We start from the raw sequence: 144,179 nt of genomic DNA on the forward strand, positions 1-144,179 counted from the left end.
ACTTAAGATGGCCCCAGTCAATTTCTATTTTATAAAGTGTCTAAATGCTGTAACAACCTAACAAAACTGACCTTGGTTTACAGACTAACTTTACTAGAATACATTAAGCTTGTGTATTACAGGGGTATTTATATTTAAAAAGTGAAATTGTGGCCGGAACTCCGCTTGAAGACCTGGTATCAGCCTATTGCAGTCCTTGTATAGTAGAGCTGGGGTGTGAGAGGAAGAAGAAGTACAAAGGGTGACAAAGTGATGAGCTCATCTCCATGCTGTTTTTCTTTCACTGTCCAGTAACTGGTCGGGGCAGGTCCAGAACAAACTGGGCTCAGAGGAGATAGGTTAAAAGATGCTGGCCAACAGGCTTGGGACATCTTTTGGCAAAAAAAGCACTGCAGGGAAAATCTCTCTGAATATTTATTCAGAAGATGTTTTTTTTTTTATCTTTTAATGGGCTATGTTTTAATCTTGTTAATTTTGGAGTTGAGCTTTAATGAATAAGTAATTGGAATCGGTTATGTTATTTTACAAATAGGCAATTAATAAGGAAATGTTTTTTTTGTTTTTTTTTAGGTGCCAGACAACAAAACAAGTTTATTTAAATTATTTAGGTTCTTTTACACCTGCCTGGTGTTCAGAGTTAAATAATAAAACTACACTTGGTGAGGAGTCAGTGTAGGCGATAGCATCCTTGGTGTGCCTGGAAAATGAGCCTAGCAACATACAGTATACATGGAAATTAGTTTCATGCAATATTTATTTCAGCATTGAAAGCTGAAATGCAGGTACACAATAAAACAAGCACTTCTAATTCTGATTTTGAAGTTATTATTTAAAAAAAATAAAAGTAAAATATCTTTTATTTTTTCGTTTTTATTTTGGCAATAATTTGCTCTCATCCACCCTCTAATGCGGATGCTGGTAAAGGGGATTCTTCTTCCGACCGATGCAAATGCTGGCAGGGGGGATTCTTCTTCACATTTATGCAGATTATGGGAGAGGGGATTCTTCCTCCCGCTGATGTGGACTCTGGGAGTGGGCATTATTACTCCCACTGATGCAGAAGCTGGACAGGGGGATTTTTTTTCTCCCACTGATGCAGATTCTGGGAAGGGGGATTTTTTTCTCCCACTGGGGGGGTTTATTTTTCCCACTGATGCAGAAGCTGGGAGAGGGGATTCTTCTTCCCACTGATGCAGAAGCTGGGAGAGGGGATTCTTCTTCCCACTGATGCAGAAGCTGGGAGAAGGGATTCTTCTTCCCACTGATGCAGAAGCTAGGAGAAGGGATTCTTCTTCCCACTGATGCAGAAGCTGGGAGAAGGGATTCTTCTTCCCACTGATGCAGAAGCTGGGAGAAGGGATTCTTCTTCCCACTGATGCAGAAGCTGGGAGAGGGGATTCTTCTTCCCACTGATGCAGAAGCTGGGAGAGGGGATTCTTCTTCCCACTGATGCAGAAGCTGGGAGAGGGGATTCTTCTTCCCACTGATGCAGAAGCTGGGAGAAGGGATTCTTCTTCCCACTGATGCAGAAGCTGGGAGAGGGGATTCTTCTTCCCACTGATGCAGAAGCTGGGAGAAGGGATTCTTCTCCCCACTGATGCAGAAGCTGGGAGAGGGGATTCTTCTTCCCACTGATGCAGAAGCTGGGAGAAGGGATTCTTCTTCCCACTGATGCAGAAGCTGGGAGAAGGGATTCTTCTTCCCACTGATGCAGAAGCTGGGAGAGGGGATTCTTCTTCCCACTGATGCAGAAGCTGGGAGAAGGGATTCTTCTTCCCACTGATGCAGAAGCTGGGAGAGGGGATTCTTTTTCCCACTGATGCAGAAGCTGGGAGAAGGGATTCTTCTTCCCACTGATGCAGAAGCTAGGAGAAGGGATTCTTCTTCCCACTGATGCAGAAGCTGGGAGAAGGGATTCTTCTTCCCACTGATGCAGAAGCTGGGAGAAGGGATTCTTCTTCCCACTGATGCAGAAGCTGGGAGAGGGGATACTTCTTCCCACTGATGCAGAAGCTGGGAGAGGGGATACTTCTTCCCACTGATGCAGAAGCTGGGAGAGGGGATTCTTCTTCCCACTGATGCAGAAGCTGGGAGAAGGGATTCTTCTTCCCACTGATGCAGAAGCTGGGAGAGGGGATTCTTCTTCCCACTGATGCAGAAGCTGGCAGAGGGGATACTTCTTCCCACTGATGCAGGAGCTGGGAGAAGGGATTCTTCTTCCCACTGATGCAGAAGCTGGGAGAGGGGATTATTCTTCCCACTGATGCAGAAGCTGGGAGAAGGGATTCTTCTTCCCACTGATGCAGAAGCTGGGAGAAGGGATTCTTCTTCCCACTGATACAGAAGCTGGGAGAGGGGATTCTCCTTCCCACTGATGCAGAAGCTGGGAGAGGGGATTCTTCTTCCCACTGATGCAGAAGCTGGGAGAAGGGATTCTTCTTCCCACTGATGCAGAAGCTGGGAGAAGGGATTCTTCTTCCCACTGATGCAGAAGCTGGGAGAAGGGATTCTTCTTTCCACTGATGCAGAAGCTATGAGAAGGGATTCTTCTTCCCACTGATGCAGAAGCTGGGAGAGGGGATTCTTCTTCCCACTGATGCAGAAGCTGGGAGAAGGGATTCTTCTTCCCACTGATGCAGAAGCTGGGAGAGGGGATTCTTCTTCCCACTGATGCAGAAGCTGGGAGAAGGGATTCTTCTTCCCACTGATGCAGAAGCTGGGAGAGGGGATTCTTTTTCCCACTGATGCAGAAGCTGGGAGAAGGGATTCTTCTTCCCACTGATGCAGAAGCTGGGAGAAGGGATTCTTCTTCCCACTGATGCAGAAGCTGGGAGAAGGGATTCTTCTTCCCACTGATGCAGAAGCTGGGAGAGGGGATACTTCTTCCCACTGATGCAGAAGCTGGGAGAGGGGATACTTCTTCCCACTGATGCAGAAGCTGGGAGAGGGGATTCTTCTTCCCACTGATGCAGAAGCTGGGAGAAGGGATTCTTCTTCCCACTGATGCAGAAGCTGGGAGAGGGGATTCTTCTTCCCACTGATGCATAAGCTGGGAGAGGGGATTCTTCTTCCCACTGATGCAGAAGCTGGGAGAAGGGATTCTTCTTCCCACTGATGCAGAAGCTGGGAGAGGGGATTCTTCTTCCCACTGATGCAGAAGCTGGGAGAAGGGATTCTTCTTCCCACTGATGCAGAAGCTGGGAGAAGGGATTCTTCTTCCCACTGATACAGAAGCTGGGAGAGGGGATTCTCCTTCCCACTGATGCAGAAGCTGGGAGAGGGGATTCTTCTTCCCACTGATACAGAAGCTGGGAGAGGGGATTCTTCTTCCCACTGATGCAGAAGCTGGGAGAGGGGATTCTCCTTCCCACTGATGCAGAAGCTGGGAGAGGGGATACTTCTTCCCACTGATGCAGAAGTTGTGAGAAGGGATTCTTCTTCCCACTGATGCAGAAGCTGGGAGAGGGGATACTTCTTCCCACTGATGCAGAAGTTGTGAGAAGGGATTCTTCTTCCCACTGATGCAGAAGCTGGGTGAGGGGATTCTTCTTCCCACTGATGCAGAAGCTGGGAGAGGGGATTCTTCTTCCCACTGATGCAGAAGCTGGGAGAAGGGATTCTTCTTCCCACTGATGCAGAAGCTGGGAGAGGGGATTCTTTTTCCCACTGATGCAGAAGCTGGGAGAAGGGATTCTTCTTCCCACTGATGCAGAAGCTAGGAGAAGGGATTCTTCTTCCCACTGATGCAGAAGCTGGGAGAAGGGATTCTTCTTCCCACTGATGCAGAAGCTGGGAGAGGGGATTCTTCTTCCCACTGATGCAGAAGCTGGGAGAAGGGATTCTTCTTCCCACTGATGCAGAAGCTAGGAGAAGGGATTCTTCTTCCCACTGATGCAGAAGCTGGGAGAGGGGATACTTCTTCCCACTGATGCAGAAGCTGGGAGAGGGGATTCTTCTTCCCACTGATGCAGAAGCTGGGAGAGGGGATTCTTCTTCCCACTGATGCAGAAGCTGGGAGAGGGGATTCTTCTTCCCACTGATGCAGAAGCTGGGAGAGGGGATTCTTCTTCCCACTGATGCAGAGGCTGGGAGAGGGGATACTTCTTCCCACTGATGCAGAAGCTGGGAGAGGGGATACTTCTTCCCACTGATGCAGAAGCTGGGAGAAGGGATTCTTCTTCCCACTGATGCAGAAGCTGGGAGAGGGGATACTTCTTCCCACTGATGCAGAAGCTGGGAGAAGGGATTCTTCTTCCCACTGATGCAGAAGCTGGGAGAGGGGATTCTTCTTCCCACTGATGCAGAAGCTGGGAGAGGGGATACTTCTTCCCACTGATGCAGAAGCTGGGAGAGGGGATTCTTCTTCCCACTGATGCAGAAGCTGGGAGAAGGGATTCTTCTTCCCACTGATGCAGAAGCTGGGAGAGGGGATACTTCTTCCCACTGATGCAGAAGCTGGGAGAAGGGATTCTTCTTCCCACTGATGCAGAAGCTGGGAGAGGGGATTCTTCTTCCCACTGATGCAGAAGCTGGGAGAGGGGATACTTCTTCCCACTGATGCAGAAGCTGGGAGAAGGGATACTTCTTCCCACTGATGCAAAAGCTGGGAGAGGGGATTCTTCTTCCCACTGATGCAGAGGCTGGGAGAGGGGATACTTCTTCCCACTGATGCAGAAGCTGGGAGAGGGGATTCTTCTTCCCACTGATGCAGAAGCTGGGAGAGGGGATTCTTCTTCCCACTGATGCAGAAGCTGGGAGAAGGGATTCTTCTTCCCACTGATACAGAAGCTGGGAGAGGGGATTCTTCTTCCCACTGATGCAGAAGCTGGGAGAGGGGATACTTCTTCCCACTGATGCAGAAGCTGGGAGAGGGGATTCTTCTTCCCACTGATGCAGAAGCTGGGAGAGGGGATTCTTCTTCCCACTGATGCAGAGGCTGGGAGAGGGGATACTTCTTCCCACTGATGCAGAAGCTGGGAGAGGGGATTCTTCTTCCCACTGATGCAGAAGCTGGGAGAGGGGATTCTTCTTCCCACTGATGCAGAAGCTGGGAGAAGGGATTCTTCTTCCCACTGATGCAGAAGCTGGGAGAGGGGATTCTTCTTCCCACTGATGCAGAAGCTGGGAGAGGGGATACTTCTTCCCACTGATGCAGAAGCTGGGAGAGGGGATTCTTCTTCCCACTGATGCAGAAGCTGGGAGAGGGGATTCTTCTTCCCACTGATGCAGAGGCTGGGAGAGGGGATTCTTCTTCCCACGGATTCAGAATCTGGGCAGGGGGATTTTTTTTCTCCCACTGATGCAGAAGCTGGGAGAGGGGATTCTTCTTCCCACTGATGCAGAAGCTGGGAGAGGGGATTCTTCTTCCCACTGATGCAGAGGCTGGGAGAGGGGATTCTTCTTCCCACGGATTCAGAATCTGGGCAGGGGGATTTTTTTTCTCCCACTGATGTCAATTCTGGGAAGGTTTTTTTTTTTCTCCCACTGATGCAGATGCTGGGATGGGAGATTCTTCCTCCCACTGATGAGGATGCTAGGAGAGGGGAGGATGCTGGGAGAGGGGATTCTTGCTCCCACAGATGCTGATGCTGGGGGTATGTTTCCTTCTATTAGTGTGGATTATTGGAGGGGGGATTCTTTCTCCCACTGATGTAGATTGTGGGAGGTGGATTATTTCTCCCACTGATGCGGATGTTGTTTTCAATGGCTAAAGTTCTGAATATTGTTATGCTTGCTTAAGTCCATCTGATCATCTCCCACAGCTACTACCCTTTGTTCCACTTGACCCTCCCTCTAGATTGTAAGCTCTGAGGCCCCGTACACACGACAGAGTTTCTCGGCAGAATTCAGCGAGAAACTCGGTCAGAGCCGGATTCTGCCGAGAAACTCTGTCGTGTGTACACTTTCGGCCCGATGGAGCTTCAGGGCTGAACTCGCCGAGGAACTCGATGTGTTTGGCACGTCGAGTTCCTCGGCCGTGTGTACGGGGCCTAACGAGCAGGGCCCTCTGATCCCTCCTGTATTGATTTGTATTGTGACTGTACTGTCTTCCCTGATGTAAAGCGCTGCGCAAACTGTTGGTGCTATATAAATCCTGTATAATAATAATAATAATAATAATAATCATGATGATAACTTGCCTATAATTTCATGTTACATTTCTGTTGGGCACATAAACCCCTGTTCACACCGGTGCGACTTCAACAGTTCCAATTCGCATGACAAGTCGCACCCCATTGCCGGCAGTAGAACTGTTCACAACGCCGCAACTCATGTTGCAGCAATTGTGAAAAAGGTTCATGCACTACTTTTTCCTGATTTCATTGTGACTTGCATAGACTTCTGTTAAATGAAGTTGCAAGCTGTGAAATCAGCTTTTTAATCGCTCTGAAGTAGCGCAATTTCAAAGCCCCACTGGTGTGAACAGGGGCCAATGGAGGCTAAAGGCTTGTGAAAACGTATTTTTATCTGATAAAATCACATTTAACCAGTCTATGAACAAGTAGTACCTAACTAATTTTTGGATATTCGATTGTATTCAATTAGGTATTTACGCCGATTCAGAAATGTACGTCCCGCCGGCGCTACGCTAGTTTTTTTTCGCCGTTTAGTTACCCATGCTATATGAGGCGTAGCTAATGTTAAGTATGGACGTCGTTCCCGCGCCGAGTTTTGAAAATTTTACATCGTTTGCGTAAGTCGTTTGCGAATAGGGCAGAACATCATTTACGTTCACGTCGAATCCAATACGTCCTTGCGGCGTACTTTGGAGCAATGCACACTGGGATATTTCACGGACGGCACATGCGCCGTTCAAAAAAAACGCGGGGTCATCTTAAATTTAACTTAATAAAACACGCCCACAACATACCCATTTGAATTCAGCGGGCTTACGCCGCCACACATACGTTACGCCGCCGTAACTAAGGGCGCAAGTTCTTTCTGCATACGGAACTTGCGCCCAAAGTTACAGCGGCGTAACGTATCTAAGATACATTACGCCCGCAGATAGAGCATTCTATCTGAATCCGGGCCACTGACTGTAACTAAAATAAATGAATGTAACAAATCCATCTGAAACTAAATGAAACAAATGTTGTTGTTCTGCATGTTCTGCACATGCTTAATAAATGCTTATGCTCTGTAAATGTACCACTTGAAACATTTTTCTATACCTTTTTTAAATATATACTGATCTGGGTTCATTCTTTTTACAAGTCATTTGTAGCCCTTGTTCACCCCAACTTTTGCCAGCCTCTGCTAGCAAGATCCACCCAAAAGTGGAAGCTCTTTGGGGGGGGGGGGGGAATAAGGGAGTGGCTACCTGTTTTTCGCACATGCGCAGTAGAGTTTCCCTTACTACGAATGGCAGCTGCAGCACCTGAGAGCCGATGGAAACATTGGCTGGGGTGGTGATATTGCTGGATTCCAGGACAGGTAAGTATCCTAATATTAAAAGTCAGCAGCTACAGTACGTGGGGGGGCTCCGCTTTAAATACCAGTAAATTATGAAGTCTGTGGGCAAGTGTTCATACATGTCTTGTCCCTCCCGCCAGCTTGTGCCTAGACAATGAAAGGAGGAGGAACATGCTACCGTGTTTCCCCGAAAATAAGACCTACCCCGATAATAAGACCTAGCAGGATTTTCAGAGAGGGTTGCAATATAAGCCCTACCCCGAAAATAAGACCTAGTTTGACGTGGTTGTCTCCTCCTCTTCTCCTGCTTGTCAGCGGGAGATCTCGACCCCCCCCTCTCCCTTTGCAATGCTCGACTTGCGGAAGATTGTACAGGCGGGCTATGGAAGCCCAGAACGGCACTCTCTCCTTCTCCTGCCTGTCAGTGGGGGATGTCCACCCCCCTCCCCCTGCAATGCTCGGCGGAGAGCTCAAACTGGCTATAGAAAACCCAGAGCGGCACTCAGATCTCCTTCTCCTGTCAGTGGGGGATGTTGGCCCCCCCCTCCCTCTGCAAAGTTTGGCTCGTGGAAGAGAGCTCAGGCAGGCTATGGAAGCCTGAAGCAGCGCTATAATAAAGGTACCTGACACAATACATTTTACTTTACTTCACACGGGATTCCTGTCAGGCAGAGAGGGAGAGGGGTAGAGAAGTCCACACAATAGTAAGCCCTACCCCGAAAATAAGCCCTACCATGTTTCTGGCTGCCAAAATTAATATAAGACCCGGGCTTATTTTCGGGGAAACACGGTAATGAGTTAATCGCTTCATCACCCTGCTCTCTCCCCTATCAGCATATCCCTTGTAGCATACCTCCCAACTTTTTAAGATGGGAATGAGGGACACCTATCAGCAAGAGTATGCAGGCATAGGACACACCCCTTGCCACGCCCCCTTAAAGGAGAATTGTACAAAAAAACAAGATTGGTTAAACCCACAAGTGCTTTTTTTTACCACTACTATTCCTTTATATTGGCTTTTAGAATTTACAAACGCAGCATCTTAGCAATCAGATGAAAGGTTTAGCACTGGAAAACACTTTTTGATGGATAAACAGTGCATTTTATATACAACTTTATAGATCAGACCAAAATGAGGGACAAATGAGGAGAATGCGGGACAGAGGGACATTGCTCCAAATCAGGGACAGTCCCTCGAAATCAGGGACAGTTGGGAGCTATGCTTGTAGGGATGGGCTGAACACCCTCTGGTTCGGTTCGCGCCAGAACAAGCAAACAGGCAAAACATTTGTGCGAACATGTGAACCCTATTAAAGTCTTTGGGACACGAAAATGAAAAAATCAAAAGTGCTAGTTTTAAAGGCTAATATGCAAGTTACTGCCATAAAAAGTTTGGGGACCCAGCTATTGCCCCAGGGTACATGTATAAATGCAAAAAAAAGTTTTTAAAACAACCGTTTTTTTAGGAGCAGTGATTTTAATAATGCTTAAAGTGAAACAATAAAAATGAAATATTTCTTTAACCACTTCAATACCGGGCATTTTCACCCCCTTCCTGCCCAGGCCAATTTTTAGCTTTCAGCACTGTTACACTTTGAATGATAATTGCGCGGTTGGGCCACGTGGCTCCCAAACAAAATTGACGTCCTTTTTTCCCCCGCAAATAGAGCTTTCTTTTGGTGGTATTTGATCATCTCTACGGTTTTAATTTTTAGCGCTATAAACAAAAAAAGACTGACAATTTTGAAAAAAAAATACGAAATTTTTACCTTTTGCTATAATAAATATCCCTTTTTTTTCTTTCTTAGTTTAGGCCGATATGTATTCTTCTACATATTTTTGGTTAAAAAAAAAAATCACAATAAGCGTATTTTGATTGGTTTGCGCAAAAAAGTTATAGCACCTACAAAATAGGGGATAGATTTATGACATTTTTTTTTAACTAGTAATGGCGGTTATCTGCAATTTTTGTCAGGACTGCGATATTGCAGCGGACAGTTCGGACACTTTTGACACTATTTTTGGACCATTCACATTTATACAGCGAAGAGTGCTATAAATGTGCACTGAATACTGTATAAGTGTGCCTGGCAGGCAAGGGGTTAACACTAGGGGGCGATCAAGGGGTTAAATGTGTTCCATAGGGAGTGATTCTAACTGGGGGGAGGGGACTGACTGGGAACTGAGGGACACACCATCGGTCCCCTCTCCCTGACAGGACATGGATCTCTGTGTTGACACACACAGAGATCCACGTCCCTGTCTCTGTAACTGCCGATCGCAGGCACTTTGCGGACATCCCGGCCGCCATGCACGCGCGCGCCCCCTAGCGGCCGGGAGGCCCGAGGAGGTCATATGATGTCCACCCAGGATGGCAGAGCCACCTTGTGGACTTCATATCACAATACGCGGGATGTGAAGTGATTAAATATTGTGTCTGGGGGGTCCCTTTAGTCTGTCTGTAAAGTGGCGCATCTGAGTGATGTGTATTACAGTGCCGCAGCAAAATGAAATTTCTAAAGGAAAAAAAAAGAATTTTAAATTGCTTGGCTCCCGGCAACATAGATGAAAAATTAAGGAAAAAATTGGCGTGGGTCCCCCCCCCCCAGTCCATACCAGGTCCTTCAAGTGGGGCATGGACTTAGCCCCCTGAGCCATGATTGGCTAAAGACACCCTGCCTTTGGCCAATCATGGTTCTCACAGCAGAGCGCGCTGTGATTGGCCAAAGCATGCAGGTCAGGTCCATGCTTTGGCCAATCAGCAGCCGTCAATGCACTGCGATCTTGCAGTGCATTATGGGGCTCTCCGCGGCACTCGAATTTGCCACAAACGCCCCATATGTTCTGTTTGTTTGTGAGCAAACGAACACCCGATGTTTGAGTCAAACTTACGTTCGACTCGAACATCGGGACAGTCCCTTGTCACTGCAGCAAAAATGATTAGCTCCTTGCACTGCTTCTGTATATTCCATTCTGAGATGTCATCTCAGTGTGGGGGCACATTTATGGTTTTAAATTGTCCCCCCCTCCCCAAATTGTCTTTTTGTATGAGATTTGTAATAAAAAACGTTTTATCTCTATATGTGAAGTAATATTCATTCTGGAGAAGGTGTGTTAATAACATTGATCTGCTGTGATTGGTCACAGGGATCACGTGGTACCGGCAATGGGCCGATACACTGATAAGTCATTGGCTGTCTCCACTGACAAATTGCATTGCAGTGTGTCCCCATGGCCACCAGGAGGTGCGTTCCGAGAGGACGTCATATGATGTCCACCTGGAGCAAAGAATATCCCACCCAGCTGTCATTTGACAATATGCTGGGTGGGAAGTGGTTAAATTCCACCAAAAGAAAGCTGTATTTGTAAGAAAATCTGATAAACATTTCATATGGGTATTGCATGACCGTGCAATTGTTATTCAAAGTGTGACAGCACTGAGGCCCCGTACACACGACAGAGTTTCTCGGCAGAATTCACCGAGAAACTCGGTCAAAACCCGGATTCTGCCGAGAAACTCTGTCGTCTGTACAGTTTTGGCCCGATGGAGCCGCCGAGGAGCTCGACGAGAAAATAGAGAACATGTTCTCTATTTTCTCGTTGTTCTATGGGAGAAGGCGGCCCGCCGAGCTCCTCGGCGGCTTCATCCCAAAACTCGACGAGGAACTCGACGTGCCAAGCACGTCGAGTTCCTCTGTCGTGTGTACGGGGCCTCAAAGCTGGAAATTGGCCTGAGCAGGAAGAGGGAAATGAAGTGGTTAACAAAATGTTTTGTTCTTAGCATGCAGAGATGTCAGCGCTAAGAATATTTGTGGGGGGGGGGGGGGGGATAATCCACTTTAATGCATTGCACATTAAAGAGGAGTTCCACCCAAAAATGGAACTTCCTCTTAACCCACTCCTCTCCCCCTTACATGCCACATTTGGCATGTCATTTTTTTGGGGGGGGGGAGTGGGGGCTTCAGGAGAAGGGGACTTCCTGTCCCACTTCCTCCTTCCGCCGAGGGGCTGCAAAGGCGATTAAGCTTAATCGCCTTTTGGCAGCCCCTCCCTGTAGGCGATCGCCTAGGACACGTCAGGTCCTAGGCGATCGCCTGTCCAATCAAACAGCGCAGCGCCGGGCCGCGTGTGCATGCGCAGTGCCGCTCGCACATGCGCAGTGGGTGCCCGGCCGTGAAGCCGAAAGCTGTCACGGCCGGGTGCCCACAGTGACAATGAAGACGCCGGCCGGGGAGGGGGGGGAGAGGAGCGGACGAGGCACGTCGCTGGAACGCTGGAGCAGGTAAGTGTCAGTTTATTAAAAGCCAGCAGCTACACTTTTTGTAGCTGCTGACTTTTAATAAACTTAAAAAATGGGTGGAAAACCCCTTTAAAGTGGTTGTAAAGGCTGAAGGTTTTTTTTTTACTTTCATGCATGTAAAAAACCTTCAGTGTGCAGCTCCCACCTAATACGTACCTAAGCCCAATCTCGATCCCGTGATGTACATTAGACCTGTTGCTCTCCCTCTCCTGATTGGCTGAGATACGGCAGCAGGAGCCAGGGCCGGGTCAAGGGGTGGGCAGGAGGGACGGCTGCCCCTGGCGCAATGGTTTATTGCAGGGATGCGGGGCACCCTGAGCCTAACCCTAAGGGAAAGGGGGGCGCAACCCAGTGGCCCAGATTCAGGTAGATCCGCGCAATATTTGCGTGGGCAAAGGGCAAAGATTTTGCTCTGCGCCCACGCAAATATTTGGATTTGCCCGCGATTCACGGAGCAGTAGCTCCGTAAATTGCGCGGGCGCTATGCTAATTTGCCCTGCGTAAGGGCGCCTAATGTAAATGATCCCGCCGGGGGCGGGAATCATTTAAATTAGGCGCGCTCCCGCGCCGAGCGAACAGCGCATGCTCCGTCGGGAAACTTTCCCGACGTGCATTGCGGCAAATGACGTCGCAAGGACGTCATTTGCTTCTAAGTGAACGTGAATGGCGTCCAGCGCCATTCACGAATCACTTACGTAAACGACGTGAAATTTAAATTTCACGAGCGGGAAGGGCGGCTATACTTTAGCATTGGCTGCCCCTACTATGAGAAGGAGCAGCCTTACGCTAAAGTCGCCGTACGGAAACTCCGTACCTTGCGTGCGCAGGGCCCGCGCAACTTTTATGAATCGGTGGTAGTATGCAATTTGCATACTATACGCCGATCACAATGGCCGCGCCCCCTAGCGGCCAACGCAAGAATGCAGCCTGAGATATGAAGGCATAAGGAGGCTTATGCCTGTCATATCCTAGGCTGCAGTCCGCGTAGCGATGTTCCTGAATCAGGGGCATTCGCTACGCGGGAGCAAAACAGCTATTGCGCCGCGCAACCTATGGTTGCGCGGGCGCAATAACTTCTTGAATCTGGGCCTGTGTCTTTGCCTTGGGTGCTGGATGACCTTATCCCAGCACACGCAGGAGCCATTTGATTCCGTTACTGTCACTCACAGCCAGTGTGGCGGGAGCTGGACTGCGCCACACTCTCTATGTCTTATGGATGCAGAGAGCTGGCTCGGGAGTGAGCACACATGAGTGCCCCCACAGCAAGCGGCCCCTGGTAATTTGCATTCTCAGCACAGCTGTGTTGGATAACTGGTATGCAAATATGCGACCGCTCGGCATCAAGTTCCACCCGCCGAAAAGCCGCACCTTTGCGTACTGCCGGCGATTAGGGGTTAATGTCTGTGCATTATTAACACATGATGGAACGGACAGGTGATACATAAAAGCTGGCATTGCAGATCCTTGGCATCCCTATGGGGTGGGGCCCCTGGCAGCCGGCCTGTCCTTTTTATAATGTGACTCTGTGTTTGGTGTTCCTGTTCCCTCTTCATATGACAGTTTACAGATAGCACACGCCCATACCTCCCAACATTTTGAGATGGCAACAAGGGACACCTAATAGCAAATGTATGTGGGCATAGGCCCCCTGTCACACCCCCCTTAAAGGAGAATCAACCCCCAAAAAAGGTTAATTAAGTCCACAAGGGCTTTACTTCTACCACTACCATTCCTTTATATTATCTTTTAAAATTTAGAAATGCAGCAATTTATAATTTGGATGAAAGGCTTACACTGGGAAACACCTTTTGAAAGATAAATAGTGCAATGTATGTACAGCTATATAGATCAGACCAAAATGAGGGACAAATGAGGAGGAAAGAGGGACATTGCTCGAAATCAGGGACAGTTGGGAGCTTTGCACGCCTCTGCTTGTTAATAATGTGAACTGGGCAGGATATGCCACGAAAAACGTGTCTTTTCCAAAGCCACTGCCAGCTTTCTCTGTTTATTCTACCGCCCCCTGTCGGATACAGAACACCCACCATAGGAAATCCTAGAAAAACAAGCAATACATTGCTAAAGCTATGCAGCAGTCAGCCAGAGTCACGTGAGGAGCCCAGTCACTGAGTCAGAGCTGAAGACACGGGGACTATATCGCGTTCCCTCCCTAGTGGGCGCATCACAGCGCGGACTTAGCCGGCAAATTAGGCCCGGCTGTAGGGAGCGCCTGTGCCTAGGTTGTCGCTTCGCCATTGGAGGGCTGGCCTGTCCATCAGAAGGGGCGGGGTGCGTGCTGCGCTTCCGGTTGCAAGGCAGAGTCGGTGCGGTTGCAAGAGGGAGGAGGAACAGCGCTTGTACGAGGAGAGGCGAGAGTGAGAGAGCCCCCTACAACCCGGACACACAGGCCGACCAGCTTCCCCCCTCATACACATACCCCAGTACCTGAGAAGCCTCGCAAGAGGAGACTACAGAGGAACCATTGAGCCAGGTGAGGGCACAGCTAGTCCCGGGAATGGTGCCTCATGTCATATTTTCCCAGTGAAGTCATGTGGAGGGAGCTGTGTGAGAATAGAGCGGAGGGGGACCATTGAGGGGTGACTGCAGGGAAAGAGCATAGTGCCCGGCGCTCCACATCACCAATAGGACTCCAGCCATTCCCATTCATGTGCCTCACATCTGTACGGTGAGATCATACCCTGCCATGGGCAGCACTGGGGAGACGGGCTGCATCCGGGGACAATGGCTTTTCCATTGGGACTGGACGCCAACAATCCCGGGCTACACTCATTGGGGGAATGTGGCTCCCTCCAATCACAGCGTGTGTGTGCAATGGCCATACATCCCTGTGCATGTACAGTAATGTCAATGGAGGGGGGTTCTGATCAAAAATATAAATCACATTTTTGCATGTATATCCTGACTATACACTGACATAAATGGAGGATATCTATATATATATATATATATATATATATATATATATATATATATATATATCTCTTGTACGTGTGTGTTCTGAATATACAGTGATGCATTTGTAATCTCTACACCCCCACTGCTATAAAAGGGGAGTAGTTCTTGTCTATGTGCTTGCTGCTGCTGTGTGTTCCTCCCGTCTGCCCCTTCTGTGTGTACGCCTTTTAGATGCAATGTCCTAATTTTCCTTCTTTCTGTTCCTCTGCTTGCCGCTTGTGTCCTACACGGATCCTTTTGAAGGAGGAGCCTTGGTATGTAACATGGTTGCGTGAATATTATTTTGGCATAAATTATTAATTTAATCCCTTCTGTTCTTGCCTTGTGTAAACTGCAAGGTGCCTGGGGTAGGGGGGGTACAGCCGGCATCATTAAAGAGCGTACAGATTGTGAGCATGGCTGTTAATGGTTTGGGTTCTGCCATGGTATATGCATCTTTCTTGGCTGTGGCTCTGATGATTCTTTCCATGCTGTCGCAATAGAATGATAAAGATAAAAACCAATTATGTGCACCCTTGATGGTTTTGTGGTGTGGAGGGCGTGCTCGATGGTGTTGCAAGGGCATGTTTAAGGGGGTCATTGATGGTGGGATGCATTTGAGGGTGTCATGTCGCAAAGGCGCGATTGAGGGTGTCGCAGAAGTGTATGAGCGCGTGAAGGTACATAGATGGGATGCAATTGAGTGTGTCAGAGGCGAGGGCACACTTGAGGGGGTCATTGATATAGGGATGCAATTGAGGGTGTCAGAGGTGAGGGCGCGATTGAGCGGTCATAGATGGGATGCAATTGAGGGTGTCCGAGGCAAGGACGCAATTGAGGGTGTCAGAGGCGAGGGCATGCTTGAGGGGGTCATTGATATAGGGATGCAATTGAGGGGACATAGATGGAGGGATGCAATTGAGGGTGTCGCAGAAGTGTGGGAGCGCGTGAGGGTACATACCGTAGATGGAGGGATGCAATTGAGGGGTCATAGATGGTGGGATGCAATTGAGGGTGTCAGAGGCGAGGGCGCGCTTGAGGGGGTCATTGATATAGGGATGCAATTGAGGGGTCATTGATATAGGGATGCAATTGAGGGGTCATTGATATAGGGATGCAATTGAGGGGTCATTGATATAGGGATGCAATTGAGGGGTCATTGATATAGGGATGCAATTGAGGGGTCATTGATATAGGGATGCAATTGAGGGGTCATTGATATAGGGATGCAATTGAGGGGTCATTGATATAGGGATGCAATTGAGGGGTCATTGATATAGGGATGCAATTGAGGGGTCATTGATATAGGGATGCAATTGAGGGGTTATTGATATAGGGATGCAATTGAGGGGTCATTGATATAGGGATGCAATTGAGGGGTCATTGATATAGGGATGCAATTGAGGGTGTCAGAGGCGAGGGCACGCTTGAGGGGGTCATTAATATAGGGATGCAATTGAGGGGTCATAGATGGAGGGATGCAATTGAGGGTGTCGCAGAGGCGAGGGCGCGCTTGAGGGGTCATAGATGGAGGGGCGCTATTGAGGGTGCCGCAGAGGCGAGGGTGTGCTTGAGAGGTCATAGATGGAGGGACGCAATTGAGGGTGTCGCAGAGGCGAGGGCGTGCTTGAGGGGTCATAGATGGAGGGATGCAATTGAGGGTGTCGCAGAGGCGAGGGCGCGCTTGAGGGGTCATAAATGGAGGGATGCAATTGAGGGTGTTGCAGAGGCGAGGGCGCGCTTGAGGGGTCATAAATGGAGGGATGCAATTGAGGGTGTCGCAGAGGCGAGGGCGCGCTTGAGGGGTCATAAATTGAGGGATGCAATTGAGGGTGTTGCAGAGGCGAGAGCGTGATTGAGGGTGGCAAGGAATGAGGGATGCGTTTGTGTTGCCCAGGTGAGGGCCCATTTGAGGGCGCACTTAAAGGTGTTGGGCGCACTTGTGAGTGCTGCAGAGAAGAGTTTTGGCTGCTGTGGATCATTTGAGTCAGATGTGTGGTTGGAATGCTGAGGAAGTGCATACCTGGAGGACTCTGTGTTGGCGTGTATGTTAACACTAACGTCACGTCAGGATGTAATGCATTACACGTTTTGCCAGGGACTGTTCAGTTCTTGTTCCTTACCTTCTGCAGGGAAGGGTGTGTTTTATGAATTCTCGGTATGTTGTTAACTCTGTGTGCTCTACTGATTGGCAGGGTGTGGGTGGGACTATTGATTACATTAACCCTGTACTGTTCTCCCTTGTTAACCTTCAGGTATGTGAGCCAAAAGTAATCAGATCTGCATTTGATAAGTAGTTAGAGGCAGATAAGCACGTTTACAAATTCCTCAGTTTTTTTTTTTTCTTCTTTTCTCTTTAAGAACCTTGCTAAAAAGGAAAATTTGACAATTACTACTAGTTAGAGGGCTATTAAATGTTTGGAGATTTAAGAAGCCATATTAAACCCAGCAAAAGCAGCAGTGTTGAGACAAATAATTTAAAGTGATTGTAAAGGCACAGTTTATTAAAAAAACAAAACAAAAAAACATCTTATATTTACCTGCTCTGCGTAAAGGTTTTGCACAGAGCAGCCCTGATCCTCTTCTTCTTGGGGCTTCCGCTTGAATTCAGCCAAGCTGTCTGAGTATTAACAAGGCTTTTTGGTGCCCCTCCACCTCTGGCCACATGCTGTATTGCATGCAATAGAAGTGAATGCGGAACAAATTATCTTCGTTTCCATTGACTTCTATGGGGAAATTCGCTTTGATATGTGAGTGCTTTGGATTACAAGCATTCTGGAACGGATTATGTTCGTAATCCAAGGTTCCACTGTGTGTGTGTGTGTGTGTGTGTGTGTGTGTGTGTATGTATGATATATTATAAAAAAAATCATGTAGCATGTCACTTTAAGCCTTGGCAAGTATTTCACCAAAACGTGATGCTATAAAGTCCTTTTTATTTTTTTATTTTTTGTTAAAGTTTACAAAAATTACATACTTTGCACAGAGCAGCCCAGATCTTCCTCTTCTCGAGTCCCTCTTCTGTGCTTCTGGCCCCTCCCTCTTGTTGAGTGCCCCCACAGCTAGAAGCTTGGTATGGGGGCACCTGTGCCGAGCCACAGGTTCCTTTGTCAATTCAGAGACGGCCCTGCTCCCTTTCTCTCCTCATTGGCTGGCTGGCTGGCTGGCTGGCTGACTGACTTATTTTGACAGCAGCAGGAGCAAATGATGCCGCACTGCTGTCTCAGCCAATGAGTAGGGGAGTCCCGGGCAGCCAAGACACAACTACACCTGGATTTAGATGAGGCTGAGAGGGGCTGCTGCACACAGAAGGCTTTTTATCTTAAAGCAGATTTTCAGTCCCCCAAAACTGGATATGGTGTCTACTAAAATCAAAACTTTTCTAGATTTCACAACATTATTTCAGCAAAGAGCTTTTATTTGATTACATTGCAATAAAAAACTGCCAAATCTATTTTTTTTTTCTGTAACATGCTGATGTATGTATTGCAGATTTTTTTTTTTTCTTGTGTAAATGTATTTTCTCATATTAAACAGCAGGTACCTTGCAAGCGGAAGACGAAAATGTAGTTCTCTGCATAGTGAAGCATGTATAGAGCATAGAACAGCAAGCAGAATAGAAGTGGCAGCCTGAAATGATGCTTATCTGAAGGGACTGCCTACATGCAGCTCGTCTTGGAAATCTTTGTTGGACAGTTCCTACCCGGAGTAAGACATCTGTTACTCTTGGTGAATCTGCCCATTTTTTGTGTTAGCCATTCATGCTTAATATACTAACCTCTCAAGTTTGAGTAAAGGGTATACATTCGGGTCTTTGCAGTGAATTACTGGCCACTCCTAATCGTCTTAAAGAAGACCTAAGGTCTAAAAATAAACAATACACAAACCGGTGGTCCCCCAAAACAGCCAGAATGGAGCAGATTGTGCAGAAGGGTGTATATTAAAGCAGAACTATAGGCAAAACCTTTTTCTCATTTTGAATAGAGTAAAGCCCTCGTACACATGATCCAATTGTTGGCCAACCGAGCGTCAGATTTTTGTCTTAAGGGCATGTGCCTTGATCTTGTCTTGCATACTAACGGTACCCAATTTTTGTGCTACAAACATTAACGTAGTGACGTACTACGAGGCATTTTAGCTCTTTGGCGCCAACCTTTGGGCCCCTTCTGCTAATTTCCTATTTTGGTGAGCCTTTATTCAGAGCATGTGGGTTTATACTTTCAATTTTTGTGTGCCGAACTTGTGAACTGACAATCAGAAAATCTGACAATCAACTAGTGACTAGATAGGTGGGTCCTCTGCTAAATGTAAATGAACTTCTACAGAGATTGTACAGTCAGCTAGTGTATGGCCAGCTTTATAGAAGTGCGCAGGAGGGAGTGGATGGAGACACTTGGCTCCACCATTCCCACTTTTTTTTTTTTTGCATAGGGCAGCCCATTCACTTTTTCATGCCCCATTCACACCTAGCATAGCTGAAGCGCACTTTTTTTGGCTCATTTGTCCTGTGACAATCATTTTAAGTGGGCTTCGCTACACATGGCAAAGTAGCTCATGGGACATTTTGGTGGGTTGCACATGTTTTGTTTTGTTTTTCTGTTTGTTTACATCAGGGCTCGACAAATCCCGGTCGCCATGGCGACTAAAAATAGTGTCCTGGCGACTTGGCTTGGAAGGTGGGCAATCTGGTGGCGCCATCTGGTGGTGAGCCGTTGGTATTACAAGTTATTACCACCAGATGTGAGCTGGCGCCATCTGGTGGTGGCCGTTGGTATTACAAGTTGAGCATTACAAGTTAAACAGCAATTTTAATGTCATTTTTCACTATTTTCACTACCATCTTCTTTCCTCTAATTAGAACCCCCAAACATTATATATATTTTTTATCCTAACACCCTAGAGAATAAAATGGCGATCGTTGCAATACTTTCTGTCACGCCGTATTTGCGCAGCGGTCTTACAAGCGCACTTTTTTTGGGAAAAAATTACACTTTTTAAATTAAAAAATAAGACAACAGTAAAGTTATCCCCATTTTTTTTTTTTAATATTATGAAAGATAATTTTACGCCGAGTAAATTCATACCCAATATGTCATGCTTCAAAATTGCGTCCGCTCGTGGTATGCCGACAAACTTTTACCCTTTAAAATCTTCATAGGCGACGTTTAAAAAAAAATCTACAGGTTGCATGTTTTGAGTTACAGAGGAGGTCTAGGGCTAGAATTATTGCTCTCGCTCTACCAATCGCGGCGATACCTCACATGTGTGGTTTGAACACCGTTTACGTATGCGGGTGCTGCTCACGTATGTGTTCGCTTCTGCGCGCAAGCTCGTCGGGACGCGGTGCATTTTCTGGCTCCTAACTTTTTTAGCTGGCTCCTAGATTCCAAGCAAATTTGTCAAATCCTGGTTTACATGGCAAAATGTCTTGTTTGGTGTGCTGTTAACAAATAATGGCACCAAAACAAAAACTAGGTAATTTTAGGTGTATATAGGTTGCCAGTTGTACGATTTCCTATTGGGTTTACCAAAACGATATGATATAGGTGGACACACTATAGTATCACTCTGTATTTAGTCAGGCAGGCCCTTGCACTACATAGTTGATGGTAGATCTAAAGGAGATTGTACAGTCATATTGTATAAGGCAGTGTTACCCACCTCCAGTCCTCAAAGCGCCCCAACAGGTCATGGTTTCCCTCAGATAAACAGCTGTGCTAATTGCTGAAACGGATCAACTCACCTGTGCAAAATAATGAAAAGCCTGAAACGTGACCTGTTGGGGCGCCTTGAGGACTGGAGTTGTGAAACACTGGTAATAGGGTATAGTGAGCTTTGCAGAACCCAGGACATACTTCTCCTGTTTTCAGCATTATAGCTCTATCCACATAGGCTGTTTGATCACTCAGCTCCTGCACACTCTGCCAAATGAACGATCTGTGGCAGAGTGTTGTATTTAGTGACAACGGTATTCACTAGAGCTGCATGATTGTTAAGAATCAAAATCGCATTTCTTTTACCTGCCCGATTTTAATACATTTCCTGATTTCTATCTAACAAGCGCAGTTTTATCACAACATCACAGATGACTATAAACCAAGTAACATTTCCTTCTTGGATCAAAGGGATGAACTTTTCGGTCTGTAGATGAGGGAAGTTTAACCACTTAGACTAAACCCTTTTTCTGACACTTGCTTCCAAGTTAAAATCAATATTTATTGCTAGAAAATTACCCAAACATTGCTAGAACCCCCAAACATTATATACCGTGTATTTTTAGCAGAGACCCTAGAGAATAAAATGGTGGTTAAAATATCTTTATGCAACACTTTTGTGCAGCGGTCTTTCAAATGTAATTTTATTGGAAAAAATACACTTTAATGAATTTAGAAAAACAAAATAGGTTAGCACAATTTCTTTGGATAATGTGATCTTTATTCTAAGCAAAAAAATAGCGATTCTCATTTTAGCCAGAATCGTGCAGCTCTAGTATTCAATGATTACATTGGGAAAACATTCCCCTGATGAAGGGTAATGGTGATCCGCTAGAAAGACAAATGCAGGGTGTGTGCTAATGAGGCCACAGCATGTCACGATTCTCTCTAACAAGTGCAGAATTCTCACAGCTGGAAAATCTAAATCCAGGCAGTCTGCCAAGTTTTATTACAACACAAATAAGTGGAAACAAAGTATCTTTTCGTTCTTTTATCAAAGGAAAGAACTCCAGCGTGTAGATGAGGGAAGTTTAACCATTTAAAGACCAAACCTTTTCTGACATTTGTTGCTTACAAGTAAAAATCATTATTTTCTGCTAGAAAATTACTTGGAACAACCAAACATGATTTTTTTTTTTTAGCAGAGACCCTAGAGAATAAAATGGTGGTTGTTGCAATATTTTATGTCGCACCATATTTGCGCACCGTTCTTTTTAAACCCAATTGTTTTAAAAAAAAAATACACTTTAATAAAAAAAAGGTAAAGTTAGCCCAATTATTATTTTTTGTATAATGTAAAAGATGTTACACCCCGAGAATCGTGATCTTTAGTCCAAGTGAAAAACTGATTACAATTGTAGTCAGAATTGTGCAGCTCTAGAATATTGGTAAAACAATTTTTTAAATATAAAAAAGGTTAACTTATCCTTTTTAATACAAACGTAAATGCTGGAAGTGGTATGTACAGGATGAAGGGCTGTATGTCGAATAGGGCTGCAACTAACGATTCTTTTCATAATCTATTAGTTGGCCGATTATTGTTTTGATCGGATAATAGCCTTATTTAAAAAATAAAATAAATTTGGCCCAATTTGTTGGGCAGATTACAAAACACAAATTGCCACAAAACACATTACATGTTTTTCTGCAGCTCCTCCATTGAAGTATATTGAACCAAAAAAAAAAAATGGCAACGTTTTGCGTTAAGTCCTTGCCCTTTCCAAATACACAGCAGCTGAAAAAAAAATCATGGATGTGAACGTGTCCCATAGGAAAACATGTAAATGAACTGTAGTGTGTTTCTGCAAAAAGCACCAAAATACAGGTGTGAACCCAGGCCTGAGATGTTTAGTAACATAATGGGGTTAAAAAAACATAAGTACAAAAAGAGCAAATAATCGCTACTGTAAGGGTTTAATTTTTTTAACTGTGGGACAGTGAAAGTAATATTTACAGTAGCGATTTGCTTTTTTGTACTATAAAGGGCTAATTTAGTGTTTAGAGTTTTTTTTTTTTTTTTTTAACCCCATTATGTTACTGGCCGATTAATCGATTATGAAAATTGTAATCTATTAGTTGTCGATTAATCGATTGGTTTCCTCCCTAATGCCGAATACATGTAAATGCACACAGTAATGCCCAATCAAACAACATAGTTATATTGGTTGATTCAGACTCCCAGGGCCACCCACTTCAGGGAGCCACAATGTAATTATATCTTCCTTTGCAGAAAGAGAACTACTGTGGGGAAAGTTACTAGACTGGTGGCTGGGGCAATAGAGGGTACCGGTTTTACAAAAATAGAAATTGCACTGAATGAAGCCTGTGATTTGAATAATGCACCTTAATTGTCTCTTACAATACCAGCTAAGGATAGAAATGGACAAAATATCTTCTCGAGGTAGGAAAGCAACAGGGGAAGAAGTTTATTCTGGAGTCTAGCTTTTAGAGCCCATTCACACCTAGGCATATATACGCCTGAAGCGCAACGCTCGTGCCGCTGGAGGGGCGAATTTACATTGATGTCTATGAGATGGTTCACATCTCACGCCTGCCGCCTGAAAACAAGTCCCGGACCCTTTTTTTCAGGCGGCTTTCGGCATAGACATCAATGTAAAATGTTTTGTGAAAAAAAAAAAAAAAAAAGTTTACAAATCACAGCAAAATACGCCGCGTTATAGTGTGAATGCAGCCTAAGTCTTTGAGCTCAGCCCCCATTCTTGTAAATGTTTTGTGGCGTAAAAAAAAAGCTTGCCAGATGCCCTCTTTGTGTTGGTTATTGGTGCGAAGGACGACACTGTGTGCTGTAATGCACAGTTTCGACAGGTTTTTATGGAGCTTCAGAAACAAATGCCTATTTTCGAAGTTAAAGTTAAAGGGACACTAAAGGCAAAATAGTTTTTGTTTAAAAATAACAAACATGTTCTCCTTACCTCCGCTGTGCAGTTAATTTTGCAGAGTGGCCCCGATCCGTGTCTTCTGGGGTCCCTCAGCGGCTGTCTCTGCTCCTCCTCGCAAAAGCTTTCCACGTTCATGCAAGCTCCCTCGCATGGTGGAAAGCTTTTGCGAGCACGCTCCCGTGATACAGCGGTGGCCATAGCGTCGTCCGCTGTGATTGACAGCAGCGCCAGCCAATGGCTGCGCTGCTATCAATCCGCCCAGCCTAGCCAATTGAACCACTCTGCCGACATATACCGAGCGCAGTACACTCGGGTATAGTGGGGCAGGCTCATAGGATGCATTAAGGTAAAAAAACTTTTACCTTTACAACCCCTTTAATATAAGATTTAAACCAGTGTTACTTTTGGCAGCACATTTCAACTTGGTTTTAGTCTTAGGACAGGGCTCGACAAATCCCGGGCGCCAGGTCGCCATGGCGACTAGAAATAGGGTCCTGGCGACTTGGCTTGGAAGGGGGGGCAAAAAAAAAAAAAAAAACTTTTTTTTTTTTTTTTTTTTTGTGAGCTGGTGCCATCTGGTGGTGAGCCGTTGGTATTACAAGTTATTACCACCAGATGTGTAAGCTGGCGCCATCTGGTGGTGGCCGTTGGTATTACAAGTTAAGCATTACAAGTTAAACAGCAATTCTAATGTAATTTTTCACTGCCATCTTCTTCCCTCTAATTAGAACCCCCAAACATTATATATATTTTTTATCCCAACACCCTAGAGAATAAAATGGCGATCGTTGCAATACTTTCTGTCACGCCGTATTTGCGCAGTGGTCTTACAAGCGCACTTTTTTTAATTAAAAAATAACACAACAGTAAAGTTATCCCCATTTTTTTTATATTGTGAAAGATAATGTTACGCCGAGTAAATTGATACCCAACATGTCACGCTTCAAAATTACGTCCGCTCGTGGAATGGCGTCAAACTTTTACCCTTTTAAATCTCCATAGGCGACGTTTAAAAAATTCTACAGGTTGCATGTTTTGAGTTACAGAGGAGGTCTAGGGCTAGAATTATTGCTCTCGCTCTACCAATCGCGGCAATACCTCACATGTGTGGTTTGAACACAGTTTACATATGCGGTCGCTGCTCACGTACGTGTTCGCTTCTGCGCGCAAGCTCGTCGGGGACGGGGCGCGTTTTCTGGCTCCTAACTTTTTTAGCTGGCTCCTAGATTCCAAGCAAATTTGTCAACCCCTGTCTTAGGACCAAAATGGCATTTTAGGTTTAGTCCCATTTTGGTCTTCTGCAATTGTTTTAGTTATATTTAGTCAACTAAATATCCAGTACATTTTAGTCAACTAAAATCAAATGGGTGTAATTAAATTGTAATGCATTAGTTAAAATTTCTCTACAATGTCCAAACTCATTTATATACTGCTGGAGTGAAAAATCTCATGTTATTATTTATGGTATGAACATGCACTACAGACCAGTGTTAATTTTGAAGTCAAATTTCAATTTAGTTTTAGTCTTGACTAAAATGGCTTTTTTTTATTTTTTTTATCTTAAATTTCTTTATTTTCTGATGATTGTCAAGACTAATATTATTACAAAGTAGAAAAAGGTATTCCACATACCGTATTTATCGTCATATAACGCGCCCCGGCGTATAGCACGCACCCCCAACCTAGAAGGAAAATTCCTGGAAAAATAAATAAATACTTAGTTTGGATGCCCCTCGTCGGTGTCTTGCCCGGCGTCCATCGGCGGCCTTGTCCGGTCCTGCGGCCATCGTGGTGTCCTCCCCGCTGTGTTTTTCATCCGATCCCCGCGCTGTGTTTGAACCACTCTGCCGACATATACCGAGCGCAGTATACTCGGGCAGGCTCAGCTCCTCTCGCGGAAAGGACGCACAGGACGTGACCACGAGCGGAGCCGAGCCTGCCCGAGTGTACTGCGCTCGGTATATGTCGGCGGAGTGGTTCAAACACAGCGCGGGTATCGGCGTATATCTCTCACCCACGATTTTGCCCTGATTTTAAGGGCAAAAAAGTGCGCGGTATACACCGATAAATACCGATATGGTTACATTCGGTGCATAGTGTAAATACAATACATTTTATTTGTCCTAACTAACCCACCCTTGTCCATCCCTGCCCTCCCCTCGTAAGTGTTATACCCTATGGTAGACCTATTATGTTAACCCAAATGGGAACAGCTATATCTATCTTATAAAAGTGCTAGTGCATTGTATGGAGAAAGAAAGTTGAGAGGAGAAGGTGGTGTGAGAAGCCAGCGGATCAAGAAAAAGCATAAGAGAAAAACCCTCGGAAGCAATCGGAGGAAAAAGTTAAGGGGAGGGCCCGAAATACCCTTATTATCAAGTTATACTGGCAATTTCAGTTCCTATAGGGGGGTCCAAACCAGGAGGGGAGTTAATCTCTTATAAAGGGTATCCCATTTCCCCCAGTCAGGGCCCCCATATTCTTTCAAACCTTTTATAATTACCCTGTCTGATAAAGCCACTCTCTCACTCCAAATCATTACATTAATAGTGTCCACCCAGTTTTTTTACACCTGCCATTTCTGTGCAATTAACTTCCGTGCTTGGAAAAGGGACCTCAGCACCCCTTCCAAGGCTCCTGGTGGGACTCTATGATCTTCCATGCTCCCTAGAAGGCAAGTTTTAGCAACTGGTTCTAATGAGGTCTTAACATTTTTATTGTCCCTATCTATTACCTCCACCCAGTATCTAAAGAGCTTAGGACACCTCCAGACCATATGGATAAGATCCCCTGTCGCCTTACTTCTACAAGTGTTTTGTGTGTGGCCCCTGTTGGTATTAGTCTACGACTATCGTTCACTGGGGTTTGGGTTCCACAACCCGCTAGGTGTTGTAGCTGAGATGCCAGGAAATATATTCTCGGGTGTGGAACCGACATACCCCCCCTCTTTTATTGGGAGTTGCATGGTCTGTAGGCTGATCCTGGCTTTTCCTCCTTTCCACATTAATTCCCTGAAGAGTGTTTCCGATCTCTTAAACCATATCTGGCATAACCAAATCGGGGAATTATAGAGTATGTATAATATCTGGGGCATCCATATCATTTTTATTAAATTACACCGTCCAGCTACAGACAGAGGGAGGCGATTCCAAATATCTTTTTTGTTTTAGTAGAAATGTTAAAATGGCATTTTAGTTATAGGGCCAATTCACACCAGACGCAGTTCCGTGTGCTTTTTTTTTTTTTTCCTGCACAAAATGCATGCACAGTGTTTTCCATGTATTCCAATGGCTCTAGTTGGCTTTAGTTCACACTATGCGGTCAGTTTCTGCACCGGAAACTGACTGCATGGTGTGAACTAGAGCCATTGGCATACATAGAAAACACTGCATGCATTTTTACTGCAGAAAAAATGCACACAAAACTGTACGGAACTGCGTCTGGTGTGAACTGGCCCTTAGTCCCATTTTAGACTTTTGACTAAAATGCTATTTAGTTTTAGTAGTTTTTTTTAGTCATCTCAATAGTTTTAGTTGACTAAAATAGTATTCACTTAGTCGACTAAATAAACACTGCTTTAAAGTTCACCCTAAAACAGTTTTCTTTATCTACCATCCCATCCAGCATACTAGCGTCAGCTACCAGGGCTGTGGAGTCGGAGTCGAGGAGTCGGGGGAAATTTTGGGTACCTGGAGTCGGCAAACAATGCACCGACTCCGACTCTTACTAAATTTAGATTGGAATTAAAAAAAAAAAAAAAGCAAGTTTAAATGTCCCAATTCACAAAAAGTTATAATTAATGACTTCTCTACTGTAAGAATAAAGACCAATGCATGCAGTGCCTCATGTAACCGCAAAACGAACACGTTAAGTGACCGTGAAGAAGCATGCTTTTCATGTGCTTCACTATATGGCACGCAACGCACAATTAGGAGCGGCAATACTTATACTTTCCATAGTGTTGTGTTCTGCTTTTACAGGGAACGCATTTTAGAGAACCAGTAAGTGTCCAAATAAAAAAATTCCAACAGGAGTTTTATAAAGCACTAAAAGAAGTTGAAAAGTATGATCGCTCATCAAAACTTACTGTTGAAGAAGCCATCCTTGTTTATCCAGAGATCGTTAGTGATGTGGCCAGAATAGTTACTGCAATGCCACCCACCCAAGTCAGTGTCGAAAGATTATTTTCAGCCCTAAAAATAATAAAGTCTGACTTAAGAGCCTCTATGAAAGAGGATCTGGCAGAGGCAATTCTCTTCCTTAGAACTCTACATTGAATTGATTTGCATTCGCTAAGCCTATAACTACATTTCAAGATTAATATAAACCATTTCTAGGTTTTACAGATTTTGTTTTTGGTTCATTATAGATAAGCTTTGTTTTTGTTCTAAAACAACCAAATAATGTGGTTTGTATTTTTGAACTGGTAAAGATCCTGTTCCTGATGTTTATGCCTGCTGCTACTATCCAGTCACTTGATTGTTTTCATTGTGTTTGTCTTTTGCTTAAACTGTGCAATACAGTAGACTGTTGGCTTCCCAGCCAGTAGTCCTGTGGTAGGTTGCGTTTCTTTCCCTCAAGGAATGTATAAAATACATTCGCATATTAATACAGAGGAGTCGGAGTCGGGGAGTCGGAAGTACATAAAACTGAGGAGTCGGAACATTTATCTACCGACTCCACAGCCCTGTCAGCTACAGTATGTTTTTTTTTTTTTTTTTTTTTTTGTGCTGTACTTACCGTTTAATCGTCCAGTTTTGTTTCAGACTCCAGCGGTGAAATATGCGTTCCTATGAAGAGGGGAACATGATTGACGTCCGGCTATGGCACGTCACGCATTCCGAAAATAGCCGAAATAGGACTCGGATATATACGGCGCCTGCGCAGTCAGCTCCTAGTCTGTGCGCAGGCGCCGTGAAGAGCCGAGTCCTACTCTGGCTATTTCCGGAACGCGTGGCGCGCCATAGCCGGACGTCAATCATGTTCCCCTCTTCATAGGAACGCCTACTCCCCGCGGGAGTCTGAAACGAAACTGAAGGATTAAACGGTAAGTACAGCGCAAAAAAAAAAAGGCATACTCTAGCTGACGCTAGTATGCTGGATGGGATGGTACATAGTTGTTTTTTTAGGGTGAACCTCCGCTTTAAAATAATGTAAGCCTAATCTCATATCTACCTTTTGAAAATTCTAATGAGGTTTCTTTCGATGCACCAGTTTATCTTTCATGATACATATTCATACACTGAGTTAATGCTCACAGATTTTATATATTCCTAGAGTATAATTTCCTGGTTGTTCCATGTCCAGGGTGCCACATACAGCCTGTCATACAAGTGAATGGCTGTATGTGGCCATACTTTTGTAAATGTTGATGTATCTTTGCATCAACATTTCCCTGCACATCCGCATTTCTCCAATGCCGTGGGCAGTTCACCTAAAACTGATCTTTTAGACCCCTTTAACATGGAGCGGAATCCGCCTGCATAGCGGATGACAGGTCTGCATCTGCTCTGCTATGTAGAGTGAACACGCACAACCCACTCTTCTATGGGGCGGTCAGATGAAAACTGAATGCATGTCTGATTCCATCCAATTGTCATCTGATCTGCTGGACAGATGGCGAACATATCACCATACATCTGTTTTTAGTGGACTTTATCGGATCTGCTGACATCCGCCGCCCCATAGAGAACAATGGGTGGTCTGGTTGGGTTTGCCTGAAAAACTGACAGGTGGACCTGATCGTCCCACTGATGTGAAAGGGGCCTTAAGCTGATGTTCCTAAGAGGCTTCTTCGGAAAGATGTGCTCAATTCCCCAAGCCTTTACACCTGGCAGAATAATCTGGCAGCCCCCACTCTTCTGTTTTCTCCACTTAAACAGAAATCCTGGGAACAGTCAGGAGGCGCATTTGGTAGTAGAATTGGGACTAGGCTTACCAGACTGCAATTTTTTTTTTCTACTTGCATCACAAAAAGCTACAAAGGCCACTAGACTTAACCTGTAACTGAAATATCCATTTATGTTGGACTGATTCTGTTAAGAATTTTAGTCCAAAATGCATTAAAATTTGATTTGTTTCCATGCCTGCTTTCCTGGGTTTTCTAAATACTGTGTATATGTAAAATTTTGAGGCTGACAACTTGCCTTTACTGAAAATATGCATAGATCACGTATTTCTAGGCCAAACCAGATGGATTGCCTTATATTTCACAATACACACATTCTCTCACTTTTATGTGCACAGACATTTTCTACTGCTCCTTCCTGCAGACAGATGCATTGGGTGTTAATCTGGACACATTGAGTCTGTTTTACAAAAAAAAAACGAATTGTGTAAAAGATTCACTTTAGCTATCCAATCATGTGAAAAGAAAATTCCTGTTTTCACCTTCACGATTGGATAATTGAAGTGAATCTCTTTATTTGTCTGAACATTTTCAGATTGGTAAATGATCCATATGGTGTCAGAGTTCATGCTGGTGCAAGCGCTTAATGGGGGCTCTTTGTGGACATTTCCGTGCCTACTGAGCACCTCCTAAACACTTGTTGGAAGACTGAACGGAGCCCAATGGTTCTTTCATATACCTGTGTTTTAGTAAGGTTTGCCTGAATGGTGCATAAAGCTTTGTCCGGCATTTTAGCAGTATATTCACAAAGAGCATTTAGTATGGGAGAAAATAGAGGGAACACAGGCACTTTTCTGTGAGAATGAAAATGGCAGCAGTGCTTTGTCATATGAATTCAAGGATATATAGGGTAAATATTTACTGCTGTATCAGTAAAGTCATAAGTACAAGTCACTGAGCAGTCCACTATACATTTCTAGGCATTGAACTTGCATGCAGACTTTGTTGCACCATTAAAGAAGTAGTATGGGTTTAAAAGTCTATATTCACCTCTATGCTTCAGTATTATGATGCTGCAACTGTCCCATGTAATCTTTAAGACCTGAATTTGCTGATTGCTCAGTTTTTGGTCTGCTTTGAGTGGAGATCAGTGACTGTTGGTCATCCCTCTCCGCTCCTCCAGCACTCACTGGAGCGCTGGGCTGGGGAGAGGATTGGCACAGCTGACTTTGGCTCTCAATCACACACTGAAAGGCAGAGCCAGCTGGGTGGGTCCAGACAATATTGTTGGGATCTTTCCAGAGCCTGGAGCAGTTCTACTTGGACAGCTCATCATAGTGGGCAATAATTCGTTATCATCTGACTGTCACAGGAGTGCAAAAGTAAGTGCACCCTGGTGACCTACAAGAGAAGTATGGCCAAAAAAAAGCTTTGGTAATTCCCTTTTTTTTTTTTTACTTTAATTCTATGTCAAAATTTTTGATCTGGTAAATACTTATCTACATTTGGTTGTTCAGTCTCTAACTTTTCCTTCCAATAGTATGATTGGAGAATTTGGACAGCTGGATCTAGATGACTGACTCAATCTGTAGTGTTTTACTGTGTTGCATACTGTGTAATGTTCCATACCTAAAACAGCGGAAGCATACGGTTACATACTTTCAGTATCTTGTTTATCCCATAGCTTTACAGCATCTTTAGTCACTTCCCTATCTATAGTTCATTTCCTCCACTGTTTCCAAGAGGAAGCTTATGAAGAGATTGGTATGACTTTCGTGCATTTTAACACTTTTTCTATTCCATTTCAGTTTCTAAATCATTTAACAGATCTGAAAAATGAGAACAGAGCAGTAGTTCTAGAGAAGACCCTCTAAAAGCAGGACACATTTACTGCTGCATTATAATGCTTGCCTTAGAGCAACCTTTCTCAACCTTTCTCAATACAGAGGAACCATTGAAATAACTTTCTGGTCTCGGGGAACCCCTGCTAAAAATTACCATATCTATAACTCGTGATACATTGCTGTGATGGTCAGTAGGAAGAATGCTCCTTATACATGTGGTCACTGGGAAGAATTATCTCTTGCAGACAGCTAAATGATCAATGGTGTCAGTGGGAACTTGTATGAGGGACAGAATTTGCTCATCGCTCAAGGAACCCCTAGCAACCCCTGGAGAAATTCTAGGCTTCCATGAAACCCTGCCTTAGAAATATAGTGTAATGGCTGTCAGCGTGAATGAACTTACCAATGTTTCAATAAATTAGCTGTTAAAAAAAATAAAAAATCATACTTGCCTAGATGGCTCAGCACTGATCCCAGCTGCAGATGTCCCCTGCCACCACCGAGAACTGAGCGATCAAAGACCACTGATTGCCCGACCCTTGGTTTTCAGCCTGCAGAGAGCCAGTGGTTGTTGAACACCAGCTCTCTGATCTGCCCCTCCAGCTCTCACTGGAGTGCTGTGGACTGGGCATGAGCAGTTGGTTTAGGCTCTTGGGTCTCAGGCTGAGCCAGCTGCTGTTCCAGGAATGTGGGTGGATCTTCACTATATGGTCGCAATCTTTTTAGAGCCTGGAGTGGGTCTGCGACGTCAACCCACAGCTAGCTGATACGAGTCACCGGAGTACAGAATGAACTGCAGTCTATCTTTAAAAGTATAGTCTAACTTTGGCTATACCTCTCCATTTTACAACTAGTACACACATACAAAACAATGGGTGGCTGTGGAGCAGGCAAACACCAACATCCCTTCAACCTCCATACTCTGGTGCCTTGACAATATCCCCTTTTTCATCAAGTCTCGCCCACCATTTGCTTCAACTGTGCTGTATGTTTCAATTCCTCTCACCAACCCCCTCTCTTCCCAGTATTGGAGAACCTGACCTTCCCTCCAGGTACTGATGACCCGCGCTTCCAGGACATGGTTGTGGTTGGCAACACTTTTTGACTAATGTTTGCCTGCAATCGGTTCATTTTACACTTGCTAGACTATGCAAGATGGGCATACGAGAGGATGCCGACTGCCCTGATGCTCTAGAGATCATGGAGATCTTATTCACTTACTATGGCTTTGCGCAAAACTGCATCTCTATTGGAAGGGAGTTGTTACGACCATTAATAAGGTATTTCAAGTCAACATTCCACTAGACCCCAAACAGTGTATTCTAGGCATACAAGATGACCTTCCAATTGAAGACAATCCTAAGCAGGCTATCATGAGGGCTCTTTTCCAAGTCCACAAACTAATACTCAGAGTCTGGAAGGTGACCAAGCCTACCACCCTGAAAGAGTGGGTAACCCAAATGGGTACTACTACATTGAGACTTGAAAAATACATTTTCCCGCACCATGGCCGCCCAAGAAAATTTGACTTGGTGTGGTCCCCTTGGCTGAATACGCCTGGCCCCAGTTGATCATATTCTGGACAGAATTCTCCTCTAACTACCACTGCAGAGAAATATGGGGGGTAGCAACGGAGTCAAGGAGAGGATTAATGAGATATATATTTTGGGATTGGAGTGATGGAGGACAGAAGAGATAAACTGATGCCATGTGAAGAGATGGCGATTCTGTACAATGTACATAAGATTTAGACTGTAACCTAAACTTTGTTTACTTCTATGTGTAGTTGTATCAATAAAAACCTTTCTGATTTTAAGTTGACCTGCAATAGAACGATTGACAGCAGATCCTTGCCTGGGAATTTGGAGAAACTGAAACTTATTTTTTTTTATGGTCCTTTCCCCTGCATACAGTTTTGTTAGGCCACTCAGTATTTTAAATTTAAAATTTCAATAATGGGAATCTTAAAGCAGAACTTTACCCATGATAAAAGATAATGTTCTTTAGCATGGAACATACATTCCACATGAGTAATTATTCTACTATTAGTGTGTGCTTTAAATTGCCTCCAGCAATGTTCTTGTTTGTGCTTGCCAGAAGCTGCCATTTTACTGAAGCCCAGAGCTCCTGAGCAACAGTAAAACACAAAGCTGAACTAAAACCATTGATTTAACTTTTTCAAAAAAGTGGTTTATGTTCCTGGAGTTCTGGGATTGCTAACTGTCACATTTGCTTGTGTACTCAACCAAACTGTCACACCTTCAAATGGCTGGTGTCATAACTGATCATGTGCAGCACCATGGCAGTTGCTGATCAAACAGAAGCAGCTTCCTTGGCTGTAAAGGATGAGGGTTGTTCAGGTTGTCAGCAGATCAGCCTCTACAAACTCAGCAGTGCAAAATGGAGAGCATCTGAGCATGTGCAGAGCAGGGTGAGACAGGGTGGTGCTGGATTTTAAACAGACAGTTTTTTTTTTTTTTTTGTACCTGCAAAAGGAGCTAGCAGGACTTAATTTTCTGACTAAAGTTGCACTTTAAACTGTCCACCTTCAACTTCCCTGTTTTTGTATCCTTGCTTTGCTATTTAATGTCTACCTATCTCCCTAATCCCTTCTTCCTCCCAAAAAATCCTAAAAACCTTTTGTATTGGAAAACGCAATCTTCCAGACATACTACATGAACAACCCTATAAATGGTGGCAAGAATGACTAAGGCGTTATCGGATTAATCAAGAGCACTTACATTTTCATGTAACCACATATCTGTTGCACTATATTCTTCTCCATTGTCTGGCACTCTGCACGATTCTTTCATCTGGACAATGTCATGTATCCAATGTTTTTTTTAGAAATTAAAAAATCATGATCCGGCAAACATGAAATGCAGGCATCTGAATGCCTGTATTGTCAAATTATGCCTCAAAACCCACGGCACACAATTATGCCAATACCTATTTTGTTAAAGTGGTTATATACCTGACATGAAATAGGAACAAAGCGTATCCCTCTATAGTGTGTACTGGTCTCAATTGGGAGCATTACATGCCATTTCTGTATGCTGCTTTATTCCTTTATCGGCATGAATCGCGTCTGACAAGTTTTCCTGACACCAAGAGAAAAATGGTGACTGGAGGGACCTCCAACTGATTGACAGCTTCATCTCTGTTCCTGTGAGCTTTGTGGAGGGGGTGTGTCCCTTCCCTCCAATCAGCTCTGAGCTCTTCTCACTGAGCTCTGCAGAGTGTAACTTCAGCAAAGGAGGTAGCAAACCAAAGCTCGACTGCTAAATTGATTTTGGGATTTGTGTAAGAGCCTCCTGGGGTTCAGCGACCCCAGAGCTTGCTAAAAGGTATGTTGCAGCACATGCAGCTATCTGAAGGTGCTTTTAGTAGTATAAGGCTCTTGTTTTCAACAACTAGTGGAAACGAGTTCCCACAGTGAAAACTCAGCAATGTACACTAACCTCTTCAACTATATAATCAGAGCCGTCCTTTGTCATATGTGGGATGTTTGGCACATAACCGAGCAGAAATCCACATGCATAAGGAACATTTTATGCCTTTCATTGACTTTAAGGGAATTGTTTGTAAATCAATCTAAAATTAACAGCCAATGGTTTTGTTCAGTTGTGTAGTACCGTGAATTGTTTCTCAAGGTATTGTTTCATTTCTTTTTCAGAAACTATGAGGCGTGTGGTGCGACAAAGCAAATTCCGGCATGTCTTCGGACAGGCGTTGAAGAATGACCAGTGCTATGATGACATCAGAGTCTCCCGTGTTACTTGGGATAGCTCTTTCTGTGCTGTAAATCCTAAATTTGTTGCCATAATAATTGAAGCCAGTGGTGGGGGAGCCTTCTTGGTATTACCATTACAGAAGGTAAGTTGACATAAGCTGGTTAAAGTAGACCTGTCAAAGGAAATGCATGCTTGCCATTTGAGAAACTTATTCAGAACAGACGAGCAAACAGGTTATGATGTAGAATAGTCAGAAATTCTTATCTGAATACTTGGGACAGAGGCTTGGAGTACTGCAAAAATCTACATTAAAAAAAAGTAGCATTTCAGAATAGTTTCCTTGTTTTTTTTCTTGACAGTTTTCTTCTTTTTTTTTTTTTGATCTTATTGCGCTAGACATAAAAACCTGCAATTACTCTTGCTGTGGAAATGTGTTTTATGAGCCCTTTATTCTGTTATCCACTGAAAGTAGTATAATTATGTGGTACTTTCATATTTTTTTTTCTTTTACTTGTAAGAATATTATGGTTCATTATCTCACCGCTCTAATGGATTACTCATGTAATAAATATCTAACCCTTTAAAGCACCATGCTTTTTAAGACCTATTTTGCTTCAACTATGCCCTGCCTATGCAGGGAAGTAGCCCAACAAGTATTTGACTCTAGTAGGAATTTCCTCTTTTGTTTTTTTTTGCTCCAGGGTAGAAGGCAACATCGCTGACATTACTTCACAATCCTATGTCTTTATGCTCACTATTGCATTGCACCATACTGGAAACCATTTAATTACTTTAGTATGAGTGTGAAGAATAACTAAAGCTCTAACATGGCGCAAAGATTATCTATATCACACTCCTAAGCTAAAAAATGCAAATTTATCTTTAGTTCATGGACGGACACAGCAGCAATCTTGACAAAGTGGGTATTGGCCTTCAACCAGGAGTGGACTAGGCAGAAAACTTGTTAGAAAGTGTCAATTGCATCAAACACTGTACCGTACCGCCCAGGGCGGTCCCTCCTAGGTACAACCCCTCTCCCTGCATCTCGCAGCCTAGTTTTTTTTTCTGCCTAGCATAGAAGGACATGGCTCCCTTCGGGTCCAGATCCTTGCAGTCTCCCCAGTTTCGGCTATCGAGCGTGTGCCGACCTTGGCTATGCACTGGGTCGTCCACGACATGCCCCGTCACTCCAGGGCTGGCCGGTGAGCTACACACTCCAGGGCAATGCATATGACCGGTCTCTATGTCCGAGTCACAGCGTGCCGGGCCGACAGTCACCTCCGTAACCGTGCGGAAGATGGCCTGTCTGGGATACTTCCAGCGTAATCCACGCAGGACGGGTAAGTAGCAGTCCCCTGCTCCGACAGGAGGACAAAGCTGGGCATTCCAGGGGAGGTCGAGTAGGGGTAGGTAGTAGGGTAAACCTATTGCACTAGCTACAATAATAATTTATTCTGGCCACTGGAATAAACGTGCATGCTAAAAATCCTTGTCCCCAGTTTTATCACTGTTGCGTTAATGAGCCACATGCAGGGTCCTTAATGCGTTTGAAACCCCCTTTATGCCTGCAGCATACCCAAAGTTTCACTTAGTGTATCAAAATTTGAAATCCTATTTTCCATTTTGTATTTCCGTAGTTTCTAGCCTGCTCCTATTAATCTGAATGATCTTGAAGTTTGGAAACCTAATTTGAGAAGATCCCCACACATTTACTATTTCACAATGACTTGTAGGTAGGCACTGCTGTCACGTAATTCAGAGCTTGCCTTCTGAACTGAAGCGGGACAGAGGTGTTTCAGAGGGTGAAGTCTGTACAGGAGTCTCAGCTTGTAGGCAGCAAGGTACCATGGGATATGTAGATCTTAAGCCCCATACACACTATCAGTTTTCCTGCAGGTTTTTCTCTTCAGGTTTACCAAAACCATGTAGTGCAAGGGCCTGCCTGATTGCATACGAATTGAAAGTCTTAAATGGGTTGTAAAGGAAAAATGTTTTTTCCCTTAATAGCTTCCTTTACCTTAGTGCAATCCTCCTTCACTTACCTCCTCTTTCAATTTTGCTTTTAAATGTCCTTATTTCTTCTGAGAAATCCTCACTTCCTGTTCTTTTGTCTGTAACTCCACACAGTAATTTTAGCAAGGCTTTCTCCCTGGTGTGGAGAAGCCTCTTGAGGGGGCGAGCAGGAGTGTCAGGACGCCCACTAACACACAGCTCCTTTCTCTATCTGCAAAGTAGAGAGTGTCCTGAGTTGCCTGCTCGCCCCCTCAAGAGGCTTTCTCCACACCAGGGAGAAAGCTTTGCATTACTGTGTGGAGTTACAGACAGAAGAACAGGAAGTGAGGATTTCTCAGAAGAAATAAGGACATTTTAAAAGCAAAATGGAAGGATGAGGTAAGTGAAGGAGGACTGCACTAGGGTAAAGGAAGCTATTTAGGGAAAAAAATGTTTTTCTTTACAACCCCTTTAAGGTTTGACCTCGTATTAGATGGTTTTGGTAAACCTGAAGAGAAAAACCTGCAGGAAAACTGATAGTGTGTATGGGGCTTAAGAGATTGAAAGTAAGCAGCAGAGGAGGAGCTGCTAAGCATTCAGGGAATCCCAGGAGGTTATGGAAAGAGATGGCCAGCAGACAGGCAGAACTCGCAACATGAAAAGATTTTTCAAGTAGGCTTATATTGGTTAATAACGCTTCCAGACCACCCACCGTGTATATACGTCACTACTTTGATTTTATATACTGTTATGACAGCAGGTAGCTGCTATAACCCCAGTATATTGTTACACGGTGAGCGATTCTGTTTCGCATAAGTGGTCCCAGGGACGAATTCGCCATGAGATTACTTTTATAGGAGGCAGGAGAGGTGCCCCCTCTCGCTGCTTACCAGCGAGATTAGCAGTGGGGGAAACAATCCCATCTGATGTACTGGTGGGCAGGAAGTCGAGTGAGGGCAGACTTCACTTCCGCCCTTCGGCCTTAAAGGGCCCTTTTATTTATACATTTAAAAAATAAATACTACTTTTTATTAATGCTCTTGTAAATGTGAGATCTGAGGTGTTTTTTGACCCCAGAGCTCACATTAAAAAGGCCCTATTTTGCTTCTTTCTATTACAAGGGCTGTTTACATTCCTTGTAATAGGGAAAGTTATCAAAAACATATATGAACAGTGTTCAAGCCACACGTAAGGTATTTGTAGAGAATGGAGAGATGATGGACAGCCGCACTCAAAAGAACTTCAAAAAAGTTGTCTTAAACAAAACACAGCCACAGAGGAGGACAGACGACATGTTTTGCACTGTATTAGTGCTTAGTCATGGCTGAGGTATTGCTGCGATCGTTGTGAGCGAGAGCAAGAACTCCTTTGTAACTCTAAACGGGTAACCTGTACAAAATATTAACCGTTGCCTATGGATATTTTTAAGTACAGTACTTTGTCGCCATTCCACGTGCGCAATTTTAAAACAGGACATGTTGGGTATAAAATTACCCGGTTTAACATCTTTTACATTATACATAAAAATTTGGTTAACTTTTTTTTTTTTTTTTTTTTTTGTACTTTTTTTTTTTTTTCATTAAGAAGGTGGTATATTTTTAAAACAAAATTGCATTGGTAAGACCGCTGCGCAAATACGCTATGTCAAAGTATTGCAACAATCTCCATTCTATTCTCCAAGGTCTCTGCTAAAAAACAAAATACTGATTTTATCTTGTAAACACCAGAAATAGGTTTGGTCCTTTAAAGTGGATGTAAACACGCTTAATGAAATTTGAGCTGGGCGCATATATCTACAGTATTTTGTTATCTCTCTTCAATGAGCCAAGTCCTTTGGCTGTCTCCTGAACTGTTCCTCTGTTATCGGCCTGATAACTCCTGACAAATTCTGACACTTTAGACAAAAGCGGCCTGAAATTTCCATTAGGGGAGGTTGCTATAAATTGGCAGGGAGCTGGCCCTATTACAAAACACCTCAGAGTCTGCCTATCATGAGAGGGGTTGTGTGCTTTCCCCCAATCAGCAATTTTAGCTGACTTTGCTGTATGCCCAGACCTCAAATGCTGTGTTAACCAGGAAGAGAAAATCTAACACAATCTCAACTTTCTGAACAGTACCTGTGAAGACAGCAGATATACATATAAAACCTATGTAGGGAGATTTGGTTAATTCCAGTGTATCTGAGACTGTCCATTTGAATGCAGGGTTTACATCCACTTTTTAAGTGGTTAAAAGGAAAAAAGCTAACTTTTTTTTTTTTAGTACACAGACTTGGACTAGCTAAGACCTAGCTGCATATTTCTATGCCTCTGGTAGATTTCTGCTGCATACTCCTTCTTGGAGGCCATTTGGCTGCAGGCATGTAGAGGCAAGGGTGTTCAGAGACAAAAAAAAAACACTGCGAGTGTGTTCAGGCACAGCAGCGTTTTGGCAGAAAAACTTCTGCGTCTAAACATGCTTAAAGCGGAACTTTACCCATAACTTAATAAATATTTTTTTTTTTATAGCAAGGATTGTACATTCTGCATTAATTATGCTACCAAAATGAGTGTGTGCTATAAGTTGCCTCCCAGCATTGCTCATTTTTCTTTTTGCTGGAGGCTGCAGTTATGCTGAAGTTTAGAGCCCCTGAACAGCAGTAAATCACAAACTGGAACTAAACCCAACAATTTTAATGGTTTCAAAAAAGTAAAATTTCCTGGAACATTTGCTTATGTCCTTAACCAAACAGTCAAACTATCAAATGGCAGTTGCAGATCAAACAGAAGCACCTTCCTTGGCAGTAAAGGATAGAAAGTTTAATTCAGCTTTAAGGCTGGAGTCAGGAGATTGGCCTCTACAAACTTGGCAGTGCTTAAAAATGGAGCACAGCTGAGCATGTGCAGAGCAGGGTGAAGGCAGTGTATTACTGGATTTTTCACAGTATAGGCACTTATTTGTAATGTTTTTCATAGCTACTCCTGCAAAAGGGGCCAGCCAGAAGTGATCTAGCAGAACTTATCTTTCTGACAAACTCCACTGTAAAGCGGAGGTCCGCTGATTGTTTTATTTTTTGTTAGCTACAAATACTGCAGCTGCTGACTTTTTAAAATAAGAACACTTACCATTCCAGGGAGCCCGCGATGTCGGCACCCAAAGCGGATCTATCACTCAGGTGTTGCCACAGCCATCTTCGGTAAGGGAATCGGGAAGTGAAGCCTTGTGGCTTCACTTCCTGGTTCCCTAGTGTGCAGCTTTGGGACCCCACTGGTCCCTGCTGTCTTCTGGGACCCATGTGTCTCCCAGAAGACATCAGGGGGTGGACAGAGTAGGTGGCGGAAGGGGTGTGATACCTGCGGGTGGCTCGGGTATCAATGCCCGGAAGTTTCGAGCAGATTACCTGTATTGGGTATCTGCTCACCCCTGAAAGGTGCCAAATGTGATTCCGGAGGGGGGGGAGGAACGGGGAAAAGCGGAAGTTCCATTTTTGTTTGCTTGGCGTGTCAAGCATTTGAGTGCTCATTCATTTCAGTGGGCAGAATAAATTTATATTCGGCCCAATAAAATGAATGAACACTCAAGCGGCTGACACGTGTAAATTGATCTAAATGCGTTTGCAAAAATGTGATACAATAGCCCAGTGTACATGGAGCCTAACTGTACAAGCACAATGACAGGAGCTAGTTTCCTTCTCCACGTTCCGATATTGTGGGGTGTGCAAGGCGGTGGATTACCTCGCGTTATGCTGAAAAGTACTGCGTGCGGTACGCCTCTGCAGTGCAGTAGTGTGTACCGGGTACATAGGAGACAAGGCATTTTGCTATGTCAGTGCTGTGGGACTGCACTGGAATAGCCACTCGATGCAGTCCCTGCCGCATGTGATATGAACATACCTTAAGGGTAGATTTACTAAAACTGGAGAGTGCAAAATATGATGCAGCTCTGCATGGTAGTTAATTGGCTTCTAACTTCAACTTGTTTTTTCAAAAAAACTGAAATCTGATTGGTTTCTTTGCAACCTCTGTGTTCAGCAACTCCTTCCACCCACTTCAAGGGCAAGAACTGCACTACCTACAGGTCATTCCCAGACTAGAGTATGCTTTTCACTCTACACCAGCCCCCAACCCCTTGCAGAAATATACAAATTGGAGTGCACAGCCCATTTTTGCTTTAGACCCAGATAGACTTTACATTGCTTGGACAAGGTGACTTTGATTTGAAGTTGATTATTGCAGTGGAAGTACAATTGTGTAATGTGTCTACTGCCGCTTTTTCTTGTTGACATGATGGGTGTGTTAACAAATGCCACATCCACATTTGTCATATACAGCATGATGGAATAGCAAAAACTTGCACCAGTTGGCACTCCTTTTTATTGATTTTATGATATGAAAGTCTTCTAATGATATCTGTGGATGTAAATCTAAATTTCAGTCTATTATATTGGCCCTTATTGTGAGAAACATGTACATTTGTATTCACTGTATTATGTAGAAAATTAGCATGTATAAGTAAACGATCATGCCTTTCTTGCCAATAAATATCTTTGTATTGTGAGAGTTGAAGGTTTTATGGTTTCTTTGGCTTCATGCTTCTGAAGACTTCACCTCCTTGTGTTGCTGAAATCTGTGTGTGAAAGAACTTTGAGGTCTTGTTAACCTTTTGTGTCCTCAGTCTATAGTATGGATTATAGATTTAATTTGTTCATCACCAATAGTAACACACGAGCAAACGTTGTTTTTTTTTTTTTTTTAATATCCCCTGTGGCCTATAAAATCGGGTTGGCGGAATTAAAAATTCAGCTTGCGTACTGATCCTTTAGGGGACTCTGACGAGCAAAAACTGTAGTCTAGCCCATGATAAGCCCTTCTAGCATGCCTCTTTTCAGGTCTGTAAGACCAATCTTTTATTAGCAATTTTTTCTTTAATTTCATTTTTCATACAGCCAAGACAGCTGATTGGAGGAAAGGCGCGCGCGCGCGCGCGCGCACACACACCCCCTCTCAATAGGTAGAGACTTTCAGAACTGTTCCTTGAATAGTTCAGCTTTCTGATAATATATTTATAGCAACCTCTTCAATACAAAACTCAGGCTGCTTTTATCACAATTGACAGAACTTGTCAGTTATCGGGCTGATAACAGAACGACGCAGAAGATGGCTACAGGACTCGGTGCTTTGAAGAGGGATAAAAAAAAACTACAGATATGTGGCCAGCTCAAATTTCATGAATCTGGTTTACATCCACTTTAAAGTAGACCTATAGGCAAAACTTTTTCCTTGTATAGAGTAAGGAGGGGTTATATCCCCTGTTGATTCATTTGTTGCAATCTGTACCCCATTGTGGGAGATTTACCTTCACTTCCCCATAGCCAAAACAGGAAGTGGGAGGAAATCCCTGCAAATTAAGGCAATCTCTTTTTGGACCGCCAGGTCACCAGAACTGGTGTCCCCATTGGAAGATTTCCTCTTACTATTCTGGTGACAACCCAAAATTTGTGATCCTTTACTTTTCAATAATGATGGTAATCAGGACAAATTGAGATTGTGAATCTCCCTAATGGGGACACAGACGGCAATAAAAACGGACGGGTGTTCTTATCCCTCTTCAATCGGTCCAAAACTAAAGAAAGGGTTTTGCCTTAAAGGAGTTAAGGAAACTTTTTTTTTTTGCTGAAATGACTGTTTACAGGGTATAGAGATATAATAGTTAACTGATTCCTTTTTAAAACTATTAAACATAGATAAAAATCAATCATATAATGTGCCTGCAGTTTCACTTTCGTTTTTAATCTAGTTTTATGTTTCTGTGAAGTAGACACACAGAACAAAAACAAACACAGGGCAGTGTTTGTTTTTAAAATGAATCTGACTGGTTCTGGGGGGTTTTAGACACAGTAATCACATCTCCTTGATCAGGGACCACAGAGAGAAGCTCCCATGAGTTTTTTCATAAGGAAACAGACAAGCAGGAAGTGTGGAGCTCAGAGAAGGATTACAGCAACTTCAAAGCAAAAATTAACAATGAGGACATGAAACCAGGATTGCAGTAAGGTAAAGGAAGCTATTTAGCTAAAAAAAAAGAAAAAAAAAATCCTTTAGTGACCCTTTAAGTTATACTTTAACCACTGTGAAAAAGGACCCAAACCCTGATCCCCCGGGGCGTTGGGCTCCAGACGGGGACTGAGGTACTGTGGTCCCGGGTGTTTGCTGATGTGTCTGTTTTTACTGCACAATCGGGGCCGCCATTTTGGCGGCGCCGGGCACCTTTATTGGAGATCGGTGGCCATTTTGGAAGGTGCTTTTGCCTTTAGTGGCTGTAAAATCGGTGCAAACTGCTTCAGCACACTCCTGAGGGACGGTACAGCACGGAGCAGCGCTCTGGGAGGCAGACAGCGGTACAGGCCTGGTCAGGTGGTGAGTCCTCTGGGGGGGGGGGTCCCCTGTTCTCTGCTGCGGCCGGGAGGGTGGCCTGTGGATCTGCCTTGCATTCCAAGGGTCGCAAAAGGGGGGTCAGCATGGCGTCTGAACTGGATGCTTCTCCCCCAGACATGCCAGAGTTAACCCTTAGTGCCCCTGTACCTGCGGCCTCTGTGGATGCAATGACGGCAGTCCTAGAGGTCCAGGATAGAAGCGGCGCGTGGCCAGAGGGGGTAAAAACGCCACCTCCCCCGCCTTCTTCTGGGGATGCCTCTGACACGGAATCGGGCCCAGCTATTGCTCCCGGCCCTGGTTCCGAGGATGCAGGCCTAGTCCACACGGACAGTGAGGGTGACTCTGCATCAGGGTCCATGGCATGATAGGGCGCTAGTGGGAGCTCTTTTCACTGTGGTGCGGTATACTCAGAAAATGGAGGATTCGACGGAGACATCAGATGTCTGTCCCTTTTGGGTCCTGCAAGCCGGCCTGCACTGCAAAAGTGTTTCCTTGTGTTCCTTATCTGGAAAAGTTTTTGTACAAGGAATGGGATCGGCCGCAAAAGTTTTTTTTCTGTTCCAAAATGCTTTGCGGTCCATTCTCCTCCTTTTGAGAAGGATTTCCTAAAAAATCCTGTCAGTGGACCCCCCCCATGTCCAGACTGAACAAAGCTACTACGTTACCTGTGGAGGGGGCTCCCGCTTTCAAGTACCCCGCAGATAGGAGAGCTGAGACTGTGGCTCGCTCCATGTTCACGGTGGTGGGGTTGGCGGTGAGACCAGTCTTGGCTGGGGCTTTAGTGTCAGACACTTACTGAACGGGTAAAGTTGTTGCTTCAGGAGTGGGAGGAGCCCCTCCGGACTGTGTGGCGCTGGCCGACCAGTTGGTGCAGGGCCAAAAATTTGTCTGCGAGTCAGTCCTGGATACGCTTCCCTTGCTCTCCAGGGCCTCGGCCTACGCGGTGGTGTTGCGCTGCCTTGTCTGGCTGAAGTGTTGGTCTGCGGACCAGTCTTCTAAGAAGGCCTTGTGGACTTGCCCTTTAATGGTGAAAGGCTTTTTGGGGCTTCTCTAGATGACACAAAAGATGCCACGGGAGGCAAGAGCACTCTGCTCCCACAATCTGGTAAAGGTAAGGAGCCTTGCCGTAGGCAGGGGCCCTCCTTTACCGCCCCCAATTGTTTTTTTTTCTTCCGCTCGGTGCTGCAGATAAACGTTCCCAAGGCGCCCGCTGAAGGGTAGAAATGCCCTTGGTTCCGCAAGCCCAACAAGCCTGTGGAAAAACCTGCTTCCGCATGAAGGTCTGCCCCCGCCCGTCTCTCATGTGGGGGGCCGGCTTAGCAAATTTAACGGCTCGGTGGATGTCTCTTCCTCGGGGTACAAGATGGAGTTTCTCTCTTGTCCACCAAACAGATTTTTTTCCTTCTAGCTTCCTCCGGGTCGTCGGGAGGCCCTGTTTGGGGCTGTTCAGGATCTGCTGGTCAGGGGGGTGATCGTGCCGGTTCCCTTACTGGAACTGATTCAGGGGTTTTACTCCTGGATCTCAAGGCCCTCAACTGTTTTTTGTCAAAGTGCAAAAGTTCAGGATGGAGTCGGTTCGCTCTGTAGTAGCGGCGCTCCATCTGGGGGATTTCCTGGCGTCCTTGGATATCAAGGACACGTACTTGCATATCCCCATATGCGCAAAGCACCAGAGATTTCTGCGCTTTGCGGTCGGGGAGGATCACTTTCAATTTGTGGCCCTCCCTTTTTTGGCCTGGCTTCGGCGCCAAGGGTTTTCACCAAAGTGCTCGCTCCGATTCTGGCCCTGCTGAGACAGCGCGGGATCGCTATTGTAGGATACCTGGACGACCTTCTCCTGGGAGCTTCTTCAAGCTCAGAGTTGGAGGAAGATGTGTCTATCATCGGCCGCCCCGATTTCTAAATATCGGCATCGGCCATAGAAAAACCCATATCGGTCGACCTCTAGAAAGCAGCCTTGCAGATGTTCAGTGTGCATGTATATTCCCCTGTTGTCACCTTCAGAAGCGTACCCTGAGCAATGATATGCAGCCACCACCAGACGTGGCTAAGGTTGGAGGAAATAAGTAGTACAAAGATGCAAAAAGTCAATCAGTACTTTTCAAAAGAAATTAAAATTTAGCCAAAAAAATCCATTTAGCGTTTACATCTACTTTAAAGTGGAGGTTCCCCTAAAAATAAAAACTTTTAACATTGCATTTATGAGAATAATGACAATTAGAATCGGCTGGTTATTTTAAAAAAATACGTCCGTACATACCGTTTCCTATATGTGTTCTCACCGCCGCTTCCGGGTATGATGGTCGGGGCTGGGCGTTCCTAATAGATTGACAGGCATCCGACCGACGCATACAGCGCGTCACGAGATGCCGAAAGAAGCCAAACGTCGGTGCGCAGGCGCCGTATAGAGCCGCACCGACGTTCGGCTTCTTTTGGCATCTCGTGACGCGCTGTATGCGTCGGTCGGATGCCTGTCAATCTATTAGGAACGCCCAGCCCCGACCATCATACCCGGAAGCGGCGGTGAGAACACATATAGGAAACGGTATGTACGGACGTATTTTTTTAAAATAACCAGCCGATTCTAATTGTCATTAATCTCATAAATGCAATGTTAAAAGTTTTTATTTTTAGGGGAACCTCCACTTTAACCTCTGATTTGCCTATGCAGGAACTTACTTTCTACCTGCCTCTACATTACATTGATTGGAGCTTAAGCAGGCAGCAACATTTTTATGGCAAACCTGAGCTGCATAGAGCAAAGGAAAGCTGCATAAATGTCACTGGAGTGGGCAGAGTCCATGTACACACCCAGCTGGGTTAATGCAAGTGTGTGTGTGCATGTACAAAGACACTACTGGTTATCATACAGGAACATGTCAGCAGTACTTTGAAATGTTTTTTTTTTTCTTTTTTTTAAAATGCTATTACCCTCCTGAGTTTTTTATTGCTCAGAGAAGGTTTTCTGGTATTTTTGGCTGCATTTTTTTTTTTTATGTGTTGAGAGGAGTTAATTTAGTAGGTGATGTATTGGGATGAAGTTGTTCTTGTGTTATTTTTATAGAGCAGGAAATTTGCTAACACAGGAAAAGTATATATGGATTTGCGTGCACAGCAAACTTTGTGGCGAACGTGGCTTGTTACAGCAGGAAAGCAGAATTGACTTTAGGGTCACTTCCTCATTCCTCTAATATATATGCTTTTACAATTTTTTGCACATTTGGCTTGTTTTTTTGTATAGGGATTTGTGCTTATATAGGCTTGTCAGGTTGGAGGGATTTGTGTGTGTGTGTGTGTGTGTGTGTGTGTGTGTGTGTGTGTGTGTGTTCATATGTGCTGAAAACCTTTAATTTTCATATTGTATCTGTTTATGGTAAGTTATGCATTGAACATGTCCCTGCTTTAATGCTGGCCTTCTGTAGGCGTCAGATTCTCCTAATATGCATTAGTGCTTATGGTGCACGTCCACAACCCATTCAGATTGTGTCTGCGGTATCTTATCAGTTAATTGCGAAAATATATATATTTCTTTGTGTGATGCATGGTTTTTATACCTCCCTGAAGTGCTTCATGATCTAAAAATGTGTAACCTGAATTCATTGAACTAGTAGAAAATGTCCCTGGTTTCTTGTATCTAGAGTAGGAGAGAAATGGTTAACTGAGCACGCTGCTGTGTCTCTGCCTACAAAGTACACACCCAGCTTTGTCATCACAGCACGGAGACCGTACAGCCAATGAGCATTGCAGTGCAGGGAACAGGGATTGTACGCCTGTCAGGGTTCAAATCATCCATGGCCTTATATGGTAAAATTTACTGTCTGGGCTCAGGGAGTGCTGATGTGTGGACCTGAGGGGAGGGAGGCAATAGGAATACTTAGACTGGATCCCTGAATGCTTGCTTGCACAGGGATATGATCACTTCTTCCTGTATTTCTCCTGGCTGTGTTAGGGTGTAGGAACATTAAACAGATTGTACATTATAGCTTTAGAAAGCTGCATTGCACAGGAGGAATGCTGGTGCTGATCGAGTCTTGCTAAACCTTTTAATATAGTGCTTATGTGTAATTCTAATTCCATGGGTGTTGACAGGTCTAAATAAAATTTCTTCATATATTTACAATTCCGATTGACTAGCACCTTGTTTTAAAGGAAATTTCATATTGCGTTTATACTATTTTTATTTAATTGTTTGTTTTAATGGGTATGGAATGGCAGCAAACAATACTAATAATCAGCTTTTCCTAAATTTCAATACATTCCCAGTTCCAAAAAAGTTTGGACGCTGTGTAATATCTACATAACCGTAAGCAATTCTCCATAATCATTTTTTTTAATTCACAATAGAAAATTAGAAACCTTTCAAATGTTTAAACTGAGAAAATGCACCATTTAAGAGAAACAAAATAAGATAGTTTTGAGATTGATGGCAGCTACATGTTGGTGTGTAGCAACTCTTTGAGGCTGCATTCACACCTCAGCATTTTGAACCGCAAGCAGATTTGATTTCAAAGCTCCCAGGTGTGAATGACAATTCGCAGAAGGCATATTTCAGATGTCATTCATTTGAATGGCACCCAAAATCCCAGTACAGTTCTGCAGCGCAATAAATTGCACTGCAATCGTGGCAAACCGCATCGCAGTAAGCTTATCGTAGTTCAGGAGCTACTTTTCAGTGACGCGGTTTGCCATGATTGTAGTGTGATTTATGCTGGCAGAACCACCCCACGACTTTAGGTGCCCTTCAAATGAATTGCTTCTCAAATGTGCCTTTAGTGATTTTCATCATTCGCACCTGGGCACTTTTGAAATCATGTACAGAATAGCATCAAATCTGCCCGCAATTTAAAACACTGGTGTGAATGCAGCCTGAACACCACTCTGTAAATGTCTGGAAACTGAGGAGACCAGATGCTGGAATGTTGTCCCATACTTGCCTGAGCATATGCTGCTCTAAAACCTGGATACATCTATCAGTATTCATTGTCTTTCCAGATGTGCAAGCTGCCCATTCTATTTGCACAAATGCACCCCCATACCATCAGAGATGCATGTTTCAAAACTGAGCGCTGGGTCCCCTCCTTTTTAAGTCCAGAGGACACATCACCCATGGTTGCCAAAAATGTAACATTTTGTTTTATCTGGCTATAGAACAGTTTTTCACTTCTTTACCTTGCATTTGTGGGTGGTATGGCAAACTGTGCAGATAAAGATTACAAAATGTGGGGTTGTATGTAAAAAAATAAATATTTTAAGTGTTGGCGGCAGCCTTGTGGATAATTCTCCTGACCCATTTAACTCTGAGAATTGCATGATTTTCCCCCAAATGTATGGAAATGTGCAAGGCTGAACCTGTCAGGAATTTTAGTCTTATAGAAGGGTAGGCAGCCTCTGCATTCCAGCTGTTGTGGTACCACAAGTCCCATAAGGCATTGCTACACTGACAGCAATAGGCACGACTCCCAGAAAGATCCTTGCACAAGGTTTCCAAGGACTGAGGTAGAAAAATATGTACATCATTGACTGTGTCAATGTGTGGGCATTCCTTAAGTCAGCTGTAAATCCCCTCCTTTTATCTTCTCTGATACCACTAATACCTTTTTTTAAATGGTAGCAAACCGCCAGAGAATAAGCCGACCCAAATATAAGCCTAGGCACCTAATTTGACCACAAACTGGGAAAACGTATCGACTCGAGTCAAAGCCTAGGGTGTCCATCTGCATGCCTCACTGTGTCCATGCATCTCTGTGCCCATGACTAGACTGACGTTTAACATGGGAGTCTATGGACGGGGTGCCCGGCTTTGAAAAATCGGTGCTCCGCAGCCGTAGGTCCCCCGGACAACAAACTTTGCACACTTGTAGAGGAAGAGTGGGGCTTCCAGAGGACCGGCCGGTACCAGGTCCCCAAAGTCCGGGACATCAGGCGCAAAAAGGTCACTCCTGTATAAGCTAAGGGGGGCATTTTCAGCACAAAATATACTAGAGTATATACAGTATCTCAAACTAAGGTCTCCAGCGGTGTGCTGTTGCCTCTGACAGGGCTCTCATCTTCACCCGGACTCCGGCTGTGAGTGACCGTACCTGCGCTGATGTCACTCCCGCGTCAGGACTCTGAAAGAATGGCCCGGCCCAACACAGGACTCTAAAGTAATGGCCCGGCTGCTCGTTCCTTCAGAACGCATGCGCCGTTGATGTCACTGGCTGCATGTAGAGTAAATATCTCCCAAACGGCGCACGGAATATACAGTACCTTATAGGTAAGCCTTATACACTGTACCAGTTTTATTATTTTTGAAATATTTGAGGGAAAAAAAAAATCTGCTTTATCCTGTGAGTATTTAAGGGAGGAAGAGCAAAAGGCCTGAATAGAGATTGATGTGTGTGGGGGGAAAGTGCACTGGAGGACAGGATGTGTGCAGTCACAAGACAATGGTTTTATGTATAGTAAATGCCATTCACATCCTGGCCTGCAAATCAGTCAGTCTTCTATGTTCTGCTCATCTTTATGCCGCCACATACTATTGCATCATAGTTCCCTTTTTACACATACTGGAAAGGTTTTGTTTTTACAGCAGCATAAGCAATGTGTGGTGATCTGAAATGATAGAACTTTTGATTTGTTAAGATATAAGAACAGCGGCTCATGAATGCTAAAAAGATGCAAGTGTCAGACGGGACTGCTAATATTGCGTGTTTTGAGCAGTCTGTACCGTGGCTTCTTAAAAGCATATCAATGTAAATCCATCTGTACTGTAAAGTGACCAGATGGTATTGCTGCCCTACTATATTACATGCGGTCTTCTCCCAAATCTGTTTGAGATGTCTTAGTCACCCAGGAACAATGCTACATATACGATGGCTGTCTTTTTGTCTCGCATCCTCCTGGTCAACAATTTTTTGATATTCATTTAGAGTTTGGTTTTAGATGAATTTGCTCTCCACGTTGTGCTTTTATCCATTCTAGGCTGTATGCATTTTGTTAAAGGTCTTTCCTGGTTTTTACTGATGGCTGGAAGGGTTGGTCATTCCCAGACGCTCAAAATGCCTCACTCCTCCCTCCCCTATATGCTGGGCATACACGTATAGATTTTCTGATGAGAATATTAGTAAGAATATTCGTATGAAACTTTTGTACATTTGAACGTCGTTTGAAAATTTTACTTGTTTTTAACGTTCAATTTAAAAATGTGTTCAAGAAAAGTTTACTTCGTAGTCTCCTGTCACTGTGGTTGAAAATTTAACATAGATTTGACCCCACTATTAGAAAATCGAACCAATGTTCTCAAATTGAAAATGTTATGAAAATCTATACATGTAGGCCACCATTTGTGAATGGGTTGATACAATGCAGTTCCTGAAGAGACTAGAAGAGCTGACCGCTACCCTTTTTTTAATGATACAATTTTTTTTTTTTAAATATGGAATCTGGATACATATTTGTATGACATTTAGATTTGGGGAACTAGTTACCATTGGCAATAATTGAACCGACATGCTTACCCAGGAATGATATACTGCAGTGAGGTCTGGATGGCCCCCACATTTTCTTCTTTCCTTCTATGCATTTTTTTTTTTTTTTTGTATTTTAAACTTCTTATTTTACCATCTGATTTTTACTCTCTGTACCTAGCAGACCTCAGACTCGCTAGATATACTGGACATGTCCACCTATTGCCTACATATTCTAAGTCTCTTAATCGAGTTACCTATTGACATCTGTTGGAGTATTGTCACTATGCGAACTTCCCCTCTGTCCGAGACAGAGGGGAAGTCTCGCGTTGTTGTGCTCCTTCTCCCCTTCCTGATACTCCCCCGTGTGACTGAACAAGACGTCACAAGGGGGAGTGAAATAGACAGCAGCCGCAGACAGTGTACACAAAGTAGCTGGCTCATCTGTTCGGCGCATGTGCGAGGTTTCGACCAGAGACGCAGTAAGGGAGGAAGTGACGACAGACGATGAATCCAGAAACAGGAGAAAGAATGGCGCCGTTGGTACCCGGAAGTAGAGGAAAGGAATTCTGTTTAAAAAAAAAAAGGTATTTGCGGGACTCGTTTTTGTAATAGATCGATGTAGTATGCATAGCGCTGCCAATGTGTAACCAAACAATCAAAAAGCAGAAAAAAAATCAGGGAGGGTTTACTATTTGCCGACCAGCCGCCGTCATTTTACGGCGGCAGGTCGGCTCCCCTGCGTGAGAGCACGTAGCTATAGGTCTGCTCTCACGCAGGCTGCTTGCCCGACTCCCGTGCCTGGCAGGCACGATCGCCGCTGGGCACACGCGATCGCTCATTACAGAGCAGGGACCGGGAGCACTGTGTGTACACACACAGCTCCAGGTCCTGCCAGGGAGAGAAATGCTGATCTTCTGTTCATACAATGTATGAACAGAAGATCGGTCACTTCCCCTAGTGAGGCCACCCCCTCTACAGTTAGAACACACCCAGGGAACATACTTAACCCCTTCCCCGCCCCTAGTGTTAACCCCTTCACTGTCAGTGGCATTTTTATAGTAATCCAATGCATTTTTATAGCACTGATCGCTATAAAAATGCCAATGGTCCCAAAAATGTGTCAAGTGTCCGAAGTGTCCGCCGTAATGTCGCAGTATCGAAAAAAATGCTGATCACCGCCATTACTAGTAAAAAAAAAAAAATATTAATAAAAATGCCATAAAAATACCCCCTGTTTTGTAAACGCTATAACTTTTGCGCAAACCAATCAAACGCTTATTGCGATTTTTTTTTTAATTTTTTTTTTTTTTTTTTGCCGAATCGCAAAAACTGTCTGGGTCCTTTACCTGCATTTTGGTCCGGGTCTTAAGTGGTTAAGATATTCTGGTAGAGCTCAGAATTCACTGTTTCATCCATTATGGTAAGTCGTCCAGGTCCTGAAGCTGCAAATCAGCCCAGACCATCATGCTACCGCCACCATGTCTGACTGTTGGTATGATGTTATGAAATGCTGTATTAGTTTTATAAACGGCGCTGTCCCCATACACACTTCTTCACCAATTACAGTCTATATGAAAAGTTCTCTTGTCCTAGGTGCTGCACCTCTCTCTCAAATCCACTGGGTGGCGGACATGAATACAAAACGAGAGCGTGCTCAAAGGCTACCTAGTGTAACACTGATTTTATTGTAAATTGGCAATTCAAAATATATTTTTTATATTTTAAAGTATTATATGATTATGCCCTTTATAACTTCTATATATAATTGTAATGTTTAGTGAGGTTAGGACGCTGTTGCTTTAAAAAAAAAAAGCTGTGCTCCTGGTCTATGGCAAATCCCATTGGCTGTTTAGGAGGAGGGGCTTGGAGTGTTAAGTATATAGGATTAGCACAAATGTAATAACGGGTTGGGGTTTTATGTGGGGGATTTTTTTGAAAAGCCCAGAGTTCTGCTTTAAGCATTTGTCGCAGGTCCAGTGCTGGTATTAACCCCTGCAGCACTGGAAGATCACAGCTGTGTGATTTTCACTACTACCAGCATAAACTCTCCACTGATACCCGCTGAGCAGGCGGTTAACCGATCCGTGTCTGCTCCGCTGATGCAAAGTGGACATGGACACATCCTGCTCTTATCTATGGGTAGTCTGCTATAAACGGATCGCTTGTTTCCATCCGACGGTCATCCGATCTGCTGGACAGATGGGGAACCGATTTTCCCCTTCTCTGTTTATAGCAGACCGGATCCGCTGACATCTGCCGTTCCATAGAAGGCAATGGATGGTTCGATCGGGTCTGCTTGAAAAACTGACAGGCGGATCCGATTAGTCTGTCATTCTGAAAGGGGCCTAATAGATGCTTCAGCTTAAAGGTCACTTCTCTGTGCTGACTTTGTTTAATGACTGAGTTTTTATTTGGACATCTACTTTTATTGAGTAAAGTATTGTGGTGCGTCCAGCTCCTTTGTGTTGGTTGTTTGCCCAGCTTATTGTCACCACTGGGAAAATAAGATTTGTCCCTTCAGGTGAGGAACCTGTTACGCTGCATAAGGGCACTTGCGTAATAATTAGGCTTTGATTTTGGGCAAATGTAAAATGTTGCATTGTTTTAAATCTTTCTGCCTTCATTGGCTTTTCTTTGGTTGGCCATCTGCTGAGTGCAGTTCTGTGGGTCTCATGCAAACCACAAGCCGTCCATATCCCTACCTGCAGTACATGAAGTTTTTCTGTGCTAAGCATGTGTGGGTGACGTTTGCATAATACAAGCTGCGCAACACATGTTACATGCCAAGCTACAATAACGGGCTCCAGAACAAGTGCTTAAAATGCAGGCACAGATTTTGGAATAAACCGCAATTTTGCCAGGAAAATCCTGTGCTCAGGGGGAACCTTTCAGTATTTCCTTCACTTTTTGAAGCACGGTTATTTGGCTGCTTTAGTAATCGCATAAAGAGTGCTTCAAGTGCTAGTTTACTTATTTATGCCGAATGAAAAACAAATACATTTGTTGCTATTTCCCCATATTTCTAGATTAATGCAAAGCTTTCTATTTTTCTATAGCGGTGGTTTCCGAACTTCAGCCCTTTGCTTGCCTTTATTCAGCCCTTGGAGCACCATTCCTCCCAATGACACCAACAATGAGGTACTATTTCTACCACTGGTACTAACAATGGGGCACCATTTTCCCAGTTTAAACCAGTGATGAGGTATTGCTTTCCATTGATGGCATGGTATCTTCTACTCCCACCAGCCACAGTTCAGTCCCTCCTAAAGCTTGAAAGCTATTAAATTGGCCATTTGTTTAGAAAGTTGAGACCCTGGTCTATAGTAACATTGACGTTTTTTTATTTTGGATTGTGGTGGATCTTGTTGGCACCTCTTGTAAGTTGGCCACTAGGGAATCTGGAGTTTCAGAGACTCACACACCACACAGTTCATTGCATATTTTATATAAAACCGGTGTTACTATAACCTACTCTGCATCAGCAGAATACACATAGATGCGTCTTTGTAAAAGTACCATAGTCATTTTTTTTTTTTAATTTCAAAACCTGTACTTTAACTGGAATGAATGTGTGTGTGTGTGTGTGTGTGTGTGTGTATATATATATATATATATATATATATATATATATATATATATATATATATATATATATATATATATTCTCTCAATGGGTAACCACCATGGGTTTAAGCAACATTTACGTCATAGTCCTCCCAGTGTAACATATGTTAAGGAGAGAAATTGGGCCACATAGTATAATTCCGTTTAAAAAGTGGTCATTTATTAAATAAAATATAAAATGGTCACTCACATCTCAGAAGACAAGTAAAAGCAAATGGTATCAAAATAACACAGTGGCATCAGCAGAGCCCTTCCCAACCCGTTTCTCCTAATAAGGCATCAGATGTGAGTGACCATTTTATATTTTATTTAATAAATGACCACTTTTTAAACGGAATTATACTATGTGGCCCAATTTTTCTCCTTAACATATGTTACACTGGGAGGATTTGTGTATGAAGTAGCGTTGCTTAAACCCATGGTGGTTACCCATTGATGTCAATATAGTGGAATATCGTCGCCTGGCCCCATTGGAAGCTGTGCTTGCTGTACCTCTCCCTGGGTGTGTTGCACCAACAAGTTCATTCAATCCTTCAGGCTTATGCCCTGCTGGGTCCATCTTGTCTGGTAAGCCTGTGCTCTTAATGGTGGTGGATTGCCTACAGACAACTATATACAGAGTCACTTATCACAGTGGATCAATTTTTGGACTTTATATTTCATTTGTTCACTAGCACTTTTTTGGTTTATTTCCATCTTTTGGCGCTTCACTTTGTATTTATTATATTTATATAATATTGGTTATTCCCTATGTTCATTTGGTGCATTTTCAACCTACACGTATTTTGGATCATGTCCAAATTTTGAATAACACAATTTTGTTCAGTCAATGATTGCATTATATTATCACTTTGATTAATCATTTGTATAGTTTTCATATGTGTGCAATTTAATTTATTAAGTATAACACGGGGGTTATATGTACACTTATATCTTTTGAGCATGCAGAGAGTAATATTTTGAGCGCCGTACTTTCTTTTCCACTTGCTTTATATACAGTATATCTGTTGTGCAGGCAGCTACTTGCATTCATTATTGACAGCGCGGTTTTCCTTTCACCTTTATATCCATTGCATATTGCCATGCATGCTGGAGTGAGCAATAATTCTAGCACCAGACCTCTGTAACACTAATCCCTCTCCCTCCAAAAAAAGCTTGTGAAGAAACTTTTATCATTCATGTTGATGCCTTTTGATCTTAAGAGTGGAATTGCCACTTGTTTTAAATGGGACAAGCCTTTGCAATAAGATGCACTAATTACATGACTTCACTTATCTATCCCTCAATTGCTGCATTTGACTAGACTTGTTCTCTCATGTACTGCTATGCATAAAATGTATGATTTGTCCCCTACTGCATGTACCAGCATGCTTCCAGAATCGTGATATAGATACACAGTATCTCACAAAAGTGAGTACACCCCTCACATTTTTGTAAGTATTTTATTATACCTTTTCATGTGACAAAACTGAAGAAATTACACTTTGCTACAATGTTAAGTAGTGAGTGTACAGCTGGTATAACAGTGTACATTTGCTGTCCCCTCAAAATAACTCCACACACGGCCATTAATGTCTAAACCGCTGGCAACAAAAGGGAGTACAGTACACCCCTAAATAAAAATGTCCAAATTGGGGCCAAAGTGTCAATATTTTGTGTGGCCACTGTTATTTGCCAGCACTGCCTTAACCCTCTTGGGCATGGAGTTCAGAGCTTCACAGGTTGCCACGGAAGTCCTCTTCCACTCCTTCATGGCGACATCACGGAGCTGGTGGATATTAGAGACCTTGCGCTCCTCCACCTTCGGTTTGAGGATGCCTCACGGATGCTCAATAGGGTTTAAGTCTGGAGACATGCTTGGCCAGTCTATCACCTTTTACCTTCATCTTCTTTAGCAAGGCAGTGGTCATCTTGGAGGTGTGTTTGGAGTCATTATGTTGGAATACTGCCCTGCGGCTCAGTCTCCGAAGGGAGGGGTGTCATCTGTGCCCGAGTGCCAGCAGCACTCATGCAACCCGAGACCATGACTCCCGCCACCATGCTTCACTGTAGGAAAAAACACACTTGTCTTTGTACTCCTCAACTGGTTGCCACCACACACGCTTGACACCACATGATATGATTCCAGTAATCCATGTCCTTTGTCTGCTTGTCTTCAGCAAACTGATTGCGGGCTTTATTTTGCATAATCTTTAGAAGAGGCTTCTTTCTGGGATGACAGTCATGCAGACCTTTTTTATGCAGTGTGCAGCGTATGGTCTAAGCACTGACAGGCTGATCCCCCCCCCCCTTTCAACATCTGCAGCAATGCTGGCAGCACTCATAAGTCTATTTCCCCTAGACAACCTCTGGATATGACGCTGAGCACGTGCACTCAACTTCTTTGACCATGGCAAGGCCTGTTCTGAGTGGAACCTGTCCTGTTAAACCGCTGTATAGTATTGGCCACCATGCTGCAGATTAGTTTCAGGGTCTTGTCAATCTCCTTATCACATTTAGAGCAACAATTCCTTTATTTTTTATTTATTTTTTCAGATCCTCAGTTTTGCCATGAGGTACCATGTGACCAGTATGAGAAAGAGAACGAGAACACCAAATTTAACTCACTTGCTCCCCATTCACACATGAGACCTTGTAACACCAACAAGCCACATGACACCGGGGAGGGAAAAAATGTCTAATTGGGCCTAATGGGACATTTTCACTTAGGGGTGTACTCACTTTTGCCAGCGGTTTAGACATTAATGGTTGTGTTATTTTGAGGGGACAGCAAATTTACACTGTTATACCAGCAGTACACTCACTACTTTACGTTGTAGCAAAGTGTAATTTCTTCAGTGTTGTCACATGAAAAGATATGATGAAATGGTTACAAAAATGTGAGGGGTGTTTTCACGTTTGTGAGATGCTGTATGTGTGGTTATAGATATTTGCAGTAAATATATTGCTGTCTAAGTATCTAGATAAACACTTATAGCTGGATTCAGGTAGAGCGGCACATCTTTGTGCCGGCGTAGCGCATCTCGTATGTGCTACGCCGATGTAAAATAGAGGCAAGTACAGTATTCACAAAGCACTTGCTTCCTAAGTTACGTCCGCGTAGCGTAAATAGGCTGGCGTAAGCCCGCCTAATTCAAATTATGAAGGTAGTGGGCGTGTTGTATTTAAATGAGCCGTGACCCCATGTAAATGAAGCGCCGAACGGCGCATGCTCAGAATCACGTCGAATTTACACCCTAAGATACGACGGCTCAATGCAATGACGTGAACGCAACCTACGCCCAGCCTCATTCACGTACGACTTGCGTAAACGACGTAAAATCCGACGGCTGTTCCGTCCATACCTTTGCATTGGCTGCGCCTCCTATTTGGTGGTTTATCTTTACGCCGGATGTGCGCCTTACGTAAACGGCGTATACTCATGCCGATTCACAAACGAAGTTGCGCATATCTAGCTCATTTACATATTCGATGCGTAAATCAATGGGAGTGCCCCTAGCGGACAGCGTAAATATGCACCCAAGATACGACGGCGTAGGAGACTTGCGTCGGTCGTAGGAAGACAAAATTCAGGCGTATCTTAGTACAAGAATAGGGCGCATAGATACGACGGCGCATTCATGGACTTGCGCGGCGTATCATTAGATATGCCAGCGTACGTCTTTCTGAATCCGGCTATTAGATCTTTGATATGCATTTAGGTAGCATAGTTTGTGGTGCGTTGCCTGTCACCCAACTATATTTTCAATCTTGAAGCGCTACAGGATTTTGAGATCATTCTCATCTATTTTCCTGCCAGTGTTATATCTATCTGTCTATCTATCCAAGTTTTTTTTTCTGAAAGCTTGAAAAAAAAAATAATCTTACCCACATTTATCACATAATACTGACTACACTAGTGGAAACTTTTAGGTTAAACTATGTCTAAATCCAAGAATAGATCTATATATCTAGACAGTGCAGCGCTCTTTGTAATACCAAACCGAAGATTTCCACTTCCCCAGCGTGAATCTTTACCAATTGCTCTAATATATAACAATTTTTAAATCTGAATCAAACTGAACAAAAAACCTTGTAAAGTTGGGTACACACTAAGAAAATCGTTTCACACCAAGTTGCAAGAGGAAGAAAATATAATTATGTACAAATATTTTCGTACGGCGGAGGCTTTTTTTTTTTTTTTTCAGAATTACAGGAGTAGAATTGGTTAACCTATATCACTATTGCTATGGTAGACTGCTATCTAGTGGTCATTTTAAAGAATTGCATTTAACATCCCCAATTTTATATTTGTCTTTCCGTAAATGAGGTTTTGTGTTTTCAGAACTACTGTTTGATAAATAATTAAGTGCTAATATAAGTGATTTGTTAAAGTGTAACGTGGCATTTTCATCCCTGAGTATCTGTAATTTTGATTGGGCATATTTCCTGATCACTTGGTTGCCTTTCTTTTATGTTATAAATGTTTTTCTTTTCTTTTTTTCAGACTGGAAGGATTGACAAGTCTTACCCAACTGTTTGTGGCCACACAGGACCAGTGCTGGACATTGACTGGTGTCCACATAATGACAACGTTATTGCTAGTGGCTCTGAAGACTGCAGCGTCATGGTAAAAACCTGATATACACTTCTTATATTTTAGTCATATTGTGGTATAATTTCTGGTTGTGGTACAGTGCCTTGCAAAAGTATTCACCCCCTTGGCTTTTTACCCATTTTGTTACATATTACAGCCTTTAGTTCAATGTTGTTTTTTTTTTATCTGAATTATATGTGATGGATCAGAACACAATAGTCTAAGTTGGTGAAGTAAAATTGGAAAAATACATACATAAAACTATTTTTCAGAAATAAAAAAATTGGCATGTGCGTATGTATTCACCCCCTTTGTTATGAAGCCCATAAAAAGCTCTGGTGCAACCAATTGCCTTCAGAAGTCACATAATTAGTAAAATGTCCACCTGTGTGCAATCTAAGTGTCACATGATCTGTCATTACATACACACCTTTTTGAAAGGCCCCAGAGGCTGCAATACCTAAGCAAGAGGCACCACTAACCAAACACTGCCTTGAAGACCAAGGGACAATGCTGTTGAGAAGTACAAGTCAGGGTTAGGTTATAAAACTTAAAAAAAATTTTGATGATCCCTAGGAGCACCATCAAATCTATCATAATCAAATGGAAAGACGGCCGCACACCAAAACTCACGGACCGGGCAAGGAGGGCTTTAATCTGAGAGGCAGCACAGAGACCCGAAGTTACCCTGGAGGAGCTGCAGAGTTCCACAGCAGAGACTGGAGTATCTACATAGGACGACAAGCTGTATGCTCCATAGAGTTGGGCTTTATGGCAGAGTGGCCAGAAGAAAGCATTTACTTTGAGCAAAAAACAAAATGGCACATTTTGTATTTGTGAAAAGGCACGTGGGAGATTCCCAAGATGTATGGAGGAAGGTGCTCTGATGAGACTAAAAATTTTTTTGCCATCAAGGAAAACGCTATGTCTGACCCAAACCCAACACATCACCCAAAGAACACCATTCCCACAGTAAAACGTGGCAGCATCATTCTGTGAGGATGTTTTTCAGCAGTCGGGACTGGGAAACTGGTCAGAGTATGCTTGAGCAAAACCTGTACCACTCTGTGTGTGATTTGAGGCTAAGACGGAGGTTTACCTTCCAGCAGGACAATGACCCCAAACACTAGAGTGGTTTAAGGAGAAACATGTAAATGTCAAAGCCCAGACCTGAATCCGATAGAAAAATCTGTGGTCAGACTTAAAGATTGCTGTTCACAAGCGCCAACTTGAAGGAGCTGGAGCAGTTTTGCAAGGAGGAATGGGCAAAAATCTCAGTGGTAGCAAGCTCATAGACTTATCCAAAGCGACTTGGAGCTGTGATAACCGCAAAAGGTGGCTCTACAAAGTATTGACTTCAGGGGGGTGAATAGTCATGCACATTGACCTTCTGTTTTGTCCCATTTGTTTGCTTCACAAAAAAAAATTCTTCAAAGTTGTGGGCATGTTCTGTAAATTAAATGATACAAATCCTCAAACAATCCATATTCCAGGTTGTGAGGCAACAAAACAGAAATGCCAAGGGGGTAAATACTTTTGCAAGGTACTGCACATTCCTATGTGGCCCATTTAGTCTTGTTATATTGGTTAAGTGCCATATTCTTTCTCACAAATAGTTTTTCTTTAATTGAAGGATTCACCTTTTAAAGCAACTGTTACTTTCTAAACAAAAGTTTACAAAAAAAACTATTGTTTGCTGTAATATACCCAAAAAAATCTTTAAAACTATTTTTTTTCCCATCAGTTTTAGCCAATATATTCTACACATTTTTGGTTAAAAAAATCGCAATAGGCATATGTGTGGGCAAAAAGTTATAGCGTCTACAAACTGATTTATGGCTTTTTTTTTTGTAATGGCGGTGATCGATTTTTAGCGATATTGCGGCAGACAGATCAGATACCTTTGGGACCACTGACATCTAGACAGCGATCTGTGCTATAAAAATGCACGGATTACTGTATAAATGTCACTGGCAGGGAAGGGGTTAACACCAAGTGACGATAAAGGGGTCAAATGTGTTCCCTCATTTGTGTTTCTGTGAGGGGATGTGACTGACTAGAGGAGACCTATCGCTGTTCCTAGCTAGTAGGGGCAGACTATATGTGTGTGTGTGTGTGTGTATATGTGTGTGTGTGTGTGTATATATGTGTGTGTGTGTGTGTATATATTACACACACATGTCCCGGCTCTTGTGCCTGGCCGGTGGTCATCGCTTGCTATAGGCATTTAAAGGGCAGACCTATAGCTATGGTGGTTTGCAGGATCATGCCAACCTGCCGCAGAATGACAGCGGCTGGTCAGCAAGTGGTTAAAGTGGCACTTCACTCAATCAACATTGTCTATTTTCAATCCTTATGCTGCTAGCATTCATAAATGGGAAACTTTTCATTTTTGTGTTTAATGTTTTATTTATTTTTTAAATTTCTGCATTTACTTTTGGCTTCTAGGCCTAGGCAAATTATGTCCTACATCCCAGGAGTCTTCGGGAGGGGTTTTCTCAGCTAAGCACACCCTCCTGCATGCCTGAGAAGGTCAGATGGATTCCAGTAAATTGTACATGAATCATCTGCCCATACGGAAGATGGCAAAGGCAAAAGGAGGTGGAGGGTAGCTGTAGACTGGGAAGTTTGGGGGCAAAGGAGCTGCTGAAAGGGCGATTCCTTCCCTTCCCATTCAGTGGGTGGCAGTGTTAAGGGTTACTAAATTGGTCACAGCTCAAAAATGCAGTAGAGATTACAAAGTGGTTTATCTATTTAAATCTTCCATGTAAGAAGAAATCCTTCCTCCATGTGTTGAGTGATTTCAAATACACATTCCTTAAAAGGAGGCATGAGGACAGACCTCCAGTGTTTTAGTATCAGAGTTGTGGTTGCCAACAGAGTAACAGTAGGTATGGAGTCTGGGAATAGGGAAAGAAGGGTGGTTTCAGGTGTGCTTGAAATGCTAAGGCTTTGCATGTCACCTGTTTATATATTAAATTGTAAAGATCAAAGGGCAAGACTGCAAGATGGCCATTGTTTTTTGTTTTTTTAGAAATCTAAAAGTTTACAACTAGCTTGTAGTAATTGAGAAAGCATTGCTTGTTAATTTCTTAAATGTTTTGTTTTTATTTTGCAGTTTATAGTGTGAATTTGTTTATCCAGACATAAAATATATACACTTTGTGTTTACCCAGGTTTGGCAGATCCCAGAAAATGGATTATCTGCACCACTTACAGAGCCTGCAGCTGTGTTGGAGGGGCATTCCAAGAGGGTTGGCATCGTAACATGGCACCCTACAGCCAGCAATGTGTTACTCAGTGCAGGTATCTTAATATGTACATGTATTTATGCAAATACTTTGGGTGATCTACATAAGAATAAGCCACGGGCACTCATTTTCAGATAACAATTTCCATTAAAATGTGTACTATACATCAGAATATATTTTATAAAGCTTTTTTCCAGTTGCCCAAGTAAGGGCTCATATTTTTAATAGGATTAAAAACCTATTTGTAATGTGTACAAATTAATGGACATTTCTAGTATTTTGATACATTGGGTTATATACTGTTGCTGTAACCCCTGGTGTCTAAATATGTGCCTGCTTTATGAGACTGGATCAACAGTCTTGATCATGCAAAAAGGGTCAGTGCAATGTGTCACTAAGGCCCCTTTCACACTGGGGCGTTATTCGAGCGAAGCCTCATCTGCAATCCCAATGTGCTGGTAAAGCACTCCTAAGACCCTAACGTTTTAGGGCGTTTTTGCAGTACCTCAGTGTGAAAGGGCAAGGCGTTTTTACAGCGCTTTCAATTCATTTCAATGGAGAGGGGCATTTTTGGAGCGTTTTTCAGCGCCCAAAAGCTGCTCCAAAGATGCTGCTTGCAGGACTCTGTGTGAAAGGGTCCATTGAGATGCATGGAGAGCATTTTTAATATCGCTATTTTTAACGCTAAAATGCTGTAAAAACGCTTCAGTGTAAAAGGGTCTAATAGTTTTTATTGCTTGTAAACTGAGTCGGTATTATGGAATTTGCACGGTCTGCTACACAAAGATAAAATGTGTTTAAAATGCAGAACTTTGCTAAAAAATAAAAATCAAGTCTGAAAATACCGTTGCTGCACTCACAATTCCCACCTAGGTGAGTATGGCAGAAGTGGGTGCAAGCAACTTCCAGAACAAGGTACCTGTTCTGGCCCCCCCCCCCCCCCCCCCCCCCCATTCCAAAAAAATGTTAGAGGAGGGGAAGGAGAGGCACATCGGTGTTGCTTTCACTTTTAAGTAAAGGTCTGCTTTAAAGGGGTTCTAAAGGTTTGTGTTTTTTTCACCTTTAATGCATAGAAGGTGAAAAAATACCTCGCTGTCATGCCGTCTTGCTTACCTGAGCCCGTTCACCTGCTGTGCGCATCCCGTGGGCGTCCTCTTCTCTGCGTTGACTGAATAGATTGATAGCAGCGCAGCCATGGGCTCCCGCTGCTGTAAATCAACTCCAATGACTCAGCCGCCAGGAGGTGGGACAGAGTCATACACTCTGTCTCTATGGACGCAGAGTGTATGACGGAGTGCGTCCGCAAGGTAACCCCCTCGGGAGAGAGTTTCCCAGAAGGGGGTTGGCTATTGCGTGGTGGAGCAGAGACAGCCGCCGAGGTACTCCAGAAGAGGACAATCTGGGCCACTCTGTGCAGAACGCACTGCACAATGGAGGTAAGTATGACATGTTTGTTATTTAAAAATAAAAAATAAACCTTTAAATCGCTTTTAGATCTCATATTGGCTCATAAAATGACCTCAAAAGCTTTATCAAGTGTGTAGAGTAAAAAAAGTTGCATCTAATATGGACCATGTCTGTACCCCTGGTTCCATGATCCATTGCGACATGTCTAAGGTTTTCTAGAAATGTTGCGTGCGCACACAAGCAGTGTAAGCTGCTGAAGGAGTCAAGCGAAGATTGCATGGGACTATAAAGAGAAGCACAGAGTTGGGTCATATTTACACTCTTGTACCATACCACTTTAAAATTTTACATTAAAATCGGGTATTTAGGTGTTTTCATAATTCTTCAATAAGTTTTCCAATTCCATATCAAAGAGCTTTTAACCAAGAACACATGATTCCAACAGCTTTAGTTATTTGGTGGCAATCAATCAGCATGATGAACAGAGGCAATTTAAGAGTGGTAGGTTCTGCTCTCCCTTGCACAGAAGGGAGGTAAAATAGTACTTTTGTAATTGCAGCAGCTTAAAAACGTTCTGCATTTTAATTGGATGGGATTTTTTATTTTATTTTGTAACTGTTCTCATGAGCAGGCAGCAATAACTTGATTTTTGTGTTTTATTAGGGTGTGATAACGTTGTCATTATCTGGAATGTGAGCACATCAGAGGCTGTAATAACGATCGATGAAATGCACAATGATGTGATCTTTAGTGCCTGCTGGAACCGAAATGGCAGCCTCATTTGTACTGCCTCCAAAGACAAGAAACTACGTGTAATTGACCCGCGCAAAATGGAGCTGGTAGCGGTGCGTAATCAATATGGCTTTCTTGCCTGAAGGTTTTGTACTTGGAATTATCTATTTTTTTTTTTTTTTATGTTTTTGTAATAAAAGCAGACTGTGTACAGTGTGTCAACATAGAATAAGGTTAACAGCAATGTAGCCTCTACTTTCAAAAAACAAAACAATGACGGCTCCTTTCAAAAGCAAAGTCCAACAAAAACTAATTTCAGAAATGAGAGGTCGTGAACAGAATTCTGTTGTGGTGTTACAGGACTTTAACATTGAGTGATCACCGTAAATCCAATGCAGCTCAGTTTTTTTTTTTTGTTTTTTTTCTCTTTCATGTCAGACTTGATGCTTGGCCTTGCTAATACACTCCATATGTGTTCCCAGCAGTAACTGAGAATGTATAAAAATAAATATTTTACCCAGATGGTTGCAGTGCAAGGTTTTGCCTTAATCTAGCCATGAAAGTGGTTGTAAAGGCTCAAGGTTTTTTACCTTCATGCCTTCTACGCATAAAGGTAGGTGCAGCAGGTCCAGTGATGTGCATGATGGCCTCAGCTCTCTGAGGGCTCTCCCTCTCTAAGGCCCCTTTCACACTGGGGCAGGAGGTGCGCTGACGGTATAGCGGCGCTATATAGTCGGAATTGCCACAAAATTCGGCCAATAGCGGTGCGGTTTTAACCCCCGCTAGCGGCCAAAAAAGGTTAATACCGCAGAGGCGCATTGCTGGCGCTATAGCCACGGCGTCCCTTTGTTTTTAATGGGAAGGAGCGGTGGAGAAGCGGCAAACACACTGCTCCTTCACCGCGCCAAAGATGCGGCTAGCAGGACTTTTGGAGTGGTCCTGCTAGCGCACCGTTATATATATATATGATCTGGCACTCTGAAGTCTCAAATTTACCTTTTTTTCTTTTCTTTTAGGAGAAGGATAAAGCTCACGAAGGAGCTCGTCCCATGAGAGCGATCTTTTTAGCTGATGGCAGCGTTTTTACGACCGGATTCAGTCGAATGAGTGAACGCCAGCTTGCACTGTGGAATCCAGTATGTTAGATTCTGTTTTTATGTTGCTCTGGGTGGGTTAAAATGAAAATATATTGCACAGGAGGTGACAGTCTCCCTTATTTATGCATTTTTGTTCATCTTTAAATAAGCCAACCTGCATTTCAGCATTTAAATTTTCTCTTTGTGACCACATTTAAGTTATGTTGCAACTGTTTTAATATGATTTAAAAAAAATGTTCGAATTTGAAAATGGTAAACTGTGTAGAGCTGGATAATATCTGTATTGAGATTGTACTGTTAATAAATGACCTTGTTTTACAGAAAAGTATGGATGAGCCTATTGCACTACATGAAATGGACACTAGCAATGGTGTCTTGCTACCTTTCTATGACCCTGATACAAATATCATTTACTTGTGTGGAAAGGTGAGTGTATTTTTTTTTTTTATAAATTTTGAAAGGAAATTAAATTTTATAATTTAGCATTGCCTTGGGGAAATTGATTTGAAACACATTTATCTACAAATATAAGTAAGGGCAGGCAGCGTTCCTGTCAATACAAACAACCTCCTACGCACAAGTGTGATCTGACCCAGGTTGTCCATCACTCATCAACTTTTTCAGTTGTAAAAAAAAAAGGCCACTACGCTTTGCTGCCCTCTTGGGACGCTCAGATCACATAACTGAAATGGCAAAAAACAGGGTGCTCCAATCTAGCGCATTAATTGTGTAGAATGTTTGATAAAAATGGATGTATACCCACAAACTACTATATATCACAAGCTCATCATATTCTTCCAAAGTCAATATTTGCCAATCTACGGATTCCAAGAAGAAGTCGCCTGGATCCAGATGGCCTTTCCTGAAAAAATAATATGCAGTAGATTGGGAAATATGACATGTATGCCTGACCATTATCTCCCTTTAGTACATGGCATCACTGACCTAGAACGAGTATGCAGATTACTTTTGGATTACTTAAAACTATTTTTCAATTTTCCTGTTCTGCATATTTGTTTTCCGGATCAGTAACTTAAATTATTGAAGCTAAAGGATCAGCATAGCAGGAAATTTTTTTTTTTTTTTTTTTTTTTTTTTCAGTATTTAACAGTTCCCATTCTCTGCCCTACCCAACTAGGTGTCTGTTACACATTTCTTCTCTTGTTAATTCTACTCTATGAAGGATCTGTGTGTATTGGAGGTTGGGGGGGGGGGGTGTCCTTTTGTGGCCTTGGGGCCAAGAGTTTCACCATTGGGGTAGATGAGGGATCTAAGAAGGCAGCATGTAATTCAAGAAGTTAAACTGTGTGGTTATTTTGTATAAGGGTGTTGTGTACGATCCACATTATTGGTGTATGAATTCTAAATGCTGTAAGATTTGTAGTTTACTTGGACATATCAGGAATGTAAGCATAGTAACTGGTGGTTGGCTAATGCAGTCAAGGTTGTTGGTGAAGGTCTTGCGCTTTCTTGGACAATGCCTGACCAATGTTTTAGTATTAGCTTGTCATGAATAAAGGAGCACCCTGCTTGTAAAATCTTTGGTCATAATTGTTCAGTTGACTCTGTTTACAGTTTATTCTGTATATTCTATATATACCTAGTGCAAACAGTTCGGACGGGAAGCACATTAACCTTTTCAATTTAGCGTTCGTTCGGCAGAAAAATCAATCAATTTTGTGGCCATTAACTGTCCGAAAAACAAACTAACTGGCCAAATGACCGAATTTCAGATTTTTCGTATAGTGTATGGCGAGCATTAAACAGAGCCAAATTGTCCAGAAAATTAAACTGCCGGTTTATTTTTGGATTGTTTGAGGGAACTGAAGCTTGTGGCACAATCCCATACAAGCACATGAGGGCATTGCACACTCCAATCAGAATTTCTACAGTAATTTCATTCATAACGTTGAATGTAAACCAAACAGTTTAACCCTCCAACTACTTTCTGGCATTCATTTTAGTTTTATTCAGTCACATGACATTATCCTGGTCCTCCATTCTTCAGAACTGCACTGTGGGAGGGTACTTCTGGTAGTGCCAATGTTGTATCCTGATGATGCGGACTCTGTCCATTTGCATGGAAAATGCTTACTCAAATACTCTGCACTGTTTGCAATACTGACTTGATGACCTTGATATGAGGAATGCCAACAAGACTGAATGAACTATTAAATGGACAGGAAAAGTGGACTTGGGCTTTAATGTACCCATGCCATACTAGCATATGGAACTAATACTGTAATTTCATTTTGTTACAGTACCCTCTACTTGGAGGCTGGTTGAGTTTTTTGTTTTATAGGATGTGATAATGTTGATGTCTCTCAACAGGGTGACAGCAGTATTCGATACTTTGAAATCACAGATGAGTCCCCATATGTTCACTACCTCAACACATTCATCAGTAAGGAACCACAGCGGGGGATGGGGTACATGCCAAAGAGGGGACTGGATGTCAACAAGTGCGAGATTGCCAGGTATTGATCTTTACATAGATATTTAATCATATATTCAGACCAAAGAGAACTAGTTAGTATAACTGTACTTGGGTATCGGAGAATCAAAAAATGCATGCAATCAGGGCTTTTTTTCAGGGGGAACTTGGGAACTCCCTTCCACCAGCTCTGGCTCAGACCCTTTGGTTTCTGCTCACTACAATCACTTGTAAACACAGAAGTCTGGTTTCTGTGTTTATAAGTGACAGCTCTGCACTCTGTGTGTAACCCCCTCTGAACTCTGTATGTAATGCAATCCTGGTATTTAATGCCCCTTTAAGACCCTCCTACTGTTTGAGAAACCTGAACAGGGTCGTGGTTGAGTTCCTGCACCCATTTTCTGAGAAAAAACGCTCTTCATGCAATACTTATGTAAATATAAGGGATTCATTTAACATTAAAAGCCTGTGCGCCAATTTCTTTGCCAAGGTTTTTTGTTATGGTAGTACCATAAATAGCATTGGCTAATCTCTTAACCCTGATCTGCGTATAGGTTCTCTTGATTTGTTTACTAGCAAATATCACACCCTGGAACAATGGATGTGTGACTTGTTGATGCCAGGAGAACCACACACCCTGCATAATTCGGCCTTCATTGAGACGAAGGCTTCATTTACACTGGCCGTTTTTGCAACCTTTCCTGAACGATTTAACTGGGCAGATAGTAACCCACATTTAAAGCGTCCGTTTTGCCGCGTTTACATGCTGCGTTCAGCCATGTTTAGCTGCATTTTGTATTTAGAAGCATTTAAAAATGTGTGTGTGTGTGTGTGTAATATATATATATATATATATATATATATATATATATATATATATTGAAAAAATTGTCCAACTGCCTCTGAACATCCGTTTAGCGGCAGCAGTGTACATGGGGCCTTAGGGTGTGCTCACACAATTACTTTTAACTGGTCCTGGGCATGGTTCACCCCCTTGTGACAGTTTGTGCAGTGTGAGTGCTCTGAACCGTGCCTGGGACCACTTGGAACATGTGGTCTTGGGCACAGTTCACGCGTGGTCCGGTAGTTTCTCTTTATGTAAGTGCAAACTGCCAAAGCACAGAACTCTCCATAGATAACGATGTACTGAAACAGGAATTGCTGGTCTGGTAAGCAAAGGAGTGTGCCTAAGATGTGCTTACATGAGTTTCCTCACACTCTGAAGAGAGACCTACTAGGAGAAATATTGGCTCCTGTCAAAATTGGTCCTAGTATGTGTGTGCACGTCAGATGAGGGACCTTGGATGTTTCTTGTGGCCAGGCACTGTTAATGTACAGTATGTGAAGTGCTGTGTAAATTGTTCTGCTTTATAAATACCTGTAATAAAAACATAAAATACATTTTCCTAGAATGTTGGTGCATGCAAAATTGAATAAAAAAATTGTGCTAATAAATTACACACTCTCGCTTCTATTTAAAAACCTTTTTAAAAGCAAATGATTCTTTAAGCCTGTTTTTTGCTTATCACAATCAGTGTTTAATCTCTCTTCCTACTCAGTATTTTGGGGCTTACCAACACCTACATAGGAACCTTTTGTCTTTAGAGATTAACACACACCTTTGCACAAGATGCATTGGTATTAGTTGGTTGTCAGGCTTACACAAGTGCTCCCTGACACAGCCATTTGTCTAATCTATAGTTGGTTTTAAGATCTCTGTATATTTGCATACTTTTTTATTTTATTTGCACTAACATCACGGACAGTACTCAATTTTCTGTCACAATTGCATCAATACGGCTACAATCACCTCAAGTATGTACATTTGCATTAAACACTCTGATGCCAGGAACCTGGCAGGGAAGTGGCTAACCTCTTGACCACCGCCCCATGTCCAAAAGACGTCCTGTTTTTAAAGATGGCAGCTGCTGCCAAAACCGAGGTATCCATCTTTTCAGTGGGCGGTGGTGTACACGATAACGGCGGTCTCCGCGGCGGATTTGCCGCGAGAACGCCGTTATCGGTGGCGGGAGAGGGGCGTCCCGCCGCTCTCCCGCGCCCTCCGCCGCTTACCGGAGCCGTCGGTAGCGGTGGAGGCGATCGGGACTGTTCGGCAGCTGACTGGGGTTGCGAATGAAGGAAAAATTTCCTTCACCCGTCCCCATAGCTCTGCTGGGCGGAAGTGACGTCAAAACGCCAGTCCCGCCCAGCGTCTTAAAGCAACATTTTTTTTTTTTTTTTTTTGTCATTTGAAAAAAATGACAGTTTCAAATTTTTTTTTTTTTTTTTGCATTTAAGTCTAAATATAAGATCTGAGGTCTTTTTGATCCCCAGATCTTATATTTAGGAGGACCTGTCATGCTTTTTTCTATTACAAGGGATGTTTACATTCCTTGTAATAGGAATAAAAGTGATGATTTTTTTTTTTTTTTTCAGTGTAAAATATTAACTAAATAAAAATAAGAAAACAAATTTTTTTTAAAGCGCCCCGTCGAGCTCGCGCACAGAAGCGAACACATACGCGAGTAGCGCCTGCATATGAAAACGATGGTCAAACCACACAAGTGAGGTATCGCCGCGATCGTTAGAATAGAATTTTTTTAAACGTCGCCTATCAAGATTTTTAAGGGTAAAAGTTTGATGTCATGCCACGAGCGGGTGCAATTTTTAAGCGTGACATGTTGGGTATCATTTTACTCGGCGTAACATTATCTTTCACAATATGTAAAAAAATTGGGCCAAATTTATTGTTTTATTTTTTAATTCAAAAAAGTGATTTTTTTTTCCAAAACAAATGCACTTGTAAGAACGCTGCGCAAATACGGTGTGACAAAAATTATTGCAATGACTGCCATTTTATTCTCTAGGGTGTTAGAAAAAAAATAATGTTTGGGGGGTTTTAAGTAATTTTCTAGCAAAAAAAACTGTTTTAGTCTCGTAAACACCGAATCTGAAAAACAAGCCCGGTGGTAAAGAGGTTAAAGGAGATTGGCCAAAATTCATTAACCTAAAGTTATGATTTTGTTTTACGGTCATTGTTGAAACTTTCTGTATTCTATTAAAGAAGCTATAACTGACTCTAGTAGTGAAAGAATAATACAGAATTATTTTTGGTTGGCATGTTTTTTTTTTTTTTTTTTGTACAAGTGCACAAATTTGTCATTACTTTTTTGAGTAACTTTCTTTTCTTTCAGGTTCTACAAACTGCATGAGAGGAAATGTGAGCCTATTATCATGACTGTGCCCAGGAAGGTCAGTACAAGTGATAACTTTTGGAAAATGTTCAATTTGAAAGAAGGGAGCATAAGTGTCCTTGGGTTTCAGTGATGGGCATCATTGCCTTAAAGCATACCTGTCCTGTTCCTTTGAAGTCATTTGCGGACACATCTAGTTTAAAGAAACAAATTGCCATTGAGGGGGCATGCTGTAGCTCCATTAATCAAAGCAATGTCGAAGGATAAAAGCTTTCAACTGCATCTTTGTTGTTGGACTGTGCTTTATTAACCACTTGCCGACCGCCCACCGTCGTTATACGTCCTCACTTTAGAGATGAATATCTCGGTAACGGTAGCAGCTGCTGCCACAATCGAGATATTCATCTCTTCTGTGGGCGGCCGTGTTAACGATAATGGCAGTCTCCGCGGCGAATTCGCCGCGAGATCGCCGTTATCGGTGGCGGGAGAGGGGCCCCCCGCCGCTGTTCCGCGCCCTCCGCCGCTTACCGTAGCCGTCGGTAGCGGCGGAGGAGATCGCGACCATCCGGCAGCTGAGCGGGGACGAGACTAAAGGAAAAATCTCCTTCGCCCGTCCCCATAGCTCCGCTGGGCGGAAGTGACGTCAAAACGTCAGTCCCGCCCAGCGTCTTAAAGAAACATTTTTTTTTTTTTGTCATTTGAAAAAATGACATTTCCAATTTTTTTTTTTTTTTTTTTTTTGCATTTAAGCCCAAATATGAGATCTGAGGTCTTTTTGACCCCAGATCTCATATTTAAGAGGACCTGTCATGCTTTTTTCTATTACAAGGGATGTTTACATTCCTTGTAATAGGAATAAAAATGATAATTTTTTTTTTTTTTTTTCAGTGTTAAAAATTCTAAAATAAATAAAAATAAATGCGAAAAGCAAAAAAAAATTTTTTTAAAGCGCCCCGTCGAGCTCGCGCGTAGAAGCGAACGTATACGCGAGTAGCGCCGACATATGAAAACGGTATTCAAACCACACAAGTGAGGTATCGCCGCGATCGTTAGAGCGAGAGCATTAATTTTAGCCCTAGGCCTACTCTGTAACTCAAAAAATGCAACCTGTAGAATTTTTTAAACGTCGCCTATCAAGATTTTTAAGGGTAAAAGTTTGACGCCATGCCACGAGCGGGCGCAATTTTTAAGCGTGACATGTTGGGTATCATTTTACTCGGCGTAACATTATCTTTCACAATATATAAAAAAATTGGGCCAAATTTATTGTCTTATTTTTTCATTTAAAAAAGTGAATTTTTTCCAAAAAAAAGTGCGCTTGTAAGACCGCTGCGCAAATACGGTTTGACAAAAAGTATTGCAATGACTTCCATTTTATTCTCTAGGGCGTTAGAAAAAAAATATATATAATGTTTTGGGGTTTTAAGTAATTTTCTAGCAAAAAAAAATGGTTTTGTCTCGTAAACACCGACTCTGAAAAACAGGCCCGGGGCTAAAGTGGTTAAATGGAGCAGGTTCTTTCAGGATTCTTAATGTACTGATATTTTTAGTGACTACTAGTGTTTTTAGCACTGGTGAAGTCAAGACAGGTGGGTAACAATTTGCAGGCTGCAGAGGAGAAAAGAGCCTCTGACAGTCCCAGGAAGTTCTCAGACCGCCAAAGGTGATTTGTTGAAATGGGAAAGAATTGGTTGCAACAACACAGAGCTTTAGTAAGCGAGTGTATTTTTAGTGTATCCTGTATGTTCAGTTGGCTATGTGCACTGTGGTAACTAAAACTGGGCTCTGGGCAGATTTAAAAATGCAATTTAATATCAATATGTAGCCATTTTAAAATGGGGGGACCTGAGGAAGAGGATTGGGGGTGCTCTGTGCAAAACCATTACACAGGGTAGGAGAGTATGTATTGTATATTAAAAAAAAAAAGTCACCGTAAAGAAAAAACGTGCATTTATTATTTTGTAGTTGCTTGGAAAGAATTGCAACCACGATCAGCAGATTGTGGGTGCTATGCAGGACTCCTACATTGTATAGGCAGGCAGTTTCACAAAGACAGGAAGAATCCATGAACTACCACCGCACTCAGCAGCACCCTGGTAGTTCAAAGAAAGTTGCTCCACCTATGACTTTTGGAAGCGGTGTCATGGCTGACTGCAAGCATTTCTGAATTTTCTTCTCTTTTGGCATACAATGAGAAACCGCTTTTAAATATTTAACCTGTTTTTAGGACAAACTGGTCAAATCTAGCTTACAACTGATATCTGCCAGCTCAGAGGAGGTTAATTTAAGCGCAAACATCTCCCCCAGACCCATCATAAACAGAGGTAGGATTTTTAGTGCTAGAATTTCCAAATAATGCCGACCATACACGGTTTGAATTTTGAAAGAATTTCGCTCCATTAGTGGGCTGCAGCAACAGCCGATTTTCGTGCGGCAATCAAATTTGAGGAATTGGACATGTTGGGATTTTTTTTTTTTTTTAAACTATTTTCTAATCAATGATGAGAGAATCGTGCGAGAAATGTAATAGAAAAAAATGCGCATGTGCAAGAAACGAAAATTTCCGGAGAGAAATGAAGATTCCCAGACACCAATTCTTTTCTGTAGCAACATGAAGGCTTGGTTGGCTGAATTTCGAAAATCAATGGTGGCATCGGAACACAAAAAAAAATTCTGATTTTGAAAAGAAAGTTTAGTTCGACATTCGACCCGCAAATTTTTTTCTTGGCACGTCAAACACTTGCCGATTCGCGTGGCACTTTGTGAATGGCCAGCTGTCTTCTGGGACCAGAAGACAGTGGGGTGGGATCATTTACCAGGAGCACAGGCGAGGGAAGGAGTGACCTAGGAGCTCTGCAGTGACTGAAGTGGCAGATTAGGACAAGTGCATGCCAACAGGGCGATTCAGATAAGTAAAAAAAAAAAAAAAATTCCGCCATCAATTAGACTGATGGAACATTTTTTTATTTTTTAGGGTGGAACTCCGCTTTAAAAAAATAATGCAATTTACCTGTTTACTAATAAATGGACAGGCAATGCATAATGCACTTTTACTGTACTTGACAACTTTTGAGTTTAAAACCTTGTCTTCTAGTCGGATCTGTTTCAAGATGATTTGTACCCCGATACTGCCGGACCAGAAGCTCCAATTGAAGCTGAAGATTGGCTTCTTGGCAAAAATGCAGACCCTATTTTGATATCTCTGAAGCATGGGTACATACCAACCAAGAACCGTGATCTCCATGTGGTGAAGAAAAATATTTTGGGAAGTAAGCCAGCTGCACAGAAGAAGGCTGAGCCAGCTAGTACTGCTAAAAATGCACCAGAAGCCTACAGCGCTGTAAGTATCACACGTTAATCATTGCGGTGTTGTGTGCTGAAGTCAGAGATCTGTATTGAATCGTTTTAGTCCAAATTCACTGTTCTGTGCATCTTGATGACACATAATAGATTTAAGTGTGAACCAGTTGGCCCTGGTTCACATTGATGCTACTTTGAAATCGCGCTACTTCACTTAAAGTGATTTCAAAGTAGCAAGGTCAGTGCGATTCCAGCTGCTACTTGATAGACATCTGTGTGGCTTCATGCAGAGATGTCTATTGAAGTCGCCCTTGAAATTGGCAAAAGTAGTGCAGGAACTATTTTTTCAAATCGGTACCGCACCGATTGGAAAAGTGCAATTGCCTCAAATAGGCTGCGACTTGTCATGTGATTTGGTCTCTCAAATTGCATTAGAAATCGCTCCAGTGTGAACCTAGGTTAAGACTTCTATTTATATCCTGCAGGTGTGATGCGCTTTCTGAAAGCTCACAACACCTGCAGGTAATAACAGATGTCTATGGCTCCATGCAGGTAACACACAGATGTTCTGTGCTGCACCTGTGGATTAGTCTGAAAGCAGCCCAGTAACCACTGCAGAAGAGATGCCCATATATACACACGATTTTAGTAATAAACTTACCTTTAATAATACTCTTCCATTCAGGTATTGACGGCTGTTGCTGTCACCAGGTAGAGAGCATTTGGTATCACTCCGCCTGTGACAGGAGGCGGTGCTATAAAGGAAGCATCGGCTTATGCGGCACTGTGCCCGCTTGCTTTCTCTACCGCCGGCTTCATTAACAACACTGATGCTCTGGGATGGTGGGTTGTTAACCCACCAGCCCATAGAAGGTTGCGGGCCACATCAGAGGGCTCCGCGGGCCACTGATTGGGCACCCCTGGTAGTTCATCTGCACGTGAGACCTCATAGAAAATGGTGGGACAATACCATGTGCATGAACACAACATAAATGCATTTTGAGTCCTTAACAGTAGTAAACCATATTAAAAAAAAAAAAAAAAAAAAATGCCCCCCGCAGAGTAATGTCATGATGTGCTAGTATGCGCCGCATACTGCCACATTATGACAGACTTGTCTAAATGGAATCCTCCAGTGGTGCGCTGTCACTGCTTGTTCATGTGGTCTTATTTCCGGGTTCACAGGCTGTGGCTGTTTGAATGGCCAAACCACAATGACATTTCCTGCATAGGAGCCATGACGCAGCTTTCTCAATAGACAGCATGTGCACTGGGGCCATTAACTGATCTAGCAGGACTTAATTTTCTGAATGAAGTTCCACTTTAAAGTCGGTAGTCTATTTTTCCACCTCACTACTGGAAGTTCGCCTCTGGCTAGTGACTCGGTGCTTAAACTCCGAACTACACATGCCCAGCAGCCAGGTATTTTTTTTTCTCACTTCCTGTTTTGGCTATAGGATCACAGGAAGTGAAGGGAAATCTCGATGGAACACAGGTGTTTTTTTTTTTTTTTTTAAACCATTATACCGTGAACATTCATATTCTAGGGTGCCTTAGAGACATCTAAAGTGCTTTTTGGCTTAACTCTTTGATTTACTTGTTAAAAAGCATATATTCCCATTCTGCCCTTCATGGTCTGTCCCATTTATATTGGTCTTCATTTTCCCTCCATGAAAATGTTTTCTTTGGAGGCAGCCCATGTGTTTTTTTTTTTTTTTGCACCTTATTGCCATAGCACATCTCTATGGCATACATCCCTCAGACTGAGCTCTGCTGTACCAGTCAACTTTCATTCACAGGCTTAATAATGAAAAAGGTCAACTTTTTTCCCCTGTGCCATAATCTACCCTGTTGAATTCTACACCATAGATTGGTTGGTAATGAGGGCGAGTAAACTTCATGGTATTGGATTGCTAAGGGAGATCAGAATGATTTACATTTTTGTTGCATTTTTTTTTTTTTATAATAAGTTGGTGGTAATGTTTTGTATGTGTAGAAGGGCTGTTTTTCATTGAATAATTTAATTTTATGTAATACATTTTTGTATCCTAAAATGTCTTGCTTTTTCAGCCAAATGATGGAAAGCTTGATGAGGTGATGAAGGAGCTGCGTTTAATGAGAGAGGACATGAGGTCCCAGGCGGAACGAATCTCCAAATTAGAGGATCTAGTGGCCAGTCTCACCAACAATGATGAATCTGAAGATTAAACAGAACACGATCTTAGCTGAGCTGGAGGTGCCCACTGCCAGATCACATTCTACCCAACACTTTCCTCCGGGCCTAGGCGATGATCAGCATTCCAGCACAGACTGTAACCACCATTCCCAGTTAACATTCCACCCGCCCATCCACCAGGTGCCTCCACTCAAAGACACTTGTGTAATTTCAGGAGTTGGGTTAGATGCCATTAACTTCTGAAGTGTCACAAATTCGCGATCCCAACCTTTCAGGCCGACCTCATTCAGAGGGGACAAGGAATAAAAAAAAAAAAAAAACTTTTCGTTGATTAAAAGCCAAGATTTTTACCCTCATTTTTCAAGTGTTACATGACCTTTTCCTGTTCATGAGATCAGTATATATCATTTTTTTTTGTTTTTTGTTTTTTTTAATAAATCCTGGTTCTGTTTCCTTTTTCTGAGTAAGGGAGGAATTCTGAAAATGTTGGACCTATGCCACATTTTTTTTCCGAATTTTTGCCAAAAGACCTTGTTAAATATATTGGGACCATGCATCGTATAGTATTTTTTATTTTTAATGTAAAGGAGGAAGCACTGTGTTACTTGTCTGGAATTGCAAGAAAATACCCATAAAAGCTTCATGAGTTTTATATAAATCCCTTTCTTTTTCTGTGTAGAGAAGTTTCTTTTCTCTTATTGACTGAATAAGGAGTGGAAGATACAAGTGGTTGATCACATTTGGGAAGTTACAAATGTATATTTCTGCATTTTTAGAATCTGAGTTTATTCTGGAGTGAGGGCTTGCTTGCCTGCTGAATAAGCTATTTATTTTAGGCTGGCTTCACACACTATTTTGAATGGCATTCCAAAACGCCTGCTTTGCATCACAACACGCTGTAATGCACTACTGTGCATTTTTGTGTACTATATCAGGGAAAAAAGGTCCAGTGCAAAAGTTTTAGGCAGGTGTTAAAAAAAAATAAACTAAATTAGGAATGCTTTCAGAAATATAAGTGTTAAATGCTATAAAAAACAACTTAACAATATGCAAAGTAAATGAAGAGAAATCCAAATCAATATTTGGTGTGACCACACATTGATTTCAAAACGGCTTCAATTCTAGGTACACCTGCACAGTTTTTGAAGGAATCCCACAGGTAAGTTGTGCCAAACATCTTAGAGAACTAAATGCAGATCTTCTGTGTATGTAGGCTGCCTTAAATCCTGTCACTTAATGTAATACCAGACAGATACTTATCTATCATGCCATACCATCAGAAGGGTGCAATTGGCCCAAAATGTATTTTGCTGCAGGACTACAACCCCATACATGCAGCCAATGTCATTAAACTGAACTATCTTCAGCATAAAGAACAAGGATTCCTGGAAGTGATGGTTTGGCCCCCACAGAGCACTAATCTCAACATTGCGTCTTTCTGGGTTTACATAAAGAGCCCAAAGGATTTGAGGCAGCCAACATCCACAGAAGATCTGTGGTTGGTTCTCCAAGAGGTTTGGAACAACCTACCTGCAGAGTTCCTCCAAAAACTGTACACCTAAAAAAAATTATGCGGGTTTGAAGGCAAAGGGTAGTAGCACCAAATATTAGTTTTTTCTTCTGTTGGCTCACGTATTTTGTAAATGGATAAAAAAATATATTTTTGAAAGCATTCAAGCATTTCTTCACACCTGCCAAAAACATTTGCACAGTAGTCTACATATGAGAATGGACTACTTTACATTAATGCCAACATAATGCGCGTTACTACATCAAACCAGAGCAGACTGCTATAAAAGGGGCCTGTAAGTAATTGCAGACAATCTTCAGTTTTTCAATTCAAATAACAGGCATGTGAACTCAATCATATGGCACAGTATTTTAGGGTGCTATCCCTAAACCACTGTTCTTTTAGCAGTATTGGCTCGCGCTGTTGGTTTAGTAACTATTGTTCTGTGTTTTATAAGAAAGTTCTTTATGTTTTTATTTAGCAAACTGAGTGGTAAGAATGATACCTGGACATGCTACTCTGATGGTGACTTGATCTGTTGGGCACTTAATTTTGGTGTGGATTCAAGCTTGTATAAGGGCGTTTAAAGGATAAGTTCCCCTTTGGGAGCATATTGCATGTTCCACCTATTTTGAGGGTGGAACGTGTAACATTTTCTCAATGCTGCAGCCTCTGCCTGAGTTCCCTGTATTGGCTGTCAGTTTTTTTTTTTTTTTTTTTTAATCTGTGTGGCTGTGTCGGTCTCCGCACACAGCTATGTCCTTCATTTACAAAGCTCTGTGTATGAATGATGTCAGCTTGTAGTTTTCAATGAATGTGCCGTGGTAGTTCATTTATTCATCCTGTCGGTGTATCTGCTTGCACGAGCAGGCACACAGATTTTCTGAGATTTGCAAATTCACTGTGCAATGCTTTACAGGCTGCAAAGAAATGCACATTTTTTTATTTTATTTTTACCTGCAAAGAAATGTGCATTTATTTTTTTAAGTGAACTTATCCTTTAAAACCTTCATATGAACCAAAGTCTGATTGATAAAGTAAAACTGAAGTCTCCCCTCCAGCGATGTGCCGTCATCTTCACCTGGTTGTCTTTTGAGGCTCAGGATTTTAAAATGTTTTGATTGGCCAGATTGGGATAACTTTTTCACCTCGGTATAAAGGCATGCCAAGACTGTACACTGAGCTGTGCATGCATATTCAGTGTACACTCAAAATAAGATTAAGAACATAGGTTTCTTCTGTGATTAAAAAGCTTACTGCTTACAATTTTTATTTTTTTCTTAATGGTAGTTATACTTTAATAAAGATCAAAGTGGTATTAAACACAAAAGCAAACATTGTATTATAGTGCAGCTTACCTGCAATGATGGCTGCTTTCTTTTTTTATTTTTCTTGCCTTTTTAACCTGGTGAGCTGGCCAGAAAGTCTGTTTTTCAAGTTGGAGATGAGACAAACCATTTATTACTAGCAGGGGTACTTGCAAGGATCAACTTTTATTTATTATGTAAAACCTTTATCCCAAATTTTTTCTTTTTCTGCAACGGCTTATAATGTGTTAGCTGGAGTTTGGCTCCCCTCAGATTGACTGTTGCTGTCCAAGGTGAACCCCCCCCCCCCCCGTTCATGTATCCAGAGTGGTGGCACTCTAAGGCTGCATTCACACCTGAGCGTTTTGTCGCCTGAAGCGCGACGCCCCAAAACGCTAGAGGGGGGAAAAATACATTATTCTCTATAGAGATGGTTCACATCTCCACTACAAAACACCGAACGCCTGAAGCCCAAACAAGTTCTGGACACTTTTTTGTCGCTCGAATTTGGGCGTTTTACATTGGTGACCCTAGACCTGTAAAAAATTGCGGTAAAAAACATCGCGTTTTGTCGCGGCAAATCCACCCCAAAACGCTACGCTCAGGTGTGAATGCAGCCTTATACAGGTGGTGTTACTGGCCAGATCACTGGGGGGAGCCTAAAAATATGTGGCAACCACATCTAATAATTGGTAAGCTGCAATTTCTTGTATTTTTGGTTTTGGGTTTATTACTACTTTATTAAACTTTTAATTAATTGGATGACATGGAAATTAGATTTCCAATTACACTGCCAAGAAGAAACTGCTGTCATTTTTATCACATAGCTAATGAGCACAGATGAAATCAAAAAGAAAACTCTGCTGCCTTTAATTTTTTTTTTTGTGGCTGGATTCTTTGTCTCAGGTTATTAAATATGGGGTATTTTTCTGTATTTGTTGGTTTATTTAATAAAATGGATCAGATTTGCAAAAAAATTGTGGAGACAGGATTTGTAGGACACGGTTTAACAAAACTCCCTGTCCTTAGAGGAAAGATATGCCAGCACTGCTCATAAATGGTCTTGGAAGAATTCTTACGTAGGGTTTTTTTTTTTTTTTTAAACTGGAGAGCAAAATTTGGTGCAGCTCTGCATAGAAACTAATTGGCTTCCAGGTTTAACAAGCTGAAGTTAGAAGCCAATTGGCTACCGTGCACAGCTGCACCAGATTTTTCACTCTGTTTTAGTAAATCAACCCTGGAAGTTAGAAAGTGACAGCATCTGTATTAAATGGTTTTCCCTGACTTAGGCTGGCCATACATTATACAAGTTTCTTGTTAAATTTCCTTTAGATTTAACTTCAACTATGTAGTACAAGGGCCTGCCTGATTGTGTACAAATTGAAAGTGTTTAGGTCTGACCTCCATATTATATGGGTTTTAGGTAATCTAAAAAAAAAAAGTGTGGCTCCAGTTGTTCATCTGGCATATTGGACCCAGTGCTTATGGGGGTGCATGTGACTGTCTCCATGAGACTGGTGCTCTGGTCAATCATGAGTTTTCTTCCTAGCCTGCCCAAGATGACAGAATGTCTGTCTTTTAATGTACGTCACTGTAGAGATAACTATGTTGGCAATCCAAAGTTTTTTTTTTATAGATTTTCTTATTGTACACATTATTCACATTTTAGCAGCACTACCAGTTTATGGCTGGATATATTTTTTTCTATAAAGTTCTAAAGGGATACCAAATAAAAGTGGGTTAAGGAGAAAAATTAAAGGGGTAACATTTGAAAACCGTACAATTGTAAAACTACCAGTTTAAAGCTCAATTCCAGGTATGGTCTTTGGTGCAAGCTGGGCCAAAGTAAGCATTCAATAATGTAAATATGTGCATATCATCAGGGCTGATCCTAGGGTCACAGGTGCCTGGGTGCAGAAATATTTCTTGTGCCCCCACATGGGTGTGGTCATTTTACTAACTCCTCCCCTTTACAAATGTAAATGGCAACAACTCAACCACAGAAATGCTCCCCCACAAAGTCTTCATTACCCCTGGATCATTGCATGATCTCTTGACAATAAACAAAATACAGGAATAGAAGCGGAGTGCTTTTTTTTTTTATTGGGACATGGAGGTGGGCCTCTCTGATGGACACAGAAGGCTTCTGTTAGAAAGATCCCCAGACATACTACAGACATGATACAGGAGACAGTCAGAGACTGCAGACAATGATACAGGAGATGGTCAGAGACTGCAGACAGTGATACAGGAGACGGTCCATTAGACCGCTTTCACACTGGAGGGTCTTTTCAGACGCTTTAGCGTTAAAAATGGCACCTGAAAAAGCCTCATATGCAGTCCCAGTGTGAGAGCCCGGGTGCTTTCACACTGGAGCGGTGTGCTTCCGGGACGTCCAAAAGATTCCTGCAAGTAGCTTCTTTGAGGCACTTTCATATGTGTGTGTGTGTGTGTGTGTGTGTGTGTGTACACACACACATGAGCGCCCCCCAACCTTTGCAGGCGCCTGGGTGCAAAGCACCCTGCCTAGGATCGGCCCTGCATATCATACATGAGGGGGGCCAATGGGGAAAGCTGAAAATGACTAGTAGTTGGCACTAATGGGCTAGCCAGGTCCTGTGCAAGTAGCTTATCATTTGCATGATAGAGGGTTGCTTGCCTGGCCCTGCTGCTGTTCATAGAACACCACCTAGTTTTTGAGTTAATTCAGGGCATTCTATGGAGGAGGCATTGATCAGGCCATGTCACCTCTCTGCCGCATTCAATGAGGTGCTGCCTTTTTTTTTTGTATGGCTGACCCACTATGGTCAGTGTGCAGAGGGGAAGCTGCTCACACAGAATCTGAGTGGGGCTCAGGAGATCGCGAGGTTATTGGTATAGTAGTGGACCAGTGTAAGTATGCAATAATCATCATATCTGGAGTTCGGCTTTTTGTTGGGTACTAATTGGGCTCGCCATCAATGATGGTAACTGTAGGAAACCATTTTGTGCAATGAAAACACTCGCCTTCAATTATAGAGATTTTGAGAAACTGTAACCTAGTCTATTTTTTTTTTTTTTTTTTTTTCTGTATTTTTATTAGGTGTAACAAATCAAGGCCCTGCAGAGGTTATTGACTCGGATCCACCTTTATAGGTATTACAGTAGCAGTTGAATACAATTCTACTCCAGATAATACTTAAACATTTACATAATAAAAAATTCAAACCAGTGTGGAATAGTGGAAAAATTACAAGCTGATGTATCGAATAATGAGATGGAACATTTTTTTATATATATTATAAACGGTTCTGTCCTCTTGCATCTCTGAATTTAGCATCCAGGTATCTAACTATTGTTCAGCATTTTGGACAGGGTTAAGTACCAGCTGATGGCTGCCATCCGCTTATGGTTTCACAGTGGAGGCAGGCCTAGGTGTGCACGGACCTCATATTAAACCACTTTAATACTGGGCATTTTCACCCCCTTCCTGCCAGGCCAATTTTTCAGCCCTATTGCACTTTGGAAATTGTATGGTCATCCAACACTGTACCCATATGAAAATTGTATCTCCCCCCCCCCACCACACACAGAGCTTTCTTTTGGTGGTATTTAATCGCTCCTGGGCTTTAATTTTTTGCTATATTAGATTATATTAAATATATTTTTTATATTGTATTAAACTGTGTTCTGTAGGGGTGCAACGGATCAGCACCTTCGGGTCGGGACACATGGCGATCCGCGGGCCCCCGGTCCATAGGAAAGGCTGCGGCTTCGGCCTAGCTCCCAAAGCGGCGGCCATCTTGGTCCACCCGGCGTGGTGGATTCAGGCTGCTCCACGGCAGTTTGCGGGAACTTGAGCTCATGGTGACTGACTCCTAACAGCCCAGCCATGTGCTCTATGCTGCACCTTAAGGGATCCACACTAGGAGCCGCCGCCGCACCGGACGTCCTTCTGCTGCCAGAGACGAGAGAGGAGACGATCTGTATGGACTGAGTACGTAGGGGGGGATTTTCACTAGACGCAACACTGCGCCAATCAATGACACTGCTAAGGGATCTGATGATTGGGACAGTTCAGGTCACAGGAGGGAACTGGTGACAACACTTTCCTACATGGGGCTGCGACTTTCACTTGGCTGCAAGTATAAGTATTGCGGGATGCAGTTATTTCAACACAAAACCTGAGCTTATATGCTTAAATACAGTATTTGTAAATCCGACAGACTGTTTAAATGTTAAATTAAAAGTGAACATATGAGGTGTTCTGTCACATTAGCAACCATGTAAGGTCAGCAGGTTTGCTGCGGCTTTTAACATTAAACAATCCGTCAGATTTCCAAACACTGTATTTAAGTACATAAGCTCAGTTTTGTGTTGAAAATAAATGTGAAATCTAAAACTCTGGTGGGTATAGCAAGATTTGTCTTTTTTTTTTTTTTGCTGATCCAAAAATTATCCGATCCGTGAGTTTTTTGATCTGTTGCACCCCTAGTGTTCTGTGTCTTTTCTTTTATGAAAATAACCCAAATCTGTATATATTTAGTCTGTAGGAAAGTTCAGAGTCCACTACCTATGGTGTGTTTCTTGAGGCCCAAAAATGCATAGACAGTATAAATATCCCCTAAATTACCACATTTTGGAAAGTAAGACAGTCCAGGGAATTTAGTAAGAGGCATTTCAATAATAATAAAAATATACATACTGTCACCAGTGCAGGACAGTATTATCCTATAACTGTTGTGGTGATCAGGGAAGCTGGTAACAGTATGTAACAATTTTTATTAATTTTTTAAAACACTGACCAAAGTAATAAAGGTATGGTAACAATGACCTACTCCAGGGAAATGATCAGGTGTTTTTTTTTTTTTTAATGCGGAAGTAAATTTCACTGTTATAAGTAGCCATTTTTACTGAATGAAATTGATTTGTTCAGTGTTTACTATTGTGGTTAGCTGTGATTGGTCACAGCTAATCACATGCTACGGATGCGCTGTGATTTGGCCTGTCTGTACCATGTGATCAATCAGAGCAGCACAATAATACACAAAGCCATTCATTGTGTACTATTGTGATTGGCTGGGATTGGTCACATGGTAGCAGCAGAGGCTGGTTCTGGTGGACACAGCAGTTGCCAGGTTGTGCCACAGTGTAACATCACCTAGAAATGGTTTCAATTGGTATTTTGGTTACGGTTTTGACAGTAAGTAAAATAACCACCTTCCGCCAACACTCTATAGCCAAATGACCGCTACAGCATGGGCCTTAATTGCCGGGAGGGCATCGGTGGACGCGCTCCAGTGCATGAGCTGCCTGTGCGCCCCCTGCGCTCTGATCACAGAATCAATAAAACCCAGCAGATCAAAGTAAGGGGCTAATCCTGGCCCCTTACCACGTGATCAGCTGTCAGCCAATGACTGCTGATCACGTGATGTAAAAGATTGGTAATCGGGGGAAGGGGGGAGCCGATCAGTGGCTCCTGACAGAGGGACATCGATCCCGAACAGGGAGAGGCACTGCAGTGCCACCTTATCAGCGCACATTAATGAAGAAGAAAAATTACCTGTTTTCACAATTGTATAACCACAAACTGACATTTTTCTCCAATTTTTTTTTACGCAAAAAAAAAAAAAAATAGCAGTAATTAAATACCACCAAGAGAAAGCTCTATTTCTGTGATTTTTTTTTTATAAATTTAATTTGAGTTTAGTGTTGCATGACTGTGCAATTGCCATTCAAATTGTGAGAGCTGAAAATTGGCCTGGGCAAGAAAAGGGTTTAAGTGCCCAGTAAGCAAGTGGTTAAATGAGTTCCGGAATAATACCCTCAGTTAAAGAGTTGACATGGGATGATGTCATATATGAGGCGAGGAGATCAGAGTATTAAAAACATATCTTGGAAGCCTGTCAAACCTGCCCTAACCCACCCCCTTCCTCTGGGGGGTGGTTCAGGTTTACGTGTGTTCAATACAACTTCCTGGGGTAGAGATTTCTACATTTTTACTGCGTTAACAGTAAAGAACCTTTCCATAATCTAAGGTTAAACTGCCATTCTAACAACAAATTTACCTTGGTTCTACTGATTGCCAACAATACCGACCTGATCACAGATGTGGAAATACAGGGCAATTTAGGAAACGTCGATCACAGTTCAATTAGCGTCAGTATAAATCACACAAATAGGAAACAAGGGAAATTCAAAGACACTGAATTTCAAAAGATCCAACTTCCCTAAACTACGAACCTTGCTAGAAGATATAAATTGGGATAAAATCTTAGGAACAAAGTACATGGAGGAGAGATGGTTTTGCTTTAAGAGCATATTAAATAAGGGCATTAGCCAGTGCATCCCATTGGGTAATACATTTAAAAGAGCGAATAAAGGTCCTGGATGGCTTAATGCCAATGTAAAAATGCATATAAAAGCAAAAGAGAAGGCCTTCAGAAAAAAAAAATAGAAGGTTGAGGAATTATCATCATCAGCATTCAAACTTATAAAGAATGCAACAAGAAATGTAAGGGTGCAATTAGGATGGCTAAAAATAGAACACGAAAGACACATAGCGAAGGAGAGCAAAAAAATTTGGCCCCATAAAGAATGAGGAAGGACATCTGGTTACAAAGGATGGTGAGATGGCGAAGGTATTGAATTCATTGTTCTCAGTCTTCACGAGGGAATTGGGGGGCTTCGTTAACCAAAACTGCAGTGTTTAACCTCGTGGCTAACAGAGGACAGAATTAGACTTGGGAAACTTAACATTAATAAATCACTGGGACCGGATGGCTTGCACCCGAGGGTACTTCGGGAACTCAGTCAAGTAATTGCCAGACCACTGTTCCTAATTATTCCTGACAGTCTACTGACTGGAATGGTACCTGTGGATTGGAGAAAAGCCAATGTAGTACCAATATTTAAAAAAGGCCCAAAATACATCCCTGGGAATTACAGACCAGTTAGCCTAACATCAATAGTATGCAAGCTCTTGGAGGGGATGATAAGGAACTATATACAAGATTTTAGTAATGAAAATGATATCATTAGCAGTAATGAGCATGGATTCTTGAAGAATTGTTTTTGCCAAACCAATCTATTAACCTTCTATGAGGAGGAGGTGAGTTGCCATCTAGAAAAAGGAAAGCCCATAGACATGGGGTCTGGATTTTGCAAAGGCAAAAACAATTTCCCATAAACGTTTACTGTACAAAATGAGGTCTGTTGGCATGGACCAAAGGGTGAGTACATGGATTGAAAACTGGTGACAAGGGCGAGTTCAGAGGGTGGTGATAAATTTGTTCATAAACGACCTGGAGAATGGGGTAAACAGTTCAATCTCTTTATTTGCGGACGATACTAAGCTAAGCAGGGCAATGACTTCTTTGCAGGATGTGGAAACCTTGCAAGAAGATCTAAACAAATTAATGGGTGTGGGCAACTACAGTCCCTGACAAAAGTCTTGTCGCTTGTGTACAAATTGACCTGAAGTGCCGCTAAAATATATTTCTAATCAAGATTTTGTTACAAGAAATGGGTCATCATTTTAATCCCAACAGTTTTCGTAATAATGTTTCAAGGCAAAACTAAACTGACAAAAAGTATTCTAATATTCACAGCTTGGTAAAGCCCATTGAGTAAATTTTTGCCAAGACATAAGTGTTGTCGCCTTGTTATATGAGCTTCACCTGTGACTAATAATGGATCAATTAGGTCTCAGGTGTGTATAAAAAGAACACCAGTACACTAGACCTTCTCAACTGCAACTAGACCTCTGCAAACATGCCTAAGATTCACCCGGAGACTAAAGTGTTGATTATCAAGAGGCTGAAGACCAGATCCCCTGCTGATGTGGCAGACACCTTTAATGTGTCTCAGCATCAAGTTCAGAGGATAAAAAAAAGATTTGAAGAGACTGGAGACGTTTTGGACAAGGCCAGGTCAGGCCGACCCCGCAAGACAACTGCTCGAGAGGACCGTTTGTTGGCTCGAAAATCCAAGACCAGCCCATTTTCCACTGCAGCAGAGCTCCACGAGACCTGGTCACCTGAAGTCCCTGTGTCAACCAGAACAGTTTGTCGGATTCTGTCTCGAAATGGTCTCCATGGTCGAATCAGTGCCCATAAGCCAGCACTAAACAAAAGACAATTGAAAAACCTTGTGGCATTTGCCAAAGGCCACAGCCTGCTAAAAGGATGGACTCTGGAAAAGTGGCAGAAGGTAGATTTTTCAGATGAATCTTCTGTTGAATTACACCACAGTCGCCGCAAATATTGCAGGAGACCTGGGAAGAAGGATGACCGCTCTGATAAACCAAAGAACTCTCTCACCAAATCCAAAACCCTGGGTGCCGGCAATGCAATGATATGCAAAAATTGATGAGGAAGACTAGGACAGCCGCACTCCAGAAAAACGTAGCTATGATTAAGCACTGTAGGACAGTGTGAAACGCGTCAGCTGTTTTTTTCTAATTTCTGCTGTGACATATCAGTGTTGTGACCAATTTTTATTAAAAAGGAACGTTTTTCTGGAGTGCGGCTGTCCTAGTCTTCCTCATCAATTATTGCAGGAGACCTACTGGAACCCACATGGAGCCGAGATTTACCCAGAAAACAGTGAAGTTTGGTGGAGGCAAAATCATGGTCTGGGGTTACATCCAGTATGGGGGTGTGCGAGGGATCTGCAGGGTGGAAGGCAACATCAATAGTCTAAAATACCAAGAAATCTTAGCTACCTCTTATATTCAGAACCATAAAAAAGGACACATTTTGCAGCAGGATGGTGCTCCATCGCATACTTCTATCTCTACATCAAAGTTCCTTAAGGCGAAGAAGATCAAGATGCTCTGACATATTTTTGGATTTTCAGTAAAGTTGTTCAATTTCTGTATTGCCAAAATTTGACCTTTCTGTCTTGATTAAATGATAAATTTATTTCAGTGCATTAAAAGGGTGTTCCACTCATTTTTAATGGTTATTAAAAATCAGTAGCTACAAAAAGTGTAGCTGCTGGCTTTTAATAAACAGACACTCACCTGCTCCACGTTCCAGCGACGCGCCGGCCGGGGGTCCACTCCTCTCCCACCCTCTCCGGCCGGGGTCTTCATTCTAAGTGTGGGCACCTGGCCGTGACAGCTTTCGGCACCATCTGATTGGACAGGCGATCGCCTGGGACCTGTCACGTGTCCCAGGCGATGGCCTACAGGGAGGGGCTGCCAAAAGGCGATTAGATTATTCGCCTTAGCAGCCCCTCAGCGGAAGGGGGAAGTGGGACAGAAAGTCCCACTCCCCCCCCCCCCCCAAAAAAAAATACATGCCAAATGTGGCATGTAAGGGGGCGAGGAGTGGATTAAGCAGGAGTTCCATTTTTGGGTGGAACTCCGCTTTAAACATCATTTGGGAGGGCTTTAGCTTTTCATGTGAGCTATTTCTAACACCAATTGATTAATTAAAAGTCAGGTTAATAGCAGGAGTTTCTACAAAATAGAGAAGCGACAAGACTTTTGTCAGGGACTGTACATGGCAAATGGGGTTTAATGTAGAACATTTTTAAATAATGTATTTGGATTTGGATGGCAAAAATATGAATGCAGTCTTTACACTAGGGGAGAACCTCTGGGGGAATCTAGGATGGAAAAGGTCCTGGGGCTCCTAGTAGATGATGGGCTCAGCAATGGCATGCGATGCCAAGCTGCTGCTAACAAAGCAAACAGAATATTGGCATGCATTAAAAAAAGGGATTAACTCCAGGGATGAAGTGACAATTCTCACACTTTACAAGACTCTGGTCTGGCCACACCTGGAATAATGCTGTCCAGTTCTGGGCACCAGTCGTCAGGAAGGATGTACTGGAAATGGAGCGAGTACAAAGAAGGGCAACAAAACTAATAAAGGGTTTGGAGGACATTAGTTATGAAGAAAGGTTGCAAGCACTGAACTTATTCTCTCTGGAGAGGAGACGCTTGAGAGGGGATATGATTTTAATTTACAAATACCATACTGGTGACCCCACAATAGGGAAATTAGGGAATTTAACCACTTAAGACCCGGACCATTATGCAGGTAAAGGACCTGGCTCCTTTTTGCGATTCAGCACTGCGTCGCTTTAACTGACAATTGCGCGGTCGTGCGACGTGGCTCCCAAACAAAATTTGCGTTCTTTTTTTCCCACAAATAGAGATTTCTTTTGGTGGTATTTGATCACCTCTGCGTTTTTTATTTATTGCGCTATAAACAAAAATAGAGTGACAATTTTGAAAAAAATTAAATATTTCTTACTTTTTGCTATAATAAATATCCCCAAAAAATATATAAAAAAAACATAATTTTTTCTCAGTTTAGGCCAGTGTTTCTCAATTCCAGTCCTCAGGCCCCCCCAACAGGTCAGGTTTTCAGGATTTCCATTATTTTGCACAGGTGATTTGATCAGTTTCACTGCCTTAGTAATCACCACAGCCTTTTCATCTGAGGGAAATCCTGAAAACCTGACCTGTTGGGGGGGCCTGAGGACTGGAATTGAGAAACACTGGTTTAGGCCGATACGCATTCTTCTACCGATTTTTGGTAAAAAAAATCTCAATAAGCGTTTATCGATTGGTTTGCTAAAAATGTATAGCGTTTACAAAATACACTGTGCCCATCAAATGCAGCCACTGTGCCATTACACACAGCCACTGTGCCCATGAAATGCAGCCACTGTGCCATTAAACGCAGCCACTGTACCCATAAATTGCCACCACTGTGCCCTTTAAACGCAGCCGCTGTGCCCATTAAACGCAGTCACTGTGCCCATTAAACGCAGCCACTGTGCCCATCAAACGCAGCCACTGAGCCATTACACACAGCCACTGTGCCCATCAAACGCAGACACTGTGCCCATCAAATGCAGCCACTGTGTCATTACACACAGCCACTGTGCCATTAAACTCAGACACTGTGCCCATCAAATGCAGCCACTGTGCCCATTAAACACAGACACTGTGCCCATCAAATGCAGCCACTGTGCCATTACACACAGACACTGTGCCATCAAACACAGCCACTGTGCCATTACACATAGCCACTGTGCCCATCAAACGCAGACACTGTGCCCATCAAATACAGCCACTGTGCCATTAAACGCAGACACTGTGCCCATCAAATGCAGCCACTGTGTCATTACACACAGCCACTGTGCCATTAAACTCAGACACTGTGCCCATCAAATGCAGCCACTGTGCCATTACACACAGTCACTGTGCCATCAAACCCAGACACTGTGCCCATTAAAAAATGCAGCCACTGTGCCCATCAAATGCAGACACTGTGCCCATCAAATGCAGCCACTGTGCCATTACACACAGACACTGTGCCATCAAATGCAGACACTGTGCCATTACACACAGCCACTGTGCTCATAAATTGCCGCCACTGTGCCCTTTAAACGCAGCCGCTGTGCCCATTAAACGCAGTCACTGTGCCCATTAAACGCAGCCACTGTGCCCATCAAACGCAGCCACTGAGCCATTACACACAGCCACAGTGCCCATCAAACGCAGACACTGTGCCCATCAAATGCAGCCACTGTGTCATTACACACAGCCACTGTGCCATTAAACTCAGACACTGTGCCCATCAAATGCAGCCACTGTGCCCATCAAACGCAGACACTGTGCCCATCAAACGCAGACACTGTGCCCATCAAATGCAGCCACTGTGCCATTACACACAGACACTGTGCCATCAAACACAGCCACTGTGCCATTACACATAGCCACTGTGCCCATCAAACGCAGACACTGTGCCCATCAAATACAGCCACTGTGCCATTAAACGCAGACACTGTGCCCATCGAATGCAGCCACTGTGCCATTACACACAGTCACTGTGCCATCAAACCCAGACACTGTGCCCATTAAAAAATGCAGCCACTGTGCCCATCAAATGCAGCCACTGTGCCATTACACACAGACACTGTGCCATCAAATGCAGACACTGTGCCATTACACACAGCCACTGTGCCATTAAACGCAGACACTGTGCCCATCAAATGCAGCAACTGTGCCATCAAACGCAGCTATTCACAAAAAAAAAAAAAAAAAAATTGTATTTGTTTTTTTACCAAAAAAACATTTATTAGAGTACATATTGGCCTAAATATATGAAATTCGTTTTTTTTTTTGGATGTTTTAAACCAGAAAAAAAAATGATGTTGTTTTTTTCAACATTTTTTGTTCATACTGCAAAAAAAAACAAAAAAAACGCAGAGGCGATCAAATACCACCAAAAGAAAGCTCTACTTGTGGGAAAAAGAGGGCGTCAACATCACACGCCCCCCGCGTAATTGTCATTTAAAGCGACACAGTACCGTATCGCAAAAAATGCTCTGGTCAGGAAGGGGGGTAAATCTTCTGAGGCTGAAGTGGTTAAACAGGGACCTGGACAATGCCATACACAGTGTGTGAAGGAGAGGGACTATGTACTGTGACATGCTGTGTATACAGTGGGTGAGGTGTATCAGTGTAGCACACACACAGACAGTAGAGATGTACAAACACACACTGACAGGTTAAGCCCTCTCCACCCTCCTCTCCCCTCTTAAAGCGGGAGTTCACCCGAAATTTTTTAACCTTAGATTGATGCTCATTTTGTCTAGGGGAATCGGCTATTTTTTTTTAAAAACGAAGCAGTACTTACCGTTTTAGAGAGCGATCTTCTCCGCCGCTTCCGGGTATGGTCTTTGGGACTGGGCGTTCCTATTTGATTCACAGTCTTCCGAAAGGCTTCCGACGGTCGCATCTATCGCGTCACGAGTAGCCGAACGTCGGTGCGGCTCTATACGGCGCCTACGCACCGACGTTCGGCTACTTTTGGAAAATCGTGACGCGATGGATGCGACCGTCGGAAGCCTGTCGGAAGACTGTCAATCAAATAGGAACGCCCAGTCCCGCAGCCCATACCCGGAAGCGGCGGAAAAGATCGCTCTCTAAAACGGTAAGTACAGCTTCGTTTTTAAAAAAACTAGTCGATTCCTCTAGACAAAATGAGCCTCAATCTAAGGTTAAAAATGTACATTTCCGGGTGAACCTCCACTTTAACCACTTGCTTACTGGGCACATAAACCCCCCTCCCGCCCAGGTGAAATTTCAGCTTTCGGCACTGCGTCGCTTTAACTAACAATTGCGCGGTCGTGCGACGTGGCTCCCAAACAAAATTTACGTCCTTTTTCCCCCACAAGTAGAGCTTTATTTTGGTGGTATTTGATCGCCTGTGCGGTTTTTATTTTTTGCGCTATAAACAAAAAAGTGCGACAATTTTGAAAAAAATACAATATTTTTTACTTCTTGCTATAATAAATATCACAATTTAAAAAAAAAAAAACACATTTTTTTTCTCAGTTTAGGCCGATACGTATTCTTCTACATATTTTTGGTAAAAAAAAAAAAAAAATCGCAATAAGCGACTGTTATAGCGCTTACAAAATAGGGGGAAGAATTATTATTTTTTATTATTTTTTTTTTTACTAGAAATGGCGGCGATCTGCGATTTTTATTGGGACTGCGACGTTATGGCGGACACATCCGACACATTTTTGGCGCCATTCACATTTATACTGCGATCAGTGCTATAAATATGCACTAATTACAGTATAAATGTGACTGGCATTGAAGGGGTTAACACTAGGGGGTGAGGAAGGGGTTAAATATGTTTCCTATGAAGTGTTCTAACTGTAGGTGGAGGGGGGGTGACCGATCTGTGTCTCTATGTACAAGAGACACAGATCGGTCTCCCCTCCAGAGACAGCACCGCTGTCTCTGTGTAAAACGGCAATGAAAGATGATCTCATATGTTTACATATGAGATCATCTCTCATTGGCCGCACAGATCGCAAACGGCCACTCTGATTGGCCGTTCGCGGCGATCTGTAATTGGCTGTGTCCAAGGGACACGGCCAACACAGATTTTCCCCGCTGCGCGCTCTGGAGCGCGGGCGGGGACCGCCCAAAGGGGCGGACGTCAATTGACGGCGTGTTGGCTTTTGGGATCCGCGCTGTAGCCGTCAATTGACGGCAGGCGGATCCCAAGTGGTTAAGGACTCCAAGCAGGCAGGTTAGGGAGAGGGGGAATTGGAGAAAGTAAGTGAGAGGAAGTAACAAGCTGCACACACACTGTTGGCTTTATTTCTCACCTCTCTATACAGTGCACGTGTCCCGATCCCTCAACTGACATTATCTTATCTGTAGCAGAGGTTGGCCATTCCCCCTTCCAGGCACTTACTGTGTGAACACTCACTGCTGCTGGCTGCTCCAGGGAAATTCAGTCCCATGATGTGAAGGGTCAGGCGCCCAGAGAAACGTCCCAGGGAGGTGGAAAATGTGTAGAAACTCCACCATGTTTCTACACAATGCCAAGTCCACAGCACAGTGAGCCGAAACCGGAAGTGACTCAGAAAAAGGTCCGCCCACCGTCCTCCGATCCCCGCCAATAAAAATAAAGAACGGGCGGCCAGAAACAAATCACTGAAGAGTGGGAGTGTTTGCGGGCGCAATGCTTGCGCCCTGCACACCCCCTGAACACGGGCAAATCAGCTTCCCAGCCTGCAATCAGCTGATTGCAGGCTGGGAAGCTTCCCATAGACCGCCGCATGTCCGGCGCCTGGTCACTCTTAAAGTGACATATTTTTTTTTACAGCTTGGGGGGGCGGCGCCTAAGCGCCCCCTATGGATGGGCCGCCACTGGTTTGCGTGCTTTTGCATTTCTTTGCAAGCAGAAAGAAAGCCGGAGCTAATCTAAATTGTGACTTCACATGCAAGTGGCTAGACCAGTCACCTAAATGGCTCTGGTATGGGAAGTAGTTGTTTCAGATGAAACTTGCCGTTTCTGCCATAGGATGTAAAATAGAAAATTTTAAGACATGGCTGGCCTTGACAGAGCACAAACTTAAAACCGGTAATTGGAAAGGGGGGGGGGGGTAATGCATACGCATAGGTGGGACTTTGAGTGAGGCACATGTCTGTGCTTCCATCCCTAGTACAAAAATAGAGCAAGGAGGTTGGGACTTTAAATGAAGTTCACGACAGGGTGGGAGTGCAAAAGGAGAACATGTTTATTAACATGCAAAACAAAGTGTGATATACTCACAGAGTCATAGGGGCTGAGCATGTAAACATAGCAGTAGAGGACAATAAAGATACATGGTAATGTCAACCAGGAACTTCATGACATATGGGTATACATATGAACCATGGACACAGGGACATACAATGCCATCAAAAATTAATACAATACAGTATGAAAAACAACAAACAGCTTCCCATGAGTGGGGGATAAGCACACCAGTTTCCTTGAGTGACACAATGCGATTAAAAGACTTGAGGTAGAGATTGTAGATAAAAATTGTAGATACAAGTGGCTATTGACTCAGATATGGAGTGGGGTGGCATCCTTGAATGGCCCGACGCGTTTCGTGCTGTAGTGCACTCATCAGGGGCTGATGCTTCCAAATCTGGAGGGTTGGATAATATTTTAGTCTACAGTGACTTAAGCATAAAATCAGGAGCATAATTGATGGTCCTAGATTTACATACCTAGACGATGGTGTGGATCGAGGGCGAGAGCCTGGTGCTAAGCCGTAGCCACGGAGGGGATGTCAGTCCCGGAAACTGGGGTGACTGCGCCAAAGAGCAGCCGGGATGCAGGGCTGGAGAATGTCAGGTGGACGGTAATTGTTTGTTTATTATTTTTATTATTATAATTTTTATGGTTTGTTATGCTTGTGTGCCATTCATCTGCTTTCCCATTCAAAAGCCATACCCATTTTTTCTGAAGCCTGTCTTAAAAGTGGTTGTAAATGCAGAAGGTTTTTTTAATCTTAAAGCAGAACTATAGGGAGAACTTTTTTTTTTTTCATTTTAGATGGAGCAAGGGAGGGTTATAACCCCAGTCAGAATTTCAGGTCCGATTTTAGCCTGGATTTTTGGCTGAATATGGACCTGAAACGGACCAAAAACGCACAGGGCTCCTGTGCAAATTGCACCGGAGCCGCTGTGGAGATATGTGAACTGGCTCCGTAGAGCAGTGGTCATCAACCCTGTCCTCAGGGCCCATTAACAGGCCAGGTTTTATTTATTTATTTATTTATTAAAATGCTTATTGGGAGCGCAGTCATTACCAGAAGGCCTCGATGCGCTCAATGGGGAGATGCAGACTAGAATACTGCAATCACTGAGCCCCCTTTCACACTGGGGCAGGAGCCGCGGTGGCGGTATAGTGCCGCTAAAAATAGCGGCGCTATACCGTCAGATTTGTCGCAGGATTCGGCCGCTAGCGGTGCGGTATTAACCCCCGCTTGCGGCCGATAAAGGGTTAATACCACCCGCAATGCGCCTCTGCAGAGGCGCATTGCGGGCGGTATTGCCGCGGTTTCCCATTGTTTTAAATGGGAAGGAGCGGTATACACGCCGCTCCTCTCACCGCTCCAAAGATGCTGCTGGCAGGAGATTTTTTTCTCTGCCACCAGCGCATTGCCTCAGGCCCCGTACACACGACCGGATCTATCCGCTGAAACTGGTCCGACGGACAATTGTCCGGCGGATCGGACAGTTTCCAGCGGATCAAAATTTCTTAGCATGCTAAGAAATCTATCCGCTGGAAACCTGTCCGTCGGACGTGTTCGGTCGTCTGTACAGACTCACCGGACACGTCCGACCGACCGCCATCCCTCGCATGCGTCGTACTAATTCGACGCATGCGTGGAAGCTTTGAACTTCCAGGGCCGCCCACGTCGCCGCGTCATCGGCGACGGCGCGGCCACGCCCCGCGTATTATTTACGCGCGGATTTCTGTCTGATGGTGTGTACAACCATCAGACAGAAATCTCCGGGCGGACATGTCCGCTGAAAACGGTCCGGCGGACCGTTTTCAGCGGATTGTCCGCCCGTGTGTACGAGGCCTAAGTGTCAAAGCCCTCGGGCTTTCACATTGAGTATGCAGTGCAGGAGTTTTTCAGGCGGTATAGCAGCGCTGTACCGCCTGAAAAACTCCTCAGTGTGAAAGTGGTCTGAGCAGCACATTATATCACCTGTGATGTATTTCAGTTATCTTGCAAACCTGGCCTGTTAGTGGGCCCTGAGAACAGGGTTGACCACTGCCGTAAAGAGTCAGTCACAATCTCCTGCTGTGCGAATTGGATGCAGAGAAAGCCAAATCCACTTTACACTAGTATGAACTCAGCCTTAACATTTCAGTTTTCTACAGTGTTCTATAATAATGCACTCAGAAAGCAAAACCTGCAAAATATGCTCTTGGCACACCCTATTCATCAAATTTCCCCCTACTCTTGAGTGAAATTGGACAAAATGTTACAACCTCAAAAGAGGCTACCAGGAGGCCAAGGACTGTTGTGTAGTATCTCCTTGTGGGTTGTCTCTGACGTCAGTTCTTGAGAGTGAGCTCTGAGAGAATTTTCATCTCTGGAAGAAAGACCTTTGCTTTGGATGTTTCCAGGACCAAGACCCAAGTATTCCACGTGAAGAGAAAGCTGAAAAGCAGATTTTAAAAAATTGATCACCAAGCTGAAAGCCTGGAGCATCTGAATTGCCCTGTCAATGTTTACAGACAGCTGGAAAATATACATTTTTCAGGAGAAGGTCATCTAGAAAACACATGCCCTGGGTTCTGAGAAGTGCAAGAAGAGGTGGTTTATAAGCAAAAGAATAAGAGATCTGTCACCTTTGGACACCAACAAAAAATGGGGACCTAACAGATTAGGATAGGGTTATAAGGGAGGCGCCCAAGGGGGCATGTCCTCAAAAGCTTTGCCAGTCTCCATTAACCCGAAAGTACGAGCCTATGACTGATGGTCTATGAATACTTTGCCTGTGTCCTGTACTGTACATTTAAGATATATTGGTTTTCCCTACATCTGTGCTACTACATGAAGAAGATTGTGTCTTGGAAAAATTAAGATAAAGCAAACATGTCTCAGATTCAAAGTCCTAAAACTGATATAAGCAAAAAGTTATATAAATGTGAGTACACATTCTTCTGTTTTTCCTGAAGAGTGCTCTGGTGGACCCAAACCTAATGTACCATCCATAGCCGCCGAATGTATGAATCGGCCCCGGCGCCTGCGTCATTGGATTTGATTAGCAGCGGAAACCAATGGCTGCGCCGCTATCAATCTATCCAATCAAGAGTCGGGACCCCGTGGAGAGGGGCAGAGCGCGTTACTGCCGACTGAATTTCATGGCTCAGGTAGGTAAAACGGGGTGCTGGTGACTGCCAGAATCAAAAGGCGCCTTTTCCAAACGAGACAGGCTTTTTTTTTTTTCAGAGAATAGGTGCAGGTACTTTCCATTCCGAGTAACCCATTTGTTCCACCCCATATCCACCTCCCAGTACAACCATTTTTAGAGTATACAGAACCAAGTATTTTGTGGTGCTAAGTAAGTTGTTAATGAAAACATGAAAAGCAGTAAAATAGATCCCCTACTGCCAGCAACAATAGGACCCCCAGCAAAAATAGATTCCCAACAGCAACAACAGATTCCCAGCAGCCAGCATCAGGAGACCCTTCCCTCAATAGTAGATTCCTACCAGGAACGACCCCCACCACCAACAATAGACCCCCTCCGAAACAATACATCCCCACTAGCAACAATAGATCCACAAGTAGCCATCACCAATAGACCCTCCAGCACACCCCCACCATGCCAGTAAATGCCCTGGTTAAGACTCAAACTGTAGGGTGAATATGAGTCTGGTCTGAATTTGGGCTCAGACTGAATTCAGCCTTGGCCAGGGCATATTTGAAATATGATGTTGTCATAATATGGCTTGTGGTGAGGATGTCCTGAGCATTCCTGCCCCTTTGTTACATGCAGCTGTAATAAACAGGAACAAATCTGGCACATACTTGTAATGCATACCCACCATTTGTTTGTTACAAGTGAGTCCTATCATTGATCATTTTCCTGCGCTCGAGGTGCATAATTCTGTCTGTGTTCTACATGTAAAAATACATAAAGACCTCATGAAAACCAATCAAAATTATTAAGTAAAAGCTGATAAAATGCATACCTTAAATATTAATACCTAACAATGCCTAAAGTGGTTGTAAAGGTTTTTTTTGTTACCTCAAAGTGATAATAAACCCAAAATGTTTTATATTGCAGCTTACCAAATATTAGATGTGGTGGCTTCATCAGTTTTCTTTTCTTAAGCCCCGTACACACGATCGGGATTCCCGGGCTAAAAAGTCCGCCAGGAATCCTGGGGGGAAAACCGAGAACCTGCTCGGTCACTTTCCCCGTGTACACACCAGAGGTTTCCCTGTCTGGAAAACTGCGGTGAGAGCTTTGGCCGGGAATCTAAGCCATGTCTATGCTCCACCGCAGTGTTTCCCATAGGGAAATTGCCAGGAAAAATACCGCTGGGAATCGCGGCAGAAAAAAAGACAACATGTTCTAATTTTTCCTGCCGTGATTCACACGGCCAGTTTTCCCAGCCAAAAGTTGTCATGGCAGTTTTCCCGACGGGAAAACTGGTCGCGTGTAAGAGGTATTTGACTTTTTTCGCCTCTGTTTTCTCCTGCGGATCTGGTCAGTAAAACACCTCCAGTATTAGTGAGACACCTCTGAGGAGGAATGAGAAAAGGAGGCACAGCATTCAGCAGCATTGTCAGTCTGGGGAGAGGGAGTGTTACATGCAGGGCCACTGATAGGGGGGGACCACCGGCCCTTCTGTAGGGGGCCCCGACACCCAGGGGGGCCCGGACAGCAGTAGGATCAGTGTAGCAGAGAAGAACTGATGACAGAACAATGCCCTCTGTGTCTCTTTGGGGTGAGGGAGACTTGTGCTAGGAGAGGGGATTCGGGTGGCCCCCGTCCAGTAGGCTGTGTGATTCCTAACAGCGGCCCTGGTTACATGTATTTGCAGCTTTAAATACACTAAACAAATTGAAGCCAAACTCCAGCTCACACTTTATAATCAGTTACATAAAAAAAAAAAAAAAAAAAAAAAATTTGGGGGTAAAGATTTTACATGAATAATCACCCCTGCCATTGGCTCCTGCTACTGTCAGTTAAAATTCTGTGAATAGAGTGAAGCCCTGTACACACGATCGGTTCATCTGATGGAAACTGACTGATGGACGGTTTTCATCGGACAAACCGATCGCGTGTGGGCCCCATCGGTTTTTTATCCATCAGTGAAAAAAAATAGAACCAGTTTTACATTTTTCTTATGGTTAAAAAAACGATCGTCTGTGGGGAAATCCATTGGTCAAAAATCCATGCATGCTCAGAATCAAGTCGACGCATGCTCGGAAGCATTGAACTTCATTTTTCTCAGCACGTCGTAGTGTTTTACGTCACCACGTTGGACACGATCGGATATTTAACTGATGGTGTGTAGACAAGAATGATGAAAGTCAGCTTCATTGGATATCCGATAAAAAAATCCATCGGATTAGATTCCATCAGATATCCGATCGTGTGTACAGGGCTTAAGGGACAGGGCCAAGCTGTGCTGTGTGTGCCAATAGATGCACACAGCCCGGCTCAGGATTGAGTCCACATGAATGCCCCTATAGTCAGTGGCTTGCTATGGGGGCACTCCGAGAAGAACAGGAGACAAGAGTGCCCATGGGGGACGCCAGAAGTGGAGGATTGGGGCTGCTCTGTGCAAAACCATTGCACAGAGGAGGTAAGTATAACATCTCAGTGATATACTGGTTAGCTGTAAGCAATATAAAACATGCTAACTTTACTGTTAATTAAAATGTTGTAAATATAGCACGTATAACACAATATGTTGTGTATTTTAAGAGTATTTTTCCTATATAGAGGCAAACAAAAAACATCTTGAACTGTCCCAAATTGCACAGATTGTGTATACATTCTGGTCCCCGGCTCCTTCTCAATTGTTTGCAGAAAAAAAAACGCAAGAAAAAGTTACTTAGGGTGACCACTGACCAGCATTTGAGTGTATGTGACAATCACTATGTAGTAAGCAGCTTGTGACTGGATTTCAGGAAATGTGAAATACAACGTTACCACTAGCTGCAAAATATAGAATAATGATATTGCCAACTAGTTTTTTTTCCCCATTTGGCATAATTGCATAATGGATACGTACTCGGGCCCCTCCTAAACAATTTGCTTGGTTTAAGTAGAAACATTTCATGCAAACTAATTCATGTGTACCCTGCCTAGATTCTGGGCAGTGTTTACATTGTATCGGGGGTTCAGTGTATTCTGATATGTTCATTGTGCCAGCCAGGCTTGACCCTAGAGGATATTACCTCAGAGCATGTGCCCAGAGCAGCTATTATGACAGAGAAGCCCAAGCATCTTCAGATGGTTCAGGCTAACTAGATAAGTATGAAAACCTTGCCTGATTTCTAAATGTTTGCCCTGTAAAAATCTAGTGCCAATACTGACAGAAGTACTGTATGTCAACTCATCATTTTTCTAACCTAGTGAAAGCCCATTTTAAAAAGGCTAAATACATTCCAGATGCAGTAAAACAAAGAGCTTTTTTTTTTTTTTTTAGTCACATTGTAAGTAGAAAAGCCTGTTCCCTGCCAGCATGTTGTAGAGAAGGACCTTTGCTCTAATTGTACGTAAAGTAAGTAAAGGTCTCTCTGCCGAGGTGTGACACATCCCCTGCTGAGTCAGAGCCAGTTCTCCATTATAAGCAAAGCTCAGTCCCCTGGTCATTGGAGACCTTGAACTCATATGCCGGCCACGTACACATGCTTGGAATTTCCGACAACAAATGTTCGATGTGAGCTTTTGTTCGGAAACTCCGACTGTGTCTAGGCCCCATCGGACATTTGTTGTGGGAATTTCCGACAACAAAAATTTGAGAGCTGGTTCTCAAATTTTCCGACAACAAAATCCATTCTCGTAAACAATTTTGATCGTGTGTGGACAATTCCGACGCACAAAATTCCATGCATGCTTTGAATCAATTTGTATTGCGGTGGGCCAGCAGCTGCAGGCTCAGTCAAGTATATACTGTATATGCGATTGTCTCTCTTCCGTGTTCAGAACTGCATGCGTCTCCTTCGGACATAGCAGATTACTGCTACCAGTAACCGGGTATCATTTGATTACTAGGATTGGTCATAGCGATCACATGATAACAATGTAAACAACCTGTCATTTAATGGCTTTCCATTCATGAACAGCTTACTGTTGTGATCTGCCTATAGCAATCACATGGTAGCTAGCTACCACCTGTAGAAAGTAGTCCAAGGTATTTAGCAAGAAGCATGGCTAGTTTTTTTAAGTTACATTTTTTTTGAAAATTAAGAAAATAAATAAAATTTGTTTTCTCCCCAACAATTTTTTATTTAACCACTTCCATACCAGGCACATACGCACCTTCCCGCCCAAGCCAATTTTCAGCTTTCAGCACTGTCGCACTTTGAATGGCAATTGCGCGGTCGTGCGACGTGGCTCCCAAACAAAATTGGCGTCCTTTTTCCCCCACAAATAGAGCTTTCTTTTGGTGGTATTTGATCACCTCTGCGATTTATTTTTTTTGCGCAACAACTAAAAAAAGACTGAAAATTTTGAAAAAAAATTAAGTTTTTATTTTTTTCTGTAAATTTTTTTGTAAATTCGTTTTCTCTTTCAATTACGGGCACTGATATGGCGGCACTGATGGGCACCGATGAGATGGCACTGATGGACATCGATGAGGTAGTACTGACGGGCACAGATGAGGTGGCACTGATTGGCGGCGCTGGTATGCGGCACTGATGGGCACACATAGGCGGCACTGCTGGGCACACATAGGTGGCACTGCTGGGCACACATAGGCGGCACTGATGGGCACACATAGGCGGCACTGATGGGCACACATAGGCGGCACTGATGGGCACTCATGGGCGGCACTGGGCACTCATGGGCGGCACAGATGGGCACTCATGGGCGGCACTTATGGGTGTCTCTGATGGATACTTATGGGTGGCACAGATGGGCACTGATAGGTGGGCACTGGGCATGGATGGGCACTGTGGGGTGGCACTGATGGACACTGGGGTGGCACTGATGGACACTTGGGGTGGCACTGATGGACATTGTGGGGCAGCACTGATCTACACATTGTTGCCAGTCAGTGCCCATTTGTGGGCACTGATTGGCATCTTTTTTTTTTAAAAAAGCTTTTTTTTTTTTTTTTTAAGACTTTTTTTTTTTCACATTTTTTTTTTTTGGCCCACCCTGGTGGTCCAGGGTGAGCTTCCCTGGTGGTCCATGTGGCGATCCGAGGGGGGGCTGCGCTGATAAACAATCAGCGCGAACCCCCCCTGTCAGGAGAGCCGCCGATCGGCTCTCCTCTACTCGCGTCTGTCAGACGCGAGTAAGGAAGAGCCATCAACGGCTCTTCCTGTTTACATCGTGATCAGCCGTGATTCGACACGGCTGATCACGTGGTAAAGAGTCTCCGCCGGAGGCTCTTTACCGAGATCGGTGATGCAGGGTGTCAGACTGACACCCCGCATCACAGATCGCCGCGCTGCGCGCCCCCACGGGCGCGCGCGGCATGAAATCCTGCAGGACGTCCATGGACGTCCTGTCAGGATTTCACAACCACTTCCCGGACGTAAATCGGCCATAGGCCGGGCGGGAAGTGGTTAATTAATAATTTTATTTGTACTGTCCTGGAATTTTAGCCACTTGTCGACAGGCCCACTTCTGACACTTCTCTCATATATGTAAAAAATCTTGTACTCTAATCCTACTGCTAGAGTCCGGGTCAACGGCCACCTGTCGGGCGCCTTCAATCTGCGCAAAGGAACCAGGCAGGGATGCCCTCTATCCCCCCTATTATTTGTTTTAACACTTGAACCCCTGTTAAATAAAATCAGATGAAATGACGATATTAAAGGAATTAAGATCCAGAACAATACCTACAAATTAGCAGCTTTCGCTGATGACCTGCTCCTCTTCCTTTCAGAACCTCACATAACCCTACCTAACCTTCTTAAAGACCTGGAACGTTTTCAATTACTATCTAATTTAAAAATAAATCACTCCAAATCCAATGCCCTCAACATATCGATGCCTCCCAGCGTAATAGAATTATGTAAAAAAAACGTTCTATTTAATTGGGCAAACCCTAGCATCAAGTATTTGGGAATAGAAATCTCTTCGGATCTGAAGGACCTCTTTCATCTTAATTTCACTCCAGTAATGAAAGAAACACAGGAGGATCTGAAGAGATGGAATGCACTAAATATATCTTGGTTCGGACGTGCTTCGTTAATCAAAATGACTATTTTACTGCGGTTCCTCTACATCAGGGATATGCAATTAGCGGACCTCCAGCTGTTGCAAAACTACAAGTCCTATCATGCCTCTGCCTCTTGGTGTCATGCTTGTGGCTGTCTTGCTATGCCTCATGGGACTTGTAGTTCTGCAACAGCTGGAGGTCCGCTAATTGCATATTCCTGCTCTACACCATGCAAACAATTCCTATCAAAATTCCCTTGTCATTTTTTACTACCTTTCGCAGAGCATGTTCCTCCTTTATCTGGAGAGGTAAATCTCCTAGAATTACATTTTCTAGATTAAATCTGCCCAAGAACGGCAATGGAGTCTTCCCAACGCGTTTTGTGTCATAACACGTCATCTGGGGTCGGGAAGACTCCATTGCTGCCTCATCTATATTTATTATATGCGCTGTAACTTCCATTTACATGTAAGTGTAATTGCTTATTAAATCTCAGCATTTTTTACGGTATCACGCCATGCCTCCTCTCTTCTTCTCCATATCCTCTTACTGTTGAAAATATACCTGAGGGCAAGCTGTAAACCATTTGAACTAGTTCTTACTCATCACCTGGGTGGCATCTCTGTAGAAGAGTCATTGGTCGATTCCTTGCCTCCTTAAAGAGATTCCTTTGGAGTTTGTATCGGTCCCTAAGCCTGTTTGACTTATGAAATATACATTTCTTTGAGTCCATGATTTCTGGTAAGCCTTCATCTTTATCCGTGGAGGGTCATTTTACTGTACTTGAGAAGTCACTTTTAGTAGATTTACGTCTTATCACTTCAACGTTTGAGTTATAATCACACCTGTGACACGTGGTGGATGCAATCACATACAGTTATATATGGACATTTAACCGTTTGGTTCATTATTTGTATATTAGCTGCATTTTGTGTGCGACTTCACTGGAACATTTTTATGTTTTGTTTGTCATGTTTTCTGTTTTATTATTTATGCCATTTTGAATATAAGTACTTCACCATACTTTATATTTAACCAAGCGCTACACATATATCTACACATAACCCCGGTATTCCACTGCCAGCCAAGGATGTCATTTGTCTGTGACCGCTCTGCAAATGGTTAACCCCCCTCAGCGGTATTCCCGAGTCTGGCTCGGGGTGGAGTTTCAGAACCAAAAGCGGTAACCCCGAGCCTGACTCGGGATCGCCTCACAGTGTTCACAGGCAGAGTTTAGTTAAAGTGGAAGTAAACCCTCCTATTGTTTTCAGCCAAGGAAGCTGCCATCTTGGCCTCTGTTTAATCTGCAACTGCCACGATGCTGCACATGTGATCAGTTATGAAACCAGCCATTGGATGGTTTGACAGTTTGGTTGAGAGCACAAGCAAATGTGACAGCTAGCATTTCCGGCATGCCGGGAATGTTAACTGTTTTTTTAAACTATCAAATAGATGGGTTTACTACCGCTTTAACTTGTCCCTGGATTCTGCGATGCACCCCCGATGTGTCTCCTCGCTCGATTCACAGTGCCCGTGTGCCGCCGAGCTCCGTTCCCTGCGACGTTACGACGAACAGGGGCTGAGATCGGCACCAAATTCAAAAAAGTAAATACACACAATACATACAGTATACGGTAATCTTATAGATTACAGTACTGTATGTAACAAATACACACCCCCTTTGTCCCTAGTGGTCTGCCCAGTGTCCTACATGCACTTTTATAGAATAAAAACTGTTCTTTCTGCCTGGAAACTGGAGATTGTCCATAGCAACCAAAAACTGTCCCTTTACCTCAAAAGTGGTTTTAGACCAGCTAGAAAACGATAATAAATAGTAATTAAATAAATAATAAATTAGAATCACTTGAGCGATAGCGATTTGTGGGGAAATTCGTCATAAAAAAATAAGTAATGACAGCCACAATTCTGCAACTGAGCAAATTTCTGTGTTTTTGATTTGATTACATTATTGAATAATTGTTATTATAATTACATTATTATTTGTTATAATTATTTATAGTTATTTATTATATTATAATTTATGATTTTGTTTTTCAAACTTTATCATACCCAGGATGTCTATTAGACTCTTGTTTTGACAGATTTAAGTGAGTTATTCCTAAGAATTACAGGCCTACAATGTAAAACGCCAAATTTCCTTGCAAAATAATTGTACCGCTTTCAGCACCTAAAATCTGAAATAATCATACCGCCAGGGAGGTTAAGGGCCTCAAAAATTGAGATTGGCTGTCATTACATCAGGATTGATTAATTTTCAAATATATACCACAGTTTGTAGACTCTATAACTTTTACACACACACAACTTAATACACGTATTGGGATTTTTTTTTTATACCAAAGACATGTAGCAGAATTCATTTTGGTCTAAATTTATAAAGAAATTTGATTTTATTGTATATATTTTGTAACAGAAAATATATTTTTTTTCTCTCTCCCTCCCTCCCTCCCTCCTTCCCCCCCTCTCTCCCTCTCTCTCCCTCTCTCTCCAAAAAATGCCTTGGTCATGAAGGGGTAAAACTTTTTGGAGCTCAAGTGGTTAAACTGTTCTGTTCTGCTAGGCTTTACACATGACTTCTATTTATGTCCAACTTTGAGTCAAAAGTCATTGTGAGTATGTAGAATTGTGCCACCCTAATGCCTCATTTACACCGAAGGCAGGTTTAAAATTGTGCGAGTTCAGCTGAAAACCCACATTTCAGTGCGAGTTTGTGGGCGATTTGAAAGATGTCTGCGCAGGTTCATGCAAAGATGTCTATTGAAATTGCCCCCCAAAGTCACCAAAAGTAGTGCAGGAACTACTTTTGGAAATCGGTGCGGCGCCGCAAAGATTGGGACAGTGCCCTTGACGGCAATATGCTGCGATATGGCATGCGATTTGACATGTCAAATCACTCCGATGTGAACGGGGTGCACCAAAAATCTTTTTTTGTAGCTGTCTGGGTTAGGCCTCAGTCACATAGGCGCTTACACCTGTAATCCATGAGTGGGCTGTGTCTTTGAGCGTCTGGAGCCACCAGGTGCTGCATGCAGGCAGACTATTCATTTCTATGGGAATGCAGCGGCTGCACGGACACAGCTGATCTCCCCAATTTGAAAACTGTGTTTGGGGCCTTCACTGACACAGTGTTTGGTCTGGTTTGTGTTTACATTTTTGCCTGAATGTTACCTTTATAATGTGTTAAAAATTTCTTTAAAATAAAAAAAAAAAGAGAGATAGCCATCTTGAATAAACAGTTCTGTTTAAGCAGAAACTTTTTTGTGGCAGGACTTAGATGCTGTGGTTATTCTTGATAACTATTACTGTAAGAAAACATACATTTGCTTTGTGTGAACTAATGTTACTACTTAAAATGAAGCTAAAGTCTTAAAAAAAAAAAAAAAACACTGAATAGATTGCAGCGGCACCAGTCCTTAGATAAGGTGCCTTTTTTTGTTTTGAAGGGTTTTTTTTCTTTCTTTCTTTTCTTTTCTTCGGAACTATAGTCAAGTTACTTGTCTCTATTTGTTCTTTGTTTCTTTTTTAATACTATAGAGCTGGGTATTTGTATGGTACAATACCAGCTTAGATTTTATAGTTTTCAGTAAAAAAATGGATTTGAGGAACGTCCCTTTTTCACCACTAGAGGTCGTCTTTGAGACGATTCTAGGTGGCGACCCCTATGAAGCACTTTTTTGCTATTTCCTGTGGGGAGAATCCCCCGTGATGGATATTTTTAAAGGACATTTTGTGTATAAATTAGTTTTTAAACAATTTGCTTATGAACTTGTATTTATTTTTACAATTCAGTATTGTTATTATGGTAACCTGGATCTGATGCCGCGTACACACGATCATTTTTCGGGCTGTAAAAAACTAAGTTTTTCAGGCTCTAGAAAAAACAACGTTTTATTTCAACTTGATCATTAAAACGGCCTTGCCCACACACGATCGTGAAAAAAAAAATGCTCTAGCAAAGCGACGTACCACACGTATAACGGCACTATAAAGGGGAAGTTCCATTCGGATGACGCCACCCTTTGGGCTGCTTTAGCTGATTTCATGTTAGTAAAAGACGATTCGCGCTTTTCTGTCTGTTACAGCGTGATGAATGTGCTTACTCCATTACGAACGGTAGTTTTACCAGAACGAGCGCTTCCGTCTCATAACTTGCTTCTGAGCATGCGCGGATTTTTCACGTCGTTAAAGCCCACACACGACCATTTTTTACAACCCAAAAAATGCCAACGTTTAAAACCTTGTGAAAAAATAGAGCATGTTCGGAAAAAATGTTGCCCGTTTTTCAGAACCCGAAAAATGCTCTGAAGTCCACACACGATCGTTTTTAATGAAAACTTTGTTTTTTACAACCCGAAAAATTATCGTGTGTATGCGGCATGAGCCTCTGGCCGCCCTGTCTCGCAAATAGGGTTTTGTGTATGCATTTACAATACTCTTGTAGTCATGCTATCCTAGACAACACAAATCCATCTTTTACTGCTGGTCTTGGATGGTTAATATGTGGCATCTGAGTGAATACTTATGCTGTTTAAAGATTGCACTGTTTCGGCACTTGAATGCATGTCAACCTTCGGGGGGGGGGGCCGAAGTTCGGATCGAGGCTTGGTTGTTCTTGTATATAAGGTGGTGACATAGTATGCCGCCCGTGCCCCAGGACGATGTCATTTGTGACAAAAGGCATAGGGTGGAGCAATGTGCTGACGTCACACCTCTTTTCGTGTCTCCAAATGGACTGATTGTTTGGTGTGTACCGGCCGACACACTGAACTTCAGGTTTCTACTGCTGTAAATAAGAGTTTTTACCTGATAAACCCAAGGATTTGTATACTACTTTGAGCCTTTTGGTTTATTTCCGGTGCCCTGTTCTTTCCGAATCCCTCTATCATCATTGGGAGAAATCGAGTGACGTGGAGAAAGGCCCCGGGTGCGTTGCAAGCCACAGGTGTCTATCGACCCCCTGTAATAAGGGGTCAATTGGAGCTGGTAAGCAGTTTCTTAAGCTGGTGGTGGATCCACATTCTTTTCACTCGGATATCATTGGTGAAGGAGGATAGATACTGACATTGATTGTTCACTTTATTACACAAGTGTGGACTTGACTATATTTGAATAATTTATTTGGTTATATTTGGACTTCACATTATTAGCGAGATTCATTATTTTCTGATATAGATGTGGCTGGCCTATTACCGCATCTGAGTGCTTGCAGTTTCACAATACCCTTATGTGTAAGTTACTGTGATGCTTTACTTGGTGTCCCTCCTGGCTTGACATTGACCCCAGCAGAGCTATAATTTTCAGTATATGTGCTGCCAGTGTTGGAATCACATTTCCAGTCCAATTTCGCCACCCATAACCCCAAAACTGTAATTTAAGGGTGCCAGCTCTCTTGCCTTCTACTAGTTGTCAGCGTGAGGCCCGGTACACACGAGCAAACATGTACGGTGAAACCGGTCCGTCGGACCGTTTTCACCGTACATGCCTGCCAGAGGGCTTCTGTACAATGGTTGTACTAACCATCGTACAGAAGTCCGCGCGTAAACAATACGCGGGGCGTGTCCGCGTCGTCGCCGCGACGATGACGCGGCGATGACGCGGAGACGTGGGCGGGCCTGCCATTTAAAGGCTTCCACGCATGCGTCAAAGTCATTCGACGCATGCGAGGGACGGCGGGCGCTCGGACATGTACGGTAGGTCTGTACTGAGGACCGTACATGTCCGAGCGGGCAGGATTCCAGCGGACGGTTTTAAAACACGTCCAGGAATATTTGCCCGCTGGGAAAAGGCCCGGCGGGCAAATGTTTGCTGGAATTCGGCCCGCTCGCGCCCACACACGACCGAACATGTATGCTGAAACTGGCCCGCGGACCAGTTTCAGCATACATGTTTGGTCATGTGTACGGGGCCTTAGAGTCAACAAATTTGATCTGGGCAGATCTGTAAACTGTTGGGAACTTCACTTCAAAAAAGCTTTGCTTTAGAACCTGAGATGACCTGGCCTAAATTTCTGCAGGGATAGATTCATGGATTCAGGACTACCCTATAATGTCTTAGGAAAGCATTTTGGGAAGACCATGATGCCGCTCTGCAAATGGTCTCCATCAATACCCACAAGGCTGCTACCGCCCTGGTAGAGTATGCAGTCAGTCACCTTTGAGGAAAGCTCACACCCTCTTGCTTTGTACGCTCTGCGAATAAGCTTGACGATCCAGCTCTAACAAGATCCTTGAGGTAGCCTCCTTTCCTTTAGTGTTTCACTGTTGGAATTATAAAATTCTTATCTAAGCATCTGAAGGGAGCTGTGGCCGACAGGTATTGCCTTAATGTTCTGGAAACATCCAGCTCATGTAGCCTGCCCGAGTCCTCTTCTGGGAAGTTAGGTAAAGCCCCAGATACCCATCTGGTGAAATAAAGTGGCTACTTTTGGAAAGAAATGGCCTACTGGTTGTAGTTCCACTTGATATGGAAGGAGGTAATGTGTCTCTCTGAGGCCCCCTGACTCTGAAGTTCAGAAACTAAGGTTATCACTGTTAAAAATACAGCTTTATGAGTAATGTCCCCCAGCAAACACTATTCAGTTGGAGCAAAAGGGTGAACAGATAAGAAGTCCAAGACTACAGACAGATCCCATTGGGGAAAGACTCTTCTTAGGTGGTCAGATTTTAACGACCGCCCTTAGAAACCGTACTACCAACAGATCTTCCACCCCTTTGATTTTTGTTACTGCTGAGATGGCAGAAACTTGTACTTTCAGGAAACTCAGGTTAAGGCTCATGCCCATACTGCTTGCAGAAAATCAAGGACAACTGAAAGTGGAGGCAACTCCTTACCATCCAGGAAATTGGAAAACTTGTCCCAAACTTTTGTGTAAGCATGGTTTGTAGAAGGTTTTCTGAATCTTAAAAGAGTAGAGATTACTCTAAAAGAGTACCTAGGAGTGCGCATGTGCGGGACCTCCGGGAAGGACGCGTGCTAGCTGAGCTCCCGGCACCCCGACTCCCTACAGCGATAATCAGCGCAGGCAACGGGGTCTGGACACCGGCACTGAAGCCCTGAACGGCGATGAACCGGCGAGCACGGGGCCAGCCGCGAAAAGGACAGCACAAGCAGCCCGGAATCAAGGGGGGAGCGGAATCCTCCCCTACGCACAGGCCGCGATCTAACATGGCGCCCGGCCGCCCAGATACACGTGGCAGCACAGCGGTGAAATCCGACGGAGCTGCAAGGAGTGAAGGCGAGCAGGATCGGCGTGAGCCACCCAGAGACCCGTTCTCCTCTCAGTCCTCGGGAGATGTGGACTCGATCCATGGGGGTGAGTTACATCTGCAGCCCTCATCCCCAATATTGTATGCAGAGGGACACGGAATGGCCCACTCACCAGCTTCCTCGATGGATAGGAACATGGCTGATTTGACTGAGGCCCTGTTCAGCCAGTCTAGTCAGAGGTCTCCCCCCCCTCCTCAGCTTGCCCACTACTCCCCTGATGCCATATTATTAGCCCGTTTTTCCACCATGCTACAGCAGGAGCTCTCCAAGGCTTGCACTATGATTACCACTGATCTGAAAAAAGATATACATGGCTTGGGCGAGCGATTTGATCTGATTGAAACCAAGGTGGACAATACAATCAAACGGGTCAATCAGAACACTGCTATGCTCACGGACCTGCAGGATCGGCTGGAGGAGGCATATATTAAAATTGAGGACCTTGAGAATCGATCGCGAAGGTACAATGTGCGCATCCGTGGCCTCCCGGAGACTCATACTGATCTTGAGGGGGCTATTGAGGGGAGTTAATGAAAGAACTTATCCCTGATATTTCTGTTCATCATATGGAAATCGATCGAATCCACCGCGCATTGACAGCCCCGAGGACGGACGGATTGCCCCGGGACATTATTGCTAAACCACATTTTTACCGTATCAAGGAGAGGATGATGTTCGTGGCCCGGAACAAACCAGATTTGTCACTTTTCGGCGCTCCTATACAGCTTTTTACAGATCTGGCGCCGTCCACGGTACAGAAACGTAGGACCCTTCGACCACTACTTCAGCAACTTCAGAACAAGCAGATCAAATATAGATGGTCGTTCCCGTTTAAATTGTCATTCACGTATAAAGGACGATCCCACTCCTTTTCCACGTTTCAAACGGGTGAAGACCTGCTGTTTGAACTTGGCATCATCACACAAGACCCCCAGGCATCTTCTTCGTCACGCCCAGATGATCGCCCTCTTTCGCCACTGTGGAAGGATCGCAGGCGCACGCAGACCAAGAGTGCTCAACGAGACACCTGAGTACTTTCACTGTCCTTTGCCCTCCTTTGGGCCTCCCTACGATAGGGTCCTATGGACCTGACCCAACATCGGGTCGCGATTCTGGCCTTGCAAGGTCGCTTTCTTGGTTGCGGCCTAACCAAGTCATCGTTTTTTTTTTTCCTCTCCCCCCTTTTTAATTTTTGATTTTGCTGTTGATTTTTGTTTTTATGTTTATGGAAGGAGTTGCCCTACCATCACTTTGTTGTCCCTCCGGACTCCAATATAGTTACCAGAGCAATATTTACTAAATTAGAGATTGGGGTTCGGGTGGGTTGATTGGTTGTTCCCCTATGGGGGGGGGGTTGCAGGGGTGGGAACTACCGATGGGGACTCTTCCTACCTCTGTGTCCCCTCCCTCGGGGATAAGTGTCGCAGTGGGCGGCTCGCGGTGTTATATTGGGAAGATGTGTTCTTGTTTCCCCCGATTGTCCTGTCTCAATACTTTCATTTTTGTTTGAGTTGGGGTGGTCTTTCAGGCCACTCGATTGTGAGACTACTTATTCTCGGACGAGAATGGTACCCTTGCACTTAAAGTACCGGATGTTGTCTCCGGTGGGGGCTATCCCCCAGGTCCTATTGCACAAAAAACGTATATTCAGATGGTTTCAGTTAGGTTGTTTAGGCCTACGGCCTACTAAAGTTGGTCTGTTTTCTTTCTGTCCTTTTCTAATTTCCTCTTGTCCTCCCCCTCTTCTATGTGAACCCCGGATCGGCAAGCTCTTCTCACGCATTCTGGCTTCGGAAACCTTGGTGATCGACCGTCTCTATCCCAGCGGTCCAGCTCTGCTTTCATCTACAAGAGGTAAGAGTGCTCTGCCCTGCCACGATGGCCACTGCCTTGACTACTGATTACTCTGTCATCAGCCACAACGTACATGGATTCAATTCCCCAGTTAAGAGGACAAAGGCCTTTCAGTATTACCATAGGCGAAACGCTGAAGTCCTCTTGCTGCAGGAAACCCATTTCTCTAGAACTTCGGCACCCCGTTATTTACACGCAAAATACCCACAATTTTATTTAGCAGGGGGCCCAGAAAAGAAGGGGGGTGTAGCCATTTGCTTTTCGAAGCGGACTCCTTTTACTCCCATCTCTATAACCAAGGACAAGGGTGGTAGGTACATTATGGCGGTGGGACGGCTTCATGATCAGGAGGTCTCCTTTGTTTCGTATTACGCTCCTAATACGGGACAGCTTGAGTTTTTTAGCAAAATGTTCCGAATATTGCTGCCCAAGGTTCGAGGCCAGGTTATTTTGGGAGGGGATAGTAACATTCCCTTAGATAGGATTATGGACAAATCCGATTCTCTTAAGCCCATTTTGAAACGTCCACCGCTAGCGAGTGGCAAGGTGGCACGTTTATTTAATTTACATGGCCTGATCGACGCTTGGCGAGAATTCAATCCCACAGCCAGGGACTTCACACACTTTTCTCAGGCCCATCGCACGTATTCCAGGATTGATCATCTCCTGAAACGTACCCCCTTGCTCCCCTACATTACTTCAGTTAAGATTTTGTCCACCCCCTGGTCGGATCATTCCCCGCTTCAGATCTCCACCACTGGGTTGTGGGCTAGATCTAAGCCCTCCCCATGGCGACTTAATGTAAGCCTATTGAATGATCCTATAACCTATGCAGAAATCAGGAAAGAAATAGAGGAGTATTTTAAAATTAATAAGACACCAGACACATCCCCTGCGATTACCTGGGTTGCCCATAAGGCTACAATACGGGGGAAACTTATTCAAGTAGCGGCCAGGGCTAAGCGGGACAGGGAACGAACAATTGAGCAGCTAGAAATACAATTAGAAGGACTACTAGAAGAACAACGTAGGAACCCCCGGATGGATATTAGACATAAAATAGACAAAGCTAGATTGGAACTCAACCTCGGTTTGACTACGCAGGCTGAAAAGCATATAAGTTGGTCGAAACATAGGTTCTATACTATGGGGGATAAGCCGACCACTATGTTAGCCAGAAAACTGGTTCCCCGACCATTTTCACCGACATTGCCGAAGTTGAGATTATCTACAGGTCTTTCGACCCAAAATCCGGGAAAAATAATTAATGAATTTTATGACTTTTATACTAGGCTGTACGACTCACCAAAAGCTCCAGACCGTTCTAGAGAAGGGACATTCTTTAACGACTTGCAGCTGCCAAAATTGACACCAACCCATGCGGACCTGATGGATGGGGCCTTTACGGAACCTGAAATCAGAGCTGCAATCAAATCTACACATCCTACTAAAGCACCGGGGCCGGACGGCTTCCCGGGTCACTACTATAGGAAATATTTAGATGTCTTAGCACCCCACCTTTGCTCTTATTTTAACGCCTTGAGAAATGGTAATAAGCTCCCCTGCCATGAGAACGCTGCATATATACATATGATTCCAAAACCTGGGAAGGACCATGGAGACTGTGCCAATTACCGCCCGATTTCCCTGATCAATACGGACTTAAAGATCCTCACCAAAATTTTGGCCCAGAGACTGAATACGATGATTCAGGACTACATTCACCCCGACCAGGCAGGTTTCATCCCTAATAGGCAGGCTTCTGACCAAACCCGACGGTTGATTAATCTTATTTCAGCGCTTCAATCTGATTGGGATAATGGGGGTATTAGGAGAGGGATGTTGCTTTCATTAGATATCCGCAAAGCATTCGATTCCATCTCCTGGGACTATTTGTTTAATGTCTTAGAACGTTTTGGTTTTGGACGGCGCTTTTTAGATCTTCTTCGTACATTATATGATTCCCCGAGTGCTTCACTCATGCTTAAGGGATATTCTTCCCAACCTCTGACGATCAGGCGAGGAACGAGACAGGGGTGTCCGCTATCGCCGCTGTTATTCGCGTTAGCGATCGAGCCGTTAGCGATTAAAATACGTGCGAGTGACGACATTCGGGGCATCAACTGTTGCGATTATGAACATAAGTGTTTGCTTTTCGCGGACGATCTACTGCTGACCTTGTCCTCACCGATTACCTCCCTCCCCAATTTATTAGCTATTCTAAAACCATTTTCTGAAATATCAGGACTAGAAATCAACCACAGTAAATCTAGGGCTCTAAATTTATCATTACCTAGTAATATCCAGGGGACACTTGAACAATGCTTTCAATTTAAATGGGAACCGCACGCTCTCTCCTATTTAGGCATACATTTGACTTCCTCCATTAGCCAGCTATATAAAAGCAACTACCCAGGCCTCTTTAAACGATTGACAGACGATTTGGCAAGGTGGCAGTTGCATCCCCCATCGTGGTTTGGCAGATTACACTCTACAAAGATGAACATTCTACCTCGATTATTATACTTTTACCGCACTTTACCTATATCATTGCCCCGTAACGACCTTAAGCAGTTCCAACGTAGAATCTCACAGTTTATTTGGGGGGACAAAAGACCTAGGGTGAACAAGGGCACTCTATATACGCCTAGGCGGAAAGGTGGTCTTGGACTACCGGATTTGCTTAAATATTTTTACGCCGCACAGGTGGCACAATTATCGAGATTCCATTCCCAGAGGCAACAGGCTATCTGGATGATCATGGAATCTCACTCATGTCGCCCCAGTCCAATTTCTCACCTTATGTGGCTCCCAACTAAGGAGAGGCCGGCCATCCTGTGCCCTACTTTGTCATTGTCTTTAGACATCTGGGATAGACTTTCCAGAACTTACAAATTTAGGTCACCCCATACCCCGTTGGCGCCCTTTTTGCAGAACACAACTTTCACCCCGGGTCTCACCCCCCAAGCATTTAATTGGTGGACTAATAAAGGTCTTATGCGGATAGCAGATCTGTGCGATCATAAGGGTATGTTGTCCGAGAGGGTCATGATTGACAAATACCATATGCCTCCAACAGAGGGTTATAGGTTCACTCAGCTTACCCACTACATACGGACTTTGGCCCGTAAGGGCGACTTATCTACCTCTACACCCATGGAACAATTATGTAGACAGTACGACAAGATTAAAGGCCACATATCTGTGGTATATTCTATATTGTCGTGTGTAGCGGCTAAGTTGAGCTATATGGTCCAGTGGGAAACCGATTTGCAGGAAACCATTGAACTAAAAGACTGGTGTGAAATGGCAGAGATGGCTTCCCGATCCCTCATCAATACCTCTATAATAGAAGCCAATTATAAGGTTTTGCTCCGTTGGTACATGGTGCCAGCTAGACTGGCAACTTTTGTGCCAGGAGCTACTCCGTATTGCTTTAGGGGATGTGGTCAACTTGGTACTATTTATCACATCTGGTGGACATGCCCCAAGGTGAGGAGGTTCTGGATCAGGGTGTATAACTTTATTTACTCCCTCACCCGGATAAACCTGCCCAAGTCGGCGAAGCAGGCGCTGTTGGGAAGTGGGGGGGTTGAGGCCCCTAAGTCTGGCAGGCGACTACTGACATTTATATTTATTTCGGCCAGGATCACCATTGCCAGAAATTGGAGGTCAGCTGCTCTCCCATTTGAACAGCTTAAGGGCAAATTATCCTGGCTGATGTTAAATGAGAGGTTGTCGGCCCTAACACAAGATAAAATGAATTTTTTTCATCAGGTGTGGGATCCTTGGATTGGTTACCTCACCAATGATACCAGTGTGCGTGGGACTTAGTTAGTTATAATTTTTAGTTCTATAGCTTGGAGATGCCGATCCGTGGTTCCCCCCTCCCCCTTCACTTCTTACTTTTCTCTTCTTTTTCTCTTTCCTCTCTAATTCTTTCCTTTATATCTTACTTTTTTTTCTTGGACTTCTCTGTCCTTATTGCTTTTGTATGTTGTTATTAACATGACAGGATTCAGCCCATGCAGGGTTTGCTGGGCGTTGACGTCCTCTTTCCTGCCTCATACGCATTGTGTGATCATTGTCGGTCAACGATCGACCCGTAGTTGAGGGAAAGAATTGTTTGCTGTTAGTCTATGTGATCTCTATTAGATTATGTATTCTATTTTTGTTTTTCTTTTTACCAATGTTTTCATGATATTCCAACTAGAAGTTTTAGACGTCAGGGCCCTTGATATTGAAATTTCATTTGCTATTATGATTGTACAATGACTAGATACGCTTCTTGTCTGTTAATATCATCTCATCTTTTCTAATAAAAACATTGGAACATAAAAGAGTACCTAGGCTCTCCAGCTTCCCCCTCATAGCTCCTGTTTGTGTATGCTTGCATGTAGTAAGTCTTCCTGAACTAGAAGGCGTAAAAATACTGGGAAGGGAACTGGTTGCTGTATGCTGAGGTGGATTACCAGCGGAAACCAGGGCCTCCATGGCCAGAATGGAAGATCCGGCATGACCCTCATGTTCTCTTTCATCAGCCTCTAAAAGAACCTCATTATTAGAGGCGCTGGGGGAAGGCGTATGCTAGAACATAGATCAGCAAGGTGTAACAAGAGCATCCGTCCCCTCTGCCTGAGGAGGCAGAAATCTCAACAGGAATCTTGAGAGTTTGCAATTGTTGGGAGAAGCAAAGAGATTCATTTGGGGTGCACCTCACATGTGAGCCAATTGGAAAAGACTCAGGGGTGTAGAGAAGAGGTCCCTCTAAAGGGGTGGGACTTTACAGGCAACTATTGAAAATATTAGATAGAAAAATATTTATTTAAGATAATATAAAAATCAATCATGTGTGTACATATGATTGACTAGCAAATAAAACCACAATTAAAGTAACACATCACATTTTACAAAGCGTAGTATGATATGATTGCTGTCTCCAAAATCAAGGTGAGGTCCAACGCGTTTTGGGATTCCTCTGGGGCATTTCTAATGGGAGAGCACAAAATATCTATAACAGAAACACAACAAAAAGGAATAGGTAACAAGCATACAGGACCATATGAGCATCGTTGATAATATGAAGACGAAAACAACAGCGAACCGCAAAAACACACCATCCAAAATCAGTATTGACATTAAGGAGAGAAAAAAAAAAACAACATACCATATCATTGACACAGTAATTGCTGACATGTCCAACTTAAATATGAAAATGTGGATCTGTGTTAGGTGGAAACACTCATGTGTAGGTTGTAGCACACAAACCTAATTGCTGACACAGCCGCCAAGTACTGCACTCAAAGAACCAGCTATCCAATATGCAACGGACTCACAGTTGATCAAAATAGGTCAAAATAGAAAGCTGAAATGCCAATTCTGAGAAAAAGAAAAGACATAGTCCAAATATAATGAAAATATATATAAATATAATAACAAAAGCAATAAGACATAGACATATTTATTTGTATAAAAGGGCAAATGTCACAGAAATTGAGGGCCTTTCTATATATAAAAGAGGGACTTTTTGGTAGTGATTGGTTCAAGGCCTTATCCATACTTAATATGTGCCAATGTTGCTTGAAAATATTTTCAACATCTTTATATTGTTCATGGAATTTGGAGATGAAGCCCCATTCGTGTGTGGAGTTCTTTTCAAATACTTTATTTTCCAAGCAAGCCTTTCGCGGTATTTGGCCAACTTCCGTTATTATTTTAGTCAAAACTGACTCATTATAGCCTTTTTGTATAAACCGTGTTTTGATAACCTCGGATTGAGATTAAAAATCTGCATCTGATGTACAGTTTCTCCTAATTCTCATCACTTGGCCTGTCACGATCGCTATCGTGCCAAACAGACAGCGAGGCGTGGTCACGCCCCAAGTGGCTCTGGGTGGGATTGAACCCAGGACTTCTTCTTCACTGCTCCAGATCTTTGCCACTGAGCCACTTCTCAAGTTCATATTCTGCTTGCTGTCCATCAAAGCCTGGTTCTGAACTATGTGCTGATTGCCTGTCTTTGAATCTCCCTGCAATCTGCACCTGTTTATCCTGGTCCAGCTGAGGCAGGTTTCCTAATCAACCAGGGTATAAAGCCCTGCCTCACTATGAGGCAGGTGTCAGTTCATTGTACTCTGCTTGTCCTGTCTGTGCCAACGGTTCCTGTGTTTGACTTCATCTACAAGACTGACCCCGGCTTCTGACCCTTTGGCTTACGTACCCTGGATTTGCTGTACTCCTGCCATCACCTGGAATTGCTGACAGGACGTCTGGACCTCCACTACCTGGACCCTGGAGACCCCTCTCTACACTAACAGCTCCTTTCAGCCCCAACCATCAGCATACCAGGAACTGCTCTAAAGGCTCAGGCTATCTCCTAATTCAGCCATCTCCAGCTACAGGCATCTCCATCTGGAGCCATCTCTACCTACAGGCCGGACTTCATTCCACAGCCAGTCACAACCTGGGAACTCAACCCAGCCTGGAATGGTCTTCAGAACCGCAAGTATCTTACACATAATACCATATACAGTCATACTGTGATCCGCCTGTTTTGCTTACCTATAGGACTTGGCTTGCTGAACATTACATTGCTTGTCAGAACTTTCCTGGTTACTTATCTGAGTACTGCAAGTTATTGCTATCGGTTTTTCATTACTTATATCATTGCCATAGACTCATGCATTAATCCGGCCTGCTTACAAGTCACAGCCTAGCTAATTACCTAAACAGCCATTTAAGAACTTTATTCCTAAGTATTTATATCTGCTTATACATAGCTTATGAATTAATAAGCATTCATGATTAAGTTGATTCTCTAAAAAGAGGTTGTGATGAACTAAACCCTAAACTCTTTGACCATACAAGAGAGTGAAGTAGTGGTTTAACCCTGAGAAACCTCTGCAGCTGAGATCCAATTAAATCATAACTAAACTCATACGCAGGAGCGTTACATATGAGCATACAAACCTGCAAAATGGACTCCACTCAAGGTAAGCCTTTACATGGCCCTTTGGGAAGTTTTTGAGCCAATGTGGATGGTGGCCGCTCGTGATTGGGAGGTAGCTGTTCCTGTCTGTTGATTTAAAATAGACAGTGGTAATACACTACCTCCTTGTCTTATGATGTTCACATCTAAAAAATAAATTTGGTCTTTACTATACTCGTAATCCAACATGATATTATTGTTATTAGTGTTTAATTCGGTCATAAAATTCTGTAATGAACTTTCGTTACCTTCCCAAAAAAACACAAGGTCATCAATGTACCTTCTATAAAAGAGTAATTGATCTCTGTGAGAAGACAACTTTGTCTTCCCACTCCCCCATGAACAAATTTGCCAAACTCAGAGCAAATTTGGCCCCCATAGCAACTCCTTTACGTTGCAAGTAAAAATGTTGATCATACCAGAAATAGTTATGAGACAGGCAGAAATCAAGAGCTTGTCTCAGAAATACCTTTTGCTCAAATGGGATGTCATCCCTTTGACATAAAGCCCAGTTTAGTGCCAATAAGGCATTGTCGTGTTGGATAATAGTATATAAAGAGGAGACATCTGCTGTCACCAAGAAAACTTCATGTTTATTTGATAGATCCATTTCACTGATGGCTTGTAGAAGTTTTTTTGTGTCTTTTTGATAAGCTTTAGTCTTTAAGACACTGGCCTGCAAAAAAGTATCAAGTCCCAATCTAGCTGTTACTTATCCGATACTATTTACGATAGGACGTCCTGGTGGTACTGAGGCGTTTTTGTGGACCTTCGGCAAAGTGTAGATGGTAGGGACTCTTTTTTATTCAAAACGTTATTCTCTGACCCTAGATCTATGAGTTTCTGCAGATCTTTCTGGTAGGCTAGAGTAGGGTCGGATTTTATTTTGACGTATGTATTCTCATCAGCCAACATACTAGTCAGTTGTTTGTCATAAAAACTTTTTTCTAAAATAACGACCCCTCCCCCCTTATCTGCTGGTCTAATAACTATTTTTTCCTTTCTTCCAATGATTTGATCCCGTCATACACATGACGGTGATTTACACAATTGTTTGAAACAACATGTTCTAGATCCCTCAACACAAGGTTTTTAAAGACTTCTATATGGTGATTTGCAGGGTTAAACAGTGATCGATTTTTCAGACCACTATCAAAACCTACTATAGCTGTATTGGTTCTATTAATTACAGTTGGTCCACTGTTTAGAAAGTACTTTTTTATATTATTCTTACGGATATATTTCTGAATATCCATGTAAACATCACATTTATTTAATGCCTTTTTCGGAGCACATTTAAGGCCAGACTGTAAAATATTTACTTCCTTATGTGTTAAGTAAAATTGAGTTAAGTTATAGATTCCTATTGGTCCAGGTCCCTCCTTCTTTTTTTGGATTCTCCTGCCTGCCCTACATCCTCTCCTTCCCTTATTGGGGGATCTGGTGGATATTGATATTCCCTCTCTTGCTGAGGGGGTTTCCACCATCCCTGCTGAGGGGGCAGGTATTGTTGAGCTCTGGGGGACGATGCCCATATGGTCTGTTCATTTCATGTCCTCGATTTCCTCTCCTCCCCCTCCCTAAAAAAGGACGTGGGGAGTTGGGGTTTAGCCATTCACCTTGTCTGGTCAGAGGATCGAACCTATTCGGAACCTCAGCATAATAATCATTCTGCGTCTCTGGACGTTGGTATTGAGTATATTGACCACCTCCTCTATTTTTACCCCTTGGCTCTCTCCCTCTACCGCGTTTGAATTTGGGTGGTATAGAACTCCAATTCTGTGTTGGTTGGTAGGGAGTATATTGTTCAATAGGAATCAGATTTCTATCTCCCGGTCTTAGAGGTGTAGAGGGGGGTCAATAATATTAGTAACTCCAGGGGGAGGAGTGTTTTTATTCTGCCACGTGTAAATACATTCATTCTTAAAATCGTTCATATCCCCATGGAATTTTTTAACTTTTTTCCTTTGTGTATCCTTATCATTTTTTTTTTTTTTTTTTTTTTATTTCTTATTGATCACATTATTAAAATCTGCCCATTGTTGGGTGTCCTTAATGGCATCTAATTTCTCATAAAGTTCTTCAATGACTTTTTCTAATTTCAGCATTTTCCTTTGTTTCCTTTTTAAAACTATTTGTTGAAGTTTAAAACCCACACCATTAAAAAAATCAAGCCACTCAGTCATCGAGTCCTGGTCATCCAAGCCATCCTGGGGGGTAACCTCCCATCTTAAACTCCTTACTATGATATTTTCCTTTAAATATTGTTCCATTGTGCACACAGTGAGATCCGTTGGATATATCTGATGAATACTTTGACACCTGCCGGCTTAAATGCTGAATTAGATGTCAATTGTTTCATCAGCGACTTTAAAAAATACTTTTTTCTAAGATAACCTTTTTTCTAATTAATGTTTTTCTAATATAATTTTTTGTAATAGAATTTTTGTAATAGAATCTGGTTTAACACATTTCCTTATTATTTTTAACAATTTAACTTTTTTCCAGTATTTTTAAATATTTTTCCAGGAGTTTTAACATATAATTTCACAATATATCTGTTTACTTATACTTGTTTGATTTGAGGATCTCGGCATTAGATTACCCATGCGATTAACATAGAAAAAGTGTTTGGCCCCGATTGAATGACCGCGGGGTTAAGCCTTCAACCATAGCCCATTGATGGAATTTATAGGGTTAAATTGATTAGGAATGCTAACATGGGTCTAAAGATGACGTTAGATAGAGCTAATCTCTTTCCCCAATACAGAAAATATTAATGATTAATTAATGTCCAATATATTTCATTCTAATATGAAGGGATACATATAGATTCAGTAGAGGATTAGCGTTTGTTATATAGAGACATGTAATTTAAATGATAACTTTTCACATTTATATCTGTATCTATGCATATGTACATGGAGACTGTCTTTATGAGGGGATTTTTGTTCCATTATATACATAGGATTTAAATGTTTATATATTTTTTGTTCTATATCTCCTCCCTCTGTCTTTTCCTTAATGAATTAATATTATGCCGTATGTCGGTATCAATGGTTACACTGCTAGATATGAATACTTTGTTTCTATTTTAATGTTTCTGTTTTAATGTATAGCCATGATATGATTCAAATATTTATTGTCGAGAGTGTGTAATTAACTTGCGCATTCACGACTGAAGTAACTAGCTTGTGTAAATACCGGCTGGTTTCTTTGTTTGTAAGCAGCTAGATCGTCTCTAGTCGGTAATAGAAATACCGACTGGGAAAGGGCTGCAGTTTTTAAGCTGGCAGGCATAGTCTCACGGAGGATTATTGCATTATAATTTAGGTGCACTCCCTAGAGACCGTAGCGATTCCAAGTGGGGAATGGTTTGTTACCCTGTCACCATGGAAACAGCCGGCTCGGAACACACAGCCTATTGGTTTTGACAACGGGCGTCTGCTCGGGGCATAAAAGAATTGTATGTGTCACTTGTCTCCACCCTCAGATGATGTCTATACGACAAAACTAGTCAGGGTGGAGCCAAGTAACGCAAGTGGTGACGTCAGACGCTGTCAGGAGCAGGGACACCCTTCCTCGCAACCTTCGGTAACAGGAGAAGCAGTGTGCGGTAGGAGAGTCTATGTTTCACTGACACTGGGCTGATGTCGATGATTGTGATCAAAGCTGATTGATTTACATTTACATGTGAGTGTACATCTTGATGAATTTTAGTGTTATGTGAATAAAAGTTTTAAAAACGGAGTCACGCTATGTCCGCTCCCTCTCTCTATATGAGTGGTTCTCAACCTGGGGGTCGAATGATGATTTGCCAGGGGTCACCGAATCCTTGGCTGTTTCTGAAGCCTAGGCTGCTGTTCCAGCCTTTTGTCGGCTGTTCCTGGAGCCTGTGGTCATCAGCCTCTTCGCAGCCACCCATTCAGTTCATGGAATGGCTGGAGAGCAGAGACTAGAGGTCAGCTGACTGGTGAGGAATGTGAAGAGGGAGGGGCTGGAGGAGACCCTTTCTCCTGATTTCGGCATAGGTGTCACTGCTACAAGACACCACAAGTCGGAAGACACAGTGAAGCCGGAGACACAGTGAGTAACACTACCTGCGATTATAGTTGCCATTAAAAGTCCCCACTACAGTTCTCAGATCAGCAGATGACCTTGATCAAGTTGACTGATCAGAACTCCAACACTGCCACTAACCCCCCCCCCCCCCCGCCAAGAAATTAGCATAGAGAGAAACAAAAGGGAAAGAAAGAAGAACATAGAGAGTGGTACATCCTAAAATAATAAGGGGTTTTAATACTGTAAGAGTGGAAGGGACTCGGGGAGTGCTAAATGTCTGTGGGTTAGGGGCGCAAATGACTTGTCTTGCCTTGGGTGCTGACAACCCACGCTGCAAAAATAATTTTACTGTTAGGGGTCCCCACAACTTGTGAAATGTTATTAAGGGGTCACGGCACTAGAAAGGTTGAGAACCACTGCTCTATTTGGTAATCACTGAGTAACCAGATCTTGCTGATTAGGAGACAACTACAGAGATTGCTTTTCTACTGATTACTATATGCTGTGATTCAACTACTTTGGGGTAAGAGTTTACACAGGAAGGGGGTGTCTATCTACACAAACCCCCTCGTTTTTCTCTGTGAGCAAATGTGTGGAGGTGATTTCTTCTGTCTGCAACAGGACTCATTTTACCTTCCGGGATTAAGCGGACTCTCATACCCTATACTTTCATCATTTGTTTGTTTGTACAACTGTGATTCACAACATGAACATTTATTAATCAGAGTGATAGCACATGTGTATTTATATATATGCATAAGCGCTGCCTGGGTTATATATTTATATGTATGTTTATTTATTTTTATTTTTTTCTCTTTTCTTCTTTTCCAAAAGAGAAAAAAGAGAAAAAAAAAAGGAAAAGAGAAAAAAAAAATGTATGTTTATTTAATTTAATCTATTTACCCCTTTTCTTCGATGCTCATATGGTCCTGTATGCTTGTTACTTATTCCTTTTTGTTGTGTTTCTGTTATAGATATTTTGTGCTCTCCCATAAGGAACGCCCCCGAGGAAGGGATCAATCCCGAAATGCGTCGGGCCTCACCTTGATTTTGGAGACAGCAATCACATCATACTACGCTTTGTAACTGTGATTTGTTACTTTAATTGTGGTTTTATTTGCTAGTCAATCATATGTACACACATGATTTATTTTTATATTATCTTAAATAAATATTTTCTATCTAATCTTTTGTATATTTTCAATAGTTGCCTGTAAAGTCCCACCCCTTTAGGGGGTCTCCTTCTCTCCATTTATTCATAGATGGGATGTCGCCAACAGTTTAATCATTATTCGGTATAACAATCTTTGTTGAATTGGACTCGGGGTGTAGAGCCCACCCGTTGTGGTCTGGAAATGTTCAAGAGAGAGAGACAGTCCACCTGCATGTTCAACCTCTCTGGGAGATAGACTGCCCTTAGGGCCTGAACATGATTTTCTGGCTAGGACATCATTGGCTCCACTTCCTTCAGTAGGATGCTGCTGTGTGTTCCTCCCTGGCGTAGTTTATAAGCGACTGCTGGCTTTTTGTCCTTGTGCATAGTGACTGGCTTTCCCTGGGTCTAATGCTGCAAAGCCTTGCAAGACAGAAGTGCTGCTCGAACATTTAGCACATTTGACAATATGCCTTTGTTGGGAATCTCCCTCTGCCCTGGACTGACTGTCCTTCGCAGGGTGCCCCCCAGCCTGTCTCGCTGGCATCTGTTGTAACAATGGTTCAGTCTAATGACCCTAAGGGGCGAGAGTTCTTCAAGGTGTCCATCAGCCACCACTGCAGGCTCCTCCTCATACTAAGAGACTCTGCTATTAGTCGTGCTAGGTACTGCTTTCTCCACCATGCGAAAAACCAAGCTGGAACTGCTGCATGTGCCAATGTTCCCAAGGGAGCATTGGAATGCAAGAAGACATGGCGCCAACAGGCTGAGACACTGGGCTACTGACAGATGAGTGGAATTTGCTGCCATCAAGACTCTTTCCCTGACTATCAATGCCTTTGCTGGCGGAATTGAGACCGAAGTGTCGGCCGTTTTGAAGCATGCCACCAGGTATATCAACTGCTGGGTTCAGCAAGTTGGCTCTTCTTGAAGTTGATGATCCAACTGAATTTCTGAACGATATGGGTAAGAATCTCCCATGTGTGTCAAGGACTCCCTTGACCAACAGGAGGACATCATCTAGGTAATGATAGACCCGGAGAACCTGTGTCCTGAACGGAGCTAATACTGCAAAGAGGAATGTTTGTGAAGGTTCTCTGGGATGTGCATGGGGCAAAAGGAAGGCTGCTAAACTGCAGATGCGTGCGGCCAACCGCAAACCTCATATACCTCTGAAAAGAGGGCAAGATTGGGGCATCCAGTCTTAGATGACTGGGTGGATATACTCTATTTTGAACCTTTCCAGAAGGATGAAACAGTTTAGCCTTTTAGATCTAAGACTGGACACCAGCCTCCAGCCTTTCTAACATGAACAGGGTGGAGTCAAACCCTGGTATATCTTTCTGAAGATGGAATCTGTATCACGGCCTGCTGGGTTTGAAGTGGGTGTATATATTGTAGCAGAACAGCCACCTCCCTCAGACCCTCAGAAATCTTGGTGGAGGAGAAATAATCCTGAAGAGGGGTGCTGCGTTACTGGCAAAAATGGCCTTGGGTGACTGTTGCCTTCACCCAATGGTCTGTACAATTTTCTGCTCAGGCATCCGCAAAATGTGCCGACCTGGACCCTACTACAAATACAAGGGTCGCGCACCGTCAAAAGGGCTTGCTAGGCTCATTCATCGTCTTTTGCTTGTGCGCCCTGAGTATGGTTGCCTGGGTATGCTTCCATTCGCCACCTGATGCTCTGGCATGTCTGCTGGATTACGGCTCCCTGGACCTGGAGAAATTAGATCTACTGGGGAAATACATTGCTTGCTTCTGTTCTGCAGAAGCAGGCCTGACCCCCCCCCCCCTCCCCCCAACACTCTCGAGATGGCTCCATCTTTCTACCAATTAGGGACTATACATCAAAAGGGATCTTGTACCTGTTCTGTTTTGATGATGCATTGGGGGCCCAAGGATTTAACCATAGAGTCTTTTTTGACGTTACTGAGTGCAACATTGCCCTGGCTGAACACTTAATCGTGTCTATGGCCGCAATGAAATCTGAAGACACCTTGAGTTCTTCTAGAGTCTGAACAATATCTGCTCTTGGTACCCCTTCCTTTATCGCTGACTCAATTTTCAGAGTCCAGACCTTCAAGGCGCTGGCCACTGAGGTGAGGGTTACGGCTGGGCGACAGGCTGCTCCAGCCACTTGATACACTCTCTTCAGGTCCGGATTCATCCTTCTGTCCATTGTGTACCTGAAGGAGGCTGAATCCTCCATTGGGAGTGTACCCTTATTGGCTAGCCAGACCACCGTGGTGCCCACAGCTGGAGGTTAGACACATGAGGCTATGTCTGCCCCCTGTAGGGGATATAACTTGTGCAGCCTATTAAATGAGAATCTATCTTTGGTGATCTTCTTGGTGATTATTAGGGCACTGGCATTGCTCAGTAGAAGAGTGGGCATGCTGCCTCTTGTTTTACTTCCTTTTGGAATGAGAGCGGTGCCTGTGCTCTCCTGAGGAGTCTCTTTCTTCCCTGGCTCTAGATCTTCGAGTGCGTGAGCTTGCTGGGCTAAAACAAATCAAAGCAATCCGCAATAAAAAATCAATAAATTTGCGACAACCTGCTAATATGGTGGACCCTACCTTGAAGGTTAAGGGTCTTATGTAAACAGTGACTGACTTATGGCTGGAGGACAAGTGGGACAGCCAGATGAAAAAAAGAAGGTTAGGAAGAAAAGGACAGCATTTAGAAAAGTATTTGGGATAAAAGAGAACAAAAATATGTTTTGTTTTGTTTTTGTATGCTGTCATGTGGGCATCAGAGAATTCTATTTGGGTTTTACATGCATTTGAAATGTAATCAATGTATTTATCTTATTTGCTACCTTTTTTCTTTTTTATGTATCAATGAAAGTAGTTTATCTATTCATTGATTTAAAGTGCATAAAAATACCAGTCCTGCTAAAATTCTAATGAGCTTCGAATTTTCTGTGCTCTGGGTGAAGGGAAAAAAGCCAGCATCTAGAGCGGGGAAGCAGGGACACTTCTCAGTTGGGGTACACTAGAAGACATAGTGTCATGCCTTTGGCCTACAAGGAAATACAGTAATATCTTCTGGACTTGTAATTCAAATAATGTCCATTAGATGCCATTCTTAACAAAGGACTGTTGATGGGCAATGTTCTATGGTAATGTACATTTCCTGTCGTCTTATTGAAAACTGTCTTCACTTCCTATCACAACTCTTTTATCTTTTCCACTGGACAGTCCACATGGAGTCAGCTAAGCCAGCACCACATGTTTTCTATGTCCCGATCCCCTAAGGCCCCTTTCACATTGAGGAGTTTTTCAGGCGGTACAGCGCTAAAAATAGCGCTGCTATCCCGCCTGAAAAACTCCTTCACTGCAGACTTAATGTGAAAGCCCGAGGGCTTTCACACTGAGGCGATGCGCTGGCGGGAGACAAAAAAATCTCCTGTCAGCAGCATCTTTGGAGCGGTGAGAGGAGCGGCATGTATACCGCTCCTTCACCGCTCCTTCCAATTGAAAACAATGGGAAACCACGGCAATACCGCCCGCAATGCGCCACTATAGAAGCGCATTGCGGGCGGTATTAACCCTTTATCGGCCGCTAGCGGGGGTTAATACCGCACCGCTAGCGGCTGATCCCGCGGCAATCCCGGTGGCATAGCGCCGCTATTTTTAGCGGCGATATACCACAACCGCGGCTACAGGTCCAATGTGAAAGGGGCCTTAGGCAGCATCGCTGGTATGATTAAGACTGTCTATCCGTGTGCCTAGTATATATTTGTTTGTGTTCATATAATTCTTATATGTTCATTATTGTTTCACCATTATTCATACTCATCTTATATGGTCACCATCTGTTCATCGTAATAAAGATCCAAAGTTACAGACAGTCTGGTTATTTAGGATGCAAGGTTTAAGCTGTAGGTTGAGCTACATACACGCCAGGGGCAAACTTGTAGCGAGAAGAGAACTCACAGCCCCTGTATAACACTGTATTGTAACAAAAATATGCACATGGACTGATTTTACAGAAATTTTTATTATCATCCATTTCTATAATTTTATAGAAATAAAAGGATTTCTCTAGGAACTTCCAGTTTTTGGCAGCCCTGAAGCCGTGATTCCAGATTTTACCTGCAGAGCTTAATGATCAGCGCTGTATTTTATGTAGACATTGAATGACACTACCATGCTTATTTATTAAGAACTCTCCTCCATAATGTACTCAAGTAAAACTGCAGACATTACTGATTTTCATTCTGTGATTACACTGTTTGAAATATCTTCCATTTTATAATAACTGGGCTACGTTCTCTATGCTGTTTACCTCCCAGAAGCAGTCTTTTTTTCTTACTAAAGATATAAATCTCAACTGTTTGTAGGAAATGTGCTCTGATAGAAAATTGAAGATAAAGGATGTTATGTATGGTAAAATTATGATTGTGGTCCACTGCTTCCTGCTGATAAAGCTAAAATTGGGGTTCTTAAACGTTTTAATTCGAGGACCCAAATGAAAAAATATTACATTTTAAAATAATAATAAAAGTATTCAAAAATTATTACTGTGCAGAGACCCGAAAACAGAATAATTACAAAAAGCTCAGCAAAGCCAGACAAAGACAAGTAACAATAACCAAATAATAAAAAAGCAAATAGTAAATGTATGCTTTTCCATTCAAGTACAGTTCTAATTGTTTTCTCTTTTGTAAAGCAGCAACGTTAAAAGTTAGCTGATTTAAGAATTTATTAATCAAAACAGATAAGATTCCTGAGCGTCTTTCTAATAGGAATGTGAACAACCTGGGTGGGGTAGCTGTGGGTGATGCAAGGAGAACATTGCTGCAGTGCAGCAAATGCAGCAAGTGAGTGTGGCCACCCTGTACTCACAATAGTTTTAAAGGGGCATATTTACCTAGAACCTGAGCCTATGTGCTATATAGACACCACATATACAGGGATGGACTGGCCATTGGGACTACAGGGAGTTTCCCGGTGGGCCGATGGCTCAGTGGGCCGGCTTCAGTGACAGCCGACCGCCGCCCCCCTCCGCTCCTCTGTCTCTCCCTTCCTGCAGCGCTCACCTCCTCTCCCTGCCCACAGCGCTCACCTGGGGGGAACAAAGAAGCAGGGGGAGGAACAGAGGGCAGGGGGGGACAACAGAGGAGCATGGGGGGAGGGGACAGACAGCTGACTCAACAGTTATGGCCTGGGAGTTTCTAATTTCTGCCTAATCTTGTCCCATAAGGGGGGGGGGCACCAAACTGATTCTTTGCCCCAGGTGAAATAATGTCTAGCTTCCCCACTGGTACTGCCTATAAGAGTACCAGTACCAGCCGTTCTACTCTAATAAAGTAGAACGGTTAGTGGCTAATGAAAGGGGAGAGGGGGCTTGGGTGGCCGGGGGGGTGCGGGAGTTGTCCGGCCACCATGGGAGAGACCTGTCAAAGTGGGCCAGTCTGGATGAAGTCCAGGGCCAAATTTTTGTCCCAGTCCAGCCCTGCACATATATACCAGTTTTTGTACCAACAAAGTATGGCACAAACAAAAGTCATACAGACTTATTGAGATCTTACACAAGACTACCAAAAACCGTAAACTAGCACCATGTTTAGAAAAAGTAAGTACAAAAGATCTGGAACAATCTAGAAGAATTTACTGCGTATTTACTGTTGCCCACTCATTTACTACCACTGCACTGCTCCTGACCTTTGCACTCCTTTTACACCACTGCACATCTATTTTACTACTGCTAACCTCTGCCACCACTAAAGCCTAGTATACACGGGCTAAATGTCAGGCAACATCGACTGGTTCAATAAAAAAAACGTCCGACATTTGGTCCTTGTGTATGGCAGCTGGTCCGAATAGCCGGCCTCTGTCGGACAAGCATGCTGAGAGCACTGGCTGAGAGCTGAGAGCACTGACCATAGTGTTCTTGCACTGGGGCACCCCCTGACAGAATACAATAGAACAGCAGGGGAGATTGCGGTACTAATATTGTATTGTTAGTACAGCGGCACCAACTGGAGCTCAGTTTTTTTATCAAAACTAGTGGTGTGTACTAGGCCTTATTTCATCTCATCTAATTTCTGAATCCCCTTTACACCACTGCACCCCTATTCCAACAGACCACTGCTAAATTCTACACCCACACTTATCAGATCTGTACCCCCCTTTACCACTTACACTGCTTACCTCTACATCCCCCTCCACTCCTTACTTCACTCTTCACCTGTTTGCTTTATGCAGACAGCTCTACTTGATGTGCGTGTCTGTACACCGTTACTCTGCCCATTGCTCCGACATGTATTGCGTTTGGTAACTCATTTTAGAAAATGCTAAGCTACCCAAATTTTTCTCTAGTTTGTTCAGTTTTGAGATGGCTTTTGTCACCTACCTCCCATATTCAACTTTTTACTAATGTTGCAGTTTTAGTAATTACCTGAACAGCATTTTACAGAGAACACACAATTATAAAAGTAGTAAACATAGTAAAATGTTTTAAACAACGGTGAAAAATTAACATTACATAGTAAATATTTAACCCTCCTGCTACCTGTGCCACCAAGTACTGATCAAATGGAGCCACTGCTGAAAATTTCTTCTGAAACTGACATTTCTGGCAGTGCCTATCTCCTCTCTCCCTAACCCTTGGCGCAGGGCTGTCTTAATAAGAGGGCACACCTGGGGACTGCCCAGGGGCCCTAGTTGCATGGGGGGCCCCTGCACTTTCCCCAAAGCAGCTGATCCTTGAGCCCATGCTGCCCCAAAATTGGGGGCCCCATGATGGCGCTGAGAATGATGGATACACAGGGGAGGCAGGCTGGCAGCGGTTCACCATGCAGAACAATACCTATTATTTCACAGCCGCCAGGGAAGGGCAGGGCCGGAGCGTCAATGATGGGGGGATATCTGGGGTGTAGAGGGGTCAGAGTGCTGGGGTGATATCTGGGATGTAGAGGGGTCAGAGTGCTAGAGGGATATATGGGATGTAGAGGGGTCAGAGTGCTAGGTGGATATCTGGGATCTAGAGGGGTCAGAGTGCTAGGGGGATATATGGGATGTAGAGGGGTCAGAGTGCTGGGGGATATCTGGGATGTAGAGGGGTCAGAGTGCTGGGGGGATATCTGGGATGTAGAGGGGTCAGAGTGCTAGGGGGATATCTGGGGTGTAGAGGGGTCAGAGTGCTAGGGGGATATCTGGGGTGTAGAGGGGTCAGAGTGCTAGGGGGATATCTGGGGTGTAGAGGGGTCAGAGTGCTGGGGAGAGAGATATGTGGAGTGTAGAGGGGTCAGAGTGCTAGGAGGATATCTGGGGTGTAGAGGGGTCAGAGTGCTGGGGAGATATGTGGGGTGTAGAGGGGTCAGAGTTCTGGGGGGATATCTGGGATGTAGAGGGGTCAGAGTGCTAGGGGGATATCTGGGGTGTAGAGGGGTCAGAGTGCTAGGGGGATATCTGGGGTGTAGAGGGGTCAGAGTGCTGGGGGATATCTGGGATGTAGAGGGGTCAGAGTGCTAGGGCGATATCTGGGATGTAGAGGGGTCAGAGTGCTAGGGGGATATCTGGGATGTAGAGGGGTCAGAGTGCTGGGGGATATCTGGGGTGTAGAGGGGTCAGAGTGCTGGGGGGATATCTGGGGTGTAGTGGGGTCAGAGTGCTGGGGAATATCTGGGGTGTAGTGGGGTCAGAGTGCTGGGGGGATATCTGGGGTGTAGAGGGGTCAGAGTGCTAGGGGGATATCTGGGGTGTAGAGGGGTCAGAGTGCTAGGGGGATATCTGGGGTGTAGAGGGGTCAGAGTGCTGGGGGATATCTGGGATGTAGAGGGGTCAGAGTGCTAGGGCGATATCTGGGATGTAGAGGGGTCAGAGTGCTAGGGGGATATCTGGGATGTAGAGGGGTCAGAGTGCTGGGGGATATCTGGGGTGTAGAGGGGTCAGAGTGCTAGGGGGATATCTGGGATGTAGAGGGGTCAGAGTGCTAGGGGGATATCTGGGGTGTAGAGGGGTCAGAGTGCTAGGGGGATATCTGGGGTGTAGAGGGGTCAGAGTGCTAGGGGGATATCTGGGGTGTAGAGGGGTAAGCCTCTTACCTAACTTGATGTCTGTTTACCTGCACTGTCTGCATTGTAGGGGCCCCAGAGCATTACTTTACCCAGGGGCCCATGATGCTATTAAGACGGTGGTTCCTCAGGGCTGTTGGGGACAGAGGAGATCGACATTCCTGGAAGTGTCAGTTTCAAAAGAAAGGTAGTCATTCCTTTTTACTAAAGTAATGTTCAGAAGCATGGACAGCAGTAGAAGTACGTTTTTACTCTTTTCTTTACAGGTACATATACTGTTTAACATGTATTTTTTGTGACAAGGTCACTTTAATGCCTCCACAACAGATGTTGCCTTCTTTGTACTATTTTGTGGCCAAAAGTTCACTCTGAAACCCCCGGACTGGCTTCCAGAATATATAAAAAAATATATGGCACATCATGGATAAAAACATCACAGTAAATATTTCAGCAGCAGTTATTATTTTATTATGTTTATTACAAAGTGATTTAGCGCTTTTTGAAGTTTGGACACGTGTATTATTGGAGTTTGACACACCTGCACTAGAGTCATTACAATCAAAGCTGAAGAAGCATTAGTGCCCAGCCATCCCTTAAAATACTAAGGCTTTAAATGAGTAATGAAGTAAGCATAAGTACTATACTTCAGTGGGAAGTGTTACTGTCTGGATCCACAGGATAATTTGTAAAGGAAATGCAGGTGTGTCAAACTCCAAAGAGTTGAGAGGGGGTATGATTTAAATTTTCAAATACCATACTGGTGACACCACAATAGGAACAAAACTTGTTTGCAGAAGGGAGTTTAACAAGACACGTGCCCACTCATTAAAATTAGAGGAAAAGAGGTTTACCCTTAAACTACGTAGAGGGTTCTTTACTGTAAGAGCGGCAAGGATGTGGAATTCCCTTCCACAGGCGGTGGTTTCAGAGGGGAACATCGATAGATTCAAAAAACTATTAAATAAGCACCTGAACGACCGCAACATAAAAGGTATATACAAGGTAATACTGACTTACAGCACCTGAACGACCGCAACATAAAAGGTATATACAAGGTAATACTGACATACAATCACACACATAGGTTTGACTTGATGGACTTGTGTCTTTTTTCAACCTCACCTACTACTGTATGTAACTATGTAGTCTAGCACTGGAAGTTCATTAAAATAATTTCTTTAAGAACTTAGAAAAGGTCCTAAAGTGTCAGCAGATCTTATGCCTCGTACACACGACTGAGTTTTCCAGCGAGGTGAGCTTTTGGCTGGGAATCCCGGCCGTGTGTATGCTCCCTCGCAGTTTTTCCAACTGGAAAACTGCCAAAATCCGTTGGCAAAAAAAAAAAGAAACCAGCTTTCTTTTTTCCCATCGGGATTCCCAACTGACTTTTCCCGCCGGAAATCCCGAGTGTGTGTACGAGGCATTAGTGTAGTTACCTTCTCGTGTATGCAGTAAGATCCTACTCTAGCCTGAGGTCAATAGGGGAGATTTACTAAAGCTGGATCACCCAGAATCTGGTGCAGATGTGCATGGTAGCCAATCAGCTTCTAACTTCAGCTTGTTCAATTAAGCATTGACAATGAATCCTGGAAGCTGATTGGTTTCTATGTAGGGTTGCACAAGATTTTGCACCCTCCACTTTAGTAAATAACCCCCAGTGCCACAGGCTTACTTTAATCTGATCTCAATGTTGTGGTGTGCTACCTTGTGTTCTACATTTGGCCAATATATAGTGCATTGGGGCACCGTTCACAATGAATGGCACTGCAGTTTGGACACACGGACTGACACTCGTTTAACACCCATTACCTCAGCGCATGTCTCTTGGTGATTTGTGCTTTGAGTTCTCAGGCCTACAATGGCCATAACAAAGGGAATAACACTCTTCCTGATGAATTATTTATTTTGATAGGAGTAATAGGAATATCCCAAGCCAGTTGGGAACAGAACCAGGGAAGTCTTGGTGATGTAGCCTCCAGGAGACATACAAAACATTGGAATGACAGGCTCAGACTCTACCTATAACTGAATGGCATTTTTATTTTGGTGAAGTGACGGTGTTAGTATAAAATGTAGTCGTCTGTTCATGTCAGTAAAGATTCATAATTTTTGTATGCTTGTAGAAATGTTGAGTGTGTCAGATAACTCCCTGACACATTAATAGTGTTCAGATGCGTCACTTTGTTGCCAGGGAGATAGGCATAAATATTTGAGATGTGTGGTTACAAGCAGTGATGAATGGCATTGAAAAATGCAGATACCCTGACTATAGAAACGAACACTGGCTTGAGCAGGAAGCACATAAAAACAGAAAAATGATTTAAGTCTATTATATAGGACACCCCCTTATAAGTAAGGATAAGTAATGAAAAGAACAATTCCTGTCCCCTAAGACTTCTCTTTGGCTCCTACACTCCACAGAATCATATAACTGGGATAAATTATATAGAAAAACTTTATAGCGCAAACCTTTGCACTGAGCTTCTATGTGCAGGTTGTAACACCTTGTATTCATTTGTCTCATTTTATGGGGCTAATTGGAGGAGAAATGGTAAAGCACAAGCTTCTACTGGGACTAACTGTTATGTACAATGACCCCCCCCCCCCCTCATGACAGACTGCCCCTCCCCCCATAACACACTGGTCCCCCCATCACAGACTGGTCCCCCCCATCACAGACCCCCCCTAGATAGCAGACTCCTGTCCTCATAACAGCACAGCACTCCCCCCCTCCCCACAGAGCCCTACCTTAGGCCCCTTTCACATTGGACCTGTAGCCGCGGTGGCGGTATATCGCCGCTAAAAATAGCGGCGTTATACCGCCGGGATTGCCGCGGGAATCGGCCGATAGCGGTGCGGTATTAACCCCCACTAGCGGCCGATAAAGGGTTAATACAGCCCGCAATGCGCCTCTATAGAGGCGCATTGCGGGCGGTATTGCCGCGGTTTCCCATTGTTTTTAATGGGAAGGAGTGGTATACACGCCTCTCCTCTCACCGCTCCAAAGATGCTGCTGACAGGAGATTTTTTTGTCTCCCGCCAGCGCATCGCCTCAGTGTGAAAGCCCTCCGGCTTTCACATTGAGGTAGCTGGGCAGGAGTTTTTCAGGTAGTATAGCAGCGCTATTTTTAGCACTGTACTGCCTGAAAAACTCCTCAATGTGAAAGGGGCCTTATTCACACAAGAAGGGCAGCGCGGCTGCTGTGGACAATGGGCGGGACTTTAAGTTAAAGGTGAGTGATTGATTGCTGGGACCGCCATGCTGCGTAGCAACCAATCACCCTCTTCTTAACTGAAAAAGTCCCGTCCTTTGTCCAGAGCAGCCGCTTCTCATCTTGTGTAACACAGGCAAAGGCAGGGGACACTGCAGCAATCCGAAACCGAAAGAAGTCAAGGGCAGACCAACCCGGGTGTGGCGCACCTGCCATGCCGTGAACATAGCAGCAGGCAGGCGGGCGAGCCAGCAGCAGGGAGAGGAGTGGGACACACAGGCAACTACTTGGCGAGGCTTTTGGTCCAGGTAGTATGGCTACTGGGGCTGGAACCGGACCGCGGTCCGCCATTAAGTGATGCCTGCTCTAAACTATGCTTTGGGCCCAAAGTGTGCCAAGAAAATATCCCCCACACCATTACACCACCACCACCAGCCTGAACTGTTGATACAAGGCAGGATGGATCCATGCTCTCATGTTGTTTACACCAAATTCTGACCCTACCATCTGAATGTTGCAGCTGAAATCAAGACTCATCAGACCAGGCAACGTTTTTCCAATTTTCTATTGTCTAATTTTGGTGAGCCTGTGCGAATTGTAGCCTCAGTTTCCTGTTCTTAACTGACAGGAGTGGCATGCCGTGTGGTCTTCTGCTGCTGTAGCCCATCTGCTTCAAGGTTCAATGTCTTGTGAGTTCAGAGATGTTATTCTGCATACCTTGGTTGTAGTGAGTAATTATTTGAGTTACTGTTGCCTTTCTATCATCTCTGACATCAGCAGCACATTTTCATCCACACAACTGCCACTCACTGGATATTTTCTCTTTTTCAGACCATTCTCTGTAAACCCTAGAGATGGTTGTGTGTAAAAATCTCAGTAGATCAGCAATTTTTGAAATATTCAGACCAGCCCATCTGGCACCAACATCCGTGGCACAATCAAAGTCACTGGGCTTCAGAGACATAATCACCATTCACACCTGTGCAATGGGGGAATGTGCATGAGATTGCGCATTGTGTCTTGTATTGCAGATGTGCTGATTCATATCTAATGGCACCCAAACATGCTTGGCAACACATGTGCTCTAAACTACACCAGAAAGGGGCGTGGCCTGCATGCATCGTGATGGATGCCTGAGCTAACAGCTCTGACTGGCATCTGGGGATTTCTCGGCCAATCCATCAAAATATCGCTCTGTGAATCGCCTGAGACTGATATTCTGTGAGGGGAGACCACACTCGATGCAGTCACGCAAGCGGATTAAATAAACTCGCTTTAGAAAGCTGACTGACATGTCTGATATGTCAGCTGCAGCAGAGGATCAGCTTCAAAATGGCCCCCACAGATCTGAGGTAATGCCATCCTCCTATTATACTGATCTCCCTGATGAGATACAGGACAACTGGGATCCAGACTCTCATGTATTTAACCCGGAGGTGTCTCCCCCTCATAGTCCATCCTCTAAAAGCCCGGCTAAAACGCGGATGAAATATGACCATTCAGAGCAATCCCCTGTAATTCCTGCGACATCATCAAGCCAGGACCAGGTAGGCCTTAAAGTGGCATCATCAATAGCCTGTTATCCTACCTCAGGCCAACCGGTCCTTGATACTACCATGAAGGATATGCTTTTATCCCTTCAATCGTCACTTATGGTGAATATATCTGCTATGCTCAATAACTTTTCTATTGAAATGAAAGGTTTGGGAGAGAGGGTCCTCCATGTAGAAAATAAGATTGAGAAACAATCAAAAACTGTGAACAATTTGGTTAACGCATATAGAGATCAAATGGATGATGCAGATTGGATGCGTGCTAAAATCGCGGATTTGGAAGATCGCTCTAGGAGGGAAAACATTAAACTGAGGGGAGTTCCTGAATCTATTGCTCAGGCAGATCTACAAAAGTATGCGTGAGACATGATAATGGCCTTGTTACCGGACATATCCCCAATAGAAAGAATGATTGACCGTATACACCGCATTCCTAAACCGAAACACCTGGACGCATCCGTCCCACGCGATGTTCTCATGAAAATACATTTTTTCCCTACTAAAGAGAAATTGCTGACCAGAGCTCGATCCCAACCTGAACTCCCTGCTCCTTATAAGGAGGTTCATATGTACGCTGATTTGTCAAAATATACTCTCAATATGAGAAGGCAGCTGAAAACTGTCACAAAAGCTTTAAACAACCATAAGATCCCATATAAGTGGAGACATCCTGCTACATTGCTGATAACATCTAACGGGAAAACCATCATCATATCCAAGCCTCTGGATGGACTTCGCTTGCTGCACTCGTGGGGCATTCTCCCTAAACTATCTGATGAGGAAAGACGGGCTATGGACGGTATACATCTTGGTAAAGGAAGCAACACAGCTCATCACATCCCTGCTGCAAAGTAATACATTGAAGAAGTATTTGTTGATATTTTTCACTGCAACAATGTTCCCTGGATGCCAGTCTTTACATCCTTTGCTGTTTGAACATTACCCTGTTATAGTGTCGGGTTACTAATATCACCCGACATTACTTGCATTTGACACTTTTGTTCTGGTATTGCTCTATCCAAGTTTGTAGGATATATTTCTGTTTAAGCATATCTTGCCTTGAATATCCTACTTCCTTGGTCCTGTTCTGATTGAGCAACTCACTGATACCTATTTTTTATTATATTTGTGTGCCTTTTTTTTTGTTTGTTTGTTTTGTTTTGCCCTGTGTTTTTGTGTTTTTCTTTTTCTTTTCCCCTTATCATTCTAGTATATAGTGTACTAGGTAGTTATTTTCTGCACACTACTCCCAAAATTTGAACTTCATCGGCACATTCCAGCAGCTTCTACACGCTATTCACAATGTCTATCAATTTTCTTTCACTTAATGTGAAGGGACTGAACGACCCAGCAAAACGTTCTTCGCTTTGGAGAACTGCTATCTCCCACAAATGCGATGTACTTTGCGTGCAGGAAACGCACTTTGCTCAAGGGGCGACCCCCCAATGTAACAATAGATCCTTTCCCTATGTTTTTAAGGCTGACTTTTCTAGAAAACAAAGGGGTGTCTTGATTGCCATCCGTGACACTATTTCTTTTCAGTTAATATCCTGCACTACTGATCCGAATGGAAGGTTTGTTATATTAGTTTGTAAATTAGACAATGTTTTGTATACTATTGCAAACTTGTATGCCCCGAACCACGGTCAATTGAAGTTTCATAGATCCGTGCTTGAGAAGGTTCGAAAAGTACAGGAAGGTCATCTGCTGTTATGTGGGGATTTTAATATTGTTCCAGATGTCACTATGGATGTTTCTTCCGGTCCCAAGAGGATTTCTTCCCCTCTATCCACCTTTTTTAGAGAGAATGATCTTTTTGACATATGGAGGTGTTGTCATGCGGAGGAGAGGGACTATACATTTCTCTCCTCGCGTCACAACACTTATTCCAGGATTGACATGTTCATTTCTGACAAATGGCTACTACAGAATGTTATTGACTCTCGCATCCACTCTATCACCTGGTCGGACCACGCACCAATCAGTATTAAAATAGCTAATAAGAATTCTAAACAGCACTCGTACCTGTGGCGTGTTAATAATTATCTACTCCAAAACCCTACTCACGAGGAATTTCTTAAACAAAAATTGACGGAATTTTTCTCCAACAACGTAGGTTCAGTGTCCGACCCGGCGGTACTGTGGAATGCCCACAAATCTTATATGCGAGGTTTCTTCATTCAACTCGGATCGCGAGTTAAGAAATTAAGAACTAAGAAACTCGATGAATTATCCAAAAAGATAGAGGAGGTTGATTTCAGAAATAAATCGACTCCGTCGCCTCACCTTCGGTCCCAACTATTTGAGCTGAGACACGAATTACGGTCCTTACTACTTGAATCCTATGAACTTAATTTGAGGAAACTTAAAGCAACCTCCTACACTGCTAATAATAAGTCAGGGAAGCTAATGGCTAGTCGCATCAGAGGTCTTAGACTTAAAACTAAAATCCCCTACCTTTATCACCCGACTTCTGGTGAAAAGCTCATCAATCCACAATCCATTGCCGATGTCTTTGGCATTTATTATGATAATTTGTATAACCTCAAATTGGATGCTAGCACCCATCAACCAACTAGTGAGGAGATTGGGTCTTTCCTCGATCAAATCACTTTACCTAAATTATCTGCTAAACATCTTGAGCAATTGAATGCCCCTATCACTATAAATGAAATCAGTAAAACCATTGATGGTCTGCCTTCCTCTAAGTCTCCGGGCCCTGATGGGTATACTGGGGAATATTTCAAGTTATTTAAGGATTTAGTTTCCCCTCACTTAACAACACTGTACAACCACTCGATTTCTACCTCCGCTTTTCCAAGAGAAATGTTGTCGGCCATTATAGTTACTCTACCCAAACCTGGTAAAGAACCCAACTCTCCTTCTAATTTTAGGCCAATCTCCTTACTTAACGTTGATTTGAAAATATATGCCAAGTTGATAGCCAGCAGATTGAATCAAATTCTCCCAGACCTAATCCACACTGACCAAGCGGGTTTTATGAGAGGCCGCCAGGCTTCAGATGCTACTAGGAGAATGGTGAATGTGATTCACAATGTGGGACTGATGGGAACGCCTTCTCTGCTTCTTTCTCTGGATGCAGAGAAGGCGTTCGACAGGGTTAATTGGGACTACTTGAACTTGACTCTTCGGAAATTTGGATTTGCTGGGCCTATCCTTGAAGCAATACTGGCTCTGTATACTACTCCTACAGCCAGAGTCTTTACCTCAGGTCTTTTATCTAAACCTTTTGATATTTCCAATGGAACTCGACAGGGGTGTCCACTTTCTCCCCTAATTTTCAACATGCTGATTGAACCCCTGGCAGAACATGTTAGAACTAATTCTAAAATTTCAGGAATTAATATTGGCAATCAAGTACATAAAATAAGCTTGTTTGCGGATGATGTCATCTTAATGATAACTAATCCATTCTCCTCCTTACCCGAAATCCAAAAGCTTCTATCCTGGTTTGGCGAGGTTTCATTTTACAAGGCTAATGCCTTGAAGTCACTCATCTTAGACATTGGAGTTGATGCTGTTAATAAAAATTTGTTGCAACATCAATTCCCCTATGTTTGGGCGGATTCCACCATCCCATATTTGGGTGTTCATCTCACAAAGACCACCGAAAAATTATATGAACACAACTACCTTGCCCTTAGAAGTAAACTACAAACTGACCTTCAGATTTTGAGCAAATTCGAATTTTCTTGGTGGGGTAGATTATCAGCCTTCAAAATGGTACATCTTCCACAAGTTTTATATTTTTTCAGGACTTTGCCCATTCCTGTTCCTGTTATGTTTTTTAAGTCCATGCAATCTCTCTTGTCTAAATTTGTCTGGAATGGGAAGAAATCCAGGTGTACTCATGATAGGTTAATTAAACATAGAATGAGCGGTGGAACTGGATATATTGATTTCCAGGACTATTATCATTCCTCCATCTTGTCCCAACTGAAGGAGTGGTTCTATCATACTCCTACTACTCAATGGGGGCTGATAGAGGCTGGTTACTGTACGTATGGTTCTACCAACCTCTGGTTGTTTGGTTCTCTATTGGGTGTTAAGACCCCAATACACTTACCTCCTACGATGCTTGCATCCATACGAACTTGGCAAAAATTTATAAGCTCCACTGGTCTAGCAGGGCCCGGAGTCGAAGTTAGAATTCCCATCCAAACATTATACTTTGTTACTAACAGGATGCCGATTTCCTTTTGGAACCAGAAAGGTATTAGGTATCTGGACGACTTTTATTCGAATGGATACATCAAGACCTTTTCTTCTATCCAATCGGAATATGACCTCCCTCACACCAACGAGTTTCAATATACTAAATTAATGCATTGTCTATATAAACTTGGCAATATTTCCAAACAAGTTAATGCTTCAGCTTGGACCTATTTTTCTTCGCCAATACGACAAAATAAGGGCATTTCTTTATTTTATCAATTAATGCAACAAAAACGAGTTTTTAATAAATCTGCCTCCCATCTTCTTTGGGAAAAAGATCTTAAATGCTCTTTCACGAATGACCAATGGCGCTTGGCCTGTAAGGCCAATCAATCTGCCACTCGTTGCACCTCCTTGTGGGAGTTATCTATCAAAATCACTTTGCGTTGGTACCTTACTCCGGTAATAGTGTCTAAATTTGACCCCCAAACCCCTGCAGCTTGTTGGAGACGTTGCCCAACTTCAGTCAGAGGAGACATATTCCATATATTACGGAGTTGTCCAAAGCTCACAGTCTATTGGGCAGGAATCTTCAATATAATATCTGACCTGACTCAAACACGAGTGGCTCCTGATCCAGCATTGGCTATTTTATCATTAGGAATAGACAGGTTTTCATTTAATCTTCGTAGAACGATAACCCATCTACTCTTGGCAGCTAGATTGTCGATTACAAGAAAGTGGAAAGATCCCGATCCGCCTTCCCCTGATGACGCTATTGACCTCTTGGATTTACATAATTCCTATGAAAGGATTTTAGCGTCATCCTTGGGCTCTCTTCATAAATACTCAATCCAATGGGACCTCTGGAACGTCTGGTTCAAAAACAGGACATAATTCTGTTTACCTTATTTCCTCCGTCACGTTGTTTACTATTCAGATAGGAAATATGAGAGGAGATAGCTCTCGAACACTATGATTCCCATATGGGGTGTTCGGGAAAGCTAGTTCCTTTATTTTATTTGTTTGCTAATGTATTTCTTTCTTTTTCCTTTGATATTGTGATTTGATCTCTTATTGACTTGATACTATTGAGAAAATATTCTACAGAAAATACTCTACATTTTTTCTTATGATGATTGGTAGTATTATATTGCTTAGCCAACACATATCTGTATGTTAGATAATGAGTATTACTTTGTCTCCTACTGTTACGATGCATTGGGCCTGATTTACCAAGCCTTTACTCCATGACTCATGGAGTAAAAGCAGGAGTAGCAGCCGTTTTGCCATTTACTAAAGAAATACGCTGCTAGTGCAGTGTATTTCCCTAGTTACTAATGTGCTCCGTGCGCCCAGGAGAGGGTGCATTGTGCACCAGTACAGACCTGGCGCACGGCACATTAAACTGTAAATTGCGGGGGTTTGGGCGGGAGTTTATTAGGGGGGGAGGTGGGGGGATGCAGGGGAAGTGAAGTGACATGTGTTTTGAAGTGTTTGGCGGGCCGAATTGAAAGGGAAAGTGTTTTTTGAAAACAGATCCCCGTACGCTTGCACAGTGCGCCTGAACCTCGGGAGGTTCATTTGCATACTGGGCATGCGCAGAGAGAAAAGTCAGGGATTCCCGTGCGCCTTGTCAGTACGCCGTGAAAATCTTGGTAAATACCAAGCGGCGTACCCGTGATTGCGCTGCGTGACGCGACGCACGGGAATCTCCGAGCTGTTTTCAGCCCTGAAGGGGAACTCGGCGCCAAATTTCAAACTTGAAATCGGCGCGGGTCCCCCTTCAGGGCTACATTAGGCTCTTAGGCTTGGTCCGGAACGTGAGGGGTTAAACCCGCGCCGATTCGGCGCGGGGGTCCCCCCCAGATCCAAACCAAGCCCTCATCCCAAGCATGCAGTCTGGCCCGGACAGGAATGGGGGAGGGGACGAGCGAGCGGCCCCCCCCCTCCTGAGCCGTACCAGACCGCATGCCCTCAACATGGGGGAGTGTGTGCTGTGGGGGAGGGGGGCACTGCCCCCCCCACCCCACAGCACTCTTGCCCCCATGTCGATAGGGACAAGAGCCTCTTCCCGACAACCCTTGCCATTGGTTGTCGGGGTATGCGGGCGGGGCTAATCGGAATCTGCGAGCTCCCTTTAATAAGGGGGCCCCCAGATGCCGGCCCCCCACCCTATGTGAATGAGTATGGGGTACATCGTACCTCTACCCATTCACATGGGGGAAATGTAAAGTAAAATAAAACACCACACAGAATAAAATATTTTATTAATCTGCTCCGGAGCCCCCCCTTTCTTCTTTAGCTCTCTTACAAGGGGGGGTTTCTTCTCTCCCGATCTTCCGCCGGGACCCTGGGCTTCGGTGATTTCTGCCGGGGGAGGGCGCCATCCCTCGGTCCTCTCCGGAGCCTTCCGCCGGATGCCCCCACCCCATTTAAGCTCTTTTTCATTAGGGAGGGGCATCCGGACTTCGGGGTCTTCTGCCGGGGGATGGCGCC

The 144,179-nt window shown here is 43.5% G+C and overlaps 1 protein-coding gene across 2 annotated transcripts; it reads left to right on the plus strand.

The window, feature by feature from the left end:
- Positions 1-13,992: 13,992 nt before the first annotated feature.
- CORO1C (coronin 1C) lies at positions 13,993-77,036 on the plus strand. 2 transcript variants are annotated; one of them, XM_040351890.1, is made up of 12 exons: positions 13,993-14,207; positions 14,936-14,946; positions 34,654-34,853; positions 58,678-58,800; positions 61,944-62,073; positions 64,089-64,270; positions 65,174-65,293; positions 65,576-65,680; positions 67,586-67,731; positions 70,883-70,940; positions 73,977-74,222; positions 76,253-77,036. In XM_040351890.1, exons 3-12 carry the CDS (start codon positions 34,659-34,661, stop codon positions 76,388-76,390), a joined length of 1,443 nt encoding a protein of 480 aa, XP_040207824.1. In that variant the 5' UTR covers positions 13,993-14,207; positions 14,936-14,946; positions 34,654-34,658; the 3' UTR covers positions 76,391-77,036. The 2 variants fall into 2 exon arrangements, with proteins under 2 accessions (XP_040207824.1, XP_040207823.1); XM_040351889.1 differs by lacking the exon at positions 14,936-14,946 and having other exon boundaries at positions 13,994-14,207.
- Positions 77,037-144,179: the final 67,143 nt, after the last annotated feature.

The sequence above is a fragment of the Rana temporaria genome, chromosome 1 (genome assembly GCF_905171775.1).
Source record: "Rana temporaria chromosome 1, aRanTem1.1, whole genome shotgun sequence".
Taxonomy (NCBI): Eukaryota; Metazoa; Chordata; class Amphibia; order Anura; family Ranidae; genus Rana; species Rana temporaria.

What these genes read in the sequence shown, in the direction of transcription:
- CORO1C (XM_040351890.1), top strand. Translation starts at nt 34,659, where the DNA reads ATGAGGCGTGTGGTGCGACAAAGCAAATTCCGGCATGTCTTCGGACAG. An exon ending in CAATGTGTTACTCAGTGCAG is followed by an intron (nt 62,074 to 64,088) that starts GTATCTTAATAT and finishes GTGTTTTATTAG; the next exon opens with GGTGTGATAACGTTGTCATT. An exon ending in GCAAAATGGAGCTGGTAGCG is followed by an intron (nt 64,271 to 65,173) that starts GTGCGTAATCAA and finishes CTTTTCTTTTAG; the next exon opens with GAGAAGGATAAAGCTCACGA.